This window comes from Platalea leucorodia, assembly GCF_965183815.1.
Source record: "Platalea leucorodia genome assembly, chromosome: 5".
Lineage (NCBI taxonomy): Eukaryota > Metazoa > Chordata > Aves > Pelecaniformes > Threskiornithidae > Platalea > Platalea leucorodia.
In genome coordinates this window covers 11,581,335-11,725,513 of record NC_138827.1, presented here as the reverse complement: position 1 = coordinate 11,725,513, position 144,179 = coordinate 11,581,335, and the positions used below count along the sequence as shown (strand labels likewise).

The window sequence follows — 144,179 nt, the reverse complement described above, 5'->3', positions numbered from 1 at the left end:
ATTTTTTTTAGCTTCTTTATAATGCCTGTTGCTCTCCTGGAACCAGGGATACTTTGGCCCTTTCTGTCCCTTTCTCACCAACTAAATGTATTTCAGGATGACCACTTCTGTGAAGTGGGCATCAAAAGCTCTCTTAGTCAATGACTGGGGTGTCATGATGCCTAATGAATGTTGCTACACTGTTTATACATACTGGGTTAAAAGCCTCCTGAGGAATTTAAAGCAGTTAGAGTATGAGAAAGTCTAATGCTGCAAACACAATCTGTTGAGAAACATCAGTCCCACCAGTAGTATCCACGCTTTAATACAGCTGCTTATAGCAAAAAGGAAAAAAAAAAAAAAACCAAAAACATAATCATCTTGCTTATTTTACCTCTAGCAGGTTTGCCTTGTTACTCAATCATCTCCAAGTCTTCCTCTTGGGAGCATTTTCCTGACCAAGAGCTTTTCCAGCCAAGCAATGGATTTGTAGGTCCAGCTCTGAAAGACACAGACATCTTTCATGGGATGATTATTAGCTAGCCTTTAAAAACCACTCTGGACCAAATAGATCAGGTCTGTTTAAATTAAAGAAAATCTGTGCCATTTTAAAGGCAGTGACCACCCTCCTATCTTCAGGAAATAACCTTTAGGGTTTTAACAAATAAGAACAAGGAAGAGTCTTTCCATCCAGACTGTTATTGCCTGAAGCATCAAAATAGAGGGCTGTTTTCAGAAACAAAATGCATGATGGACTCAGGATGAGGTGAAAACACAGCAAGAAAACTTCAGATTTATTTGAGATTACAAGATTTGCTTACCTTACCCAAAAACCTCTTATAATCAGCATTTTCATCTCATCTACTGTCTCATTTTACCTTTTGCTCCCAAATAGTGCCAGAGGCTTAGTTCTAGGATGGCTCTCTTGGACATCTGCAATGTCTGCCTACCCCATTTGACTGAAGCTCCATTTCAGCGATGCAGAAAATTAATTAGGGCATTTTATTTCTTCATATGTAGACCTAAATACTGTTTCTAAGGCTGCAAATATGGTAACTCTGTGAATGAATAAACACAAAATTAGACTCCTTTTGCATGATTTCCGAAGCTGATAGCAAAAACAACCATGAAGGAATCTTGACACAGAATCTGCTGTTTTAACTGTACTGGAAAAAATTCTGTGTACCAATTAGAGAGATTATGTTGCTCAAAGTGACGCAGAGAACTAAATAATCAGGCAAATATTCTAACCAGATGTCACTTTATCAGACAAGAGGAAGGAGTATTCCATAGTGAATGGAAGACGGTCTGTGGGATGCCCATTGGCTCACACATAAATTTCCTTTTATTCCCATAATTGCTTCTTCTGTGGCCTTTCTTCCAGCCTTTGCTCATGAGTAACATGAATACCTCCACTGTTCTCAGTGGAAATAGCTCCTATTTGTGTAATGACGAATCATTCAGCTGGGCCAGTGGCCACGCGCACTGAGGAGGCGGTGGCTGTGTACAGGTTTATTGACCCTGGGCTCTGGGCGCCAGCACTCACCTCATCTGCTCTGCCGATGTACTGTGATGAAATATTAAAATGTGAGTAGGGAAAACGTGGGTTCATGTCTTCAGCTTCCCTCATTACAAATCTCTACAGGGCATGTCATGGCAAAAATGACATGCCACTAAAGATACAGAAAGAAATACAGCCAAAAAAGAGATTAATAATAACGGAGACGACTAGGTATCATTGCCTGTGCTTACATGCTCTTGTTCAACAAACCTTTGGAAATATTAGCCATGTTTGGGTCTTTAGAAGTCATATATTTCACCAGATGAAAACCTTTGTGGTATTAGTACTCCTCCACTACTGAAAAATAGTTGTTTCCACCCATATCTAATAAATACACGTTTGAAGCTCAAATTGATCTACTGTGAATTCATGCTCAACTGTGCGTGTGATGTTTGGATATAAACATCCTTTTCACATTGTACAATACCACCCCACTGCTATTGTGCCTTTCCTCAGCCTTAGTTATGTATCATTATGGTATTTTCATCTCAGTAGCTGATTAGGTAACTTAAAGTGCCTACACTAAAATCCACTGTCTTTAAGTTGGGCTAAAGATGTCAAAGCGTATCTCTGTATAGTCCAGTTAAATTACTTTGACTGAGCTAAATTGCTATGAAATGGCACATTTTTTTCCAAAATAGGCCAAAAGGTTTTCCACTGTGTATTGTTAGCAAGGTTAAAACAAACAACAGAACAAAAGCCAGTCCCAGAGCCTGCTCACCTGGAAATCAGAGAATCAGAGAATCATTAAGGTTGGAAAAGACCCTTAAGATCATCGAGTCCAACCATTAACCTAGCACTGCCAAGGCCACCACTAAACCATGGCCCCAGGCACCACGTCTACCCGTCTTTTAAATACCTCCAGGGATGGAGACTCAACCACTTCCCTGGGCAGCCTGTTCCAGTGCCTGACTACCCTTTTGGTGAAGAAGTTTTTCCTAATATCCAACCTAAACTTCCCCTGGCACAGCTTGAGGCCGTTTCCTCTCGTCCTATCGCTCGTTACTTGGGAGAAGAGACCTCCTTTCAGGTACTTGTAGAGAGCAATAAGGTCTCCCCTCAGCCTCCTCTTCTCCAGACTAAACAACCCCAGCTCCCTCAGCCGCTCCTCATAAGACTTGTGCTCCAGACCCTTCACCAACTTCATTGCCCTTCTTTGGACACACTCCAGCACCTCAATGTCCTCCTTGTAGTGAGGGGCCCAAAACTGAACACAGTACTCGAGGTGTGGCCTCACCAGTGCCGAGTCCAGGGGCACTATCACCTCCCTGGTCCTGCTGGCCACACGATTCCTGATACAAGCCAGGATGTCATTGGCCTTCTTGGCCACCTGAGCACACTGCTGGCTCATGTTCAGGCAGCTGAGTCCTTTTCTGCCAGGCAGCTCTGCAGCCACTCCTCCCCAAGCCTGTAGCGTTGCATGGGGTTGTTGTGACTCACATGCAGGACCCGGCACTGAGCCTTGTTGAATCAATCCCCTGTGTGATCCTGGCTGGGAATTATTTCAGTCATGTGTCGGGACACAAGTTTTGTACTGCAAATAATTCAAGGTAGAGCCCAAAAGAAAAATGCATCCCTGCTCAGAAGTCCAAAATAGAACCCGTTTCTGCTCAACTCCAAACATGTGCTGAATGCTTCCCAGTCATTTTAGCCATTACTTTGTCCTTGCCTGCTTCAAGACAAGGGAATGAATCTCAGCTCATTTGAATCGTAACAGCTGCAATGACTTTCAATAGAGTGATGAGTATTTATTCCAGCAGGAAGTCTTACCCAAAAATCTTTCCTAACTGTAAGATCACTCTTACTGCTAACAGGATATTCCATAGCATATTATGCTAATGTAGTGGCCTGTTTTCAGCAAGCACAATTCAGTAATTCATCAACAGCATCACAGTGACAGCGATGACCACGATCTAACTCAGCCTCATAGCATACCTAGTAATTAATTGTTATTGCATTTTGAAGTCCTCCATAAGCACTTTTTCTTAGTGGCCACAGAATTAACAGATCTGTTAAGCTCCATGAATAAGAATTATATTCTCAAAAAGGTGAAATATTAGTTAGAAGAGAATCTATCTGGGGACAGCTTAATCTATGAAAGGCTCATTGTAGTGTGCATACTTTCTTGAATCATAAAGTGCTTTTAAATAAGAAAAGGCTAGGTAGGGGAAGAAGACAAATATTTTTACTATGCCTTTATATTCTCTTTATTAAATACCTAAAAAAACCCAACCCCAAAACAAACAACCATTTGTATCAAGCCACATGCCATACTATGGCAATGCAGGATTAAGGAAAGAAGCATTTTTAAAACTTGAAAAGTATGGGTTTTGTTCAGTAGGTGGAAAGTTCAACAGGAAGGTTCCTATTGAATGCCCTTGGGTTTCAAATCACTTTGTATTTCCATAACCTGTTTTTGTGCTCCCCAGCCAGTCCACACTGGTTCCCGCTGCCTGAGCTTTTGGCTCTCCACCATCCCCTGTCCGGTAATGGCTCTCCTTGTTTTGTGCAAAGGCAGATTAAGCAGAGGGGTAAGAGTTGAGAGAAAATGCATCTCTGTGCAGTAAACACAGCCTGCGGACATCAGTTTCTCTCAGCTTTGGGTGGCAATTATTTCTGTGTAATAGGCAGTCACCCGATGACCCTCTCCTTCAGCATGCAATGCTTTTACTGTCAAGTGTTAATCCCTTTGTTAGCTAGTCATCTGCACATTCATTTAGGAGGGCTAATGACTTACACTGTTCCTTCTCTGCATGATTTCAACAGACATGTAATTAGAGGTGAATGGAGTCTTCAGAGGTACGGCAACCATGAAAGCCAGGGGCAAAGTCAAAGTATTTGTCTAATTTTGCAATCGGCTGTTTCAGTGAATGAAACCATGTGGCCAGCTGCACACAGAGGAAAAGAAAGTAGAAAAGGAGAAGCCAAAAAATCAGCCTTTAAAAATAAATAAATAAATAATTGGATTGCCTTGCACTCACAAATCTCTGAGATGAAAAGGAATGTGTTTCAAAATATTTTTGGTCGAGTTGCCAGAGAGCACATTGTAAGATAAATGCCAGTGAGAAACCTGTTCTTTCTCACACAGATTGAAAAAGTATCTAACGGCGAAAAGCTTTGTTTCAAAGTGCTTGAGATCCTTAATCATTAGCAGAATAAGCATGAGAGCTGGGAAGTGATAGAAAAATATGGGAAGGTGAACAGCCACCAGCACTGGCTTAAAGGTTTGAGCTTTTTTTTTTATGAAAGTCGTCGATGTCTGCAACACCTCGGGAAATATCCTGCAGTTCTTACACCAGGTGAATATGTCCTTTTGAAGTCCAATAGATTTTTTGCATATGTATTAATATCACAGGATGAAGTAGAAAAATATAGTAGGGAGCCATAGTCCTGATAGATTTGAGATTAAAAAAAAAAACCCTCTCAGTTCCGATTTATGTGTATGGACAAACTACAGACAAGGGCCCATTTTCCTTCAAGCTGTCGCTCCCTTTCCACCATGCAGGGTATGCGGACGAGGCTGGATCCCAGCAAGAAGGGTTGGCTGCCAGCTGGCTGCTTATGTCACTCTTGGGACTGCAACACATCTGTTTTTTTAAAGCTCCGCTTATGTTTTTCACCTCTTCCTCACTGCTTTCCCTGCACACTGCGTGGCCATCCCTGCTGCACCATCTCCCTGCAGCATGATCCTCAGACAGGATTTTTTCTCTTGTCCATTTTGGAGCACGGAGTCTCTTTTGTCCGTATAGATTATGTAAAGGTGCATTCTTGGATGATACGGTGTTTGCATTAAAGAACACTTACTCTTATTCTCTCAGTTACACAGCAGCCAATCAGAGTGATATTTTCATGAAATGAAATAATACACTTTTGCTAGCACTTTGAATTCAGGAGCATAATTTCATTAAAAATAAAAAACTCCATAATAATAATTAATTAATAATTGTTTTAATTCAGTCTGGGCTTATAAGCTAATATCTCTCACACAGTTGTCTAATACAATTATAAATATAATTTCATGCTTAATGAAATATAAATGAAACAATTGAATGGCATGCTCCAAAGAAATCTCCCTATCAACCAGTTGCCCTTCCAACTCTTCCACCTTTACTTAGCTATTTTATTTGAAATGTAGCTTGTGTTTTGGAAAGATTTGATTTGAAGACCACAAGCAGCAGATAATCCATCCTGTCCTTAAGGAAGTAGTCTGATAGTGAATTGCCATCACGATTCAAACCGGGTGTCTTATTACTAATATGGGGCAATTTTATTTTCCCCTTCTTGGCCCCGGTAGCACTTGTAACATTGCAGGATAGCTCTCCAACAACAGAGAGGGATCCAAACAGCCTCAGATGAGCTGACATACTCCGGGATTCAGTCTCCCCACCCGAGCAAAGGTGGCCCCTGCTTCACATCTGACTGCCTGGAGAGCTACGTGCCTCAACATTTCAGTTCTTTGTGAGAACTGCGTCTTGAGTGAGTACGGTAAAGCCTGCCCTACGCCCCTCCAGCAGCAAAAAGTCCTATGCTAACTGCAATGAGAACACACATCCACGAATGTCTCTCTTTTCATTCCAGCCTATTTCCCATCACACCGGCAGAGACAGAATGTTTTGCTGTTGGCAGCCTTGGGTAAAAGACGACTATGGGCAGGTGATGAGGATATTTGATTTTTTGAGTGACTTGGGATCTGTTGATAATCAAACACAGTAAAGGCACACTTCTGGCTATCTCCTAATTTATCATCTTTATCACTAATACCGCTATTCGCTTTTTGAATTGTAACAGTAATTCCTCTCACATTTTGACTAGCTGGCTAGCAACGCCCAGTGGTGTCATTGTGAAAAACCCTGTGTGCGCTTGCATGGCTTGCAGCTACAAATGGGTAAAACTGTAAAACACTTTCTCACTAATTTCTCATGCACGTATTCCAAGAGCCTCAGTGGTGCCCATCCTCACTGTGCACCTCTACAATGGGAGGGAGAAGGAAAATTAATCCCTTTTGATTGGAGCTGTAATGATCCGGGGGGGGGGCGGGAATCCACCAAACCTCAGTAGCGCTTGCTGTGGCTTGGGTCTGTGCAGTATACATATATTTTATTTTGCTGGGGCTTGGATGTAATTGAATCAAAGTTTGTTGGAAACTTAGCCTAGACTCGCTGAAACCTTCACACAACTCGAAACCAGGCAGTTTTGCTTGGTTCAGGTTTAATTATGAATGGTTCACTCAGCCTCAGTAATGACTCATATTCACTAACTATCCTATATATGAGATGTGACAAAAGTGTAGTTCAGATACACAAAGCATAATTACTTAATGATGAAGTAAAGTTGATTAGGAAGCCTTTAAGCTATTACACTCTTAGTAGGGTATTTTACAGTCACTGAATAAATGAACATAATTTAATTCTTAAAAGCTGTATAGCTCCTGCTGCTTTTGAAAATGATATGTAGCTAACAAGTTAGGGTTTTCCCGTTATAGAATTCTATAGACTACAACAAAGAGCATACAGAATTCAATACATTGCCACTAAGAATAGGGAAAACTATTCTTAGCGACCATCCAGGCTAAAAATTATAGAACTTACGTATCCAGTAACAATCATGAACCTGACAAATCAAGCTTGTAAGCCTGTGGTGTGATCTGAAAACCTAACAAGCTTTCAAGAAGGATCTCTGGTTTAAAAATACATTCTTTCTTTCTGGATTCTTTTTTTTTTCCCCCATGAGATGTGCAAGACTGAACAGCATGAGAACAGCATGAGAACGGCTGTGCCATTGAAGGGATATATTTATATATTATGTAGCTGTGTTCCATTTATGAAATTGATCCATGGATAAAAATCCCTTAAGGGTGGCTATTAATGAGATTGCCTGCTCTGAGTGCATCCAGTAATAAGATTAGGTATGCATTTATCCTGAGCAGAGATAAACCAATGACAAGTTCGTGCCAAGATAAGACAGTTTCGAAAGGCAATTAAACATGGGACATAATGTGTGTCCATATGTCTGTGGGAGGTTGCAGGATGGAAAATTCGTTTTCATCTGCAGAAGTGCTTCTGAGTGTAACAGGTAGGGAGAAACAGGCTTTTCACAGTGATGAGATTAAACTTGAGCTTAAAAATCAAAATATTTGAATTTGGAATTTACAAATCAGTTTTACAAAATGTGCAGCCTGTCCTTTTTGGCTTTTCCTCCACTTATGGAAGGCTTGAAAACACCCTTGACAATTACCAGCTGCCCTGTGAGACAAGACTCGATCACCACACTTGGACTTATACCATGTTGGAGTTCAGAAAACATAGCACCTTAACAGCATCCAGGCTCCTACATAGTCTCTCGCACTGCCTAACGAGGCAAACCAGTGACAAAAGATCTCAAGTATTTCCTGCAGTATTTGCTGTAGAAATACCCGTGCCATAGCTGTGGCATCATGTGTGGGTTGCAAAAGCTTTCACCAGGGGTTAAACCTAGACAGTTTGGGTAGTGCTGGAGTAGCAGCCAAAGCAGCACAGAGCTCAATACATGCAGAAATGAACATAAAGCCAATCATCGCTCTCACCACATCGCAGCAAGAGCGATTCTGTTCCCATTTTATGGCCATTGTAACTGCTTTGTTACTCATCACTTACCTGCAAGACAGCTGAAATGTCTCCTAAAATCTTCTCCTAATGTTACAGCATTAGGAAAAGTTTATCGTTCTTACACTGTTGTTATTGCTGTTGCTCAGGTCATTGTTTTGTAGCATCTCCAGTAATTGGCGTATGCAGGGTGCAGAGAGGCCAGAATCCCTCCAGAAGCAGAATCCTCTACTTGTACATAAACAACTCAAGCTCGAATCAAAATTTGCATTACTAGGCTGATTAAATAGACCTTAAATTCCTGCCTCTGCTTGCCACACTGCATATATCTGAACCAGAGCCAATTAGCCAGAGCCTACGCCTGCGCAGCTGAAACCCCTGGGTATTGCTCTGGACATTGCCAGGCATCAGGTAAAAATGTGAAGGGGGAGGACAACTATAACCCAATTTCTGGAGTAGTCTCTGAGGAGGTGATAATGGACAATGACTGGAGTATAAAGGGTGGGAAGGAAGGTGAATACCGGCATGATTTGTGCTCCTTGGTTTTTGCCCAATCAGCTCAAGGCCGCTCCGTTAGCACAAACGAGAGCAGCCTGGAGGCTTCTGTAAACCACATCAGCTGGCAAAACCTTTAAACAGAAAGGTATGAAGAGAGTGGGGAGCACTTCCAATAATGAGCATGAGTGCCTGTCTCAAGACATTTGGAAGAATTCTTAAAAGCAAGAATAACAATAATTTGTAATAATAGAATGTCTTCAAAAATCCTGTACTCCAGAAATAGTGGCATTTCAATGATGTGTGAAAGTAAAGGAAATGGAGTTACATAGGAAATTCCCTTCCTCATTTTTTAAAATACAAAAACCTCCTGTTCAACTGTCCAATATCTAAATTTCCTAAATTAAATTACGTGAGAAATTTGGATATCGGACATTTCATCTAGGTGTGACTGAAAGGAATAAACAGACTTTCACTATATATTCACAGACCTCGAAGGGATGGTTCTAAGTTTTTAAAATATCCACTAAATGAGTATTCTGGCTATTAAGTGGTGAGTGTACAAAGTATATGCAGAAAACGTGTGTGACTGGGAAACTCTTGAATGTAGCTGTGCTTTTACGAGCCTTCTGTTAAGAAGCTGCAAAAAACATATGGTATCTATTAATAAATATATTTAGCATTTTTCTTCCTGAGTAATTTATTCACAGGTAATTATTTGCTCAACTTACTCAAAGTGGTCCAGAATCTAGATCTTATCTGCTGCAGAAAGCTGTTGTATTTCCACCTCTCTCCAGTAAAGCACTGGGATCATTTTGCCAGCCTGTCTCATTTGAGAGAAGCTGTGCATATGGCCAAGCAAAGCCACCCTACTCCTTCTCGCTCAAAAATAATTCATAGGCGTACCTTTCTCTCAGAAATGTTATTACAAAGTACTAAGCAACTCAGTAATTCAGTAAGAAATATTGGATTAAGCTGCTCCTCCCATTAGGCTGCCTGTTCCCTGCCAGGACAGCTGGTTTTTCCAAAGCCTGTGCTTTGTGTCACACATGGACACACAGTGCTGAGCAGTGACATAAATTCTCCTAACAGATATTTTAAATCATGAACTTTGTTTTGCCTCTTGGGGTCTCTCCTTCAGAATTTAAAAAAAATCAGCTCTCTTCTAAATTAGCATCAAAGATTTACTAGTTGGGTGCAAGATCTCTGGGCTCTTTTTGGAAACTGATACTTTTCTTTCTATGTCCTTCCTTCACTGCCCCCTCCTGTAATCAGAATCCCAAAGTGTGTGCTTTCTGATGAGGATTAAGCCATGACCCATGCATGATTGCAGGAAATAAGCCTTTAAAATATGCCTAAGTGCTCTGCTTGTTTGAAGTTACTGATCCTTAAAATAGATGTCTGAAAAAAATGTGTAATTTCAAATGTTTCTGCAGATATTGTTCCAGTATGTGTAACAAGGAGACACATCAAGCCAAGTTACATCAGTTATGCTCCATTATATCATGAACTGAGCCAAATGAATCAAAACATACAGTAATACTTCAAATGAAAATGCAAGCCTTGTATAGTTTATTTCCCTAGTTACCACTTACTAAGCATTAAAATATTCAGCTTGATTTGGGGGATTTATTTTAGCTATTTACCAAAAATCTTTTCAGTACAAAAAGTATTATTTCAGGTATTGTGAGAAAGGATGACTAATTGTTCCCTGTTTATGTTCTCAATGTTATTTATGATTTGAAAGCCCAGTAGGATATCCTCCACCACCAATGGGTCTGATGTTTGTTCAGCTCACCTCGTATGGCCCACTTCTTTCTACAAGACCCCCCTTGTTTTCCTGATATCCATCGTTTCTTGTTCCCTTTTAGCCTTTTTCAGAGAACACGATCACAAGTGGGGTTTGCAAGCTGGTACGCCACGGATTGATATAATTGAAGTTAAAAAATGCCATTATTTTGTTCTTCAGCACTTTCCGCATGATTCCAAGCATTCTTCCCCTGGTTGATCATCTCTGAGCTTTGGATTGCTTTTGCAAGAACTATCTGCAATGACTCAGAGATCTGTTTCTTAAATAAGTTTTTATAGCGAGGCCATGTAGACCAAGAAATCAGCCAAAGCAGCACAGGAACATGGGGCAGAGAGTTGTTTCTTTCTTGTGGCTCAGTGCAGAGCAGTTCTGGGAAGCGCTAGAAACTGGGGAGAGTGCAGTGTGTCTGAGGCTTCTCCAGGAAACCCGGTTTCCCCTTTTTTGTGACCTCTCTGCTCAGAGATGATGGGGAAAGAATGGATTCATTTTTTTCTTTTTCAGGAACCATTTATCCTTTTAAGAAATTAGGTATCAAGTGCCACCATTGAAACGCAGTGAAAGAAGTAGATGCCTTAGAAATCCTAAGGTACTATCTGGCATGTTTAGATCCCTGCACACTTGCTAAGCTTACTGACAAAGATCTTGCACAGTCATTTAATGTATTGAGTATATTGATTGATAGAAATAGAAGAATAATATTACTCCCTCCTCATTAGTCTCTCAAGGTAGTTAGAACATAATCTTCATAGAATCATAGAATCATAGAATGGTTTGGGTTGGAAGGGACCTTAAAGATCATCTAGTTCCAACCCCCTGCCACAGCCAGGGACACCTTCCACTAGACCAGGTTGCTCAAAGCCCCATCCAGCCTGGCCTTCAACGCTTCCAGGGATGGGGCACCCACAACTTCTCTGGGCAACCTGTTCCAGTGCCTCACCACTCTCATAGTGAAGAATTCCTTCCTTATGTCTAATCTAAATCTACCCTCTTTCAGTTTAAAACTATTACCCCTTGTCCTATCACTATGCTCCCTTGTAAAAAGAAGTCCCTTTTCAGCTTTCTGGTAGGCCCCCTTCAGGTACTGGAAGGCTGGTATGAGGTCTCCCCGGAGCCTTCTCTTCTCCACACTGAACAACCCCAACTCTCTCAGCCTGTCCTCAGAGGAGAGGGGCTCCAGCCCTCTGATTGCCTTCGTGGCCCTCCTCTGGACTCACTCCAACAGGTCCATGTCCTTCTTATGTTGTGGGTCCCAGAGCTGAATGCAATATTCCAGGTGGCATCTCACGAGAGCAGAGTAGAGGGGGAGAATCACCTTCCTCGACCTGCTGGTCACGCTTCTTTCGATGCAGCCCAGGATACGGTGGCTTTCTGGGCTGCAAGCGCACATTGCTGGGTCATGTTGAGCTTCTCATCAACCAACACCCCCAAGTCCTTCTCCTCAGAGCTGCTCTCAATCCATTCTTCACCCAGCCCTGTATTTGTGCTTGGGATTGCCCTGACCCATGTGCAGGACCTTGCACTTGGCCTTGTTGAACTTCATGAGGTTTGCACAGGCCCACCTCTCCAGCCTGTCAAGGTCCCTCTGGGTGGCATCCCTTCCCTCCAGCATGTTGACCACACCACACAGCTTGGTGTCATCAGCAAACTTGCTGTGGGTGCACTCAATCCCACTGTCCATGTCACTGACAAAGATGTTAAACAGCGCCGGTCCCAATACCAACCCCTAAGGAACACCCCTCGTCACTGGTCTCCACTTGGACACCGAGCCATTGAGCGCAATCATCCAGCCAATTCCTTATCCACCGAGTGGTCCATCTGTCAAATCCATGCCTCTCCAATTTAGAGACAAGGGTGTCATGTGGGACAGCATTAAATGCTTTGCACAAGACCAGGCAGATGATGTCAGTTGCTCTTCCCTTATCCACCACCGCTGTAACCCTGTCATAGAAGGCCACCAAATTTTTCAGGCATGATTTGCCCTTAGTGAAGCCATGCTGGCTGTCACCAGTCACCTCCTTGTTTCCCATGTGCCTTAGCATAGTTTCCAGGAGGATCTACTCCATGATCTTGCCACGCACAGAGGTGAGACTGACTGGCCTGTAGTTCCCCGGGTCTTCCTTTTTTCTCTTTTTAAAAATAGGGGATTTTGTCCTATTTAATGTTACTTTAATCCTAACCAAGTCAAGATAAGGTCAAATATTTCACCTTTACTGAAGTTCTCAGTCCTCTTATGCCTGTGTGCATACAAACCTATGAGAAAAAACACTTCAGTCATTTCCACAGCAATGATCAAAGAAAATCACAAATGCAACAGACTTCAAAGAAAAGGGCAATGGTCCAGACCTAGCTCTGAGGCAGTGTGCACAAAATGGGTGAGATCTGAACTAAATTGCTTAAAAACAGCTCCTGGTTTGTAGCACAGGTTATGTAAAGGAGTGCAGACTCACGGTCTGTGGGTACCTGCTGCTCACCAGCGATGCCCATGGGCCTGGCTGCAAAGCTGGCCCTGCAGTTACGCTCGCCTCTGGCCAGGGAAGCTTCAGGCACTGGGGAATTTTAAATAGTCTGTGCTGCACAGCTCTGACTTCTCAGGTCTGGGAACTGAGGGTCAATGGAAGAAAACAAAAAAATACAGTCCCAAGAAGAGAAATGGAGTGAAAAAGAGCTGCCTTTCAGTGCATCACCTATCCTAGTATGATGGATGGATGGATGGATGGATGGATGGATGGATGGATGGAAAACCAAGGAACTATCCTCACCTCTGGGTCTTATTCTGGGCCTGTAAAATCCTTGCCCCGTTTTCACCAAGAATGTTTATATTTCTACCAGTGATACAGGGGGACAGAATATGGGCACTAACTGCCCCACAGGGTACCGGGAAGGCAGTCCATGCTTTCTCTTCCCTTCCCCAAGGTCTGCCGGGCCCAGGGCTTGTAGCCACACCACCCCAGTGATGGGAGAGGAGTGGGGCTCTGCTGCAGACTGGTTTGTATTTGATATCATCTATCTGCTGGGGGTGAATAGTTATAGCCTTGAAGAGCCATAGCTGCAGTCTGCTGTGGGCCAACATGGACATCCCCCCCAGCAGCAGTTCAAAGGCAAATTTATTTGCCTGGGTATGCTATTTAAATCCATCCTACTAATGTGCATCACTGACAAAGGCAATTTTCTGTAGGTGCTTGGCGAAGAGGGTAGATGGGAGAAAAGGATGTATTGGCCTCACTGAGCCAGCACTGGCAAGCTGGGAGGTGAAAACTCAAGAGTTTCATTTAACAGAGTTAAAGCCTCCATTTCTGCACATTGTGGTGCCTGCACAATCACGGAGAAATAAATCTTGGTTAAATTTTTTATGAGCTTTCGGCTGCTCTAAATAATTAACTAGGACCTCTCTCATTTGAACATGGGTGCAACTTTTCATGTTTCAAATGCTTCCTGCCTTAATCACAAGGGAATCGCTCAAGTTATTCAGGTCACTTCACATATTTATTTTCAATGTCACTAGTCCAAACAAATGTTGAACCTTCATGCAGGGAAGGGAGAAAGCAGTTTCCTTTTGATCTCACTCCAGGTAAATCCCCAGGGAAAATATGTGTCTCGTTTCCAGTAGCTGAATAATAGAGATTGATAGGATAATCAGTTCCCATACAACTTACAGAGTAATAGTGTGTGCTTATATCCTAAGTTTTGACATTCCTCAAGTCCAGGATGTTTCAAAGATGATAGTGCAGGATATCACAGGACAGTTTTTGAAAGACAGATGAATTAATAAGGATACTCCTGTATCCCCTCATGTAAAGCACAGGAGATTGATCCTGCTTTTGACAGGCTGATTGTATGACAGTGTAACTACTGAAGTCAGTCCTGCTTCACCACCATGTAACAGCATAGAAAATGAAGTCTTAAAAACACTCATTCTGTCCCTTCATTAAGTGTCAAAAGGAGCTTGGATGTTGTTTTATGCAGAAACCAGGCTATCTTGTGAGTATATAAAGTGGGCATTAAGCGTATTAAATATTGGATTCAGTCCCCTAATGAGGGACTTTGATCTTCTATCATAAGACTCAGATGTGAAAATTGGACTCTGAAAGCAGATTAGTAAAACAGCTCCTTCCTAACCACTCCATTCTACTGCTGCTCGATAAGTCACAGACTGTGCCTGAACTCATGTAAAAAACCTGCAATATGAAATTAGCAGTGTCCAGTCTGCAAGTCCAGTTTTCTGCAAAGGGGAAAAAAGGAACATGCAGGTAACAGGGTGCAAATTTGGCTTCAAGCCATAATTCAGCATAGCTACCTCTGAGCTTCAACATCCCATCCACAAAAGTGGGACTACCCACATCACTGTCTCAAAGACTTCATGGGAAAACAAACATATCTAACATTGCAGAGGGCTTCAAGAATATTATAGACACAGGAGCAAATTGCACTCTCAGCTGAATTTCTAACAAAGGCCTAGCCAGGGCTTTCAAACTTGTCAATAAATCCAGGATTAATGATCTCAGTCTGCACCATTTTGTAACTCATTACTTTAGGCACCAAAGCTAGTGAACTGTTTCAGTCCTACATGCCTTTCTTTTTTCTATGGACGGTCACTACAAAAATCTGAGCCAGTTAGTTGTTTCCCAGGAACCTTGGTTACTGTTGTTTACCAGTTATCGTAACCAAGTTTCTATATATGCTGTTTTCCCTAATTTATCACCTTTTGCAGTAAAAACTGTTATAACTGCTTGATTTAAAATGCAGACTGCCTGAGAAAGAGCCTCCTGAGACATGACAGGTTCAGAGAAGTACTACGTGTGGAGGAGAGCACTTCAAATTGAAAGCAGGTGCTCTCATGTTTCTGCAATGAGACTGGCAGAGCTACATGTTATTAAAACTGTAGTCTTACAAGATTTTCTTCAAAAAATGTCCTTTAGTGCTATCCATCTCTTCAACCAGTTTCTCTGAATTGTGTATGTATGGATAGCCATAGGTCAAAATTAATTTTTTTTTTATTTGATGGTCTTGTTGCCAATGCATATATTTGGCCATAGGTACTGAAAGCATCAAACATGACCAAGAAGATCAGGAGCAATAGAACTGGGTATAAACTGCTGTAGTTTCCCTGTCTCAACAGTTAAGTTTCTTTACTCCAGCTGAGCATCAAGCCATTAAAAGCTAACTCAGAAGCAACTTCTCACTACAGAGGCACTGTGAGATTTTCTTCTTTTATGAGAGCATTGCACAAACCAACCATATTTGTGAGCCACGCAGGTGCCACACTGCCACAGAAGCAGAGAAGGGTGCCAACTGCAAAGCGAGCCAAAGAGCTGCTTTTCTTCTCCAGCAGTTACTACTGATAACAGATGTGTCCAGCTCAGTCAGGTGGCCACACATCCACCAGCCTCCCAGCGCTAAGGACACGAATTTGGCCTCAGGTATCCACATTTGCTTTTCACCTTTGTGTCAGACTCGTGTGACCTTGACAGGTCACAAAGGGCATCTGAGACTCCTCCAAGGTTTCCATCTCCCTCATCAAGATGCACTAAATATATTTGGAAATCTGGCCTTTAATCTGTCTGTGCCACAATTCTTGCTCCTCTTCTCTTTGCCTCTTTTCTGTCTAGTCTAGTGTAAATGCAATCTCTCCACAGCAGCTGCTGTCTCTCGAGCTATGTCCTCATGGCATGACAGGACCCCTGTTGTTATTTGGGAGCCACTGTTATCTGAACAAGAAAAATAAATTTCCACACTATCTCAGCATCTACATTATCTTGGACAGGCTGGATCGATGAGCCAAGGCCAACTGTATGAGGTTCAACAAGGCTCAGTGCTGGGTCCTGCACTTGGGTCACAACAACCTCATGCAACGCTACAGGCTTGGGGAGGAGTGGCTGGAGAGCTGCCTGGTGGAAAAGGACCTGGGGGTGTCCGTCGGCAGCTGGCTGAATATGAGACAGCAGTGTGCTCAGGTGGCCAAGAAGGCCAAGAGCATCCTGACTTGCATCAAAAACAGTGTGGCCAGCAGGACCAGGGAAGTGATTGTCCCCCTGTACTCGGCACTGGTGAGGCCGCACCTCAAATCCTGTGTTCAGTTTTGGGCCCCTCACTACAAGAAGGACGTCGAGGTGCTGGAGCGTGTCCAAAGAAGGGCAACGAAGCTGGTGAAGGGTCTGGAGCACAAGTCTTATGAGGAGCAGCTGAGGAAATTGGAGTGGTTTAGTCTGGAGAAAAGGAGGCTCAGGGGAGACCTTATCACCCTCTACAACTACCTGAAAGGACATTGTAGCAAGGTGGAGATTGGTCTCTTCTCCCAAGTAACAAGCAATAGGATGAGAGGAAACAGCCTCAAGCTGGGCCAGGGGAAGTTTAGGTTGGATATTAGGAAAAACTTCTTCACTGAAAGGGTAGTCAGGCACTGGAACAGGCTGCCCAGGGAAGTGGTTGAGTCTCCATCCCTGGAGGTATTTAAAAGATGGGTAGATGTGGTGCTTCGGGACATGGTTTATTGGTAGACTTGGCAATGCCAGGTTAATGATTGGACTTGATGATCTTAAAGGTCTTTTCCAACCTAAATGATTCTATGATTCTATGATCTTTTTCAGTCTTTTTCCAGCTTAATTTTTATATATCTACATACCTAGATAGGTCATCTACTATTTCTGTGGTCTAATGCATTGTCATACTTTCTATTTCAATGCCTCTGGAGTGTGATTTATTAAAATGACAGGCCACACTACAGTTTGAAATGCAGGGCTAATTCATTCCCACTTTTTAATACAGTTCCTCACATCATTTCCAGCATTCTAGAGAATATGCATTTATTTTAATCACTGTGCGCTGCATATATAATTTTTTTCCTAGGTGAAATTTCCTTTTAATGGAGGCTGGGTCATGAGAGAGCAATTACATGAGCTATGTGCACGTTACACAATAATTTAAAATCAGCTTTCAGGTCAATCTTTTTTAATTATCTATTTTATCAACTGTTTTTGACTAGCAATTTAAATAATTGTGTTTGCCTAATACCTGGAAATGTAATTGCTTTTAGATGGCCTTAATTCTGATCTCAGTGTCAGTGTCTTTCTCTGCATACTGCGCATGTTTGCACCTGTCTGCATAGTGACAGATTCGTGGTGACAGCTTGTATAACTTATTTATAAAATGACAAATTATTTTAGAATTTCTTTAAGTTCACAGACTGGAAATATGGAGAAACACCTGCTTGCTGCAGAAAGCTGAAGAGGATCTGCTAAGTCAAAGGGAAACTACATGAATTGGCAAAGAGCACATTTCAAGTGAAACAAAACCCCCTATAAGCCATCCTTATGCCGGTCCAGGTTTCAGGGAGGGGTCCATGGATGTAATTTTTTAGCTACAAAGTCCCTGTTGCAGAAGCCAGAGATCACAAGGAAGGTTCCCAAAGGCTTTGGAGCATGGAAGCTTCACCTAGAGTCTGGGGAGAGAAACAGCCTCCTCCCAGGGTCAGTTCAGAGCAGGAGCCAAGTGGAAGTGCTTTGAGTGGCATCTGGCAAACCCCCTCCACCAAGCCTAGCTGGAGCCAAGCAGCCTCCTGTTCCCAAAGCACACGTCTGCTTTCCCGTGTCTTTCGCTGTCCTGCAAGGAAAACACCTCGCTGTCCTTCACTTTGTGCTTACTTGAGTAAAGACTTCGGCAAGCGGTCCAGGGCTGTTTCAATCCCGACATCAAACGTGCCAAGCCTGTCACTGTAATTGCAGTAGGAGTGTCACTGTGAAGCCATCTTGTTAACATAAAAGGATTAGTTCATCAGCAGGTGGTTTCGCTAGGTAATGGAGTCTGGGATGTCCAGCTGATGTGCTATAGAAAGAGTAATGAGATCCTCTGGTAGCAATTAGTCCTCATTCCCAGCAGTACAAGCAGGAATAAACAAGTGAATTGCCTCGTGGGAGCCCTAAGTGGACAGAGCAACTACTACAGACACAGATTGCATTGCACAGCCAAGTAACAGGTACAGAGCACACCAATAAAGGACCACTAAAGGAGTAGCGCACATACAAGGTATGTTCTGACCAGCTGCTACAGCAGCAGTACCTAGGAACACCAGTTTGGGAAAGTCTATGCAGGGCAGGCAGTTTCTACATATGAAAGAGTTGTTATAATAACTAGCTGTTGGCTTAAAAGTAAGTATGTCTGAATAGGGGTTATCCAGAACAGCAAACACTCTTTTCCTGTTGCATTTTTGGTATCTGTAATTTCTTTTGAGTCACGCCAGTAGTACTGTTGTTTGCTCATTTTAGAAAGAGTGATTCCTGGAGCTGTGGCCACAACTGTACTGCCTACTGTGCATCCTTGCAGCACAGCAACAGCAATGTTCAGTGGATGTGTGTTAGGACAGACAATGAAAATAATCCACTATACCCCAGCTGATGCTGTGGTTCTGCATTTAAAAAGAAGTTATCACACGTGTCTGAATGATGCCTACCTAGACATGTCCTTCTAATAGACAGATAACCCATTATGCACCTGTCTCACAAAGTTACTCTTGCAGTCACTTTCATACATAATAAAGATACTTATCAGCATCACTCAAAAAAAGACATTGCTTTGAATTTAACATCCTGAAATCCTACTCATAGAAACATCCATTTATCAGCTACTTAATGGCCTCTTGGTTCGAGGGCAGCTTCTTTTCTTATCTGATGTATGGTTTCATATTGTCTAGGTAAGTTCTTGGCTTTGTTAAGCAGCCCTGCGTAAGTTAGTATTTCTGGCCCATAATATTCAGAACTGTATTCAGGCCACCAGTGGACATCAATGTTTAAGCTCTGTGCCAGCTCTGATTATTGTTGTGTACTGGTCAGCCTGCTAGGTACGTGGCAAATAACCACAAGTCTGGCCTGGTCCTGAATGTTTCATGCTTCAACACTCATAATAAAGCAATATAGCAGCATATCAATTACTATGAAATTAGCTGCAGAATTGCTGCTGGATGCAAATGTACATAGCATTGACATTTATTTTCCTACTGAGAAAGACTTAATTTTATTTTTGAGAGTGACTAAGATATTGGCATAGTGCTTTGTGCTTTTCAAATTGTTTCTATTTGAAAAATGAACTATCCCTCAAGGTAAATTAAATTAACCTTTTTCTTTGTTCTTTCAATCCTTCTGCTAGAAGCCTAGTGCTGTTCAGCTGGAACTGCGTGTAAGTCAGAGATACACAGGTTGCTCCTTTGAGCATTGGTTTCCCAAGAAGCATATAGACAAAGAAAACCTAGCAGGAATAATAAAACTAAACAATTCAGACTATCTGCATTGTCAGAAGAAATGCAGGTATTTACTGTGCTCGTGAAGGAATACGACTTGGTCAGGCCATGTGATGATGCACTCAGTAGTGCAATTTCAGGAATAAGAAGAGAGAAGGGGATATGTGAACTTGCAGAAAGGATGGTCGCAGGGAGTCCCAAAACCTAGAGATCACCCCCACACCTGATATCATACCCTTGGAAGGCAAAATTTTGTCTCCATTTAGACCCATTCATCCTGCTTACAGCATCAATTTAATTGAACATCGTAGTGTTTCTGAGTAGCTTGTATTAGACTTCGCAAATACTGTGGAGTGTTTACCCATCAACACAAAACCTTCTTCCTGGCTTTATCCGTCTCAGTGAAAAAGGGTGCAATGTACACAGGACAAATACAGCTTCCTCCCAGCCCAGAACCAGAACTGTTCGAGTGGGCTCACCTTCACATACTTGCTCTCAGTCCTGGAACAGAAAAGCTGCTGCCATGACTTCTCCTCTTGAGACACTTGCCTTGTCCTCTGCTTCTATACGGTTTTATATTCTGCCTTTTTGGTAATGTTTTCTACTTGCAAACACATTTTCTGCTTGTTCCTGTTGGCATCCTGTTTATCTATGAGTGTGAACGTGCATGTCTGTGCACGTATTTGTGCTGTTTCCATATATTTGTATATGTGACTGCATGTTTGTATTTCACTTGTAATTGTTTCCTTCCGGCTGCACTGAAAAGCTGTAAATACTCCAATTTCTTCTGGCACATACAAGCAGTTGTGATTACAACTGTGCAAGTTTGGAGATAATAGCTGACGCATCCATTTCTGATCACAACTTCTGTGGGAAGCCTGCCTCTTAGTCTGTATTTAGTAAGGAAAAATAGGGGTTCTTCACAAAAGATAAAACTGTGTCAGCTTGCACTCACCTAGGGATGTGCTGAGCTCTGAGACAGGTGAGCTTAATGCTAGGATAGAAGTTGCACATTGTTAAGTTGAATGGTACAAATAGATTTTTAGGTGTGTTAGGATCAGGGAGTTACATGACTCTTCTGAAATAAAATCCAGAATTTCTGCCTAAATAGTAGAATGATATAACTAAAGTGAAAATACATTGAAGTGGCATTAAAAAAGCATTTACTCATGTGGAAAAGATTTTGTCTGTAATCACACTCTATCTCCATATAAACAGGTGTTTTTAGCCCTTAGTCCTGAAATGGTGCAAATCTGAAGAGCACCAAAGACCTCAGATTGCTTCATTTTTCTTTGAAGTGCAGCTGTATCAATATTTTAGTTATCTCTATATTTTCATATCAAAAGCAGCACTGTGATTAGAGACAGGTCATTTGTAAAAGGCAATTCATTGAATGAACCTCTCATTTTTCTTGTTCTTGTACTATATATGAACACATCGCAGTTTACAGGAATCTAACCCCAGTTTCATTTTAGAAGAGGCAACTAAAAAAAAATAGCAGAACTCAGAAGCTGATATTTAAAATCTGACACCTGAACTGGACTGGGAGGACGTACTGTGACACTGGAACTCCAGTATTGAATGAATGGATAGATAGGTTAAAAGAACAGATAACACAAATGATGGAGATTTCAAAGCAAACGATTTCTCTGACATTTAAAAGGATTTCCCCTTGCACAGCCAGTTGCACTGCCAGGACTTCAGAAGGGAAGCTGTTCCCTGACTACTCTGCATTTCAACAGTGCTTAATTTAGCTTAACTTCAGCCACTGGACCTGAAACTGCCTCAGGCGCTTGGGAGATTCTGTAAGATAAAACATAGATTTGCTTATCTATTTGCTTTACTGTTCATTGTGTAAAATGAGGAAAACACGTGATTGAAATCAGGCTTCACTGGTTGAAAATAATCACAATTCGTGAAGTGCCCTGCATTTACTGCCCAGCATGAAATCAAAATGCATGACAGTGAAATGGTTCCTCCATCAGCAATGAAACATACATCCTGGCTGCAGGTCTGGAGGGTCTGAGGTCAGGATAAAGAACTCTGGAGGTGCCCAATTATTATAGAGAGATCCCGGACAACTAGCTTGGGCCCATACCAGCAGGAGGGCTGAGATACCAGTAGGTCTGCCTCACCCTGGGGTCTTTGCCTTCTGTGTGGCATTTGTAAGTATATGTACAAGCAACAGAAATCTCTGTCCTTGTGGGAAGTGATGGGGATCCAGGAGTCAGCAAGGAATGGGCAAGCCAGGACCAGCAAATAAACAGAGCCAGCAACGCACCACCAGCTGGTTTTGCCCACAGAGCTCCCATATGGCTTTTAAAACCACTCACCCACAAAGGCTTACGGGGAAACAGAGCCACAGTTTCCAGTACTGTTAGCTGGGGTCAATCTCCTGCTTTTTTATTCTAGCAGGCACACTGCAAGCCTGTCCTTCCTGCAGGACCTCAAGTCATGCCAAAAGCTGCACTGTGCAACTTGGGTTTTTTTGTGTTGCACCAAACCTCTTGGATGAGTAGTAGTCCATCCAGGCCCAGACAGAGCCATTATGATATATTAAGTCAATATGGCATAGAGTCCTTCGCATTTTTGTCCTGATCTGCAGATGTTAATTGCATTCATAATAGCTCCAGGGGGCCTGCAGACTAAACGCAATTTCAATGAACTATTAGAGCTCTTTCTTGGAAAGGACCATTAAGATTGCAGAGCAAGTGCTCAGGATGAGATGCCATTTGTACAAACTGTGTCACAAACAGTGGAGAGGGACTTGCAGGCTCTGTAGCAAAAACAGTATGTGAGGCAATATGCAGTGAACAGCTCTTCTGAAATCCTTCCAGACCATCTTGTTTCTGTGCGCTATTTAAGTTAGGGCTTAAAAGTAACAGGGTACATGGACCAGTCCTGCTGCAAGACCTTTTGGCAAACTGGGGTGATTTTAATAGAATGGAGCTTAGTAATCAATCCTGTTCTACCACTGTGCTCTTCATAACCATTTACTCCATCTCCACAGAGTTACAAAAAATAGCTACCACCCCTTTGGGATTCAATCTTCAAACACAAATAACTCATATGTGATGATTTTTTTTTTTTTTTAGCAGTATCAGTAAGCACTGGCACTGCTTAATCTTTTGCTGGTTGAATTTAGTGTTTGGCTTTTAAAATGAGGGCACGATCAAGTCCTTGAATTCCAGCAGCACAAACAGCAGGGAAGTGCTTGCAAAGCGGCTTTGCTTACTGACTGCACCAGTTCGGGTTTGCTGCGATGCATTGCTCTTAGGGACAAGAGTGTGTGCAGGAAACAAAAGCACCGAAGTATTAGGGGAAATTGTATCTGCATCATCACAGCCTTTCAGATTTCTCATACCTTTATTTTTATGAATGTGAAAACAGATTTATAGTATGTTTATAAATATGTGTGGCTAATTTTAATAGGCTGCCTTGAGACAGACACTGGGCCACCTTTGAAGAAGCATGAAGGAGGTTAATATGAAAGGGCTGAACAACACTTGGTGGTTTCATATAAGACACTGAAGGTGATGTTTCTTGCATACCAAATTGCCTGTCAGAAACAGAGATGAGGCCCTGAGATTGGTTTGGAGGCTTTAAATGAAACAAGGTTAAAATCATACAGTGTTAGCTTTGTCATGTTAAACATATTTTGTATTATATCTCTGCATACACTTATAATTCATTCTTTTCATCTTCACGGCAACACGACCTTGAACAAGAGACATGCTGTAGGACCACAGTAGTGACAATATAAATAATATAAAAGCAATCCTGGATGCAGAAAAATAAAGACAAGATTAGTTTTTACTTCCATCTAAAACTTACCTGGCTGTCCTTTAATTACTTTACAGGATACAAAGAAACATAAATGTTGCCACCTTTCTGAAGGCAGAGAAGTGCAGAACAGGGTGCGTAACTTTGTGAAGCACAGAAGAATCTGGGTTCAGGTAATGCTGTCCCCATCCCTGCTGTAGTGCTGCAATGTAATGAACAGTTCAAAGGTGTCAAAATCTGTAGTGAGATTAAAGGCCAGGAGCAGTACATATAGCTTGTAAAAAAGTGGAAAACCAGATAAAGCTGCTCCCTATCAACGGGTGGATCTGGTAGTTTTACAGCCCTGTTTTCTGTACAATTTTAGGTCACATGAACAATTTAATAATTTCTTCTGGATCTAATATAAAAACTTGGGAGATTGTGCAAACAGCCTTTCTGACTGTTTCGGAAGGAGCAGATTTCCCAGACAGTGGAGGGCTGGATACTCTTCAGACTGGACACCCACATTACAGAGACTGGTATTTAAAAATCAGACAGCAAGAATTTCTGGTCTTGCTCAATACCCAACAGTCTCCATTTTTGAATCCTTAACCCCACCATTGGGCACAAAGGTCTGTTAAAATAATGTGGGTTTGGACATTCTAGCTTTCACCTGGTTTAAATTATCTTTATAAACCATACAAAAAGTTACTGTCTGAGAGTAACGTGACTTACACCAGCCTGGATATGCTGTCTACTCCTCTGCAGGTACCACTTGCATAGGTATATTCTGTGCTACCCAACTACCAATTTGGTCAAATATCTTTCACTAACAATGTATTTAATACCCAAATAAAGAACCAAGCCTGCCTCGCTCCTCTGAGCTCAGTATCTGAAGTTGTGCTGACTTCTTTTGGAAAAGGCAACGCTCCTTGGAGGGCAAGAGCACGGATACAGGGTGTGGCATGGCTGGACAACACCAGGCATGGTGGGACTGAGGTATATTTTGCTATTGCTTCATCCCTAGGACATTCTCTTTGCTAGGCAAGGCTGGTGGACAGCCTAATGTAGATACAAATTCAATTGCTGATTTGGATACTTACAGTCCAGGTACAGATGTTTCTTCTATGTTGTTTAGTCCAAATAAAGCAAATCTAAGGAAAGAAGAAAAGGCAGGAATAGTCAGCGGCAACAGGAAGCAGAGTTTACTGCACTGAGATTATTGCCCCAGCCATGGCTGGAACAGAAGCAAATTCACTTGTGTGGCCTCCTACCACGCCGGCTCTCTCCTGCACTGCCAGGTCACCGCCTTTTCATTCTGCCACCCTTCAATATGTACTACCAATTCATGTAAGACACACGACTTAGCAAATGGCCATGACTGATCCACTGCATTTAGGGACAAGAGGGGTTAGGAGATGGTAGTGACACTTGGGCACAATGGTCTGCGTCTGCATATCAATGGCTGATGGCATATGGGCCTCTTGATTGCAGAGCTTCCCTTCTTGTCTTTTGTTGAATTCACAGTTCAGAAGTGAGTGACCGCTCTAGCTTTCTTCCACCCGCAGCATTTCATGTGCTACAGCCCGTCACTGCTGTCAGATACCAGGCAAAATTAATTCTCTTTCGTAAAAGCTAATCTCTTTATAACAGCATTTATACATAAATTAATGAAAGATCAGAATATAAAGATGATCATTTCTTATTATGTGCCCATTTACAGGAAATTCAGTTAAAACTGTTTAGTTTTATCATCACTAGACAAAATAAGCATGACAGGATATTCTAGCCTCTGGATTATGTAGATAACACACAGAAATGTCATTTACATTTTCATTCTTTTCACAGAGCAACAAACCCATGCTTGCAAGCAAATTAAAATTCAGAACTTAATTGGATTTTTATATTCTCTTTAAACAGGTAATATTGTTTTTCTTCTTTTTATTATTGTATCTGAACACTGGATTTCATTTTGAGAGTGTACCACTGAAGGTGAGAGGCCCTCCATGCTAAATGGTTCATTTAACACCATTAAAATCTACCTTTCTTCAACACGTTTGAGGATTTAGATTGTTGAATGCCAGTACTTCAGTATTATTGTTAAACAAGAGAAAGGCTATGGAAAATTATTTTCTTGGGTATATGCAGGAACATACATATGTGTATATAACCACACAAGCACATACACATACATCTATATATTTGCATGCATGTACACAAACACACTCACACTTATACGTGTATCTATATATCTATATATCTATGCATGCAAATGTAGAGAAAATGTTCCAATAATTTATCTGTGCATGCTCATATTGTTACCATAACTTGACAAACCATCTGAGGGAAAAAAAAATGCATATTTTTTTGAGTCTTTCTGAGATCTACTTTATTATGAAAACAATGGAAATCGTTCATTATTTCCTTTTTTTTTTCCTGCTTATCATGAGCTTCACCAAGGTGACACTTGTCTGATACTGCATTTAAGACCCTGTCTCTGATGTTGGTCAGTAAAGTCCAAGCAGCTTCTGTGCAACTGTGGATTACAAAGCACAGGTCTCCCACTGTACACGAATAGCATGCCCTAGCTAGGGGAAAGAAAGAGTCTTATTAGGACAGAATAAGAAATATCCTGGAGAAAACTTCACTAAGCTATTCATGTTTTCATTGAAGAAGACACTGAGAATGGGACTCTGGCAGGAAACAGCATTTGTAAGGACGACCAGAGGGAAAAGTCCTCTTGATGAACTCCATGTTACATCGCCACTACTGACCCTCCATGTCAGAGAGGAGCACCGCAGTGCCAGGCACCCTGCATTTAAGACCTCCTGACACATTTCTGTTCTGTGGCACTGGAAAGCAAGGTTTCACTCCATGCAAGTCATTTGCTATCAGGAAATTATGAAAATGTTAAAAGATGAGAAAAACATTTCTTGGCCAGCACTTGTCGTTGCTCCCTGTGAGCGCTCTCAGCACAGTGGGAGAGCCGGGAGGCACGAGGCCATTCCTGTTGTGTCCCCAGGCAACCCGGTCATGCTTTATCCCAGGGCGACAAAGGTCTTCTTGCAAATATACATATTCCCATTCATCTAATGAACACTTCATGACCCTGAAGAATTCACTGAAGTGGAAGCTTGATTCAAAAATCCTCAGTGCTAAACAAACACACTTGGACTAATCCCAGTTCTTCCTTTACTCCGGTTACTTCTGGTCAATGCATGTCAAACATCACACCCACAACTGAAAACTTCAACAAATCTGCAAATCTGTATGGGGTGAGGCATGAGCAGAAAGGCACAGCTAACTGAGGGCCTAATTATGAAACCACCGTTACCTTTGGGAAATAATTGACCACAAATGTCAGCTAATCGGCAGGGGTAGGAGCATTCTTGCTGAAGTACAAAATACTCTACATTAAGTCTCTGCATTTCACATTGTATCATTTTCAAGTGCATGACTTAAAACTGATAATGCCAGATATCTTCCCATATCTTTTATGTTTTCCTTTCATCACTGATGCCAATTTCAATGCCTTCTACAAGCTACATAAGTGTGTAAAGTAAAAATGTACTTTGCCTCCTCTGTGTCCACCTTCATCGCAGATTATTAGTTGCATTTACATCTACCTGAGACAGAACCTCCACACGTTCAACGCAGCAAATCCCTTGCATCATTTGAAGATTTGCCCCTCATTTTATAAGTTATCTTTATTGTGGGTTGCAACTTGAGTAAGGATTTGGAATAACGTTTCAAAAAATGAACCTTTTCCACGCAAACCCACACCTAAGTAATAAAGAAGTAAGCAAGGAATAAGAGTCACACTTCGGTGTTACTTGTTCTTCAGGTTTTTGTCTGGCTAGATCTCTGCATTCCCTGGGAGTTCAGAAGCAAATGTATGAGTCTGCCAAAAAGCCATTTTTGTGTTATTTCTATCCAACCTAGAGTAAAAAAATTATTAAACGAACATATAATGGGAAAACCTGCTCCTACTGGGATATCAGGTCCAGCTTTGTAGACATCAAAGGTTTGTCTAATTCAAATTACTTTGGCATAACTGTCAAAATTTGCTCTGCCATGCTTATTTATCTCAGCCGCGTGGCACTTTTCTTTTCTGATTAGCCCAGTGATGAACCTGGCCAGCCTCACTCACACGTGATTTCCAGTACAGCACTGTGCGATGCGAGACGCAAGCATAAACTGCTCTTCCTCAGCCTCTGTGCCAGCCTCGCTCTCTGCTGAAATGTCCAGAGGACATGGACATGAAAGGGGACCACAGAAACAGTCACAAAGAAAATAATTTTTGATTTTGAAAGAGTTTTCTAAGTGTTTTTTCACTCTCTCATTTTTTTGTTTTTAATGAAAACATTTTCTGTTTTAGTAATAGTCAAAGCTCTCTTTAAAGCACAACCTCCTATGAAGTCAAAAAATAAAACACAGTCGGTAAGAGAATTTTTTATTTGTATCTCTTATGTCTCCTGTGAGATGGTATCTGAAGGCACATTTCTACCAAAAGTATTTTTGATGTATAGCTATTGTTTTGAGTAAGTAAATAAACTGAAGAAAGCACTGATTTTTGGCATAAAATTCTGACTTTTCTGTTGAATGCCAACACTTTCCCCTTCCATAAGGAAACACACATGAAACAGAAGGATCTATTCCTTTCCTTCTGGTCCTCATCCTTCAAAAAAACCCAAGGCCTTTTTCTCTGGGAGAAAACCCTTCCTCTTTCTATCAGTCTAGTAAGACTATTGCCCCCTTCCAAATGGATAATAAATTTATACTTACAGGTTACCATATGCTTACCTTCAGCTCCTGCTTTGGAGAGTAGCTGGCTAGCTACTGCCCTATAAATGCCATCAATTTGATTCACAAATACGATGGGAGGAAATGCATCTCGAAAGCATATGGGCAGAGTAGATGGAGGGCTATACACTACGCATACTTTTATAGCAGAGCAACTCTGGCGTTTCAGCTGCAGCTCCCACCAGCTGTATCGGTACCGCAGCCATGTACCACAGGTTAGGAAGTGGGGCAAGTGCCAGCTGAAAAGCCTCAGTGACTACACTGCTGATCCATGTCATGATTAAAACCCCCAGTACCAGCGATGGGAAGGATTTCAAAGGTCTGTTAAAATTAAACAGAAATTACAGAAATATTTCTCTTGTATTTATAGCTTTCCTATTTTATTTTTTTTTTAATAAAGACTTCCTGAGCATATCCAGTATCTGTTTCTCTAGCTGTGGTGTAAGAAGTTAAGACCAGCTCTTTTTATTCTATGCAAGTGACTCGACTGAGCTGCTGAGTGCTCAGCATCACCAAAACACATAATCATATTCGTGCAATGGATACCCATCAGCTTTTGTCTGTCCACTTTAGCTAATTGTATTAATAAGACTAAGCAAAACTCAAATACTTCCTGAAAGGAAGCGGCATTTATCTGAAAACCTCTGTAGGGCAGGAGGATGATATTATATCTATTTTCCAGCTGGCAGGGAGGGCTGGCAAGGGACTTATCCAAAGGCACACTGAAGTCTGTGGTTCTTGCTAGCCCCTCCCTGCCTTGCAGTGCTGTGGCAGCTCCTACCTCCAGTGCACAAAGTAAATGTGGACTCCACAAGGAGCCAGTGGCGGTCAGCCCTGCTAGGAAGCTGTTACTGATCAGTAAATCTGACTCCTAAAAAGATTTATGGAGATGCAGAGCTGTGCAGAAGGCAGCTCGTCAACAGCACCAGCAGAAAGAGGAATTCACTGTGAGACAGCAGAGCTAAAACACTTTAAAATGTCAAGGCAGGATGACAACCTACAGGCAGAGTTATCTCTGCAGAGTTAGGATGTTTCATGGAGAAAGCATCCCACACGAGTCATCCTGGTGGTTAGACTGTAAACAAGCTCCTCGCTGACACAGCCAAGGCACGGCAGTGGGCTCCCAACCGATTTTATGCCAGAGGACTCTGGGGCGATCTGCGTGGTGATGCAGGTGTGGATGGGTGAGTAACCGGGGCCTTAACCCTTCTCAGAAACATTGTGTTTTGTAATTCTGGACTCTCTGTGGCTCTCACAGGAGGTGTCTTAACCCCTGGATTTAACTGCTGCGGAATAAACTTCTGGAAAGCTCAGATACATGCTTTTAAAAGAAATCATGTTTCTGACCTACCATTGGCAATACTTAGGGAAAAAAATTCCCTTCTTTTCCCACTTTATTTTGGAAAACAGGTTGTTGAAATAGTTCTCTTCTTGAGCATTTAATATTGATGCTTAGAGAAAAAGCAACAGCAGGAAAAGGGTGCCAAGAAATTCCATCTTTCAAATTACAGGTGATGATTACTAGTACAAGTGAACCTGGTGCTATGCTCTTCACTAAAAGGAAAATAGAGGAAAAAAAAATCCTTACTTTCTCCCACTAGCTAAAACTAATTTTATGTCATTAAATTATACTTTTGTCATTAAAACAGATGCCAATGCAGTAGCCATAAATCTATCTCCTCAAAGAGAGACAGTGGAATAGGCTGGTTTAAAGTCAGAGAGGTTTTTTGCATACAGATGTATTAAAGGACTTCATTCAGCTGTGTGACTTTATAGTTTTAAGGTTCTTGTGGCAAGAAGTTTATGGCCTTCATATTACCCCTGGACAAGTCCTGTTTAGGCAAACACAGCTATATACTCTAGAGTTCCCCAAGTATATTTATTTTGCATCCTTCCTCTTCCCTCCCACCTGTCCTGGTTTTGACTGGCATAGAGTTAATTTTCTTCCTAGTAGCTGGTATAGTGCTGTGGTTTGGATTTAGCATGAGAATAATGTGATAACACACTGATGTTTTAGTTGTTGCTAAGTAGTGTTCATACTGGTCATGGATTTTTCAGCTTCCCATGCTCTGCCAGTTGCACAAGAAGCTGGGAGGGGGCACGGCCAGGACAGCTGACCCAGACTGCCCAAAGGGCTATTCCATACCGTATGGCGTCATGCCCAGTATATAAACTGGGGGAGTTGGCCGGGGGGCAGCAATCGCTGCTCGAGAACGGTCTGGGCATTGGTTAGCGGGTGGTGAGCAATTGCATTGCGCATCACTTGTTTTGCATATTCTATTATTAATATTATTATTATTATTGTTATTTTCTCTTCCTCTGCTGTCCTATTAAACCGTCTTTATCTCAACCCATAGATTTTATTTTTTTCCGATTCTCTCCCCCATCCTGGCGGGGGAGGGTGAGGGAGCAGCTGTGTGGTGCTTAGTTGCCAACTGGGGTTAAACCACGATACCATCCCATATCCCCCAAACCGGAAAATACCATGCAACACCTGTAACAATCTCAACACCTTTGGCACAAAACCCCAGACACCTCAGGAATATGCTGCAGGAGACGTCAATGGTCCTAGCATTTATATAAAAGGGGCCTGTTATATTAACAGGTCATTAAAATTTGCCACCTATCTGTTCCTGTTGCAGTGAGCTGTCAGAGGCATGATGGGTTGTATGTGACAGTACAGCTGCTGTGACTTTGTTCTTGCTTGCAGAGATCAGTATGATGCCTCAAGCCTGAACCCACTGTAAAACTTTCTGTCTGGTGAATAGATTAATTTGTAGCAAGATCTAAAAGTCATGGATTTTCCATATTTTATCTCAAGTCTAAAATATAAGCTCAATATCTCTAATGCTTGAGACACAGGAAAAATGTGAAACATGCCCTTTAGAGGGTTTTTTTCTATTCTTCTTGCTGATTGCCATTTGTTGTTTTGCCACCTTGATGACCCCCACATCATCTTAGCAACATCCCTGGCAGCATGCTATAGGGAGATAATACTAATTAGAGTTATCAAGTCCATCTTGATTTTGACATGATGCTGCACACTGCTGTACAGACTGCGGACGATACATCATCCCTCCCTCCACCCCCCAGACATAGCACAGCTACAAATGCTCAGCTCAGATCAAGTTTTAAAGGAAAAGAGAAGGTCACCAGATGCTTGCAGCAAATCTCCTGCTGATTCTGTGCCAAATCACTACTGCTTTTCCCTAGAATAAGCCCAGCTCTCTGGTAGATTTGCCAGCTTATACCTCTTTTCTTAAATTGGATCTCAATAAAGTAGTCACGTATTCACAGCATTTAGAAACTGAGTTCATTTTCTATTGGACCAACTCGAAAAGCCTCATCAGGAAGCAGTGAATGAGCTGGAATTTAAGCTATAAAACACATTATATCCATGTATTAGAATGCAGGAATTGACAGGTAACAATAAAAACACTCACGAGTGTTACAACAATAAATACAGCCTAAAGGGGAAGAAAAATACTTTTTTTTATTCTATTCTCTGGACTTCTGAGACACAGTCTTGCTTTGAAAATGCTGGTTCAGACTTCATTAAGAAACAAGAGCCAACAATATCAAAATTTCTTCTCTTTCTTTTTGGAAACCCAATCAAAAGTACAGCATGATTTTAAAGTACAAGAGATTTTGATTTTTCTAATAATTCTGCTATCTAGTTGTGCTCCTTTAATTAGCTATCAGCAGCACTTAATTTATTTCTAGTGCATTGTTGCCAGCTTTTTGCATATCTCTCCCAACCTGTGAAAAATCACGAAAATAGACCTACAAAAATTAATCTTCCTGTTCCCTGTGCAGAGATATTAAAATGGTAATTGCATTCTTTATACCTCTAAAACCTGGTTCTACTTCTAGATACTTATCTGAAAGCCCAATGAAATTGTGTGATAGCTGTTGTTGATGCTACTTACACATTACTGGAAGTTATTGAGATCTGATAATAATCACTGCATTGTAAAAGCTTCACACAGTGAGGCCAAAGTTCATCAGTGCCTTTGATTTCTGTACTGAAGGGTGATTGTCTGGACAAATAAACTCCATTTATTAATTCTTAGCATCATACTTACCTTTATTTATTACAGTACAGGAAGAAATCTTGTCATCTCAAAGATATTATACTCGGCTTGCAACAGAGCAATTTCTTAAAAACCCAGAACTTAAATACAGACTGTTTCCCCATGAGCGGGCAGGTCATGTGGTCAGATCCCACTTTATTCCTTAATGTAATTCAATGCCCCATAGAAACACCTTCGCTGCCCACCCGCCACCCTCCCAGTCCACAAACTGCTATGACTTTGTTGCAGTTGGTTGCTCACTCCTTATAAAGATCAGACCCACTTTGAAACTCCTACTTGCAGGTTTAACTATTTGCTACACACTCCATGAAAGCACAGACTTCAAAAGGTATCTCATAATTTGGGAGTATTTAACAGAAACAAGTCAAAGGTTACACATTGTTGTCTCTTGCTCACTGAACTTCTGTAGATGATGATTTGGGGGGAATTTTCCACCACTGGAAGTTGTGGCAGGGCCTGTGCATCCCACAAGGACAGAGCAGGAGGAAGATGTCCCGCTCAACCCACTGCCAGTCCCACACGTGATGCGTACCTTGGAATGAACTCACCGAAAGGTGAGGGTGGCTGCCTCTAGGAAGAAAGTGGGCAGAAACCAGTTGCCTCCTGGTTCACAGGAGTCCACCAGCAAGAGAGCTGTGAGAAGTAAGCTGCTGCCCTTTAGCGGAAGGAGGCAGCGTTGATTTCAGCCTTACAAGGTTTCCCAGAGCTACTCTGTGATGTTGGAGTCTAATAAAACCAGTCTTCCCTTACCACTTGAATTTGTCACCTTCACACATCAAAGCCTCCTAAAATAGGAAGGATGGGGTGTGATAGGACTTCTGGGGTTTTCTTTGGGTTTTCTTTCTTTTAGATTAAGTTATTTGAAGACTTTATTTTCCATAGACCCAAGCATACAAAGGCTAAGCAAGAATTGTCACCAGCTTAGCTGGAGACACTTTTCTTAATTGTGATCCAGACAGGCTCTTCAGAAACCACAAGTGGTCTGATTATTCATTCCAAAACCAAAACCACAATCTGTGCTGAAATGGTGAAACAAAGGTTCTGATTAAAAAAAAAAGGAGAGAATGGAGATCTTTTGCAAACTCAGTATTTTTGAATCCAGAAAAAGTTATACCAAAGAGAGAAGGAAGTGAATAGGTTACACTGTTAAAAACTGTCCTCTAACATTTGGATTTATTTCAGTGTGGTTTGGCAAGTTCTCACAATGGGCAGCTTCAAATGCCCTAGAGTAATTGCAAAAGAAACGCCATTAAGAGACCCTGATGAGGGAAACTATTAAAATTGAATATACAGTTTGCTCTGATGAATTTCCCTACTTTATTTTTGCAGCAAATAATATAGTTCCACGTTGTTTTTTTCCTTTCACTAAAAGCGTGAATTACAGTCCTATAAATTCACCCTTACTGTCAATTAAATTAAATAAACATTGTCTGAGTGCATTAGGAAGAGATACAAAACAATTCAATACCAGGGTTAGTTATTGAGGAGGCTTTTTAATGAACAAAAATTGATGTAATTAAAATAAATCTGCTTTTCACGTTTCTCGAGTAGATGCCCCGTAGCCATTCCTGTAGAACACTATAGCAGAATGAACACTGGGCCAAAGCTACAATCTTTCCTCAGATTAAATGGGAGCTTCCTGCTCTCTGGAATTTTGAAGGTAAGGCTGGAGGATGCTGCTTACTTAAACAGTTATTAAAGGAATGTAAAAGAGAAGATCAAAACTCAGCTTTTTGTTAAATTTAGTTTTTCACCCTAGCATCACCTTCTTTTTACAGAAGGAAATGAGTAAATAAAAATGCCTTTCAATATTACTCTTTATAGGCTGTTGGTAACTAATTGGTAGCTTCTATGAATTCTGGTTTTGGAAGGTATTTTGCAGGTTGTGATACAGTCATATGTTAGGACCACATTTAAAACCAACACGCAAGGTTAGAAAAGTATTTTTCTGTGACAAAATCTCTCTCCCTCTCTTTGTGTTCCCAAAATAATAATAATAGGATCACCAACATTATTGACTGTTTAAGGACAGCAGGTACAAGTTATCTCTGGACCAGTGGATGCCAGGTATGCCTATTAATAAACCATACATAGCTGAGGAGAGCAGAGAGCTAAAGGAGCTCAGTTGGAATATATTAGATACTTTTAAACTGATTGAGATGAATAAAAAATGATCAAAAGTCTTTGGCATTTGAGTCCTACCCCCATGATGGTGGGGATGGTGATGATGCCTAAAGTGGAGGTATGTACATGCCCAGAGGTCGTCTTAAACTGTTCTGAGCTCAGCCCACAAGGACACTGTCATTAGCATATGGGTCCTGCTGACAAAATAAAGGTTATTGGTCACCTCCGATTGCACAGTCCAGTTCTTGAGACTGCTCCACAAAGAGCATTTGGCTTTAGAGCATAGGTAAAGCATAAGAAAAAAATCACATATCTGACAACACCGCCATTCTTCCCCTCACCTTCACTTGGCTGGTCTAGGTCCTCAAGCTGAAGTGCCATTGCCTATGCCAGATAAATTCTCCAAATCAGCTTCCATTTCAGTTCTCGTTCACATGGCAAAATTATTCTGGCTGGAAAATAGAGAAAGGATATTTTTTGTGTGCAACAGTGTCATTGACAATTAGTGCCTTTGCCATCCCCTCTACTGAGAGAGGAATTTCATTCTGTGGATAAATAAAGAGCTTAGTTCTCCAGGGCTGTCAGCCTTTAACAAACAATAACTGCACGCAACAGTGTATAAGCGAATATAAATCAACTTGAAGGGTCCTTCTTAATAACACATATGTTTATCTCCAATAAAAGAAAGCCCAGCAGCCAGCAAACACCACAAAATTCCTACACACCATGGTGTTGTCTATGGCTCTCAGAAAGGTAAAACATGCTTGAATAGATGTCAGTGTTCTTAACATTAGAGACCTGCACACTTAGAGAAAGGAAATCACAGGACACACTTTCTCCCGAGGCAGTACAAAATACTGTTCCTTGTAATTGCAAGCATAAGATTTAAAAACATTTCCATAGCCTTGATGAGTCGTGTTGCAAACTGGCAGCATACCAACCACTGGTTTAGGCTGTGTGGCACAATATGTAAAGTCCTTAAATCTCAACGCACACGACTCTCCACCCTTAAAAGATGGTGGCTTGGATAAAGGCATATAGCTGGGAAGCACAGGAGTTCATTTACAGAATGCTTTTAGGGTGAGGTAGTTCTGCTCTTGAGTGTATAAATCTTTCCCTTTCTTCCCCCTCTCTTCTGATTTTTCAAGGTTATTATCTCAATGCTTTTTCCTTGGTACCAATTCCTCTGAACTTGAGTTCACAATGACTCACAGCAGGGAGGCACAGAGAGAGCTACCACCAGAAGCCTCCTCCCTGGAGAAGCTTCACAATGCTGCCTATTATTTAGCAACTTGAAACGCTGGCTTAATGGCACACATCTCTTAAACATCCCTTTCTTTCATTTGTTCACCCGAGGGACCCAAGCCATGGAAACATATCTTCACTCTCTCTATCCCACCTTCCCCACCAGCAAGGTGCATGAAAGCAGGGGGGCTGCCAATCTCTAGACTGCAGCTGTGACTCCCAACACTGGTATTCAGCAAATTGAAGTGGTAGGCTCCAAAGCTCAGTTCAGCCATGTACTCACCCACCAGTGAAAGCCCTGAAAATGGTTAGAAAAACCCAGCACATCTTAGGGGATGTTTTAAATTTGGTGGTGTTTTCCTTGGTCATCATCATCCCTCTACCCCCAAAATCAGAGTTGGAATGCAGTGAAGAAGACACTCCACGTGCTTTGACTGTTCTAGGATGGGGGTTAAAAGCTTCTCTGCTGATGCTTAGTAGAAGACCTCCTTTGTAGAAGTAAACCCTCCTTAGCAGAACATCTCATTGCAGTTGTGGGCCATCCCTCCTTGCACTCCCACACAGTATTTATTCAGCAGAAGAGGACAGATACTAGGGATATACAAACATAAAGGAAATCGACTGCCCTGGTCTCATTAATGATGACAAAAGTACAGAACATTCTGCCACCATATGGGCTGTAGCTCTGCAAGCTTGAAGACGGAGTCTTGCAGGCTGACAACAGGATACAGGGCCATTACACGGTACTGGCAAGCCCTCAAACTAACCTACCAGTCATTTAAATGTGGCTGTGTTATCTATCATCCCTTCTAAATTTCTCTCTTCCAAAAACCACAGCAGATGAAATCCAATACCATGCACTGACTCACAAATAGCTCTTCATTTACAAGAAATCTTTCAGTTGAATCTTTTATTAGAAGCTTCTAAGGAAAACACTGGGTAATAGAAAGTGTAGGTGAAGTGACAAGTTGAACTGATTGCACACCATAAACAAAGTGTCTGGGCCTTCAGTATGCCATAGATTTGTTTGGATGAACAGGATAATGATGCGAGCCTAGCAGTGGTTCAAGATTACAGGCTACTACTCAGTTCTTCTATTAAATTCACCACGTGATGCTGAGCATGTCTCCTTGCTTCTCAACTTTTTTTTTCCCTTGACACTTCCTTTGACACAGATTTACTTCTGTGTTATCCATTTGCAAGAGAAGGTCCTCAGAAGAAGGCCTGTCCTTCCATAGACTTCTCTGTCTCTGTTCTGGCCCTAGGACCATAATCGCTTGTTGGCATATCTAGTAATTGTCTTAACATGTATATGATCATTATTAATAGTAGTTATAATAATAGAAATAATTATGGGGTTTACAGTCTTGTGGCCCATATAGCAATTTGTTGCTGTTCAGACATTAGTCACATTAAGTCCAAGATCATAATGGTAACGTTCAACCCCTGTGATGACTAGACATGAGGTGCTGGTTGACTGCTTACAGCAAAAATTGTTGTTTACAAGGTACTGTAGAGATGGCAGTACTGCACTATTAAAAACATATTAAATTAATTGAATTCAAACAACCAGCCACAATAACAAAAAGGAAAAACTGTATCTCTTCCAGCACAGTATCTAGCTGCCTTTGACAGTTAGCATTCAAAGATGAATCCTCCTCATGAAACGCAGCATGCACACAGAGATGGGTCAGGGTCTACTCTTGCTTTCTCTGTAACCTTCACAGGATGCAACTAGTGGAAGTGTACAAAATGGGGAGTTTTCCCCTCCTCCCCTCCCTCCCTACTTTAGCAATCTAAGAATAGCACAGATTAGAAACACCTATTTCCATCCTGGATTGCTCCCCATAGGGACAAATGCCTGCAGAATATAAGCGTCAGTTGGACAGGCATCTTCCCAGAATGACAGAGGAAGATAAGCTATGTGCAGGCTGGAACAGGCTTCCCATTCCCTTCCTTTCACCATGCCATACACCAACCACGTTCATGTCGGTCCATGAACATCGCAAATCCAGGAGTTCCGAGATAAGGAGGGGCTCAGGACGTAGGCTGTGAGCTGAATGAAAGTCAGAAAGGGTGCAGCAGTTTGGCAAAACTCCAAGTCAAAACACTGTAATATTGAAAAACCTATCCAAAAAAACAACTGCCCAGTGGGGGAAGGTCAAGGTCTTATTGTGGAACTTTCTCTCTCATGCCACGGAGAAGTATAAATGATCTTTTTCTTCAGTATGAGATCTGCCATTTTCATGTGATCACATGACAGTAGGAAGCGGAGCTTTATCCAAAACAGCAGAAATTTCAAGCCTGGCTACAGTGCAGAGTAGAGTAACATGTGCCCTGGCACAGCGATACCAGCAGTCTATTGGCAAAAGGCAGCTGGATTAGGCATAAATCAAATTAACAGAGGGTGGAGAAAGAATATACTCCCTTCCCCAAGGACACCATGTTAGAAAGGCTTCAGAGCGAAAGGGCTGAGCATACCCACGAGCTGCTAAACTGTGCCCTGTCCTGGGCCAGCTGCAATGATATCCCCCCATCCCCAACCTTCAGCTCTTTTGGGCACTGATTTGGTATCGCTTTCTGCTGCTATGCAAGAGGCGAAAGGTTCCTTAGGCATTTCTTCCTTCCCCCCATAAGACTCACCTTGAAATTGTACTACAGCCCTGATCTGGCCTGACTGTGCTCACATCTCTTCTGCCCAGCATAATCCCTCAGCTAATTGCTGTATGGGAGAGGTACCTCTTCCCTGTGCATAAGGCAGTGCTTGGAACACGAATATTTCATAAATGAACACAGACTTTTCAAAAATTATTAACACATTTCTGCAATCCATGTTCAAGGATTTCTGTAAAATAAAAAAGAGCCATGCTTTCAGGGCCTTGCTTTCCACTCTCAGACTTATCCCGACAGTATTTAAAACATGCAGCTACAGTCTTACTATGAAGTATCAATACAACAGATCTCAAGGATATTTATCAACTGCTGCTGTTAAGAAACATTTTGAAATGGGTACTTGACTCCCATTAGATCCTACGCTAAGGTAACATTTCCCAGGAGTTTATTTGTATTTCAAAGAAGAACACACTGACCATGTTCACGCTTTCCAATATTTCTTCCAGACACAGGGGATTATTTACCCATGCTTGCATGCAAATATCTCATCTAATTCATTTTGTTCTTTTAAAAAGCTGTTTAAATAAAGCTTTTCAGGGAAATAGAGCCTGTTTCAATTTATCTTAGTTGAAACTAGGACTATAAATCTCTTCAGTTTCCTTTATTGATCTTAGACAAAATTACAAATATAAATTACAGCTGCTGCAAATTAAATGTTCTAATGACTGTGTTTGAAAGCAAATGAAATAGCGTCAATAACACATTAGATAAGGCACAGTGAGAACAGCATAAAGCTACCATTCACTGGTGAAATCAAAAAGATTTCTGTGGAAACCCACAGCCGGGGGGCCCTCCTCCTGCAACCAGATTTCTCTCATATCTCTGATTAATTTATAAAATTAGCTACATCTCCAGGACTTGCAGACGGTTTAGTGCACCCACCAAGAAAACTCAGGTTTTCAATTGGTTTGTTAGACACCATGGTTTCAGGGCCTAGCAGCCACTAAAACTGTTGTTCTTGGAAGTCTTTCTTGTAAATGCACCATAAATGGCAAGCTTTGGTTGAAACTGTATTAGCTGTCTTTAGGAAACCAGGAAGACTTTGTACACTGAACCAAGGCAAGAATCCAATACTGGCATGTGGTGCTGAATCACCATACTTGAAGAGGCAATACATATTCCATACAGCCCACGCTGAAATATATAAATATATCTCCAGATTAACTGTCCCACCAGTTTTCTTCATTCTTGATCTCACTGAAAACATTGGCCACAGGGTCATGCTCTACAAGGGCAAATATCAAGTGATGCTGCTTCAGGTATGATACATTTCTTATGAAGAAGCTTCTATTTCACAAAGCAGCATAATCATCCGTTTTCTACACAACTGACGGTTAGGCCCTTAAGCACAAAGGTATCTGTTTACCAGGTCATGAAATTGCAAGTATAATAGCAGTGACTTTGCTGCACTTGATAAAACCATAAAACATTTCATTTTGCTGCCTACTGAGCTTTAAAAAACCCAGACAGTGAAGAGGAGACAACATTCTTTTTACCATCAAAGAATTTCAAAATACCTACTTTTCTGCTTGTGATCTGTGGACATGCATTTTTCTTTCACTCCAGTTCTGCCACTCCTTTCTGGTATGGACAACAGTGCAAATATCCAGAAAAAAATTATTCCTTTTATGTTTTCTCAAGTTTTATATGATCACAAAACCTCTCTGAATATGTGTATCTGTGTGTAGCCAAGGTATTAACATTCCTACAAATTTTATGAAATAGGTACCTTGGTAACTAGACAAACAAGCCCTCCATTTACCCAGAGATAAATGCAGGACACGGAGACTGGAAATCCTGTTGTCTTTGTGGCTCACAGAACTAATAGCTTCTAAGCAGAATTCAAATGGTTTGATAGACACCATTGTTTCAGGGCCAAACAGCTATTAAAAGTGTTGCTATTGGAAGTCTTGCTTGTAAATGCACTGTAAACGGCAAGCTTTGGTTGAAACTGTATGAACTGTCTTTGGAAACCAGAAAGACTTTGCACGCTAGCCCAAGGCAAGAATCCAATACTGGCATGTGGTGCTGAATCAGAAGGGCAGATCTGAGTTGCAGATCTACCCTCTGAGTTGTCCCATGGATGGTACTTCTCTTCAGTGCTTACAACAGGCAGTAGACCTTGATTTTCTTGCCTCATCACATAAGCTAACAAGCACGAAAACAGCTGGAGCAGCAATCTTTGTTCTACTGCTTGTTCCCTGGTGTCAGCCAAGCTGCTCTTGAAGACTGACTGCCACTGATATCTGGTATTGCTGGCATCTCTATGGTTTTGGAGGAAGAAGTTGGGGTTTTTTCTCAAAATAAAAGCATTCAGTCAAGTTCCCCAAATCCTTGTGATGATTCAGGCACCATTTGCTGTTTTAATAGTGAAATTAGTGGGCATTCTGTTCAGATTCTAAACCTCTTGTCAATAAGGCTGGTAGACCTGCATCCCCGAGGTGCAAGCACAGGGCCTTCTCTGAGCAAGCATGGATGGCCTCTGATGCAGGGATAGCAGTTATGTAAACTAGCCTCTGACATTCTGTTTTATCCTTCACTGTACATCAATTTGTGTAATTTCATTCATGATTTACTTTGACCTTTACTGTGTTTGATATTTTCTGGTACCAAAACTTGACACTTAATAAAGGAAATTTCAAGAAAACATCAGCCAGCAAGCTAAATATCTGCACAGAAGAGGCAGATTTCATAGTGAACTGATACAAATTATTGCCTTGCTGAAAGCCTAGAAAGATCCCCCCTACTTCAACCTCAAGTTGCCCAAAGCAGGATCTCCTTCTGCCTTAACACCACAGTTTTATACTGATTCTTTCTCAAAATATCCAGGTCTTTCGTTCAGCTCTTCTGGGTAATAGTGCTGTATGTATCTGGCTTTCGGAAGATTTTTCTCCTCTTCATTAACATTACTTAGCCCAAGCTACTCTGTGTGTACGCATTCATGCATGTATAAATTTCAGTGAGTATCTTTCATGGGAATATTCTGCAAAAATCATCTGCTGGATTCAAAAGTTCAGCTAAGAGAATTATTAACATCCAGCAGTAAATGCTGTAATCTTAGTGTTAAATGGCAAAGAGGCAATTACAAAGATCAGGTTAAATACCTTTCACAATGCCTACGAGCTATAAGGCTTGAAATGTTTGCTCTTGGAATAGCAACTCGGTAGCATGGGGTCTGGGTAATAGGAAAGAACTGATCCCTTACCAGGCCTGGCCCCTCTTCTGCAGTTATTTGCAGAAGGGAAAAGTACAGCCTTTGCATTCAAAACTGTCATGGAGCTTTGCAGGCAAAAGAAACATGAAAATCTCTTTGATCATGTTTAAATATTTCAGAAAAGTGACCAGACTTTGGAAGTTTAATTACCTTAAGCCATGTGAGGGCAGAGAATGAGGGCAACGACAAAGAGAAAGAAAAAGAGAAAAAATGAACTTTTTCCAGGACAACGGGATGTTACTATTTATGAACCTGCAAGAGAATTAGAGCTGAAATAATTAGACAGAAAAAGAGATTTTAATTAATGATGGTAATTCTTACGAAAGGAACCAGATTGCCAGCCCTGGAAACTGCCAGTTCTTTTTATCCACAACGTACATACAATCTCAATGAGACTGTTGCAAAGATCCCTAGCATAGGACATTACCCTGAGCTGAGAAGTCCAACATCTGACTGGTCATACGTCTTGGCTTTTGCTGCAGCTGAGCTTTGCAATCTGAATAGTTGTTCACTAAATCAACTCCTTGGTACAAGCAGATCCTTTGGCATGGGCCAATTGATCTCTAATGACCTGAATCAGCTTATAGTGGCGACCAAGAATCACAAAACCTACTGAAATAAATGTAGAGTCGCACAGGTTCAAGTGACCACTGCATCAGGGTCCCAACCTGAGGAAGTCACAGTAAATGGATTACCAGTCCCCTCCAATACCTAAGTAACCCGCAAAAAAAAAAAAAAAAAAAAAAAAAAAAGGGAAAAGTAACCTTTCACTCAGATCATGCCATTTTGGTTAACTTCCTATTACCGTGTTTCGAAACAGCAGTCACTGTATCCCAGTCCTTATGAGTGCCATAGCTGTGGGGGCTACGAGGTACTGCGTTTTGTGAAGAGCAGCAACTGCAGAATTTGTTCCTCAGTTGGAAGGGGAGGGGGAGGGATTGTTTTTTTAGTTGTTGTTAATAAAAGTCTGGAGTAATGAAATGTTAGCAGAAGCCTTTCATCATCTCCCTTTACATCCTGTTCTCCACGCCTTTGCAGCTGGATGGAGAATTCCACCTCCCAGAAGTGCTGAGCAGACTAGCAGATCTGGGGTACAAGTCCTCTGGTAGAAGGAAAGCTAGTCTGGCTGGTTCCTGAAAATTTACTTTCTAATCCCTGTTGGTTAACCAACACAGCTGGCTTAAGCTAAATCTGAAAAGTAACACCTTGCTGCAGCTCTCATAACCTCCTATGGCATGGAAAGCAATGATCTTCACTACTTGAGCCCCATATGAAATAGATGAAGTCACATGTATCAACTTCACTTTAACATGAGTATTTCTATTACCTGGGTCAGAGAGTCTGTGCAGTCACTCTCCAAAACCTGCTGTTATTAATTCAGCAATTATAGCTTTATGGTGGCAGGGAATCCTCGATGTTTGAGCTGGCACTGGAAAGCTGTAATTCTGAATGGGACATGACACGAATTACTGGATTGCTGTAATTTTTCAGCTTTTCATGCATTTTCACTGCATATATTAAAAATACAGCAAGTAATTCACTTTTAATTATGCAAATTCAAAGACAGTAAGACAAGAGATGGATGAGTTTTTAAATGCCTGCTCTGCCTGGCCACCTGGGGTTAGAATAGGAAATCCACCAGCTAATCAGGTAACCTGGCTCACCACGCTCCTGCTTGCCTGGGTGTACACAAAATTACCTCTTTTAGTATTCAGCACCATTACAAGAGTACAGAGTACAGGAAAGAAATTGCCAGGCAGAGGAGAAGCTGGGAAAAGGCAAATCTTCTCAACCTGCCTTCCCCACTTCTTTAAGTGTTCAAGGACAGCCGATACATAGCTGTCCTCATATCTGACATCAACGTAAGACCTCAGAGGCTTTCAAGTATCTATATGCTTTCTAATTTGGCAATTATCGTCCTGATGTTAGGGCTCAGTTTTACTGGGACAGCATTCTCAGCCACTATTTCTCAAGGAAAGGAAAAATTTGCCCAATAGAGATATTACAAATAACTTTTAACTAGAATATTCAAATCAGGACCATAGCATGCATCAGCTTCCACATTCTGCAGCTCTGCCCTTGGCTTCTTCACTGTTCCTTAGCAAAGTCTATGTCTGCAACTGGCTTTTACACGCATGTGTCCATGCACAAGTCTGTGAGTTCATTGTGAAGGAGAAATAAGTTACGCTGCTCTCAAAGGCATTGTTGTTAAATTCTAAGATAGCAAGTGCAAGTAACGATGGCTTGTTAAAAGTCTAGTGGCTGTATCTAATAGCTGCAGTGTTCAGTGCGGTAATTACAGAGGCGAGAGATTGCTGAACACATGTAAAAAAGGAAATAATTGGGGTAGCAGTAATGCAAAAGCTTCTCCAAGCCTACAGCAATTGTTATTTTACCCTCCTACTGATGTGCTACTTATCAAGGATACAGTGGTTAGAAACTAGCTCTCTTTAATGAATGTTAAATTTAGGTGTTTTCTATCCAGGAACCCCAAGGCTTCACAACCAGTACATCCACAGTTTAGGACACAGAGGTAAAATTACTCAAACACCTTATCACCTCACCCTGAAAGGATACATCTGCCTCTTTTCCTTGGAAGCTTGGGAGAACTTTCAAGCGAGCAAATTAGCAATGCAAATCTCCAGCAACCTACTGAAAAGAGGGTGCTAAAGAAGGTGCTTGCAAGGCACTGCTGTGCTGAGTTCTTCACATTAATATTTTCAAACCAGGTGGAAACTTTTCATTTTCTCTAATCTCTTCATCCTCCTTTCCCCACCCAGAGATGCCTCATTGCTAGTTTCAGTCTTGCTTCTCTAAAGGTGACTTCTTGCAGTTTCCCCAGCAGCTATTCTGTGTGCTGGAGTCATTTAGTGCTTTCCAAAGTGCCTATTGCATACAGTTTCAAAAGGAGAAATCTTCCTTAAGGGGAGTGGGTGTTTGGAGTTTTTTCTGTCATGTCCCTGGCATTGCTATTCCAAATCTCACTCAGATATGGCATCTGCCCTGAAACCCTGGAACTCAGCCTTATTCTCAAGTTTTTTGAAACTCACAACTCCATTTGGCATACCTGCTGATCACAGCCTTTATACATCTAGCCAGAATGGAGCATTACCTTACAGCTTCTGTAGAAACCTTAGTCACGCATTAGACATTTGCTGTCTTGACCACTACTACTTCTGTTAGACTTGTGTTAAATTCCTGCTCTTCACAGAGTGGAGCACAGAATTAGCTGACTTACCTGTTTATCTGCTTTACTTTAACAAAGATGTGTCTTGTTGGACAGGGGAAAGTCACCATTTCAGTCACTCACCAACATGTATCACCAACTTGTTCCCTAATTCCACTCACAAGCCATTGACTGATTTCTCTCTCAGTCTCATCATGGAACACTTCTGGCTAGATCTGACAAAACATCTGAACACACTGTTTCTCTATGAACTCACCATCGAAGAAGTCTAAGACCACGGAGCTAAAGAATTGAGATACTGTCTTCCTACTGCAGTAGGAAAAGTAGCTCTTGCTCACTGTGAACAGAAGAGCTTGAACTTCTCTACTTCCCAGTCTTCCCAGTCTTGCTAAAGGAAAAGCTGATTCATATTTATAATCAGAAGGAAATGAAGAGCACAAAAGGAGATGTTGACAGTGTGATTAAGGATTTCTTTTAAACTACAGAATAAAGCACAATTAATATCTTGGCTTGAGGGAGATTAAAGACTTGTGTGGATTCTTCCATTCTTTCCTGATATCACCATTATGTAGCAATGGTTCTTATAACTCTCTTAAAATTAATTCTGCAACACACGTCTGCTGCCCGTTCTACCAACCAAAGACTGTATAAAGATCAGCTTGTAATGAGAATCAGTTTAACCCCATTTACTTTTTTAATGTCAGTAGTATCATAGAGATCACTTATAACCTTGCATGTTAAGTAAAGCAGTTAATTGTGCTGTTGTACCAGATTTAGACATAAAAGGCAGAATTAATAACAGGTTTAAAGAAAAGGCTTAGAATAGGAGTTCTGAATGCAGAAAAGGGGCTAGTGTGAGTTAATACCAGCTTGTAAATGGAAAGCAAGGTTAATATTTGGTTAAAGGATAAGACTAATAATGTTTTTTTATTGATCTGAATGACTTATACATATGATGGGGGATAGAAAATAAACATTTTGATGAAAACAAGTGACAGAAGCACCAAGGTTGCCCCTTTGTTTAAAGTATGGTTCTCCTGAGCAAATGCGGCTGCCAGACTAGAAACATCCATTTCTGAGCTTGCCCCAAAGGAATTCTCATACAGTTAGTAGAGACCAAAGAGACACTTTAGGATGCATTTCATCTCATACAGTGCAGGTACCTGGGGAGCCTGGCTCCAGTGCAGGTATCTACACCCAGACATCCAGGTGGGTGATATGAGATGGCCTCACACCACCTGGACACTGGCTGGGCATGGAAACAGGGGTTCGAGTGAAATAATAGGATCCAGGTCAGTAGAAGTGTTGGAGAAACTTATGGGTACAATAAGGCATAGAGCACTTTTTGCAGAGTGCTGGAGCGGAACAGGCATGCAGCTCCTTGTTTTCAATGAATGTGAGCAGCCTACCTTTCATTTCTGGAAAAAAAAGAAAACCAAAACATTGTGAGCCTATTTGCTTCTTTAGGCACCTGAATACCTTTTTTAATACCTTTATTCTTAATGGTCTTAATACCTGCTTAGAGCAAGCAGGCGTGCACATTGGCAGGGAAAGATTAGAGACTTTCAACTCATAATTCATTTCCCAGGCTGTTCCTAGGGCACAGCAATTATGCACCTTCCTTTACCCAGGACAGACTGTAAAATGACCGTATTGTCCTTAAAGACTAAATCAAAGTAAGCAAAAAGGTAAGTAAACGTTTTCTACATGACTGCTGCCATTTTATTAAAAAAACCTATTGAACGTAAAATGAAAGGTATCCATAGGTACATAAACAACTTTTTCTTTTTTTTTAATTTTAATGATCCAAGGCATTGTTTAAACAGCAATGCTATTATAGCTTTACTTAGCTGATTTCTTTCTGAGTACACCAGAACCCTGATCCTTCTGACAATGAAAGCCACAGAAAGCAGCATTAGGTAAGTTACTGTGAAACCAAAGTGTATTTGTGCAGCAATAAAAAAGAAAGAATTGGGACAATAATGAGCAACCAAATAGTAACACAGTTAAGGGTGCTGCTTTGCAGGAGACAAGTGACTATTCTGAACTCTGAAGTGCCAATGTAATGAATCACAAGAGCCCACTAAAATGAGAGCAAACATATAAATTCTTCTTATTTCAGTATGTACAAATACCAAAGCAATTTTGGGTTGTTAACCTCCACAGCTTGAGGACGGTATGTTCATCATTATTGTATAGCACTTCCCTCTTCAGAAATTCTTTGTATATTGGTTTTGATGTTTCATTGAACCATCATGTATGCCTGAAGGAAGGCTCAATATCAGACAACACTGAGTAGCTCATAAAAAAGTGGACACTTTAAAAAAAAAATCAACTAGGAAAGGAAGCAAACTGATACTATAAATTATTTCTAACAATGCAGATTATGAAGAGATACTAAAAATATTTGGATTCTTGCTTTTACATGGATTTCATAGCTCCTCCTTTCCTAAAGAGCTTAACAGTTGTGAGTTTCTCTCTTTCACCTGCACTGCTGTTTCAGCCCTATGTGCCCTACCTCCATAGCTACAGCTGAAGTGCACCTATTCCCACCTTCTCTGCTCTGTTCAGAGTTCCAACAAGGACCACAACCAAGTCTTCAGTCAAAGATGCCTAACTGCCATCAACAGAATTAGAGTAGAAACTCATTCAAAGAACAGTGAGCAGATGGCAACTGTTTGTTTTGTGAGGTTGGCTGGGCACGTCACTCATGCTAACCGCAGTGAACATTGCACTGTCCTCTCTCCTGAGCTAGCCAAGTCATCCTTTACTTGGGATTTGAGAAATACCTTGGCTAATGCAAATTCTGTCTTCCTATACATCACTGAAGGATGACTTTCCAACAGACAAGACAGTCTGCAGTATCTGCCTGCTATCACCCCTGCAGAGAAGGTCATAGTCATGAAGGAAGGCAGAGTAAGGTACTTCAATGCTATCCCTGGAGAAGATGTGCACCATAAATAAGTCATGTGCTTTTATAAAATCACCTTCTAATTGAGGCTCTGACTGATGTGTACGTGATTTGCTGCCATGTTTTCTCTGTATTTCCAGCCTTACTACTGTAATCCTGAACCTCACTCTTGCAGAACTCACCCCTTGGCACTCCTCGTATGAAGCATATTGCATGAGTTAAGGTACTGGACAGAGAGCTATACAAATGGCAAGAACTTTCCTCCTCCTAGGAAATGCTTTCTCAGTTTACTGAAAGTTTGGGGAATCAGATATATTATAATCTGGGTATGGAAATGTAAGTAGCAAAAAATATCTTTCTTTCTAGACCTGTTAATTATCCATGGAGGACCAGGAAATGAACAAACAAAAAACGCTTAGAATTCTTCAATAGGCAATTGAGTCTTTTAAGAAATACCCCAAAACATAAACAGCCACTTCTTTAGTTGGAGGAGGGGAAAATACCATAAAGCTTAAGGAGCATTTTGTTCAGGAAATCACATCTTTCCCCATTTTCCAGCTGACACATTGCATTGCAAGTCTGTCACAGCACATTACCTTGGTGATGTGATGTAATGCAACATTGCTGATGCAACCCAATCTGATGTGTCTAATGTGATACATCAGGTACAATATTTGGGAAGATTTTTCTGAAAACAACATCCACAGAAGAGATTCTTTCCCCATCTTTGCCAATTAAAAAAGCCTTCCGAAAGAACTGCATCACCTCAAGATAATTGCTTTTTCACAGGTAATTAGCAAATACAATTAGTTGTGGGAAAGGTTTGCCTTTCAGCAACTCGCACAAAAAAATGGGAAAAGAGATGATCATAGCTGACATATAACTGCTTTCTACAGGACCAGGATAACTCACCTGGGTAGATGTTATTTACAGTGCTCGATTGTGCTGCCATCAGGCTGATTTTTTTTTCCCTATTGACAAGTGACAATTCAGGTTTTGGGGCTCTGTGCTTACAGTTTTTCATTTAGGGCCCTGAATTACAATTATGCTTTGAGGGAAAATAACAGTAAAGTCACCCATTTATCCAGAGACGCATCAAAAGTCACAAGACAATAGGAAATAAGTATTAACCTTATGAACTCTTCAGTTCATAAACTGACTGGCAGTTAAGTTTGCTAATCTCTGCAGTAAATAAATATTACCAAAAATGGAATCAAATAAAGATAGCACTCTCAGCAGATATCATGGGAAAGTGTAGTGAATTCAGAGTGATTTATTCCAAGTAAGCACTGGGCACTGCAGATGAATTCAGGACTACCTGAAATCCTGCTCCACTTGTGTTTCTGAAACCAACATCAGCTATGGAAAACTGCTGGATTTTCACATACGGAAGGGACATGGTCCATGTGATGATGATCAGATGAATAGTAAGAATCACTGGACACAGACTTTAAATAGTCCACTAAAGTGGCGATGATATTTGTCAGCAGAGGAGACTTCAGCTGAAGTGAATGAAATGGTACTGGACTGATACCACACCTCTTGCTGAGAAGCTGGCAGCAGAAAGCTGTAAGCAAGCCCACATCTCTCTGCTGTATCACTTGACCAAGCCAGGGTAAATGAGAGCTAAAATCTTCACAGACTTTTAAAACAGATTTTAAGGAGGGCTTCAAAGGAGGAGGAAGCATCAGTTCTTAACGTTTTCTTTCCATTTATCCACCTGTACCCTGCTTTGCCATAGCCACGCACCACTCGAGATGCCTTTTAAGTGTAACTTGCTCTGGCCAGGAAGTGAGCAGCGGAGGACTGGCACAGAGACAAAATGCCAGGCCATTTCACTCACTGCTTAGACTGATTTTTCAAGTGTAAAATGTAATTCAAATCTCCATAAAAAGCTATTTGCTCCCTAGTCTCAGGATTCTTACACCAAGTTTCAACTGTGAAATCCAATTGGAAAAAAAAAAAAGAAACCTTATGCTCAAGGTCTGAAAATCGTGCAATAGCCTTTAGGTCTCAGACTCAATTGTATCTTAAATGGCATCTGATCAGTTTTGTTTCTCTTCTCCAAAGATATGACATAGTGCCTTGTCTCTAAAAGCCAGATTTTCAAAGCCAGGCCCACACCCCCCATCAAAATGCAGATATTTATTGGCTATTTGTACATCCATGGAGCTATTCCAACAAAAGGATCAGAGCCGAGCCTTCTGAATTTTGAAAATGTGGCCCAAAATGCTCATGGCAACTGTACAAATTCACCTCTGAAATTCAGAGTCCATGCAGTCCTTCAGGGCTGCTGCCCAGCTCTGGACACTTAGGGTATCACAAGCCCCTGTCTACAGCTGCCATCCCAAAAGGGGTATTATTTCACAGGAGCGCAAATAGTCTCACCCTTCCTAATCCACCAGTGCTTTCCTTGCTGATTCAGATTAGCAGATAGCACAAGTCTTGAAAGATTTATTTCATGATTTGGACTTTCTTTTTCACTGTTTAATCATCTCTCCTAGCACATGTGAAGTATTTTTCTCTTTTATAGAGGCCTGTATTTAAAATGATCTTAAATTACTGAAGGATTAGCAACAGGCAAAGAGATTCCCAAAGGTTGGAAATCTGGTCTCCCTTCAGGATAAAAAGTTGGATGTATATCTAAATTTTCCAAATCTCTTCATTATGAAAATTTATCAAAACACTTCGGAACACAGATTGATTGATTTCTGCCACTAGTTACCAGTGAGCTATTTCAGGAACAGCCTTTCTCACGTTCTAATATTTTCTAAATCAGGAATTTGAAGTGGAGTAAAAGTACAATAATTTCTGAGTATTCTAATCCAGAAATAGGTAAATCATTCCATTTTCACAATTTCTAACCCCTCAACTAACATATTTTATGAGAAACAACACAATAACAATTTCTATTTACATCTGTTGCTCCAGTGCCGTAAGTCCCACAAGCATAGGATTAGGTGAAAAAAAAAAAATCCATCTTTTATTAGATACAAAAGCAGTTTCTAACTTTTATGATCATATAGCTTGAAAATATGATCTATGTATATTCTGGAGGCTCAGAAATGAGACTTGTTATCTATTATATCATTAGTTACATTTTATCCTTTCTTTTCAAAAAGATGCTAGATGTTTTTGGAGGCTTGAAATCATTCTGAAGAGCCAAGAAGTGATTTATGTGTTGCACCTGTGAATTGCTGCACACACCCAAGCCACGGCCATGCATCACCTGTCAGCTTCAGCATACCCATAGTTTTATCGATGCACAAGATACAACTTAAAAGAGCTTTTCCCAACCAAAACCTCTCTTTGGATTTTTCCAAATTTTCTCTTGTGACTTCTGATATTATCAAGTGTGACAGCATGCTGCTCATGAAAAAAAACTTTTAAAACTTTCAGCTGTGCCTTATATCAATCAGGTTTTGCTTTTTGCTTTTTTTAAATCCAGTCCACATGTGCTTCTCAGTGAAATCAGCCACTCCATTTCAATAGCATGGTATAGCTGCATTTATTTCTCTAAAGAACAAAGTTCACCTGATATTCTACTTCACATTGGAAGAAATGTTGGCATGGCCATCTGCCTTCTAATTAAGACAACTATTACATCTCAGAGACTGGGAAACCTCATCTGTATCTATTCATGTACCACATCTATGACTGGGGGGAAAAAAAGAAAATCTCCTTTCTACTCAGGGACTTTGTTCAGCAGAAGTTCACAGGCATGGGAGTTAGTTATCTACTTCAATATCAGGTAACAGCACCACCTTCTGCCAACAAGTTACCATCTCTTTAGAAAACTATTAGGTCAATTTTCTCTTTATGATTTCAGTAGCTTTCTCAAACATTTCTGACATAGACAGCAAACTATAGACCAACATCCTTAGAGCTATTTTAAAACACCCCAAGCTGTCCACAAGAGACATAGATGAAATTACTGAAATTTAACAAATTTGCTTACAAAAATTTAATAAATCTAAACACACTCTGCTTCAGCAAAACACTTAAAGACATGCTTAACTGTACAATACTTGAATAAATCCCCAAACATTTTTTGCATTTTTTGCAGGGTTTGAAATCCCATTGCAAGATTGCCAGTCCAGTTCCCTGAACACCCCCATGGCATTTTCAACATGATTTAGGAGAGCAGGCAGGATCACAGTACGTACCTCAGTCTGCAAATAACTTTTGGGGTCCCAAGTCATTTGGTTGCTTTTGAGCATTTATCCTATGAAAAAGGAGAAATGACAGAAACAACAGGAGAGAAAAATGGAGCTCCCGATAAGAGAGGCACAAAAGGGACAGGTCTCTCCTACACAGGTGTAAATGCAGCTTAGCACCCCCTAGCTCTGCAGAAGTGAGAGAGAAGCTCCCAGGCTGCAGGTGACACTTTGCACACCTGCCTCCATGTTTCTATGGCACACACCATGCACATTTGCTCAAATGGGTGCTGCCAGCATCCTACAGGTATACATACTTGTACGCACATACCGGTACAGGTGTCCAGGCAAATATACCTCCTACGATACATAATTATATAATGTATTGTCAGGTCCAAAGCTTGTATATCCATCTGATATTTAGCCCTAGGCTAAAGCGAATTAGAGCAGACTGCCAGGTCAGCAAACTGTCTGTCCTGGTTTCAACTGGGACACAGTTAATTTTATTCTTGGTAGCCGGTATGGGGCTGTGTTTTGGGTTTAGGATGAGAACAACGTCGATGACACACTGATGGTTTGGCTCTTGCTAAGTAGTGCTAAGTAGTTGCTAAGTGGCGCTCACACTGGTCAAGGACTTTTCAGCTTCCCATGCTCTGCCGGGTGCACAAGAAGCTGGGAGGGGGCACAGCCAGGACAGCTGACCTAGACTGGCCATGGGGCTGTTCCATACCACATGGCATCATGCTTAGTATATAAACTGGGGGGAGTTGGCCGGGGGAGGGGCAATGATTGCTGCCTGGGGAACATGCTGGGCATCGGTTGGCGGGTGGTGAGCAATGTACAGTGTAGCACTTGCTTTGTATTACTATTGTACTATTATTACTTGTTATTATTATTATTGTTGTTATTACTATTACTACTGTTCTATTTATATTTTACTTTAGTTATTAAACTGTTCTTATCTCAACCCACGAGTTTTCCCCTTTTGCCCTTCTGATTCTCTCCCTCATCCCACCGGTGGGGGAGTGAGCGAGCAGCTGCGTGGTGCTTAGTTGCTAGCTGGGGTTAAACCATGACACTGTCTCTGACCCTTCTTTGCCCACAGCAGAGCCCCAAAACCCAAGGCTGGAGCAACTGCTAAGGCAAAGAAAGGGTGAATGGGGCAGTAGGTAACGCTGAAGAAAGGTGGCAGGATCACCTGTCCCAAAACCAGCAGTTGTCTCCTCAACCCTTCCTTTCCAGAGAGCAAAAAGAGTAGCAATGCATCCTCCTGCCTCTTCGTTCTCCCCCCAGCTCTCATTTTGCTCCCATGACAGGAATGGCCAACACCCATCCGGCAGCGCTGGCAATGGAGAATTCAATTTTGCTCGCACTGTTCGGAAGCCTTGGACAAACTCCACTTTTCGACATTAAAGCAGTACATAATGCTACAACCATCCAGTGTAAAATATGTCCTCTCAACTGTTTTCATTGAAGTAATCGACTTTTTCCAGTGCTATCAGTAGAAGGACAGGAAAGAATTAGCAACAGGCAGACTCCTGCACCTGCTAGCCATGCAGATGAATACACCGCAAGAGGTGAAGCACTGTATTAAGCAAAGTAACTAACATCTGCCAAGTACTGTTCTCTTACCCTCTCTCCCAGGGTAAAAATGAGAGTAGGGAGGGTTTGGTTATGGATTATGATCATCTAGGGTTGTTTATCACATGAGCTGGAATGTTTTTTTCACTAATTCTTGCATCAAATTTGTAACTGCTGACTGAACTGACAGATATCATTTGGAAATGAAAATAGGGCCCATCAGCAGAGAAAAGACTGGTGGCGGAAAATACAGCATGTTTCCAGGCAAACTGCTGTAACTACTCTCTCCTTAAAGCCAATTCTTTGTTTCTAATATTGCTGTGGGATTTTTTTTAAATTGGGTTCTGGTGTCTTCCCTAACACTCAGTAGCAGTAATGCCTGAACACTTTGCAACACTAAGTTGGGTGACATAGCTGGGTGACATAACTTGGTAATGAGACTTACAACACTAAATGGGGGCTTAAGTTCCTGGGAAGGTAACTGAACAGCTTCTGACTGAGTCTTTAAAGAAAACTCACTTCCTTTTTCCTCAATGTTTTACATTTTTTTTTCCCCCCACGCTCTCCCTCTTGAACCCCATGCTCCTGTGAGTTATAACCTAGGATGCTGAGGAGGTTCCACATCTGGTGCAAAACTGCTGGCACTTCCATGCAGCAAGGATATGTTAAGCTGGATAGATTTACACCAGTCCCCAGAGGGATGTTCCTACCTCTCCTGTACTTCTTCAAAATATTCCCAAAGACTTTTAGGGGAAAATACCTCACTCCAAAGTGTGCAGAAAGTCAGAGCGGGGTCTTTTAATGGCAGAAAATCTGCAGGGAGGACACAACCTCCTACCTAACTTAAGCTGCCTAAAAATTAGTCACGTGTCTTAAGGTCTCCATCTAAGTTCTCTCTGTACTTAACAGGCAATCAATGACTAAGCTGCCTTCAGCTTAAGTTAGGTGTCTAATTTTTAGACAGCTAAGTTTCAGAGAGATTAATCTTACACAATGTATATAGTTACTTTTAAGAGTGAAACTGTGCTTTAATCACAGGAAACATCATACTTTCATGATAAAATTGTCCCTCGGTGTGGGAAGCACACCAAGGTGCATTTGGAGCCAACAGATCTGGGAGAGATGGTGTCAGCGGACACAGAGATAAAGAATAAGACTCTGATGAGCCAATCAATAAACCAGTAATTAGGTCTGTTTGGCAGGTTGGGCTTGTTTTGTTTTTGGTATTTTACTTGTGGTTTTTTCCTCTGGATTTGAAAGAAGTTTGCTTATCTAAGTTTTATAACCACTTAAATGAATCCCAGTTCTGTTCAAATCAATGAAAGCCTTGGTGAGACAGCTGTAATTTTATGTGCATGTGTTTTAGTAAATTAGAGGGTTTAGCCTTAAGGATTCATTTTAGTGTAATCTACTAAAAAGATAAGTAGAGCCAGATGTAGTGTCTTACAAACTGCTGGACAGTTGCAACTGGAGTGACAGCATTGAAAACAACTTCATAGCACAGGGTGCAGATTTTCTGACTCAAAAAAGCAATATTTTACATAAATAGTTGTAAATATTTTATATTTACAATGCAAATAAAGCAGGGTGCAAATAGGTAAAAAAACCCTCAAACCCTAAGTAATTGGTAATGGTTTTATCTTGTTCTGTTTGTGCATATCCATGGAGAAGTACAATCTGTAGTATAAACCATTTAACTAAATTAAATTCTAGTTAGCATCTGGGATCCCATCAGTAAGAGTCTATATTTCTGAGGAGCCACAGACTGGTGGCAGTAATAGACACATAAAGATTTTAATAGGTAAATAAATTTGTTGTTCCATTTCTCCTGCTACCAGAACACAGTTTAACAGAGTAATTAGTGGTTAGATATCTGACTATAACGAAGAAAATTCTCTAATCATTAAAAATTCTCAAGAAAGAACATTCATACCATCAGTAATGTTTACTTATTCGGAGGCACATTCAGTCAGCACCAGAAATAGTTGTCACCTGGTTCCTCACTCCACATAAATCTTTAATAAGAGATTTTCATCACCATTAGGAAGTGATTATCACGGTCACCATCAATTTGTGATAATTTCTTATGTCCTTAGCCACTCAAATTAAAAAAAAAAAAGGGGAATAAAAATCAATGCAGTTTAGCTATAAATCCACAAGAGCTGGGTTGTCTCACAATGACTTTATCTGTTAGTCCCAACTTCTTATTTATAAATCTCCTAACTCTTTTGAGTCCTCATGAGGGCTGCGCATAGAATAAGTGACTATAATAAATCTTAAGAGATAAGCATTTACCCCAGCCTAACCAGGCTTTTCATGTTCAGGGGTTTTTTATGTTCAGGTAACTACAAGTTTGACTCTCTTGTTATTAGCACCATTTCACAGATGCACACACACACAAGGCTGAGCTCAGCAAGGAGCTGAACATGTGGACCTAAGGCTCGTACATGTCTGCTCATCTTTAATGGATTGGGTGAAGCTGGATCCAAAGCTGGAGGCTTGCCAGCACACTAGAAATTGAACCCAGATCTCTTGACATTAAATCTAGTGCCTTATTTATGCAAACCTATTTTCTTCTGGTATGCAGTTTGCCACTTCTGAACAGTTTGGGGACCAAATTCCCATTGAAGTCAGTGGAAGTTAAACAAGAACAAGGACTGATGACAACACAGTTGTATTTTGGAAACCACCAAGCAAAATACAGCTGGTGGTACATAATATTTCATTTTCAATGGCTGTACCTCAAGCTTTCTCATCACTATTAGGTCTGTAACTTTCAAAATGCAAACTTCCCAAGCTCAACAAGAAATCTGTAAAAATATTAAGCCGATTTCTTTCTGATTATAAATAATCACCAGTAACAAACATTTTTCAGGGAGGAAGAAAGGATTGCAAAGTCACGATAGAGAGCAAAGAGCTCATTCCTACCCCACAGAGTATCCAGCGCTAGAGAGCAGGAGACGGGGGCAGACTGGAGAGGAGAGGCAAATAATGAACCAAATTACAGCATTGAATCCAGGGGATGGGCAGGCCACAAGAGTGTAATTTTTGTCAGTAAGGCATGTAGCTATAATTTGGAACACCCTGGAAAGAAGACATTCCCATTGAAAACAAAACCTTTTCTGCTTGTAACCAGATGGTGAGAGCTACAGGATTTCACTTTTTTGGCTGTCAGGGAACAGAGCTAATGGAATGGTACTTGTTTCATACCAATAGTGAAGAACTGAAAGGCTAACTCAAACAGCAGAGACTAAACACAGAATCTGGGATCAACTGTAGCTCTAGATCTACAGCAACATGCATTCTTCCCAAATAGACTGACATCTGGCAAACACCTGAATGGAAAAAGTACCAGCAGTTACACATTTGCTGAAATGCTTATCTCGTTCTCTCTTTTTTTTTTCCCCTGAATCAGCAATAAGATTACATCTTCTTTATTGCCCTCTCATTGATTTGTTCCTCAGAAGCAAATGACACCATTTCTGAGAAATAAAAAAATAACCAAATAAAATAAAGCTGAGAGGCAATCTGCATGTAAATCAGCATTAGTCATTGACATTTGAGACTCGACAATAAGCCATCCCAGTCCCAGCTGTCCCCACAAAAGCTGATCTCCTTTGTAAGACAGAGAACACTGCAGGCGAATGGAACCAAGGATGAATATAGATAAGATGTAAACCCTCTTTGCTTGAAGTTTCCTAAAACTCCCTTTGTTCCTGAGCAATTAGGAATACTTTTACCTACTGCTGCTATTGATGCGAGTTTTGTCTTTGGTACTTTCCTTCCAAGGATGCAGTTCCCTACAATTCTCACTGCAGTTGTTTATAACGTATTTGCTTGCATGTGCAGTTGCACCCCAGAAGAAGGCTGCTTAAACTGGGGAGTATGTTCATTATTCCATTCTCTGCACTACGCTCCACCTGTAGTAAAAGCTGTTAGGTTAAACCAGGTCTTCTTACTGCTTTTCTGAAGAACTTCTTTCACTCTCAATATTCTAGCACCATTCAGACAACATTGGTTTTACTAAAAAAAAAAAAAAGAGATTTGTGTTTACAACACAAATATTACTGGAGATTGTGCATAGCTCTGAATAGCATTAGAAACATTTAATTTGTCCAAGTCAAATTGCTTAGCTCTAGCTCTTACCAATATTTCTACTGAAGACTCAGCTACAGGTATGTTTCTGTGGTGCTTTGATCTTTCTCATCCATACGGCTGCAAGGAAATGCAATGGATAGTAAAGTAGAGGGCTGTCTGCCCAGGCAGGGAAGTGTTTTGGCATGCTCTATGGCAATCACCCAAAACCAGGGCAGGATTTCTATTGCTGCCAAAGCCCTAAAAAACTGCAGTCAGTTACCATCCCAAAAGGCAGTGGGAGATGCTGTACAGTATGAGAACAAAACCTTTCCTGACATTTCCCTTAATCTATTACACAACAGAGAACATCATGTAACTATTACCCCCAAAAGCAGTTCACTCAAGTGTGCCAGCAATTAAACGTAGGTAAACATGCATAAGTGCAGCTTATAATTCCCTTTTAATGGGGGTTATTACTCTTCTCTGGGATATATGGCCCTGATCCCACTACAACTGTTTGTGGAGTGAGGTATTTACTGGAAGAGCTATCTTGGTTTCATGTGGAATCTTTCCCTTTTGGTGCCTCCTTTTTGCCAGTGAAACTGAAGCACTTGTGTGACGTTCCATTTAAAGAAAGGTTAGAAATGCCAGCATGAGAGCCTGAGTGACATAGGGCAAGGACAGCTTCCAGGGAAGTCTTTCTATATCCGGGGTCGATTCTTTTTACTGATGTTTTCGGTTTTGTTCTTTTTTATTAAGAATGCAGAAAACCATAGAAAGCAAATCCCTACTCTTGAAAACCTTCATTACGGATAAAACACCTCCAAATTCCCAAAGCTCTAATTATGCACATAAGTTTCAGCATAATGTAGGCTTGGTGTTGCTAAACAGAGCCATGAGGGTATGGAAGAATGAAAATATTGATTTTCTTTCACAGAGACAAGGAGTGCTCAGCTTTGGGTTTTTGCAGTGGTGTTATCAGCTTAACCAAGTCTAATTAGCTTCATTCACTGTGATCAAGTCTAAATACAAATAGAAGAAAAGTCTGATCAACAACCAAGAGCACAACCAAAGGCTTAGAAATACTGGCCCATATTAATTTTCCCTGCCCTTCCTATGCTTGTTTGCACATGGGCAACCAGAGACTGAAGTTTGTTAATCTCCTGAAGGTAATACACTCTGAAAGGCTGGAAAAATCCACCCTTACAAAAAGTTCATGAAATGTCATGTACCTCATTCTAAGAAACCTACTGGAAGATGGTGCACCAATCCTCGGTTGGATGCGCTTGTGCTCTCTTCTACAAGGTGACTGTTCAGGACACAAATGAATGTCACACTCTGAATGTTTTCATCACCATTAGATGGTTATCTGGAAACTAACTCTTACCTTTACTGTGGTGCCCCAGCTGGTGTATAAATTCCCATGATGGAATTTAATGCTTTTTGTTAAAAAGGAAATTTCTTCTCCCCTATCCCACTTCTTTTCCAAAATCCTGCTGGCACTGTATACTCTAGAATGCTTTCTCTAGCAAAACTTCTATATCAAAAAGTCAGTTACTGCAGCACATGAAGAATGAATCCTTCAACATGCCAAATAAATGTTAGAACAGGACGGAGTATCCTGAAAAAAATGTGCCATTTTTCCTGTTTTTTCTGCAATTTTGGCTATACTGTCATATCACATCAGTTCATCAACTCCAGCGCACACAAAGAGAAACCCAACAAAGAAACTGTTTTCTTAAGTGGTGAGAAAAAGAAATGAGGGTATCCTTGCAGTGGGCAAGGAAGATTGCTCCAGTTACACAATGAGCAGCAAACTTGCTCTCCCAGCACAGGTGTGCATCAGAGAGTATCATGGACTCTTTCCCTGCCCACATTTCCATGGTCCTTTTGAAGAAAAGGCAAGCTTTGGCATAGCACCTCAGGTCTTCCCAGCAAGGAGCCAGGATGAGCCTGGGGACATCCCCCTTCCCTGTCCTGCAGTGTAACCTCCAACCAAAACCAACAAGGACCCACCAGGTTGAAAATGAGTGTAGTACCTCATATCTTGTACTTTTGACAAGAAAAAAGAAAAAAACAACAACAATCTGTACATGATCACTGCCCTACCTAAAGCAATCTATATTGCTTGTCAACAAATTTTCACATTTTAAATTTTGAAAGAACAGTTCTGCCAACATTTCCACGATGCCTCACTCCTCCTTCCTTTTCAGTTTTATTCATGAGCAGTTCCCACCAGTCACCATTTTTTAAGAGTTTTTTACAACACAGCATTGTTAACTTTAGCACCTATGTGTTATGCTGCTATGTCTGATATAACCACTGCTGCTGGAAAAATAGAGAAAATCAGACGAAAAAGTATCTTCTAAGATAAACTAAGCAAGTTTCTTCTGGGTTCTTTGGCTACCAACTCTCTCTCTAGCTCCTGCATGAAACAATCTAAGCAAATAATATTATACCTTACCAATCACACAGACTACCAGCAATCATTTTGCCTCCTGTCACAAGATACCCGCTATGGTAGAAATTGTTTCACCTGTATCCCAGATCACAGAATACCCAGAAGCCTGTAATCTTTTACTTCGTTTTGCGCTATTCAGAGAGATGTTCATCACCAGTCATAAATCCATGGCATTGTCATAGGGAACCCTAAGGGAATCTTTTAACAAAGTCTTGCTGGTGTTAGCAACTGATAAATTGCCATATGTTAGAATAATTCCCTCTCCACTTCATTTCCTCCTGGGACATTTCTAAAAGCAGCCATACCTGGCTTACTGTGGCTGTGTAATTACCTGATAATTATGAGATTAGTGGTCCTCCAATTTGTAGCCACTACTCTCACCTCTGTTGTAACATCTCCTACAGCAAGATCCAGGTTAACTCAGTGGCTTAGCCTGCTGTAATTCTGCAGTGATAACACTGTGATGACAAGGGGTTGAAATGTATTCAGTGAAATATCCAGGATCTGGGATAGAAACAAAACCTGGGATGTTCCTTGGCACTTGAGCATTTGGCTAGGAGGTCACGGCAAAGGATCACCATAAGGACAGGTGTCCCTTACACCACCTGGGCTGCACGGAGGTTGTGAAATGCACTTCATCAGCAACAACTCCCTCTGAGTATCAAAACACTGCCAAAGATACTCCTTTGAGGTCCGATTCTCTTTGCCTTGCTTTGCGTTTGGTTTTGCTTCTGTTTTTAACACAGAATAAGTACAGCAATACTGACTGCCTGATTTCACGTGAAGGAATGCAAAATTCAGGCTCAAAATGAACTTCACTTCTGTTAATGCTCATGTGTATTACTTGTATGCTTCTTGATGTTTTTTATTTCTTCTAACCCAAGACAAAAGCCTCTTATTTCAGCACCTTGTTCACTTGTCTTTTCAGCCATCTGGGTGTTACATTTTGCAGGGTCCCAATTTAGCTGTCCTTTATTCTCACTAAACTAAGCAGCTAACACGAGAATGACATCAGCACTGATTTCTGGTGCTAAAAAGAAAAGCAGTAAGAACAAAACATAACTTGTGCTGAATAATTTCAAAATGCTTCTGGCTCTCTACTCAGTTGTACGCATGAAACTCTGCTCCTCACTTCTGAACTGCTGCAGGACTTTGTATATGAAAAATCAAAAGGATACAGTTCTGCAGTTGTCAAACGCAAACTTCAGTGATAGCCAGCTATAAGCTGTCTGAATCAAACAGAAGCTTCCTGGCTTAGTTTGGATTGCTTATATCCACAACTTTAACTTTCCCTAATGCTGCTGACATAAGTATAATTTTGCCTTTTGAGGCATTATCTGGATGCCTTCAAGTCCAGTCAATGAACCTTGCTACTTCAAAGGAGAACCTTCATATGAGAAAACTCACAAAAATGTTAGGATGGGGGGAAGGCGTTAGTTTTGTTGTTTACTCTTTGTCCCAGGTGAGCACCCAGTACAAAACAAACATCTTTCATCTGCCTAAGGAAGCTGTTCTCCTTTGTCTAGCTGAGGCATCAGCTAAGGCAGCAGCACAGTTGCTTCTTTTGCACTAATGAGCAAAAAATGAGGGAAAAAAGAAACTGGCTTCTGAATGGAAGGTGAGTCAGAAAAAGGACATGCAGAAGGGTGAACACAGCCCCCACAACAGCTATCCTGTGCCAAACCCCAAAAGGAGCAAAACAGCTGCAAGCAAAGGCAAGCAATGAGCCAGGTTTTGATGAAGCGTCTGTTGGAGATTTCTTTTTTTTTTAAATTCATTTCAGAACTTGTCATCTGGGTTATGAAGCTGAAACTGAAGGGAACCTTTTCTTTTTTTTTTTCTAATAGTAACAGCTGCTCTTGCTAGCAAACACCTGTACTACCTAGAGATTTCTGGTTACCTCTGTGGCTGCTGCTACCAGAAGTAAGAGTAAATAGTTTGGTAGATTTCCAGCAGGAATTAATTAGTTTCACTTTAAAAAATAAAGACCAGCACTTTGGCTTAGAAACGTTTGAGCCTTTGCCTGTTTTCATTTGGTTTCTTTTATCTGCCTCCGGCTGATCAGGCCAGCCTCAGTGCACTCTGATGATCATTTCTAAATGCAGGGAAAAAATAACTGCACCACAACTTTCAACATTTGCTCCTACATCCCTTTATGGATCTCCAACTGCGATCCACACCTTTACATCCAATATTATGCTTATCTCATCACCCTTCAAGTGCCAGTTTCCCTTCTGCTTTTGTAGCCCTCCAGGGCTAGGTGCTCACCTGCTAGTAGTAAGAAACTGTAACAGATGGACAAAATAGCTGGATACAGACGCACTGCGAATATGTAACCATCCTCTCTGCCCCGGCGTGTCCCTGCGGCACTTGCTAGGGGTACACCTGCGTTTTATTGGCAGCTCAGCCGGCTGCACCATGGGGAGGCAGGCAGCAGACCTGCAGAACAGAGGGGGAGAAGGCAAAGGAAGTGCAGTGACTAGAGACGAAGGTTTAAAAAGGCCCAGCAATGACAGATGGATGCGATAGCTGAACTACCCGCAGTCCTCGGGACTTTGGAACATCATTTAAGAGTGGAAAATGGGCAATGGGAACAAAAGATTTTGCATCCCTTTGTTTTAAATTCCAGCATTTTTTAATACCATGAGTAAATGAGAAGACATTGACCTCTGTGATTCAAAGTCCATTTCTGCAAGAAAACTGAAATGGAAACTGCCATAGAGCAGTTAGAGGCTTTTTACAGTACAGAAGGAAAAAGTCAGATTACTTTAACTGGGTCATGACCCTGCCCAGACTCTGCAGCCCAAAAGCTGCCAGAACCACCCCAGCCTCAGGATACATCTGCCCAGGTTGTCTTTGCTTCTACATTGTTTGCTTGTAAACACAGTAATATAAGTGCCAGCTGTGCCATTGCTGCTGCTTTTCTTCTTTAGTGTTTCTTATTGTATTTACAGCACAATATATACTGATTCTACACTCTTTCAGCTGGACCCCTTTGTCGAGTCTGATTTTGGTCAGTTAGAAGTGGGGGGCTGGCTGCCTACCTTTGAAGGTCACCATGCAAAAGCACTGGCATGGAAGAGAAGAGCTTATACTGTGTGTGTGAACTCCTACCCTGCAGAAGACCTTGTCTTGCAAATCAGATGAGTACAAGGACAGAGTGCCTCTGGAACACTCAAACTCCAAAAATAACAAAGTAATTAACTAGACTGAATTTGCCCTTATTTGCTAAAAGCATTTGTTTTATTATTATTGTACAGCTCATCCTGGTAGGTGAATGTTGGGTATCAGGTACATACTGCTGAATTTCTTCTGACTCCTTCCAAAATGCAGTTTGAAAGATGATGGCAGAAAATCCACTGATCAATTCCCAGTTTGGAATACTTTCCACGTACTGATGGTGAGCTATTCCAGTCTTTTCATTTTGGTTTGCAACATTTCAATAAGAAGCTTTGATGCAGACAATACCCATTACTGCTGACTGCTGATATATACCCAGAAAGTCAAGGAGATTATATTGTATAAGCCTGAACATGAATATCATAGGTTAGTTAGAGCAGCTCTTGGCTATAGTTCAGATACAGGGAAAAAAATGTTGCTAATATCCACTGGACATAAATTACCAGTTTAAAACTAGCACCAGTTCATAGATTTAAATGGATTTTTAATGGACTCCAGCCTTGCAATTAAAGCAATAAGAGGATATGATTCCTCTATCCCCAGTAGCATCGTAAGGGCTTCATTGACATGTGCCTTAGTGATTTATGGTTGACTGCTTTAATCAGAGCTCCAAACACTGTGGGAAAATGCCCAGGCAGCAAGACAGATCATGCAAAAGTGCATACTAATTTGGCTTTTTGAGCAGTATTCACAGGTATCAGTCTGCCTGTGCTCAGATTGACCCTGCTCCACAGTCTTCAGCAAGGTCATTGGGGCCTTTTGCTGGTTGCAGTGGAGTCAAATAATTTCTGTGTATATCAATGTCACCAGTTTTAACACTGAAATTTCAGTGATCTTGTAAGCTGCCTTTTCTTTGGGTTTTTTCGTTTGTTTTGTAGCCCTACCCGTGAGAATACGGTATTACAACTTTTAGCACTTTTATAATGAACAAATTCTTTATGGGCAAAATTAGAAAGGCAAAGGGGCCAGATCTCCATCGCCCTGGTCTCATATGGTCATTCGTACTGTGCAGAGTGGAAGTGAACACACGTGACAGTACTATCACACAGAAAAAAACACCAGGTGCATACTCTCTTACGCGTGTATTTCTTTGCCTGCTCTGTGCACTGTTTTTTAGATGGCATTTACTGCAATGGAGTTGAGAGGAAGAGAAAACAATTATTAACAAGGGCCTCAATTATAACAGTCAGGGTTCCTCAGAGACAGCACCTCTCAGAAGGGGAAAAGCTATGGATGTAGTCTGCCCAGCCCTATAAACCACATGGAGAACATGAGTAAACTGCATGTGTTGAAAGGGCAGTCATTACTGTGGACAGTTCCTATATTTTATCCACTCACCTGCCTTGAAATGGTTAAATGGAAATACTGCAAATACAGCTCCCCAGGAGTTTATCCTTGCTTTTGAAGTTATAACCATTATAGCACAATCATTTTGAAGCATTGTGATTCCTTTAAAAAATCAAAATGATTCCTACAGTGAATCTTCCCCCCACCCCCTCCAGAAGCAGTATGTCTTATCTTAGCTTTGTCCCTCATTGGTAAGTCAAACTGTATCTTAGATGTCACATCCTGTCACACTTATCTATGATTTCATGCATGTAGCAATACTGGATTTTAGCTCACAAGCTTTGCTACTGTGCCTATCTTTTTAGGTTGTGACTATGGTAACTGTTCCATAAGTTGCTTCTAAATAACCATAAAATGAAGCAGATAGCACAGGAGATGTCTCTCATTAATACACCTTAATTTATTCTATAATCACACTGCAAATTAGCCTGGAAGACTCAGGAGTGCTACCATTTTCACTTAGGTGGAAATTTCTAAACCAAAGGAGGTTAAGTCAAAATAAAGTCTACAGTTGATTTTAAAAGGTTTAGTATCATGAAGACAGAACTGATGAGGGTGAAAGACCTCCAGTTTTATTAGAAATCTCTGGACTAGGTGTGTCAGAGTATTTGCTTTCCTTCCACACAAATGCACACTTCTTTTTTCTTTTAGCTAAAAAGTCATACACAGGCACCTGACAGAGACCTGATTTTACAATTACTCTAAAGCTCCTTTAAACTGCCCAAGTAGCTAAGGGATTTCCTTGTAACCAATAAGCCTGGTATCCTTATCTTCCCCCAGGGATATAATTTTTAAATTATTTTGTTTCCCCTTATCTGAGACAGAAAGAAATATTCAACAAACAACACATTGACTGAAATTTGAGTGCTTTTTATGTTTTACTGAAGTCGTGAAAAATTTCTCTTCCTGACGATGGGTCTCTTGAGAGAGTGGACTGCTCCCTCATTGTCAACTTTCCTCCTGGTGAGAAAAATGCAAATCAAAATATTGTGATCTTCTAGAGACAAAGCCTCTGTCATTAGTAATTAGCAGGAATGCTGAGAAATACTGAGAGCTTAGTTACATTGAGATGTATCCTTTTCTACAGCAATATTGTGGATGTCGTTCCTAAATGTGAACATGTACACAAGTAAAGGTTGAGAGCCATGGCAGAGACTGGTGAGCAGCCACCCACCCAAACCTGAAGAAGACTTTCTGCAATCCAGTCTGCAGCATCTCTAAGCTCAGAGCATGGATATGTCATCTTGGATTTCTCTCTGATGTGAAAATAGATGAGAAATATGAGAAAAACCACCCACTTTGTTTTAGCTAATGGTAGTATCATTTATGAGCAAGCTAGAAGCTCAGATTGAAAGGCTGATTGACAAGTAGTTCATCATCCTCACTTTATCACTACAGCACATGAGTTAATATTTCAAGCATGATCTGAGGTGGCAGTGGGTAGGCGAGGTGCTGGAAATGACACTAATGCTGTTCTGACAGGCTGTGACTTTCTAAGTGCATAACTGAAGGGTTAGGCTAAGCCACGACGTTAGATCCGACAGTAACGGCGTTGCTATAGGTTGCAACGAGAGAAGTTTGCAACTAGCTGGCTAAAACTCTTCCCCTTTTCATAGGCACTTAACCTAATACACCTGTAATCTTCTGGCAGGTTCACATGTCACAGGGGGAGAGGGATGACGAATGAGGATTTTGGAGCTTACCAACTCAAATGAGTCTGTTATCAAGGAAACAGGTTTAAAAAATTGCAACTGCAGCAATAAATAACCTCTGCTTAGAATCATCCGATACACACCATAAAGATTGAAATCCTCTTAAAAGTTCCATACTACACAACCAAGGCATTGAAAATACGGTCTGAGATTCCCACCATGTTTATTCTTTCTCAGAGATAATCAGATTTCCTTTTTTCTGGTCCCAGGTTAATTACAATTGAATTCAACTAAGAACTCCTGCAGCACCTCTAACTATCCAACCAGTGCTTCCTCTAACTGTCAGGGATAGAGAAAACAGCCTGAAACTTTGAGCCGAAAATTCTTCTCTTGACTTCAGTGGTGAATAATTCATTCTAGCACTAAATTTGAACTCACAATGCATCAGTAAGGACCTACAAAAAGACAGAGCCAAGTGGCCAACTGTTTCTCAGCCCTGCTGAAGACTGTGAGTCTCCTTATTCGCATCTGATTTCTAAACATGCAGTGAATCACTGCAAAGCACAACAGCTGGTCCCAACTGGTCCCACACAGCTTCTGCACAAGCAGTATGAAAATGCAATGCCTCATATTTCCCCCTTCTAAACATCACAACAGCCAAAAATCAGCCTTAAGTATAACCAAAAATCTTAACCACTAAAGTCTCCTCTTTATTACAGCTTCTCAGCAACGTCCACTTACTCAGTTATGCCTCCTGTGCGGCTGCCAGGAGCCGTGGGTCTCGGATAGACAGAAAGACAGACAGCCTACCACGCACCAGGTCTCTGTTGTTTTCACAAGCTGTCGATACTGATTGTGCAAGACTTTTCCTGCAAAAGTACAAATTCAGGAGTGTTTTCCTCCCTTTTCACAGGATTGTGCAAGGTATTAAACAACTCCAGAGAGGTCAAAGCACAGCATCTTCAACGTACACATCCCTGCATGCAATGTTGAGCCCTTTTCAGGGACCAGGCAAATAGAAAAAGGCGACTTGTCCCAAAAGTGGAATGAGATGCAATCTGCTGAGGTACGGAAGTACTTCAAAAGTAGCAAAAACACTAATTAGAGCGTGAACTAATTTGCTATCTTTACTTTGAGTACTACAAAACAGGGGTAGAAAATTGAAGCCACCAGTGTCACAGCATGGTTTCACTTGTCATACAGCAAGACCTGAGGCAAAAACCAGAGGATTACCCAAAGACAGACTAAGAGAAGCACAATAGGACCATTATTTTAAGTAAGTATATTTCAGAGTAACATAACAGGACTGTTTTTCAGAAAAACAACACTTTATGAATATGAAGCACGTTTGCCACCCAGTAACTGCCTAGAGGGGAGTTTCTGAAATACACTGGCTCAATGTGCTGAGTACAACTTTCCTGGCTGACCCAGACACAGTCTGAACTCTGATTCAGTTGCAAATGGCACAATATTTCATACCACTTCTGACTCAAATATATTCATGGAGATGAGAAGTAAATTAATAGTCAGAAACATTTTCCCACTGTTTCAGTGAAACTGCACTTGTGAGGAATCTCATTTTACTGACTCTTGGGCATAAGATCAGTTCTCCAAGCTGCTGCTGTGGGTCTGATCCCACAAGGTTTCATGAATTTATGAGGCAGAAGTCATACAAGCCACAAAGAATGGAGGTCCCGGATTCTGTCACAGTCTCTTGAGCATCTTGAGGCAAATCAGTTAATCTTTCAGAGGTTCAGTTCACCATCAGTAAAATGGAGATACTACTCTTTTGCCTATTTTTACTATAGATGTTTTGGGTTACTCAAAAAAACATGGGCACACTAATTAGGTATGTAGAGCCTGGTATAATAGCAATAATATCAGATCTAAATTTATCACTCAAAATCACAAGAAACCTGAATAGTCCCTAAGTATTCCAGCAGAGTATAATAACTATGAGAGCAGCAGGGACAGTAATTAAAATAAGAAAATGAAACATGAATTTCAAAAGCCAATTTAAATGCAAACTCTTCAAATGTGGTGCACAGAAGCATCCTACAAGGGCCTGGGAGATTGGCAAAGCGGATTAGTAAATGCATGCAACTGCACTGGCATGACCAGAGCATTTCATCTGCTGTGGAAATGCAAAGCCATCTGGAGTGACAAGCTGGAGAGAGTAAAGGTCCTTCAGGCCTCTGCCAAGTTTCTATAAAGTGCAATGAAAACGATGAAACGGAATATGAATCATTTAAAAGCAAAACTATATTAAGAAATGAATAAGCATCCACTCACATTTAAGCTGAGGGGATGAGACTAACATGGTTAATGATTTAGTATGGGTCAGATTAGACTGAGCAGCGGATCTGGTTTTTCTATCTTTTAACTACAACCTCTGAAGGGCAGAAAAACATAAACTCAAGCTACTTCCTAACTCTGTCCTCAGCTGTTTACTGAGACAGGTTTCTAGTCAAGTCAGTGACATCCAGAAAATAAAGGGTGAGATTTTTCTAAAGCATTTAGAAGTATTAGCACACAGCAATCTTTGGACTTTCTGTGCAAATCAGGCTGTCACTCATTTGGGACAATTGACTGACATGACTATTTCAGAATAAATCCACGGAGAAACCACATTTCTTTTATTTTGGATAGATGTCTGTTTTATGAGGACACTGAAAGAGTAAAGGTGATGGGCTCTGGAACAGCACGGCCACAATACTGGCGTAACAGGGAAATGGCTTATTTCCTGGTGCAAGTTATACAGATGAGGCTCAAATTCCTCAGGCACTTTTGGCCATTTCTTGCAAATATCCTAAAAACCATCACCAGGACTTTGAGATTAACTTTTATCAGAGTCCTAACTGCTAAGCAGTCATTGCAGACAGGACTACTTGTTACCAAAATGTTCAGCCATAAATTGCTGCACTACATGACATGTAAACCTCATTTGTGGAAGCAAAAGACACAGCTCGGAGACACGTAAGAGTTGCTGGTACACAACCTCCCCAAAACCAAGCCTGAGAAACCAGAGGCAGCATTTTGTCTTTGCTCAGATTCAGAGAGCTCAAACTGCCATCTCTGGTGCAGTGGGCAGCAGGGATCTCACATGACTCTGGAAAGGAGAGCTTGGATACAGCCAGGTTGCATGGACAAGCATTTGTCTTATCTGCATCCAGATGCAACTCCTACACAGCTGCTCTCTACTGACGCTCTTGGGAAAGATTTTGCAGCAAGAACAAGACTTTTATCACGTGAAAGTTGCAGACCCTCTTTGTCAAATGAAGGCATAACAGAAAGGCTGTATCCAGATAATAAACTGCAAAGAAAAATTATCACAGCTGTAGGCAGAAGCAAGAAGAGCTTCACACTGTTTCAAGTGAAACCTCCCAGTGCATGGAGGAGACTGTGGGCTCTAGCTGGGACTGCTTCCCCAGGCAAAACCATCACAGGGAGGGGGAGGATGAGGAGGAAGGTATAGGCTGTATTAAAACCAAGTAAATTGCAATAATCAGCAGGTCTGCAGCGCTGGAAGGAAAAGTCTCAGTGTGCAGTATACAGCAGCACAGGAAAGACTGACTGCAAGAGGAAAACAAAACTTCAGGGGAGATCCCCCTTATGCAGAATTTAAACAAAATTCAGAAAGCCAGTGTCAGGCAGCATCTGCTCCACAAAACCGAAGCACATGCATATGGTACGGCGCGCCCTCTGTAACACCGAGCCACAGAGTAAACAGCCGAGAGATGACGCCGGCAAAGGCAGGAAGGCGGCTGGGCACAGCTGTGAGCCTCAGGCTGCGGCAGCATGGATCACAGCAAAGACTGCAGCCATGGGGCCGAACAGCCCAGACCCGGGCTGCAGGGGGAATGGGGAGCGGGCATGCAGGGCAGCAAACGGAAAGCATAAGATATAAGCAGAAACAAAGCACTCCCTCTCTCTTCTTCATGCCACATACCATAGAGATTCGATTTCTCCTCCTGGTAACCTTAATACAATGGATGTTACAGAGCAATCACTGACTCCAGAATTTAGCACACTGAATTACTGAATTTGTTCTTGGTGTGCATCTAAAGTATGTTCAGTGAAAAGAAACGTGGAAGGAGACACGTTCAAAATAAGTATGTCCGATGTATCCCTCATGCTCATAAGCTACACAGCAGCCTAAGGCTTTGTCGGACACCAGCAGCCCTTCTCTGCTCTCAGTATTTATGCTGGATCAGCCACTATCAGTAAGTTCAAAACAAAAGATTTTGAGTCCTTGAAAACCAGCACCATATATTTACTAGTGGCTATGATCACAATGTTAGTAATTAATTTTCTGGGATTTTTTTTTTTTTTCCTTTGGCTTGAGATCCATCAATATCTTGGGGGCTGGTTTTCAGCTTTTTAAGCTCATAAGAATATACTTATGTTTGTGCTTCATTGCTAAAATGTTGATTTGGAATTTTTAAAAGTGCTCTTCCCACAGAAATTGAAACAGGCTTTTGACACAAAGCACTTAATCCCTTGGGTGTTTTTTATAAAAAGAAATGTAATCAAAATTGATTTTCCAAATATTGTGGGAAAATGGGTTTGTAATTGAAGAAGTCTTTTTAATGAAAATATTCTGAGCAGTTCCAAGCCTCTCATTTGTTTTCTAGTGTTCTTTCTCACATGGAATAGAAAAGTGTGTAATCAACAACAAAGCATAAGCAAATATTCAGAGGACCAGCTCTTTCACAACTGTACTTTTTGAAATCACACTGCCTTCTCTCATGCTGGACTTCTAACACGGCCTGTAAAACCGTGGCCTTTCCCAACAGAGAACACACCACGGCTCAGTAGAAAAACTGACTAAAGAGACTTTTCTGCCCAGTGAATTCAGCTCTTGGAGGAAATGGATAAGCAACCTATCAACATCAATCAGAAGAGCTTTCCTGGTGCATATGGGAGTCTCTTAAAGATATTTCAGAATAATTTTGACATAAAACCCTCAAAATGTGCTCCTAGAATAGAAATAGTTCAACAGCTTTTCAAACTCTAGTTTAGTTTGGCCACAACACAGAGGCCATTGCTTTTGTTCCTGTGAGATCCCCGGGTCCAACCTCCCCACAAATCACTGTCACTCAGAGTGGCAAGGAAAACAAACAGCTCTCTCCTTTTCTACCAAACTTCTTTTTTCTTTCTTTTTTTCTTTTTTCTTTTTTTTTTTTTTTAAAGTCATCAGGTCAATTCTCATCTCTTTTGACCTGGCCCGTGTTGCAGAGCCATTGAGCTCTGTCGGCAGCTGGAGTCCAGAGCTACAAAGATGAGGATCCTTGGCAGAACCACTGGACACACCATTCCTTGTTTCTTGTGCTTGTAAATGAGAAGGCATGAAGAGTCAGGCATGAAGCGCTGCTGAAGGTGAATGCTGGCTGCCTTATTACTGCTCTCTTTCTTTTTTTAGCATTACTAGCAGTAATGGTAAAAATATACCTAGGTAAGATATTTCCAGTTACAAAGCATTTGAGATAATAACATGGCCCTAAAGCTCTTCGTCAAATAAACATTGGTAACCCGCCTTTACACATGGGAAAAGTGAGCTGCAGGGAGGAGAAGGGATTCACCTCCTTTTACTGAAAAATCCCAAATTCTAATCTGGTTTTGTCTAACCTTCCCTAGGAACAGAGAAGTGAAAGGGAATATTTTAAGGACACTTTATGTAGACACTAAACTACATGATAAGCATAGAGGAAGGAAGACAGCCTTATCTTTTCAAGAAGCCACTTCTTAACAAATTGACTTTTTTTGCTCATTTTGACCTTTCATCTTGCAATCACAGAAACTATCTCTCAGGAACTGAAGTTACCAGGATCTAGGAGAAAATGTTCTCAATTCAACTCTGTTGTGAGCTTTGCCCCTTTAAAATTCAAGCAAAGGAAAAATTTTATCTAAACTATTTTTTATTCTCTTTTTATGGCTGGCACAGAAACATGCAGTTACACCATGTAACTGTTCAAGTTCAGCTTCACTCCTGACTGTCCTGACAAGAAAGCTGCTGCAGCTAGAAGCTGACTAGTCAGGTCCTGAAACTTGGGATGATGGGGAAATACTAAAAATCAGAAATTCATTTCAGGAGGGACTTCAGACTTTTTTCTTTCTCTTCCTACAGGGAATCTAAGAAATCTACACTGAAAAACACCTTATCTAGGATTGTATCAACTCAGCAAAATTGCATGAGACCACAGAACTTTTTTGCTGATTACTCTGTAAAAGCATCACTTCTCCTGGGTTCCCAAAGGTAATTAGTAAACAGAATAGTGATTTTTAAATATATTTTTCTGCTTGGCCGCTGAACCACATGCACTCTCTCTCTGCTTTAAAGTCTGTTCCTGGAGACTTGCAAGAGTACATGTTTAGAGCTCTTCCCCAAGCGGCTGCTGTTCACGCTCAGCGCGCTGGGTAGCCTGATGAAAAATATCCACCTGCTCCACAGCAATTCCTTGAGAACATCTCGTCTTCCTCTTTACCAGTCAACCTTCAGATCTTTAGCTGGTATAAGTGAGCACTGAAATCAATTACAGACATGCACATATTTATAAGAGCTGAAGATCTTGCTCCCACTTTTTCATACATTCATTGAGATTCTAGGATATCATCTCTTATTGTTTTAAAGTCCAAATTAGTCCAAATTAGAGACGATCATCACGGTAAGCTACAACCTGTGATATCACAAGCATCCTCTTCTCTAAAGTCATAGAACCATAGAATGCTTTGGGATGGAAGGGACCATTAAAGGCCATCCAGTCCATCCCCCCTGCAATTGGCAGGGACATCTACAACCAGATCAGGTTGCTCAGAGCCCCGTCCAGCCTGGCCTTGAATGTTTCCAAGGATGGGGCATCTACCACCTCTCTGGACAACCCGTGCCAGTGTTTCACTACCCTCATTGCAAAAAATTTCTTCCTTATATCTAGTCTGAATCTACTCTCTTTTAGTTTAAAACCATTATCCCTTGTCTTATCACTACTGGCCCTGCTAAAAAGTCTGTCCCCAGTCCTGGGTTCCCTTCTGAAAGGACACAGATCCTTTTATATCACTTAAAATAGACTTAGCATTTTTCACAGTGATTAAGCCTTACTCCAGGCTAAGTGACGGACATAGCTGGAAAAAGTGCTGTGCAGCTAGACAATAAGCAAAGTCAGAATACATGTCTGCTTTTGCAGAGGTTATCAGAATGGAGCACAGGCTTCAACACTGCTGCCCTACCATCAGCCTATGAAGTACATTCAGAATGGTAAAGCCTCAATATTGCATGCCTTAACCATGGTTAAACTCCTTTGTTTTTTTTAGAATTTGACCCTTTATGAGAATAAACCTCTCTTCTTTATGATATCTATAGTTTCCTCTGAATCAGCTATTCTAAACCTGCAAAAATTTGAGATGTTTAAAATATTTAAGGGAAAAAATGCAATTCTGGGCATCTAAATCTCCCCAACACAAACAATGCAACACAGCTATACACAAATTAATGAGGTAATAGACGTTAGTCAATGAATGAGAATCAGGAAAAATTTATTTTATGCTGCTGTTAAGTGCTAGCGACCAATTAAAATGTTATCTGTGAAATATAGGTCACATCAGAACAGTATTTGTCAAACAGAGGGCACATTTTAGCACTTGAATGCCTAGCCTCAAGGTCACAGAACACAAAGTATACTTTTAATTAGCAATTAAAGTTACAAAACTACTGTTCCTCATTTAACGGCTGTGTTTCTGTATGCTGAACCAGTGGTACCAGGTTGTACCATCTTGTTTGGTAACAGCCTCTAGATGCAACTATGCTTTGGAGACAAGTCATAAGCTATTAAGAAGAGGTAGTCAGGACTTTGTATTATTTCGGAATGGTTTCTCCTGATGGGAGACTGATTGGTCTGTGGTAAGAAAAGAGCTGGCACAGTATGTATTATACATACGAGCCAGCTTGTTTTGGACACAAAACATGGAATTCAGTTTAACATTTCTACAGTAAGAATACAAATCCCTAAAGGAAGATTTTGAAAGAGCTGGCTGCTTTCTACTAATCAGTGCATTAACAAAAAGCAGTCACTCATAAAACTTTCGTGATCTGCCTACAGCATCCCATACGCTGCTTTCAACACCCGGGAGATCTCTCAACAGCTTATGTCAGGTATCTCTGCCATGCAGTATATGATGTAAATCATGTAAATCTTGTAAAAGTTAGTTACAGCTATGCCCCATTTCAGAGACATTGGTATGCATTTAAGAGGAATCTTAAACCTGAAGACATACGTGAATTCTGGGAGATTAAAGTTTTTAGGGGTGCAATCATCTTCCACTTGACATATGTATGGCGATGCAAGTCACCTCTGGGAAGCATTTGTAAGGGAAATTCTTACATTTATCTTCACCTTGGATATATTCCCATGAAACTGAGTGACTGTAATCTGACTACACCATTGAGATTCAGTCCCTCTGCCAGGAACGACTCATGGAGCACTTTCCACTTCTTACTGCATTTTCTCTGCAACAGAGAAGCTTTCCTTGCCCATCTCCAAAATGAAATATTGGAAGAACCAATATTTTGCACTTCCACTTGCATTTCTACTCATTCAGAGTTGTAGCAAGTGGCTTAAGTGCTCAAAATGGGCCCTTTTACCCTCTCTATAAACCCTGTTGACTCACAGCATGCTATATAAGCAGACACTCAAGATGAAAAAGGCAATCAAAAGGAGGGGGAGGAAAAAAGAGAAGTAGGCAGTGGTTCCCAGCTCCCTGCAAGCTGCTGCTGGCTTTCTACCATTCTAGCCTCAAGGGAGACATGACAAAAGTCTTCAAGGTAGCTACAAAAAGGAAAGGACAAGAAATACCGAGTTTAAATAGCAACAAGATAGGTTTAAGTTAGATGGTAAGAATATCTTTCTAATAGTAAGTCTAATGAAGTCCTGAAATGGATTACTTATAGAAACTGGGGACTCTACATCATTGGAGGTTTTTAAGAACAGGCTGGAAATTCCCTGTCATGTACAGTTTAGCTATAGTTGAGCCTGCCCTGGGGCAGAGACATGGGCTACATGACCTCTCAATGTTCCCTCCTGCCCTATTATCCACTGAATAAGAAACTTAACTGTAACCTCAAAATATAGCAATTGAGTTGCAAACCACAACTTTAATATCCATTCTTTTGCATAGTTTTTCTTTCAAGAACAGCTATGTTGTATCTACTGTCTTCCCAGTAGACCACTGAAGGCTCCTCAGACAAAAGAAAGAATCAAAACCACACCAGTTCATCTTTGAACAAAAAAAGAAAAGGTGAATGTTGGCAAGATCTTCCTTTCTGGTTTCCATTCACATGAAATCCCTGCAGGTTCACTCAACTTTTCTGGTTAAATGACTCTCTCCCTGCTATACCTTGGAGTAACTATATGCAACCTTTGCTACAACGGTGCTTTTCCTAATATGTGGTTCTATCAGAAGTTTGGAAGAACAATTCAATGTCAATACCAGCTTCTAACTTAGGAAAAATAATGATGCTATTAAACAGTATCCTAGGCTACTTATTTATTTGCACTATTTCAAGGCTAGAGTGGTAACTGAGTAAGTTTGCTCTTTCTTCCACTCCATACTAAAGCAACAGGTCTGAGTTGTTGCACCGTTTTGTCCAGACACACTATGGTTTTGTGGTAGTTAAAGAATAATCACTTTCAGAACACCTGAAGTACACCCTCTTGTGTATATATTTTTATAATACATATACCAATTTGTTAGTCACTGCACTTGAGTTTATTCTCTCAGAAAATCTTGCCATGAACCGTACACAGTCAAGGAAATCCACACTGGAAGATGAATATCTGAATACTTAAAACGAGCAGCTCTCTGGCAATCCCATATTCTTCTGTGGCATTTGAATATGAATCATTTTGGTGTTGTATCAAGCCCTTAATGTTCTTTTAATGCTGAGTTTCTCATCTGAATTTCACTGGGACTTATTAAACGCAGGGTTTTTCTTTCCCTATCTCATATTGACATGATTACAGTAACTATGTATAATTATGTGCATAGGGTAAATATGCTAATTGTATAATTGCAACATTCAAGAAAATCCTGGCAAACAGAGAATGTTCTTAGGGCAGGCAGGACACATACTGATAGGTATAACAGAACTAGAAGCACTCCTCTTATTTCCCATCATTAATATTTAGAGATAAAACAGAATATAATTTATCTGTCATCCAGGTGACCCTTCCATTCAAAGGCTGGATGGTGAGCCCTGCTGTCATGAGAATGGAAGTTAATAAAGTACCTGTAATAATTGCAGAATATCTTTGTCATCTGTATGCTAGAAGCAGGACAACTCAAAGGTTAAATTGGGTCTACTTACTAAACTTCCCAAATCTGCAGAAGGCTGCTTGGAAATGTAAAATATTACCAGTAATTATTTGTCTTTGTGGAGAAGACCGATCAGGAAAAATGAAACTGAAATTGTACTCAAGTATTGAGAGGGAAAGATAGGGACACAAACCCCTCCACATTATGGTGCTTTTTTTTTCTGAAGAAAGAAACAGGGGCAAAGACACCTAAGAAAAAGGTGCAGATTTTATTTCTGCCAATGACTTGATGGGTGACATTGGATTAATTACTTCATGTCCTTTATTTTCTTTTCTCCCTCTGCATTTAGATTGACATCTGTCATCACATATTTGAACACCAGCCAATAGACTGGGATGTTGTACTCACTTGGGTTTCCCAGTGCTGTCGTGAGTTTCATTCACACAACATTAAAAAAAGGAATTGAGATTTGTCTGATAAAGGTAGACATGACCTTCAAAGAAGGCGGAGGGGAAGAGAAGAGAGGAAAAAGGGATTTATGTTTGTCTTTTAAAAACGACAGGATTCAGCTGGGATGAGTTTCCAGTTGATTAAGGAAAAAAAAAAGAAAACAAAAAACAACCCCCCCCAACTCTTTAGAAAGGAGTGAATGGAAATGATGCTGTCAACAACTACAGTACTACTGGGAGCTCTCAGAACACTATTGAAAAACCAAAAACATTCAGGTTCCAACATAGTATTAAAATAATGATGAAAACCATGAAAGCATTCATTTATGAGGCAGTGGGAGACAGGTTGAGATAAAGTGCAACCTACCGTCCTGACCTGCTATTAGGACTGTGGATTTGTGTCCGTTCTGACACAAGCCAAGATCATTGGACTTGACCTCAGTGGGATTACTGTCAATGGCCCTTAAGGTAAAAAGTTATGGCATCCACACCTATTTTGTATGCAGAACAGACAACACTAGGCATACTTCACTCTTCTGTGCCTGTCATGAGTAGCAGACTCTGTAGCGTATATGAATTCTTTACATAGATGAGATGTGCAGGTTCAGTCAGATATGCAAAAGTCCTGCAGCTCACTTAAGAAGGGCCATAATTTTGCTTGAGGAAAGGTCAAGAACAGGTGCATGAGGTGTAGGGCTTAGTGCAAAGCTCTACCCACATACAGCAGTTGGTAAAGCATATGACATTACCACAAGGAACCTGGTTATTGATGATTTTTCATCTTGAGGCACTCAGCTTTGAATATCTTTGATTGAACACTGAAATAACAGGTCCTAAGGACCTCTACGAATCAGACCTAAGTCATCCTAAACTGGCTGTATCTAGCTAAAGCCTTTTAGACTATTGGCTCCCACTGCTATGCATTTCCGTGTTGCTAGTTTGTAGATACAGATCCCCTAGTTAATATAGGTGGACTATATACCTGCATCACAAAAGATCTGAATCCATTTTTAATTATCACTTATATTGGGTCACACACAAATGAATTTTTATGCCCTACCAATTTCCCAGAGACTTGAAGTACTACACATCAGAAATAAGTCATTATAATCCCTAGGATCCAAGCCAAATTCTCTTACTGAAAACACATACTATGTATTAAACCACGGATTCTTCTGTGTAACCGGCCTATTTTCGTAACACTTGGCTTACAAAGGCCCCAAAAGAAAGCACAGAGTGAAAATGCCTGATGACCTCTTCTGCTGACAGCCCCTGTTGCTCATCTCAACTGCGTTTGATAGAACACAGCACATTCTTTTAAATATTTTATCCACTCAGTGATCATGCGTGAAAGAAAGGACTAACAAGAAATGACAAGTGAAATAACTGCATTTCCGGACATGACAACACTCTTTATTTTTAATTCTACCAGGGCTGTGGATAGACATTAAGGTACGACTTTGACAAGTGATTAAATAAGTGACTTTAGGATTTGAATTATATTATACTCACACTGATCTGAGAGTTCATTTGGAAACAGGAGGAAGTGAAAGAAAACAGGCCAGGAAAGCTGGTGTTTCCTTACCTTGCACCAAATGCTCTTTTTTCTGTGTGAATTTTCTCTTGTAAAAATGCATTCATTTCTTCACAGCTGACACCTGAACCAACCATAAAGAAACAGACTATACGATGATAGGAAAAGGTGTCTAACTAGATTAAACAAGTGAAAGTGAAATTTCCCAATAAAATATTTCTAAGAACAGTTTTGTACTCAGTGTCTGAAATACCTAAGTGCAGTAGTTTGTAAACAGTCTGATAGATATTTCTATAGAAAATAATTATAAAAGATTAGTGCCATATTGTACCTACATTAATATTATCTTTCACCTGTAATATTTTTCCAATTCTATTATTTCTTTAGTCCCTTATCTTAGGCAGACTTAAATACCTGACTAACAACTAAAATGGCAGGGGAAAAAGGAGAAAGATTTTCCTCCCCTCCCAGGAAAAACCTGTGAGAGATCTTTCAGGTTCCCGTGGCTAAAAAGCAAGTTTATCATCAAACTGGGTCAGTGTTGATAAAATATTTTGAATTTCTGTTTGTGCAAGTCTACTATCACAACACAAACATCCAGGTGACACTGAGCATCCTCTCACAGATCCCTCACAGGGACCCTGGCCAAAGCTGTGGCTGGTGTTGAGTGACAAACAATTACTACATTTTAAGCTGTGTTTGGGTAGTTTGGAAATCTGATTTCACTGTGCTTTGGAAGAAACATATTAAAAAAAAAAAAAAAGAATGAAGATTTCTTACATTGCCAGTGGGTCAGATAGGTCTTAATGCTCTCCTCTCTGCTCCTCCTTAAATGTGTTTGAGCTGTGTGCAGAACTGCAGAGGTGCAAATAACGGCAGGTAAAGCATGGCTTCCAAGTGCCTGTATTCTCTCTCCTTGCAACCAACAGTTTTATAAAGGCACAGAGATCCTTGTGCTTTGCAGATGGCCCAAATCTGAGATTCTTATAATAGAGCTTGTTTCTTGAAATCAATTGTCTGTCCGAGGCCTCAGCAGTGCTCACCAAGAATGTCAGTCTGACACAGAATTATACCCTGTGGGAAGCAACCCTGGTATAAACAGCACCCTGACACACACACCAGCCATAGCCTGCTGGCTTACATCATTTTAAACAAAACAAAACAAAAAAAAAACAAAAAAAAAAAAAACAAAAAAAAAAAAAACACAAAAAAAAACAAAAAAAAAAAAAGGAACAAACCAAAAAGAAAGATAAGAAAGATTTCTGGACTATGAAGTCAACCCATTAACGTAACAAGGCCAAAGTATGAGAAGCTCCAGGAAAATAGTGCCTGCCTGCTCCGGGTGCATTTGCACTGCACTTGCAGGGATATGTCCTGTACCTTGGCTCTGATTCCAGCAATCCAGCCCCTTCTCCCCCATCACTGCCCCCCACAAAGAGACGAGATTATGATCATAAATTGATGTTATAAAAAGCAAGTGTGATATGATCAGAAATTAAGACAACGCTTCCTTGGTGGTCATGCTGAGAACAAACTCCTGCTACCTTCAGTGAAGCCTGAAAGCTACCTAATGACCTGACAAAGCAAATCATTAGCAACATTTCACCTAGGTCTTAAAATATTTTCATTGCAAATAACTCTCCCATTAGATGAATGCCCGTTGCAGAAAGTAATTACCCTTTCTTTGAACTTGCATTTCAGAAATTTGAAACAACTAAAAAAAATGACAGAGAAGAACAAGCACATACTTTTTATTACTTCCCCCCCTTCCCTCTCCTGGTACCACATCAGTAATGCAGTGAGGGGCAGGTGAACAGCCTGAATTTTCAGCATTAGAGTTCAAGGAGACTGCAAAAGATGTCATGACCAAGAGGTAGCTCTCACCAGCCATTTCTTTAAAACTGCTTCTCTGACATATATGAATTGACAGGACAGTATAAGTGAGCTGCCAGGGCAGTTGGGTCCTAGCTTGAAGCTCAAAGCTCTGAGGGCACATGCCAAGGGACAGAGCATAGAACTGCTGGCTCTCTGTAAATGCACTCCCCATGCAAAAGAGTGGACAGCAAAGACAGATTCTTACAATTCATTTAAAATATGCACCCTAACTGAAGGCTGAATTTTCTAAAAGGTTTACTTGCTATGTGTCCCAGCTAAGCTGAGTGTGAAAGCTGGCAGGAGACAAAGCCACGGGATCTGGGCTGACATTTACAAGTTCTTAGGCTCTCAGAAACAAACATCCACTTGTAACTGTGCATCAGCGAACTATTCATTTATTTTTTTCTGTATGTGCATCTGCTGAGACATATAGGCTAAAATTAGGGTGAGCACTGTTTCTGTGTGTGTATACATATACGTGTATATATATGCATAAGCACATACAGACATATTTAAAAGGGAAAGGAAGAAAATGGAACTGTCAATTAATAACAATATCTTAATTCTTTGTTTTAAATTCATTTTGTGATCATTCACCATGGGTTTCATTCACAATAAGAAGTCCATCTGTCTGAAGAAGATACATCCAGATGCTAATATCAGGACAATGATACAAGACCCTGCTATTAAAAAAAAAGACTGTTCTCTAGACTAAGAAGTCAATATAACTCTTCTGTGAAAGAAAGAAAGTGTGTTTGTGTCTCTGTATAGGATTTTTCTGGGCTTGGGAGAAAGCTATTACAGAGGATGAATCAAAAACAAAGCAACATTTATCAGTGCTTTCTTTAAGGGAAGAGAAGAGAGAATAAAATTGGCCCTATCATAAAATATTTACATGTTTTTTTTGTAAATCACAGGAGGGAGAAAATAATAGGACAGAAAAGGAAGATGATGGTCAAACCAAGACTTTGAAAGTGATTTTCTTCAGTAAAGTCAGAAAGGGGGTGGGAAAAAGAGAAAGACTGAGACTCCATGCATCATTTGAGTATATTTTGTTCCATGCGTGTTAATGAGTACTCAGCTGCACAGGCAGCCCTACAACCTTCCCATCAGAAACTGTAGCTGACATCAGACATCCCCAGAGGTACAGCACAGCGCTTTCCAACCCAGCTTCCCATAGTCCTAAATATCCCCTGGACCCCATGGTTACACAGCCCTCAGCAGGTACTTTAGCCCTCGGCTGATTCCTCACCAGATCGTTACCCCAGGCGTGCAGAGGAACGCAGGGGGTAAGCACGGCCGTGGGGTTTCTCCTGTGAGAAACTCGGTGCCTCCAGCACATGCAGCGCTAAATCAATAGCGTAGTGTAGCAGCCCACCTCCTCCTCCTCATGCCACTTAAACCAGCATGTCTCGTGTCATCCTCACACATCCATCCCTGCATCGTCAGACGTGTCACAGCACATCACATTCCCTCCCCTGTCATGTGAGCTGCACGGCCTCTCGTGCTGGGGACAAGTGGCTTCAGCTCAACCGCCAAGGCAGACGAGGCACGTCAGGGCAACGCTGGGCTGGCAGCCTCTGCGACCCAGGCCTGGAAACACCAGCTCATGGTCCCTGGGATGATCCCAGCCTGCATCTTGGAGGAAAGCCTATTGGCACCACCTCTGTCTTACAAATCTAACATTTTTATCACTACATAAACAGTTTTGGTGTTTTTTTAGTTGGGTTGAATTGATTTCCATGTGTTTAAAGCTAAGCACAGGTATCAGTGGGTGCAGGATCATGGCATTAATTCAGAATTAAACCACTTTGGATTTTAAGCAGCTTCAGCTTTCGCTATGAGTATTTCTACCATCTCTACTAATTGCACCCAGTGGAATTTTCTGAAAGTACAGCTTTATTTTGGAGCAAAGAAAAATATATTACATAGACTTTAGAGGTTCGAATTTAAAAAAAAAAAAAAAACCGCACAGTTTTACTTAGAAAACTCTATAAGTTTTTCAACTCAGCCACTTCCAACAGTTTTTTGTTACTCTAACTCTAAATCTTGCTCAGAGCTGCTATTTTCAGAAAAAAGCTGCCATATATCTGATGTAATTCAGATATTGCACTGCAAAAAGTGTCTTTAAAGTGCAGATTTGGGCAAAGAACATCCTGCAGAGATTTGATGAGAAGCTTTTATACTTAAGTGATAGCCTTTGTATTGTATACAAGGAGGAGGAAATAGCTATTCAGACAGAAAAACAGTGATCTATTATTCCAGAGAAAGAAAACTCTGAATATGACAAAGATGATCAGCAGCACAAAAAGCACAGTGGATCACTGACATCTCTCGTCTGCCGGGTAACACATACTGAATGCTACCAGCTCATGACTGATTACAGTTTGCACTCTATGATGGATATTTACTTCTTCTCATCCCTTAAGTCTGCTCTCCAACACTGTCCTAAGAAGACAGGACTTTGTAGGGGACAAGTGGAAATGAAAATAAAGGCCACTGTAAGGACTAGAGTACTTTTTGTAGAGACTGGGTATTTTCCAAGACTTGTACTTAATTAGAGTTGGAGTGTGCCTCTGAAAAGGTGCACATGTTCTCTCCTCTCTTTTCTCTGTCACATCACATTTCTGCTCAACATAATGCAGCAAACCTTGGGAGTGATTTGCAGAATATATTAACATAGTTTAACGCAGCGTGCATAAGATTTACATGCTAGTGTTGTAAGGAAAGGCGATAGGTCAGAATAAAATGGATGATTAAAAAAAGTTGATTAATTTCTGTAGCACTATTTTAAAAAGACGTATTGGAACAGAAAAATTTACTTACTCCTGCCGAGTATCTTAATTACGCAAAATGAAAGGAACAATGCTGAAGCTGTGATCCTCCCTGCACGACCATGCATTACTCGCACAAAGTTAGTGGAACAATCAGTGAGTTTTGTAATGTGGGGCTACTTTTCAGCTCTCGTCCTACGCACCCTTGCTGGGTCTTCCAGCTCAGCTGTCTCATCTCATAGCTCTCATCTTCCTTTGTTCGAGTCACCTGAAATCAGAGCTTGGCATGTACAGAGGTGTTTTTCTCTCAAAGGATGGAATTACATGTAAGAATAAATCTTTTTTTCTTGGATTGGCACCCAAGGGGAGGCACAGTGGCTTTCACTTGAGCATGTCAAGGCTGAATCATATCCAAATATCTGTACAGGATGAGGCACTCTAGGAGATTCTCAGTCCCGGTGAGGCTGATTTTGTTCAGCCATCGCTTCCAGTGGGGCCAAAATTACCATCCAGCATTGGCGGCGGCCTGGGGAGGGGACAGCACTGCCACAGCCCCCAGACTTGGCTGAGATCTCGTGGCTTTGCTGCAATAAGAAACAACAGTAACCCATAAAGGTAAACATCAATTTGGCCTGAATCTGAGTCTCTCTCGGCTGCGTGCACATAATTCTGAATAAAACACCAGTCAGTCACCCCCTAAGCATCCATCACGGCGTTGCTGCTGTTTTCCCAGTGGGTTGCTTCTTTCTGGTGGAACTAATTGACCTCTGACCTGATTATTGCTTTACTGCCACCAATTTAGCACCAGTTTATTCATCAACATCTGGTGGTCGGAAAATTGTATTTTACATTATTAGCTCTCAAATGGGTAGCTAATGCTGCTTAATGGGGCAGTTATATGCTATTATAGATTCATTTTTTCTCATTTTGCTAATGAATGGAGAACCTTCATCAAATAAATATTTGCCAGTTGGCTTAATATCAAAGTCACTAATTAAAAACAGAAAAATGCTCAATATATGGAGAGCTGAATGGTGGTGGCACATGAGTTTTAAAGAAGTATCATTTCTGCCGCACTGTACTTGCACAGAGGCCAAATTGGCAATCAAGTGATCAGTGTGAGGAAGGTTGAGCTGTATTTACATATTGTCTCAGTAAAATGCTACTGATTTATTTCTCTGGTGCCAGAGACGCAATATGGGCATAGCTTAAATTGGCTTATTTTCCTGGCTTTTACAAAAGAAATGGAAAAAAGAAAAATATGGAAATAAACAATCTTGGACTCAGTCTTAAAAAAAAAGTGATTTCCCTCCACTGAGTAGCACAATTGCATTTTACAATGGGAATGCGCATAAATAGTGTGACCTGGCATGCAGAATTCATGAAACATCTCTGCATAAACATGTGAATTTGGAGTAAACACATTTCAAGCTGACAAAGTGCAGCACTGAACAGAGAGCAGGCTACACTTCAGCATATACACCCCAGGGCTCAACACCTGGCTCAGATTTGAGACAATTCAAGGCTGTTAAATAAGCTCCCCCATCCTAAGGGCCAAATAGTTTCTATAGTTTGAAAGTTATTTTTTTACTACATACAAACACATGTACGCATCTATTACTGTTTGATTATTTTCAGTTATACACTAATACCTAGTGGTGTCAGCTGGTAGTATTCAATGCACAGAAACATTTCAGTTTTTCTTATACCAAAAGTCTTTTCTTCTCAGTTCAAGATTCTACAAAAGATCTTAGGGAAGCATCTTTATAAACAAAACTACTGACTTCAAGAATGCAGATGTATGAGTACATTTTGTTTGCAGGACTGGAACTCACTGCCAGTCCTATATTCTGTGTCCTGTATACTTATTCAAATGACTGAATGTTACAATTGAATCAAATACAGCCATTCACAAGTCTAAATTCACACAGGAATTCAAGTGGTTTTTTGCCACGGTGCAAAGATGAATGCGAGTGAAATCTAACCTGCATTACATGCATACTCGTTCTATGAAAAGGTGCACAGAGAATACCGAGAACGTTATTGACTCCTCCATGTGATGTCTAAAAAGAAGCTGTGGTTTAGATTTAAGAAGCTTTCACCATTTAGCATAGTTCACCCATGACACGTTTTCAGCACAATCCACATGCATCTTGAGGCAAACCAGTAAAGGCATAACAAACAAACAAACAAAATTACTGTAATGGTGCTATTAAAATGTGAAGAACTCTATTTTTCCCAAACTGTCCTCGTTTCAGCTGGGATAGAGTTAATTTTCTTCCTAGTAGCGGGTATAGTGCTGTGTTTGGATTTAGTATGAGAATAATGTGATAACACACTGATGTTTTAGTTGCTGCTAAGTAGTGTTCATATTGGTCAAGGACTTTTCAGCTTCCCCTGCTCTGCCAGGTGCACAAGAAGCTGGGAGGGGGCACGGCCAGGACAGCTGACCCAGACTGGCCAAAGGGCTATTCCATACCGTATGGCGTCATGCCCAGTATATAAACTGGGGGAGCTGGCCAGGGGGCAGCGATTGCTGCTCAGGGACGGGCTGGGCCTAAGTCAGCAGGTGGTGAGCAGTTGCATCACTTGTCTTTCCTGGGTTTTGTTCCTCTCTTTTGTTGTTTTCCTTTTCATTACAATTTATTATTATTTTATCTTATTTCAGTTATTAAACTGTTCTTATCTCAATCCACGAGTTTTCTTACTTTTGCCCTTCCGATTCTCTCCCCCATCCCACCGTGGGGGGGTGGGGGAGGAGGGTGAGCGAGCAGCTGTGTGGTGCTTAGTTGCCAACTGGGGTTAAACCACGACGCAGACCAAATAATTCCTGTCATTTCAAAGAGAACATACTCTAATCTAAAGCTACTGAAGCACACAGAAGCTGTGCCTTCTCTAACATATCTATTGGCTTCATGGACCATTAAATAGCACAAATGGCACTATGAATTATTTCTGAAAATGTCAATACCTATTTCTAATACCATAGGCACAATCTCCTAATCTTTGGGTGCACACTCCCTGAGCCTAGGTCCTGTCTCAGCTCCTGGATGCCCTCTTTTTCCATCTCACTTAGTGAGATACAAGTAGCTGGCAGCAAACACAGCCAGCAACTGTGCAGCACAATAAACTTCAGCCCACATAGACCCCTAGATGCTACTGCAATTTTACTGCTACAGTTTCAAAAAACTATCAAGGATGCTGAAAGCGTGGGATGAGCACTCTTCTAGCAGTAGAAAAGCATATCATAAAAAGTAAACACCAAAGCCCAGGAAGTCATTACAGAAGTGTTTCTTTTTATTTATTTGTAGAGCTCTAATGCACTCTTGAGTGACAAAAATAGGCCAAAGAAAATAGAGAAAGAGGACGAAAAAAAGCTGTGTCAGGCAGATTTATATGGGTTCATTCTGTCACTCTTGTCTGTAGATCCATTGGCACACATATGATAAAAGTGTGGAAGAACTAGTGCTTCACTAATACAGATTATTTGAACCTAACACAGAAGAGTCACGAACTCACCATTTCTAAGAAGTCAGAATAAAACTATAAGATATATGCTGGGTTTAATATTTGTAGCCTGATGCTCAAGCATACCAATATTTGTCATGGCCTATGACTAACACCTCTAGTTCCAAAATCATTCCAAAATTCATTAACACATCCATCCATTGAGTAAGGGGATTTTTTTTCCCTTCTGCTTTTTACTTTTGGTACTAAATTTTCTAACAAAAACTCAGTTTTCTATTATTTTCCATGTCTGTATTTTACATACAGCTTCATTATGGCCAGGACAAACAGGTTTGGAGGCCTAAGAAAAAAAAACCTGCGGCTTTCATTTCACTGGACACCTCTGCTTCAGTAATACACAATAAGGGGTTTGTAATTGCAAAACCTTCAACTTACATGGTAACTTGTCAAAGGAGGAACTAGTTAGGTGAAAAGAGTTGATGGTTCTGTGCTGTCAGTACATTCAGGCCAAATTACATCTACGTTAAGATCCTTTCTACCTGTCCGACGATATAAAATGACATGAATGTTCTCCCCTCATGGGCTTTGTGTCTCATCACCTCCTTTCATGGAAACTACTCAATCGCATTATCCCACCCCGGTGAACCCTCCACAAGCCGTTCTGGAAGATGTGCTATAGCGGGGTACGCCAGGCTTTAAAAGAGGAACAAAACCAACATCAGTCTGAACAGAATCTTAATTTGTGCTTCTGTGCATGCACATTAAAGAACAAAATCTATCTCCTTTTGTCACAAGGAAAAGTAAAGCTAACTGTGGTATCCACAGCTTATGGTACAAAACTGAATTAGCAAAGGTGAATGGAAACTAGAACAGAGGTTTCCCTCTTTGGAGCAGGGAGTGCTCTCGACAGAGAAAGGACCTGCAGTATGAGATTTTAAGTTATGATTTAGTATGTTCTTAATTCAGCTGCAGCTTCAAATCTCTTGCAACAGACACCCTCAAATTGCTGTTTAATGTCTGATGCAAAGTACATTTCACTCTAAACCTCTATCTGATTTCCACAAGTCTGATGTAAGCCAAGATGAATCAGCCAGAGTTTGCTGAAGGGAAGATCCAGATTGACTTACACTTAAAGGGCAGCTTCTGTTCAATTTTGTGACCATTCAGAAATGCCTGACCGCAATTTTTTCCCGAGTTTGGAATTTGTAATGTTTTCTCATGTGAGGCTTTTGTTGCAAACCTACTGAGGAAGAGCTGTCAAACGGTAAAAAGTGAATCTCTAGACTGACTCTTTTCCAGTGTAAAATAACTTTCCTTTTGCAAGAAAACTGCCTAACTTGCCAAAAAAAAAAAAAAAAAAAAAAAAAAAGAGAGACCAGCAGTATGTATTGAAACACACAATACTTTAGCCAGGAAAGATCTTTTCTTTATGGATATATAAAATATACTCTCTTGCAACAAGCTTGTAGCTTATTTATCATTCCCTGGTGGCTACTGAAAACTCCTTAAATGTTGTATGATAAGAGTAGTGATTCTTTTCTGCTTTAGCAGTGTAAACTGAACATATCTAAGAGCAGAATATACTGGCAATAAAAAAGGTTCTTCTTTTTGAGATCTATCAAAATAAAATATACTTGGGAGGCTTTGAAGTTAAATTTAAAAAAATCTTTGGGAAATTACCTTTCATTTCTGAGAGCACAATTTAAATTCAATCTGAGGGTTTGCAAGAGACACCTCAGGTGCTCTCTGTTCCAAATTCAGTTGATTAATGTTGCCTTAAAAGATTTGCTGAAGAATCAGGCAGATGTAATTAGAGAAGAGGTAGCTAATACTATACATAGATCATCAAAGGATAAATATGCACAAAGGAGATAAAGAATCTCAATACAATTGTAATAATCTCTGCAGATTAAAAAAAAAATATTACAATCATAATTAGGAGAAAGTAATGAAAGCTTGTATGAGTATGTGATCTAGGCTCCCTTGGTAACTTACCATTGGCACAGAGTTTGCTGGGAGGGAGCCCTATTCACGCCAGCACAGCCACCCCACACGGGGAGCCGAGGGAAACACTGCAGAGGCTTAGGGGAAACAGTCCAGGTGCAAGGGGGCCACAAAACCTTACAGAAACATCACCCCAATGTTATGGCCTGATTCCTTTTGGAGCAGGGATCCTGTTTGGAGCTCTGTGGGCTAAGTGGAAGCAAGACACCCCAAGGGCTGGTGGATAAGCAGAAGCCAGGCCAGCATCACCAAAAGAAGTGCCCATGGGCCTAGCATAATTAGCATAAAATTTTCCAGAGTACACAGCGTACTGCCTAAACCCTGTATTCTTGTGTAGGTAAAACCCTGCATGAAGTTTCTGCGTTGGGCACAAGTCTGAGTTTTGACCATAGAAATTCTAACGGCTGGAGTTGATTCAGCTTAATCATAGCTCTTTTAAGCAAGTACTAACTACCGCAGGCAAGACTGGAACCACTGTGCTCTTGGAGCTGGGAGTGCACATGTAAACACCAGAATGACTCAGACTACTTTTCTATTGAAATTTTTTAAACGGTCCTTTTTTGTTCAAATCTGCCAAAATTCACATTTTTTCTTTAAACATGAAACACCTTTTAATGCAGTTATAGACAGGCCATCATATCCCCTCTGATGATGGTAATTTATGTTAAATATGTGGTCAGAAAAAAGAGGCCTGTAAGGCCACAGCCAGTAGTAACAGATCAAATATCTTTTCAACACAAAGATGAAAACAGCACTTTTTTTGGGATGCAAATGGCCTCATTACCATATGGGCATACCTCTGTATTTTATGATTTTTCTTTCCCACTATGAAGAGTAGAAAAGAGGTAAAGAAAACAAATAAGGTTCACTAAAGCAGTGTCACAATATTGTAATAATTACCGATATGTTGTTCTTCAAGTGGGTTGAAAGCCAAAGTGAATTGGAGGCTGGTCAGCATTACAGTGCTTACTACACAGGACACCACAATTCCTTGTTCTCCCCAATGCTTTATTTATTGCATTGGGAAAGTAACACAGGACTACAGTTCTAAAAATACTTTCATGCCTGCTGCAATTTTCAAGAGGGCGTGCAACAGTAGGTGTTAGGCATTTGTCTAAATCTTATTGCAGAAACTCCTTTTATAGTCAATACTGAGAGACAGATGCTTCCAAAAGGTGATTACCCCATCTGCCTTACGACAGGAGAGATCTTTTTTTTCTGGAAGAGCATCTCTTACAATAAACAGTTCTGCTGAACAACTTGCTCAGGCTGGACACCAATATTTCAGACCACCATAGACAAATCCCAGCCAAACTGTAAAAGAGTATTGCATGCCTCAGAAGATCAATGTAAGGACAAATACCTCAAATATCATGAGGTGCTCAGTTGCTATGTAAAGAGATTATAGTGTAGATATCTGTGATAGGAGGAAGACGTTGCAGTACTGAATGCTAAATGTCACATCTGCCATTTGTCATGAACAGGCTCATTCAGCCTTGGTAACGTTAGAAAGATTTGCAGTCAGGTTATCAATACAGATACCAATAAGTTGGAAAAAGACTTACATGTCACAGTGACGCAGCAACAGTAAGCCCCTCTATCTGGATGTGTGCCACAACCGGTACCAGACCTCCTCTGCCCAAATGCAGACATCCCTTTTCCTCTTTCACTGGGGAATTTGAACTTTTACAAGAAAATACAACTCCGACCTTTCTGTCAGACAAGGTCTGCTCTTGCTGAGAGTCCAGGCAGATTCATATACTGACGTTACCTTCAACTGCAGAGCAGTTATTAATTTTGCCATACGTGTTTTGCACAGATCCAAGAACTCAAAGAGAAATGTTTTGTTCATTTGTTTTCACATCATCAACCTTTGTATTGACAACTCTGAAACCCACAGAGCTACCCATCCATGCAGTCATGGCTGGAAAGAGGCTAACAGATATTTTCATAACAAAAGACCATCATGCATGACTGGAAGCGTGCTTTCCTGTCTCCAGTGGAACTGAAGTTTGGGGAGTGTGTGTCTAATTGAGACGTGTGACAGAAAGGAAGCCAGTGAGAGTGAAAGCCCCCCCTTGCCCATGTTGCATAGCTCTTTTTCACTGCAGCCTTCCAGATTTCTTCAGGATTTAGTTCCACACATAATTAGAGATGGAATAAAACTGTATAAGCTTAAGAAAAAGATCCAAGAGCACTCAGCATTGCATTCACTCCAAGGACCCTCTGGCAATTTATGCAGTGACTGTTCTTCCTGTGATATACATGAGCAGCCCTTGAAGCGGGCTGGGAGCCAGGGTCACGGCTATCCCCAAACCACGATTCTCCTCCTTCCTTCTCAATCTTGAATCTTTAATTCCTCCATCTAAAACAGAACAGCTAAAGGGAGGCAGTAAGTTAGTGCCCATCTACTGCAGCTCAGTGGGTTGGCTGCTCTGTAGGGAAAAAGGGACCTCAAATGAAAGGAACTGAGCTTAAACATCAGCTCTAAGTGCCACCGTCCCTGCTGATTTGGCTCTAAAGAAAATAAGGCCAGGTTAACAGGGAGAGGAAATAACTTTCATTAGTTTGATATACAGAAGCAGGCAAGTTTGCAAACACATTACAGGCTCCAGCTATAGCACTTTCGTCTAATAAAAGATATTATCTCTGCCTACAAACCTTAGTTTTCCTGTGTCTCTTAGACCATTGCTGCCACCAAAGCCCCAACACCATTGCAACATCACAAGAAAACAGCAGTGATCTGGGTTGGCTCATACATCAGAGGAAACAACTTTTTTCCCCAAGTAGCTATGACCAGGACAGGCAAGGCAACAGGTAGTCTTCAGCAGGAGGGAGGGAGGAAGAAAGGAGGCAGAGCTGATCACACAGAGATAGCCCCAATGCGGGTAACAGCTCACATATAGGCTAAGCAGAATGTGCATCTGCAGTTTCACTTCAGAACATGACCTGGGTTTGGATTACAAAGGTACTTAGGTATCCGAGAGTACACTTGGCTGCCTAATTTGATTTTCGAAAGAAAATAAGTGGATTAGGGGTTACATTTTTTTAAGGGATTTAATTTCCTAAAGGGACAGAGAAGGACCCAGTGGGAGAGTATTACAACTCAATTAGGATTATAACGAAGAGCTTATATTTGTTTTTCATATTCACATAATTCATAAGTGGTTGAAGGAATTTTGTACAAATAATCAAATTATAGCAAACCTAAAAATGCTTGGTTTCTTTTGATACAGATCAACCGTAAGAAACTTCAGGCCAAATAAAATTTCAGAACATTATTAGTACCAAAAAAAAAAAAAAAAAAAAAAAAAGAGGATTCAGGAAGAAGTTCTGCTGCAATAATTACCTTAACTGTTGGGGTTTTTCTGTTGAAATATTGGTATTTCACCCAAGGCATTTACCCTGAAATTTTAAAATATCCAAAATAATGACAATTAACTTTTTCTTCTTTCTTCTTCCTATAAACATCTCAAAAGAACCTCAGATTTTGGTCCTTTTTTACCTTCTCTACTGATTAATATTTTACTGTGTTCTTCAACAGTGAAGACAATCTGTCTTGGTTCTCCAGTCTCTGTTACACTCTGAAAAAAATGGTAGTGAAATCTAATGCCCCAAATATTACCTCACCCAATTTTGGAAGGAAGGATCACATGCATAATCCTGCCCTTTTTCCTGAAATCCTAAATTTTCCATATTTCTGAACAACTGCCAAAAGTAAATTCTACATATGAAATTCTTTTCTTCATTGGCTCTTTATACATTTTGAACAAAAAAAGTCCACCTATATGAAAAAGTAACATTTACCAAAATTGGTTCTTGTGCCAAAAGCTTTAACATTAACAACAGAGACTGAAGCAATCTTCTACACATGTAGGAAAGTAAAACTCAGAATCAGGTTTTAAGATCTCTCACAGCTTCCTGATACCTCTGTCTAAAGAAAAAGTATTATAGTCTAATCCTTTATTTCTTAATGAAATACAGATTAATTGGGAATGAGCTAGCTAACAGAGGCTTGAGCCAGGACTTTGCCCCATGGCTATTCAGAAACTGTTCAGTCTAGTTAAAAACTTTCATTACATTAGTTTTGTGTGTGTGTTTCTTAAAAGCTGTGAAGTAATAGCATAACTTTTTAAAGAATGCCATATTCACTGTGAAATGGTGTAAAATTCCTCCCCTGAGGTAGCTATGTTATCTCATTGAATTTAAAAACAATAAATCGAAAGCTAAAAATAAAAGAAAGAGGAAAAATATGGAAGAAATAGGTGGAAAGGCATTGAAGCTGTAGGAGTTCTGACAAATCATCTTAGCATATAGTCCCAGTGGTGATGAGAAATTGTTCTGTGCATTTTATTTATTTTTTTACATGCCAGAAGAAAAAGTATACTTGAGGCAAAGTTGTAGAATACCATTAAATTAGTGGGTGTATTTTATTAATGCCCATCAGCATGCTATGATGAAAAAGGATTATTCTAATATACAAGTGTGGGAAAACATGATAGTACGTGTCCCAGTCCTGCAGTCTGTTACATGTACTTTATGCATGTGAGTAATCACTCGATGCTTTAACACAATATCCTAAGGTACTTGTTCTATACTTGGAATACATATATTGTTTTTTCTTCCTTTAATGGATGTCTAGTGACCTATGTTTACAGTGCATTACATCAAATCCAACAGACTACTCTCCATATTTTGGTCTTGGAATGAAGCATTCAGCTATGTGCACCTTCTCCTTCATCCCCTTATGAATTAGATAAATGACTTGGTGTCAATTAAACACGTAAAATATACTTTACAAAGGCATATTCTTTAAGAGAAACTGAACTCCACTGTCATTCATCCCCCAGGCAGTATTTGAAGCCAGCAGAAGAAACCTAATGCACACAATTCTCCTGATAAGAAGAGTGAAAATTAGAAACATGGAAGTTTACTTAAGGAGATTCAAGTATCCCTGGAAACAGGTAACTAAAGCCAGACAAACCTTGCATGCTTCAATTCACAATGGGTTCATAAACCAATTTCTGTGTTTCTGTTCACAGGGTTTGGACTCTTGCCTGTAGAGTCAAGTTAGATTAATTTAAATCTCTGAATTAAAAATTCACATGTAAGACAAGGAGAGGCTGTTGTGATGTGATGCAGGACAGAGCAGATGCAAACAACAGCCCAGGTTTAACTGAAAGATGCAGGCATGCATGTCAAGTCACCTTGTGTACAGATTTTCTAACTGTCTTTTAAGGTTCTGCAAAGGATACACATGCACATGGAGAACAAAATCTTATAATATCTCCCCAAGTCAGGATTGATTTATGTGCGCGGATGAGATGTTGTTCATGGCTTGACTTTCATAGCTAAATCCAAGCTTAGCTGCAACTTCTATATGCTAGTTCAATATTGGCTGTTTTGTATTTTCTGAAATGTTTATTTGGGCACAATATGCAACAAGAAACAACAAATATACTGTGTGTTTTCATTTATTCTCATTTTGTTTCCAGAGGGAGAAGAAATCTCACAGTTAGACTCTATTAGTCTGCTTTCATAGCAATGCCATTAGTAAAATGTCATTTTGATTTGAACCAACTACAACCTACTTCAGAAACAAAATCCCATGCTGCATACACTATATATCAGTGTATGCACATATCTCTCTCTCTCTCTATCTCAGAGAACTTTTCACTAGCTGGTAAACTGTGTAATGGTGTTTATAAATGAGCATGGCTTAATTAGCTACGTAATGAAAAGTGCAATGAAAATGCAAAAGGGGGTTAGGAAGGGCTGAGCTGCAAGAGGAAACTTGGGAATACTGAAGTTTGTATAATAAGGTCAAATTCTCTCCTCACATTGATAAATAGGCCATTACATAAATAAAAGATTATGTGTGTGGTCCTTATTAGACAGACTTGTTAAGTTCACTGAAGAAGACAAGAATGATGAATAGTTCCTCGAACAGCACTGGATTAGCAGCAATGCTCCACAGAGAGGTAGTTCAGATCTGCAGTTTAACTTGCATTGCATAAAACAACCACCACCATTTTAAGCCACTGTGGTGGAAGAACGTTTTCATAGCGACATATTTAGGTGTTGCAGAAGCTGCTCTGAGGCGCAAAATATTGTCTGTGACAAGCATGAGAGAAAACAATATAGTCTTTTAGCTCAAACTAGCAGTTTCTAGCGTGTGCTGAATGTGGAAGGAGCAGTTCACTTATGAATGAAGATCCTGCCTGCCTAAAGCTGCAGCTCCTGGAGGAGAAGATTATGCAGCTCAGGAACTGGTCCAGTGAAAGTAGGTTTGTTTGTCTGGAAATGCATTGACAGCAAGCTGAAAACAGTCCCACATTTGTCATGCAACAATGTTTAGGTCCGTAACAAAATAGGAGAATAAATTAAGAGAGAAAGTAAAAGGCAGCATAAGCTTAGCCACAGCAGCCAGAAGCAATTGTCTGGGATGAAAAGGATGAAAACAAGAGCAAAACAGTATCAACAGTGAATCGTGCCTGTAGCTACTGATTTAAGAGCACTGCAGTGCGTGAGGGCCTTACTTACGCGATGCTGAACATTGGACAGCCACGGTCAGAACTGCTCATACAGGGTCTAACCTGACCCAGATGTGTTGCAACTATGTGCAAGTCCGCTGCGGTTATCTGACAACCCACAGGCTGTGCTGGCTGAAGAAGCAAGTGTGCTCACCTGTGCTACTACCCCCACCCTGCAAGCTCTTCTGGGTCTACCTTAAGAAATCAATTAGCTGCTGCACAGAGATAAAGAGGTCTTTCAAGTTCTCCAGTACCCTATGAAAAGTATCATAAACTCTTCAGCAATTACCTCTGGTACATGGAAGAAAAACAAACAAAATCTGAGATTCAGTTGCGTATTTGCTAAATAACTGAAATATACAGGCAGGATGTAGTCTTTCCTTGGATGCGCTTTCTTTCTGCCTAGAGATATCTCATATAAACCGAAATACACTGGCTAAGATAAGTGTTTGACTAAGATTTAATTCTCTGGCTCCTTAATTGCTCTTTCATCTGGTTCAATATTGTATATTTATTTATATAGCACGTAGTAGTTTAGAATCAGAACCAAGTTTCAAAAGATTCAGGTACTATTGCACTGGAGTGAGAAGTGCTAGCAAGTGCTAGACATAAATCAATGTCTATGCCTCAGCTGCCTTTCCAAGCTGAGCATTCAAATTCTTTTCTATTACTCCTCAAGACCTAGAAAACACCAACAGACCACTCCTTTATCGTAAGGCTCAAGAGGACTTCACAGAATTAGGATATTTCTAAAATAATTTAGAAGTTTGACAATCACCTTTTAAATGTCAATGCTAGCTTTCCAAGATCCTAATGCATAACTCAGCTTTTCTGAGTTACCTAAAAAACCCCCCCCCCCAAAAAAAAAAAAAACCACCAACAAAACAAACAAAACAAAACCACCAAATAAATATGTACCAATTAATGCATAGAAACCCAATTTAATTCTGTTCCCTTAGTATGCCAGATGCTAATTAGGAGCTGGCCCTCATCACATAATGTGGATCCAGATTTGCACTTTACCAAAACACAGAAGGCCAAATTCCCAGCCAGGATTTCATTCTAGCCTACCCTAACAGCTGAAAAAAGCTGCACAGTTGAGATCTGGATCAGATTCAAAACTTTCCCAAAATGTATCTGTGTTCACATCCTGATTTTTGATTCCAGCTCATCTCTAATTATAATTATTACACAGAATGTCAGATCTCAGGTTATGCTCTTTAAAGTTCTCCCTATAAACAATTAATTAGCTTGCTGCAGCCTTTCTATAAATAGCTTGTACATATAAATTATTCTCATCTGCTCAGACAAACAAAATCCCTGCTCTGTTTTTTGCCTTCTGATTTTCCCTAGTGGACTGCAGCTGTTAGGCAGTCAGACACACATGTGTGTGCTCTTCATATTCAGAGCTAAAAATAAGATTATGGGGCTAATTGACAAAGTTTTTTGTATTGAATTAATGCTTGAGAAATCAGGTTTTCCCCAGAAAATGTCTGAAAGCAGCATTTCTATCAACTTAACTCCAACTGAGAGCTGCATCCCACACCAGCTGAAATGCTGTGCAGCCAAACAGCACGCATTCCTTGTTTTGAGGCATCGTGCTATTATGGGACAGGATACATATGGTTGCCCAAATTAATTTTGCTGACAGGTCTTCCAAACTCATCCTATAGGTGCTGACAGGCAATATCGGGCCAAAGCTTTCTCCAGCAAGCAGGGAGCTACCTTTCCTCCCCAGATACATACTTTGCTTCCCTACCGAAGGTTTTCACCTCCATAGCAGAGCTGCCCCAGCAAAGTGTGTAGTCAGTCCTCTGCCATGTTAGGGCATAGGCCTGTGACTTAGCTTCATTTACAGATGAATTGGATTTATACAAAGATATCCTTTGCCATATACAAATGGGAGGTAGGCTGGTATAGGCAGACTACTATAGCAATCGGACCAAAAACTGGAAGAGTCATGAATATACAAAGTGAACATATATGTTCATATAACATATATCTAACAAGAACCAGTTACCATAACCATTCCTCTTAGTCTGCATGCACCTACCCGCGAGATGTGCATACTAATAATCTTTGTCTCATCCCTGTGTTGAGACCGAGTAAGGAGTATTGGCAAAGCACTTCGGAAAATTGTAAACCAGTGCAACAAAGCGTTATCATCATTTTGAAACACCAATCTGTATGTTTTTCCCTGCAATCTAGCAAAAAATCATCACTGTGCCCAGCCAGAGAGAAAAAAGCAGGATTGCTGGATATTTTAATGTTTCACAGCATAATACTGCTATCATAGTGGGAGCAGCAAGGCACTGAAGAGATTTCCCTTGGTTTATGGCCTTCAAGCTCAGACGGGAATCATTCTTGTTATGACCCAACTCAGACTCAACAGACAGAGCCCAGGATGAGCAGAGCTTCCCCAGGTTTGCCACAACTATGCTGTTTCATTAGCCAGGTGACATGCCACCAAGCACACCGTGCATCTCTAAGCTCCACAATCCCTTCATATATTTATTACTTCTTTTCAGAGAGACCACCGTGAAGCCCAAGTGTACAGGGAAAACCTCTTTATCAACGGTGCTTTAAACAGCCGCTTTGTGGTTGCATGGCTGTCCATGCTTTTGGCATAATTTGTTGGGTGACCTTGGCCAAGTCCCTTTTTCCCTGTGTCACCGGTATAAAGGATCATAAATACTAGCTCACATGAAACATTCCGAGATCACCTTTAAGGTGCTAGATCCTATTGTATAAGAATACACCAGCAGATGTGAAGGATAATGTTCCATCTATTTTTATTTGGAAAAATACAGAATCATTAAAATCTATTAGCCTTTACCCTTCCCTCTGAAAAGCTTTTTTGTATACGTATTTCTGCTGTTCGTAGGTGCGGGGAATTAACAAGGTGAGTTTGAACCCAACAACTGCCACACTGCACTGAAATGTGCTGTCAGCTATCCACAGGTGCACATCATATGGCAAAAAAGTTATGAGAAGGTACAACTCCAAACCATAAATACATTCATGTCAATATGCTCTGATACACCTGTATATAAACACACAAACAGGGTCACTGAGATTTTTTCTAGTCTTGGCTTTTGTCAGATGGGTAAAACTTGCTTGCCTCAATAAACATTAAAGGAGAGAAGCTTGCTAAGTGCAAACGGGGGTTCAGACTAGTCTGAGTAAACCAGCAGAGACAGAAAGAATAGGTAGCTCTGTAATCACTCACCTGGCTTAGCAATCACTACCACCCCCTTGTTTCTTGACTCTCCACATTAAAACTCCTTGGAGTGGGAAAGCACTTTGTTATATTTGCAAACTAATATACCACAGCCATGTTCCTTGTACACATTAAAAAAAAAAAAAGTGATTAACTACCAAGCTGCCTAGCCAATTGAAGAATAGATTTGGTTTTGGTTTTTCACATTACCAAGCCTATTTAATTTAAGGTTTGCAAAAAGTAGACTTGATGACTCCTGCTTTGTTCTCCCCAGTATTCATCAAACCATCATGAACAGTAGTGTAAAATGTTACCAAATTATGTGTAAAATAAATATACTATATTTGCTACATAAAAAAATAGGATGAAAGCCAACAGGGAATTAGATAGCCTTTTGATGTAGACTTTGGGACCAGAGTCACGTAAAGGACTTCAAAACCTGAAGCTCAACTCCATTTTGCATTAAAAACTTCAAGGAGAAAATTTAACTGGTTGTTGGCCTCTCATTGCAATAAGGCTAGGGTTTTTTAGATTTATAGGGATTTTTTTATTTATATATTTGCTGCAAATGAGTTCTTTCCAGTTTAACGGGGGGGGGGGGGGGGGGGGGATAAAGGAAAACTGCAGTGAAAATTAGGAGATGAAACTAGGCAGAGTAAATTTCGAGGCACATTGCCAAAAATAAAATCCGGAAAAGAGAGTATTTTGGAAATGCTAGCCACAGACCAGGCAGAGAGGTGGTTCTCTATTTCCACAGCTTATGTGAACATAAATGACACCTGGATATCACTGGTAAAGAACTGGCAGAAAGACAGGATTTTCAAAAGCACTGAAAAATGGTCTTATTGCTCCCAATGCAGTCCATTATCATAACCCAAGCTGGATCAACACTGGATACTTTGCAACTATAATAAGCTCCATTGAAAATGCAGATTTCATTAAGTCAATAGTTTTGGAAAAATGAATGCATACTAACACTTTGATCTTATTTTAATAGAATTTTGCCATCTCTATTCATCCACTCTCCTGAGCTAACTAGTTTTTTTAAACAAGTGAAAGGGATTTAATTTTATTCAGGACATGTGTGCCATGAAGAACAAGCAAGTATCTTTTCGAATCCAGCTTTGAAAATGATAACAAAGGTGGGTAGTTACTGATATTGGTTTCTTAAGTGTATATATATATTAGTATTGTTTCAAGCAGCTTTACTGCTTTCAAACATTACTGTTCATCTCCCTCACATTTAAGATGTCCCTGACACATGAGTTTTTCTTCTGCTTTGTCAAATTAATTATCTTTTGACATTTTACATTTTTGTATTTCACGAAAGCCCCCAAAGCAGTAATCTCTATGAAGTAAAAAATTCTCATTATTCTATAGGTGAAAACCTATCTTTTGTTTTTCTATTTCATATCTCTCAATAACATGAAACGCCAACTTGTCGTGTTGACTTCTCGCCCCTTTTACTTCAATTATTTAAATGGTTTAAAAACTCATGCAATAAAGACTCAAAAAGTCTCAATTATTCTTCTTTTATCCATACTAAACTGTTTTAGTCAACAATTGACCTTGATTCATTATAAGTATCATTGTATCTGGTTACATTTGCTCTTGGAATTTATTGCTCTTCTTTCATCCACGCTTTTGACCAATACTAATCTACTCTGTTTTTCATTTTCTAGGCATCCCACATAGTTCAGAACCTTATTGATATTCTGGATTCATATGTTCTAATTTATTTGAGTTTCTCCTAACTATCACTGCAGACAAAGGCAGCTTTATTGTAGAACAACACTAATTGGAAATGGAAAAGTGCTACTTTGTTAGATTGTATTATGAATTCCTCTCCCTCTCTCCCCAAAGCAAAGTTGTTCTATTATGTATTCTGGATTATATACCCCAGACTAAAACCTGCATGTATTCGAGCCTCACCAAGCAACAGCACAAATCCCAAGCAGAGACCAGAAAAGCCACAATTAGCAGCTGCTGAATTTGTATCAGCTGGTAACTGAGGTAAACCACATCATTGCCAAGCATGGTTTATCTTTCAGTGCAGCCACCAAGATCTGAATTAAACGAGACCAATTTTTTTTCCAATTAGCAATGAGGAGGATGCAATGGGCAATCACTCTAGGCATTTTTCTGAAGGGGCATCACATGGAAGCAAATATGTGAGCACACAAAGCAGGCCAGCTTGCCAGAGACAGTGTACAAGTTCAAGCAATTGAGATGCTGATTACAAGAGATTAAAAACAATAATGATTTTTTTCCATTAGGTCCCTGTCTGGGAGAAAAGAGAAGATGGGGCCACTGAACCAATCCTCTGCTCTAGCACAAAAAACACATGGCTCAGCAGGGGAAGGACTGCTGGTTTCCACACATCCATCTTCCAATCCTATTAGAAAGGAAATGGGGATTAAATCCATCCTCCTGCCCTCACACATTGCTTGTGCAGAGTCTGAACTCTGTCATGTCAACAGCCTTGGGGGGCAGGGGGGAAGGAAGTCTTTAATTTTTTACCAGCAGACCACAGCAAAACAGCAAACTTCTAGGGAAATGTTTCTTTATCAATAAATGCCAGCTCATTATTACAGCTGACATTATTATCAGCATCATTATTAGAAAAGTATAAATTCTGGTGAAATTCTGATTTAGGGAAAAGTCTTTTTGAAACACATTTTTCCTTTTAGAAATGTTTTTATTTTTAAAAAATAATTTAATGTTTTACTGTATTTTTAATTAAGAGTTCAACAGTAATCCACATGTAATTACTTTATATCTTTCCATGGGTTTTTTTTTTCTAAAATAGGGGTTTAGAAAAAAAAAATACAAGTTAATTTTCTTTGCTTTCTCTGTTACAAGGAAAAATTCCCATTTGGCTCTAATTGATGTTTATCTTCATACATCTCTTATCACCACCAACCTCCAGGCAAATCATGCTCCAGCTGAAGGTGAAGTGGTGCCTATAGGGTTATATCACATCAGTATGCCACACTGAGGATTTGCTGGGTATGTAGAGCACCAGTCTAACGTGTTGCTCCTGCTCTATTACATCTCACTAACATAACAACAACAATAACAACAACAAAAAAAGGTAAATTTAAATGAACTATCCAGCTAACATGATTTGGGAATCAAGTCATTCATAACTTCTCCATTTGTTCTAGGTTTTTTTGCAATTCTTCAACTTTTTTTTTTTTTTCTTTTTCTTCTAGTTCTTCATCTTATCAAATGAAATCATCTGAGCACATGGATTCTCCTTGCAGTACTAAAGATCTACCTGGAAGACCTGTGAGGACATTGTCTTCTTACCTGTCCATACAAAGCTTAGCATCGTTGTGACAGGATTAAATAGTTACTAACATAATATAATGTGACAATGAACTAGAATAGCATTACTGCTATTGGGTTCCCCCCACTCAGGATCTGTATTGCATTTTTTTGCAACTGCAGTCATCCATTTTTATTAATAAAGGTAAATTTAGAAATCAATATGTTTACCCATATTAAAATCCTTCATTTGCAAACAGGTTTATTTTCTCCATAGTAGTTTTATTTTTCCTCTACTATATTCCTAAATGTTCATCCAACATTAAAATATTTCCTTTAGAAATGGTTTGACATTTTCTTTGCTATGTACTAAATTGAGACCTAAACCCCAAAGATTTCTTTAATGACTGTTTATGTCTGAGGGAAACTAGTGTTAGAGTGCAATTTTTCAAGTAAGCAACATGCTGACGCTCAGTAAAGTGATACAGATTATTTTAGATAGGAGTAACTGAGCTGGGTAATTCATCTAACCTACCTGACCTGACAAGTCCTTTCATTATTTTAGAACAGTAATTGAGATGCCAGAATCTGTGATGATGATGACATAAGATGACAATATTGGTCCACTTCAACCAGCCTCTACGTCTACATCAATGAGTGATACTACAGGCTCACAGTTTAGCCACAGACAAGGTCCAAAATGGTTATCCTCTCCTGCCTTTCTTTTCAGAGGATGAGACAACTCCAGGGATTAATGTATGAATTAACTTGAACTCCTTTTCTTGTTGTCATAAGGAATGAAGTGCCCCAGGAACAGGCCTGAAACTGGCTAAGGGCCATATGGCACCACTCACCCTACCCTGCCCCCTTATTTGTTTCAGTGGCGAGAGGAGCGCTGGCTCACCTCACCTTTTCTAGCAGCTCCTTTCCCTTTGCAGACTGGGCCACCTACTCCTGTTGACAGCCAGAGAAGTGGAGGCAAGGTTCTTCTCATTCTCTTAAATTCACAGAAGGGGAGAAAAGGACGAGCATTTAGGCTGTGTTTTAGGTCATCATCTTCCCTCTTTACTGCCTGCATATCCTAGATTTACGGTTCTGCAGCTTACTTAAAACAGCTGAGACGAGAGCCCTCTGCTTTATAGACTTCAAGCCCACCCTTCCTGATGACTACCTTTATCAGCCTCCATACAGCTAGAAATCAGGTTAGACAGTGTTTTGTTCTTCTTCTTTGTCTAACCAAATATTTGCTTCCATCTAAATGAGTGCTTAATCCTTGCATTAACAGTTTTCTCTCCTAGGCTAACTTCTTGCAAAATCACCTCCTGTGTTTTGAGGTGGAGAGTCACAGTCAGGGCTACAACCAAAACGCTGCTCAGAGCATATAATCAAACCTGTAGTTTAACACAGGGATGTATAAATAATGTATGATATGAAACAGAATTAAAGCAGTGTGTAGAGACACATCAACCAAGCAGTCACAGTACTGAGTTGAAAAGCAGGGGGAAAAGCAATAGCTGCAGATAATACACTGCATATACTGGAGGGCCTACAGAGATTTCAAAGATAGTTTAAAAAAACAAACAAACAAAAAAAAAAGGACACTTCAACATCTCTAGATCTAAGACACTCCTAAAGATATTTTCACTAAGCAGAGCCTAAAAAGAAGCGCTTCAGCATGAAAATGAAACTATCTACTTAGCATTGCTGTCCTGAAGAACTCAAGTACCTCCAGAAGCTCACATTCTCCTCTAGAGCATCACACAGCTGTGGAAGTGAGAAACAAAATCTAGAGCAAGACTTGCAACTGATATAAAAATATTATGGAGGTAACAGGGATCTATTATAGATATCTACCATGGAGAATCCAGCTGACCTGCCCCAGCTTACTGTAAATTCTTAGCAGTGCCACAGAGGAAAAATACAGCCACAGATATCCAGAATAAACAACACTCAATGGTAAAAAGTTTATTTCAAAGAGAAGAAAATGAAATCCAATGTTTCTGTAGCTATAAACACCTTTAATTAGAAAGCCTATTTCACTTACTGCATATTCAGAGAATTACACAGTGGCTTCAAGCTAGTTTCATTTTCCAATCTCATAAGACAGTAGGAGCTACACATAAAATGACAAAAAATTATATCAGCATGTTTAGCTAGAACAAGAATTGCACTCTTCACAGTAAGTGATTTCCAGTGATTCTGGAAATATATTCCTACAGAGGGGTTTGGGTGCTAAAGGGAAGTGAAAAGTTACTGGCAGCAAACTCAGGCTGTTCTCTTTGCCACCAGAAGTCCAGGAACCTGGACTGATGCAAAGTAGCAGAGCTCCAGCAAACCCAAAGACAATTCCCTGGTGATAACAGCGGATGCTTCAACGGGCAGCGACTCTGGGTTGCAGCACTCAGTGACTGGCTGCGAGGCAGAAAAGCACAATTGTGTCATTCTACTTCTAGAGTTAGTGGGACAGAGCAATTCCTTTCAATACTATGTAAGTGGCATCAGGATTCATGAAATCAGTAAGAGGATTTTGTGATTAATATATCTGATCACGTATCACACCGCTTGACTCCTCCCTGCTTTTTCCTCACTAGAATGTAGGTTAATTTATATGAGGAACTTTCTACTCCCTTTCCCTAAGGACATGAGCAAAGAAGAAAATTACATGCTAGATACATTGACTGCCTGCAGTTTTCCTTTTACCCCATTATAAGAAAAAAAAAAAATTCATTCCACTGGTCACAGAACTGCTCCTTGTTCCAGAACACCCAACCCACCTAACATCATCTCCGCTTCAGAGAGGTTTCATTGGTCAGTTTTCTGTTTGCATCCTTTTTAAAGGAATAGGTAGAGAACACTCATCTTCACTCTCTTAAGGCCTGAGTTCCAAAATTACATCATGACCATCGCTATTAAGATCTGAATGAGGTAAAGGTGACTAGAGAGATATGCCACTGAGACACACATCCAAATCATATCAGGTCAATAGAGGGAGATTACTTTTCTGAAGTCCCATCATAAAGTCATGATGATTTAAAAAAAAAAAAAAAAAAAGGAAACAACAAGAAAAACCCAACACACATACATACATCAGTCTATGTTTACAGGCCTCTAATGTATTAGGCTAAATGGAGGAAGGGGATGGCTTGGTTTTTGTATAATTTGGAGAAAGAAAAAAAGAATCCTACGCTATTACTTGATTTCCACCATATGGGTTAAGTATTTAAAGCACCCATTGCTGGAATGGCTCTTTGAAAAGAACACTAAGTTCTTCAACTTTGGCAGGCAAAGTCAGTGATTGGCATTTCAAAATAAAAAAGGCTGGAAAAAATATAAAACCCAAACAATAAACCTTTCACTTAAGACACAGTTTCACATTGACTGTATTGTCACAAAGCTCTTTCTCTTCATCAGGGTGATGCCAGGTATATTCACTGTCTCCCCAGAAGCTTTAGATAATAACACAAAGGAAAAGATGAGAACTTAATCTATCCCTCACTAGGGCAATTTTTAGCACCGACTTCGCTCTACCGAGATCCTCTCAGTTGACTTCCAGGCTGACACAGCTATTTGCACTGGATTAAAGCATTGGTTTCTTTCTGTGAAGAGGACACACTGATGTCCCTGGCTTAAACCAGACCTTTGGTGTTTTGAACAAAAATCTCTCTTCCCATTCAATCCATTTTTGTCTTGATTACAGAACAAAACACGTGTTGCTAGAATATGCAACAAGATGTCCATAAAACAGGAATGAGGACATGTCATTGTCTGGTATAATTTCTGAATGCCAGCAAATTAGAGTTGACCAGACAATGACAATTCCATTTTGTGAGAACTTTCAATGTAACCACAACAAAATATGGAAAATATTTTCCAAATGTTTTCTGTTTTGCATTGGAACAAAACCAAACCAATTTCAAAACCTTGCCATGAAAAAAAATGGGCAAGAGAGTCCACTTTCTGAATAAAATTTGAGCTTTTCCATTTGGAAAGAGGATACAAGAGTGTTTTAGCTGTTATGAAGCAATATGGAAAATTCAAGCCCCTGTTTCTCATCCCAGATCAGTGTCACAGTAAGTCAGCTTCCCCAAACCCTCTTTTACTCCTTCAATCGTCACCCCCTTCTCAGTGGATTATGGAAGTTTCCACAAAACATTATAGCTTCACAGAAAGCATATTTGGCAAATGGAAATTCTCTGGTTTAGCCAGCACTAGTAAAAACCTGTTCTTCCACTCTTCCAGAAACTTAAGGAAATTATTCTCATAAAAATGAATAATGAATGTGAGTAAGCAGAGCTACCTGTGTGTAGAAGCAACATTGGGCTAAATTCTTCCCTGTAACTGTTTGCTGCTGCCATAATTCTGTCTTAAATACAAATGACTGCACTGCTTTCAAAGAACTTGCTATAAATGCTGTTTGCTGGAGGAGAAGATAAATGCTAGCAGCTATAATTCAAAAGCAACAAAAGCTGCACACATTCCCTAGCAACACAACAAATATGAGACAGACCTACACTTACAATGACAACAGATAGCTGGAATAGTTCAAATTGTTTATTCCTCCAAGAGCAGAAAGAAGGTAAAAAATATCTGGTAGCTCTTCAATGAAACAGGTCGAGCAATCATGTTAGGGAATGTTTTTGTTTCTTACTATGTTGGTTAGGCTGTGGACAAGGGATTATATAGAATAAAATTTCTGCAGCTCAGTGAGCATCATAACAGGACATTTAAACAGGGACATGTGAGACATGAAGTAATTTGCTCTACACAGCTTCCGTGAGGGTCCTGTGTTCAGCTTGGAGCATCACATCTTAGTAAATATGCAGACCAGTTTGAAAGGATGCCAGCACAGAGCAGTAAAGACAAACTTGAGTATGGAAATTTTGCCCCCTGAGGCAAGACAGCAAGAATTGAAAATTTGCTAAGTCTATAAAAAACAGAGTTGGAAAATCCTGGAAAAAGAAGGCCTGAGTAAGTTTTATCTTGATTCTGTCTGTCAGCGACCCAAGCCACTGCCTGAGTACTCTCGGCAGTTTGGAAGACAAAATTATTGAAAAATGTATGAGAGGGTTTTATCCCTGTAGATCTGAATTTTGCCAGTGAAGTCAGTCAAGACAGTAAAGTTTCCTTGTTGACATCTATCTCAGTGGATCAGAGGATTCACATTTTAAAGCTTTTTGCCCAAATTGAGGAATATCCTATGTAAAGCCGGCAACAATAGACCATCCTTTTAGATTTGAATCTGAGACTTCCAGAGTTCCACTAAATATATGGTCCCCTTCCTCAACCTTGGTATCTTAGACACATGAAATATCCTTAATGCTCCAATTCAACAAGCATTTAACTTTCATTAAACTAGTCACAAGTTCCATAAGACTGAATGGATTTAAACATACTCTGCTGAAATGAATACTAAAAGTAAAACTCCCATCATTTTGGAAAAGTTCCTTTGAACAAAATATGTATGGAGCCCACAGAAGTGATAGTATAAACAGTTATTCTAGAAGTCCAACAGAATTGAATGTGGCGGCTTTTAGATTTCTTGAATCATATTGCACTATAGCTACAAGAAACAGCAGAGTTTTGCATGCTAAATTTTATGGCTGCATTCAAAAAACTTATATAGCAAATCAAAGATACCTTATTGACTTGAATTAGCCACAGTTAAGAAGAGGAGTGCAAAAATTCACGAGTGCAAGAAGTGAGAAGAAACATGGGACCAAGTCAAAGGAGTCTGAAATCTCGTGCAGAAGTTTATTCAAATCAAAATAAGTTTTAGTTTACCATGGTTATTTGCATACATGAAGGATTGTTAAAGCAATATTGCAAACCTGAGAAACTCCCCTCTCTCAGACTCAAGTCCCTTCCCATTTACAGCTGAGTAGGGCTTTCCCCCATGCATCCTTTTCAAGGACAATGGTTGATGTTGCTGTGGTCAGGGAGGCCCTTGGTCTCTTGTTCAGTTCTCTGCACTTAACTGAGGGTCTTACATTTAAGCAATTGCTTAAAACAGAATCAAATTTGCTGAAACGAGAGCAGTAAGGTGATGAAAAAAACCCACATCTTTTTCAAGCTTATACAGCCAGGCCAAGTCTCAGCTGTAGCAGTCTTTCACCTTTCACAGCTTAAGGATAATTTCCACCTCATTTATGGACTGTGCTTCTCAGAGCTCTCCCTGCCACATTCATGCTGAGCCCTGTACCTCCTGGACTCCAACCAGAAGAAGGTTTCAATTGAATATCACCATATATTATCCCAGAACAGAATTTTTTCCTCAATTCTACCACAGATGATCAGGCAACTCTGAAGGTAACCCATCATCACAGTTTAACAGAAAACAGTTATGATAAGTTGTGAAAAGTGTTGTGTTTTTTTTTGTTTTTTTTTTAGTTGGGTATGTTACTGTGCATGTAAGCACAGGAGTACTGTGCCCACTATAATTACTGACTTGAGTGACAATGGAGGAAATGTTCCTCACATTAACCTTCCAATCTTAGCAGCTAAACCAAAATATGCCTTAATTTGTTTGTTGCTCCATCTCCATATGGTTTCACAGACTTCAGCAGAATAAGGCTGATTTATAGTGCCCAGGACTGGTCCAACACACGCAGGAAACATTGCTAAGGAATCACAGGTTTTTGTCTATGTTTTCCTCTTTGTAATCCACTAAAATCCTTTTTATGCTCATCTCCAACACACAGTGTTAAACCTACCTGGGCCAACAGATAATACTAAAAATACATGAGAGCTGCTGTGGGCTTCCAGTTCACTGTAGTCAGGCTCCTGACTCCTGAAATTATCAACAGGGCTGGGAGGAAAAGAAAACACTGGGGCAAAGACAGAGGGTGTCACAGACTATGCACAGATCTGACTAGAGCACAGAAGCACTGGCAGAGCTGGACTGGAGGGAATAACAGCACCTCCTTTGCACAGCTTTGCTTAGAAGAGCTTGACAGTCTTCATCTACGATCCTTCCATAATCTGTAGTGTTACTGAAGTACCACCAGAGGATATTTTGCTTTCTTTTCATTGCTATCCTTTGTAGCACAGCTCAGAAAGTATAAATCATAAAGCAGCATGGAAATCACATTTCCTCTCTGCCTCTAGAATGGTTTCATCATATCTTTTTTTATTCAGCCTGTGAAACAGCTAATGCTCTTCTCTTATTTTCAGCCCCTTCATGGATTTTAGGTTACCTGTACTACTGACCTGTTTACAACGAACTGCCAAACTAAAACATAACGTGGTGCCATGTTTAGTAGCCCTTGTCAGTCTAAAGAGATTAAAAACGCAACAAACCCTGACCCCCAAAAATAAAAACAATCTGGGTTTTTTGCACCCCAAGGCCAATGTTTCAAATCTGAAATTCAGCCACTTGTACCAAAAGATGCACAAACAATTTTTTTGTATTTTAAAAAAGTTAGCTAGTATTTAATCTACTCAGTTAAGCACTGAAAATCTTGTAGAATTGTTCCTTTGTCTCTTTGACTACATCCGGTTTTTATGTATAAGCTGTCCAAAGTGCCTCATACATGTAATTAAATATAATCGTCACTAACACTAAAAAATATTCAATATAAACAAACAAGAGTAAACTCAGTGAAGTAGGAAAAATTCAATATATTAAATTGATTACAAAATTTTAATTCTAAGAGTCATTAGCAAACATCTTGGAGAGAAGGATTAAGGAGCCATTTCAGAAATACTTGAGCACCATTAGCTTGGTGCCCTCCTTACAGGTGAACAGGTTTTAGAAGACCATGTTCATAGTGCAGATGTTGCACTAGGAAATGGATAGACATGCACAAAGTGAAATGAATGGGATTCACAGAGATTCAACCTTTCTTTCCAGTGATGTCTTTTATAACAATTTCATGATGCAGAAGTATTTTCTTTGGAAATAGAGTGCTATATTAAGTGGAAGCATATGGAATTTATAATGAAACAGGATATTACTAGTAGAAATCATGAATTTATTACATCTTGTTACTCACAAATACACTAGCTTACTTTTTGCTATAGTCATTTGCAATAAGACAGTCAAAGTCATCTTGGTAATTGATGTGCTGACCTGTCTTAGATGCAGTGACTCTGGTCTTTAAATTTCACCATGATTTCCTCTACAGGGATTTAATTAGGAGATGTGCTCTAAGGCACTCGCTCCACATTTCTGCATCTTCTAAGAATGACCTTTGATTTGTTGATTTTCGCTTGCTTAAACATATCCTGGAACACATTTTGCAAACTGAATTAACTTTCATTTGCACTTTATCATTTATGTTAAAATGGGCCAGTGCTCTAACTTTCTTTGTAAAGACTGGCTTCTGAAAAAGAAACTTCTTAAAGTTTAAAACATTCAGTGTAATATCTGTGAAATGTGCATAATGATAGTTATCAGGAGTCACCATCTAGGGAAAAATACTAAATACATAAAACCACGAGAATTCACAGTAATTCAAAACATAATTTTCTTCCTGGAGAATCTAATTTTAGCTACTAAAAGACCATCATAGCATTAATACTAATGTTTTTGTTGCACATGACCTAAACTGTTGTTCAGAAAAACCCCAGGCAACTCACTTAAAAGCTCAATTGCTCTCCTCAGATCAATATGAAAAAAGCAAAATCTAGTAGAAAAGAAAGCAGGGAGGGAGATACAGCTTTGTTGTATGCTCTACCTGCAAACTAAGTTCATGGGCGTTTATTCACTCTAAAGATGAGTTTCATAGCATCCTCCTTCACCAAAGGTGGAGATTTCCCCATTTGCTCAGCAGCCTGTACAGCAGGTTTCTTATCCCCTGCAGTGCCTACATATTCCGTACATCGTGGTGGAGTGCAGTAGTCAGCTGGGAAAATGCAAGCCATGCACCTATACTCTTCCACCTTCTACCATTCCTCCTCAGCAATTAATGGCATTGAAACATTGCTCATGACAGAGTGATCTTCGTGAAACCCAACTAACACTTCAGAGAACTCAAAACTTCAGAAACATTTCCCTGGCTTTGCATTAACACGACATCAATAGAAGCTTTTATCTTCCATTCACATGCTTATCAGATGTTATGTCTTAAGGGAGATTTTAGGAGTTACTTCTTAGTAAGCAAAATACATTGCTTAGCAAGCACACTATTACTTTTCTTAATACAAAGTGATTCCTAAAAGCCATAGTCAGAGAGGCAGAGGCAGGGATGTCTAGTGCCTAATTTTTTAGTATAGACTGTTAGGTTTCCTTTGCATATACATGTCTCTGTATCAAACACAAAATAGACACTTTCTCAAGCAGGAAAATCAACTATGACTTATCTCCTAATGCCACTGAGAGGACATGTGGACTAGTAAGTCCCCATAATTACACACCCCGATTTCCTGAGCAGTGGGTGCTGCGCTGATTGCAGACAGCAGTGCAGCTGAAGTGTCATGTGTTAGAGATTTTACTGGATACATAGAGCTCATCGTTTACAATGCAGCACCTGCTTTGCCTCCAATGGTGTTGCATGTTTGCAGGAGCAGACAATTGCACCCATGCATTTGCACGCCTTCAGAGACCTACCAACCTATTTACAGCTCCTCTCACACAGTTGCACTTCCCCATGGGCACAAGTGTAAGCTCATTTAACTGAGACTAAAACTCTGTAAACTTAATTGCATCTGCCAAATGACTTTCTCTCCTTGCAGAAGTCTAGTGGCCCTTAGCACCCTGATCCTAACCCGAACTGTCCATCTGGATCGAGGGGCATGACATGTCAACGGGAGATATACATGTGGCCAGATATTTTCTGGCCCTATAGTGTTATTCCCAAGAAGTAACTGGGTACGGATACCAAAGGCTAAGCCAATAGGCAATGCCTGATCTGCAATTAGTGTTTCTGTGCCCCTATCGCATGACACCTGCAAAGGTGATTCAAGATAGCTTCACCCCTCAGTGAATGAGGAAGGAAAAGCAGCACTGGTGCTCTTATCGGCACTGGTGAGGCTGCACCTCGAGTACTGTGTTCAATTTTGGGCCCCTCACTACAAGGAGGACATCGAGGTGCTAGAGCACGTCCAAAGAAGGGCAATGAAGCTGGTGAAAGGTCTAGAGCACAAGTCTTATGAGGAGCAGCTGAGGGAGCCGGGGTTGTTTAGTTTGGAGAAGAGGAGGCTGAGGGGAGACCTTGTTGCTCTCTACAACTACCTGAAAGGACGTTGTAGCGAGGTGAGGGTCGGTCTCTTCTCCCAGGTAGCAAGCAACAGGACAAGAGGAAATGGCCTCAAGTTGTGCCAGGGGAGATTTAGATTAGATATTAGGAAAAATTTCTTCATGGAGAGAGTGGTTAGGCATTGGAACAGACTGCCCAGGGAAGTGGTGCAATCACAGTCCCTGGAAGTGTTCAAAAAACGTGTGGATGTGGTGCTTAGGGACATGGTCTAGAGGTGGACCTGGCAGTTAGTTTAATGGTGGGACTCGATCTCGGAGGTCTTTTCCAACCTTAATGATTCTATGATTCTAAGAGCTACCCCAGGTAAGTAACATACAGATGGAGAGCTCAATTCAAGCCATAAACATGCTGAAAGGTCTCAACTTTACTCAGCCTGTGAAAATTTCATCACATGACCATAGCTTCAATATAAGTTTATAGTAGTGGATGATTATCATTCTTGCACTTACCTTAGGCTAGCATTATTTCCATTATAAATGTATAAAGCATATAAGCAGTTTTCTCTTTACCTTGTATCCATTTGAAAAATAAACCTGGCATTTTTGTTATTTTATGGATTTTTAAGAGCTAGAATGAGCAGTGTTTACATGAACTGAATATAAAATCAATTCTATCTTGATTACATTTTACTTCAATGAGTACTAAGTGATGCTTCTTCCATTTAATCAGGGAACAGTGTTGTAGCTACACTATTTGCATTTTAATAAAAATTCTCTCAAGATGCAACCAAAAAAGCAGCAGCACAGCTAAGTGTCTAGAAATCAGGGATTCATCTTTCACGATGAATAATAAGACTTAACTTGTTTAGATTTTGCTCTTAATTTTAAGCCTTATTTAATAAATAGAACCAGGTTGAAAAATTGCAAAGTTTATACATTCCTTCAAAACAATTTAAGAACACATGCAGAGGTTTCCCGTCTTTTTTGTGTGTTCACACCTATATATGTGTGTTTACACCTATACAAGCACACACTTACATATGCACATCTCAACACATTTTGCTGCAGGCAGCAGCAAATGTCCCTGAAGGACTGAATAAAATCCCTTAAAACAGCATAATATTTTAGCTGCTAGAAAAGTAATACAGGACATCATTACCTTCTAACATTAATAAAGGATGAAGTATGAACTCATAGAAGGTAGTGTCAGACTTATTTTACCTCATGACAAGCAAAATTTGATTTTTTTTCCCAGTGTCTAACAATTCTAAAGTGGGCCAAAACTAATCCTGATATAATTCCATTAGTTTTAATGGAATTGTGCTAGGGATGAATTTATAGCCACAACTAAAATTATATAATTCTCTCTCATATTCAGTAGTTGTATTCTAAACAGTCCAAAAGAAACAGCAGGAAGAGCCCAAGCAGCAATGAGTTTCAAAACATCTTTCCTGAATTACCTTTTAATTTAAAAAGTCACGTTAAAACTGAAAACTGGAAATTTTATATTACACTGCCCTTTCTTAGCAATCTACAGGTTCACTAGCAACGCATCCAAAATTTGTATCATGATGATTACAATTCAGTCTCTTTAAGAGAAGAAGGGGAAAGGTGCTGATTTCTGGTTGAAAGAAAAGTCCACAGAAACATAAAAAGCAGTGAGGGGCTGAGCAATGGATCTGTGTAACGGGTGTCTGCATGCTTCCCCGCGCAATGGAGCTGAGACTTGGAAGGCCATTTAAGGGCTTTGAGTGCCCATTTCCATTACAATTAGCATTCAGTTCCCCTAGGTAGCTTTGAGAATTTCAGCGTAGGTGTATACATAAGCTACATTATTACTAAATCCTGAAACTGTTCAAGGAACATTAAATTTTATGCGCCATGTTCTCAGCTGATGTTACTCAACAAAGCCCCACTGAGGTCATTAAAGTGCTGGTGAATGCTATCAAAGGATCTGACCTGGAGCCTTCACCTGTTACTCTTTTTTTTTGTCTAGTTTGTACACTTTGGATCAATAGCTTTCATTACCAATAATGATCATTTGTAGAGTCTTCACAACAACTGCAAATTAATTAGATGTTGCAGTTCAATTGATTCACTTGCATGTCACAGAATTACTGATCTGCAGCTCTACAGTAGCACTGCCAGTAGAAGTTGTTAACACTCAGCATGGTGGAATTTATACAGAACAGAGTTACAAATACCAAAATCTCTTGAACCTTAATGGAATGACAGTGAAAAGCTGGCCAGACTCCTTTCTGCTTTGTATTTCCACAGCTTGCTACCAGGTAAAGGGTAACAGCCCCATCAGTCATACAGTTCCGATGTGCCTTTCACACTGCCGCTATGTTGTCTCCATGCCTTTACTCCAAAACCAGGCTGCAAATACCCCTGCTGGACTAGGAGCAGGGTTGTGGTGTCCTAATCTTGTCCTCCTCTCCAATGGATATGGAGGCATGACCTTGCTGGAAGTTGGCAACCAAAAGCACAATCATTTACTGCGGACAGCGAGGCGGTGGGTAGCGTCTTTGAACTGCACCTTTTCATCACTACAGAGTAGAGGTAGAATATGTTCCCTAATATATTTTGACCTCCCTCCCTAACCCAGTTGCATCTCTCACCCTTGCATAATGGCTGCAAGCAATCTGCTCCAGAAGATCTAGAAAATACACCAACAGAGGGGAGAGAGTGCATGTGTCTACAAAAACCTTAGTTCAAAAGCACTTCAACTCAAAGGCAATAACATGCTGCTGAGGAAAGGAGTCAAAACAAGAGGTCAGAGCTGGGAGTTTCTTCTCAGTCTTAGCTTCTTCCTAGTCTAACAGCTGTGATTTAGCATCATTGGTACCAATAAAACATGAACAACTGTTACAGAAAACAAGCATTTTGCCTCTATGGAAATTTAAACAAAGTGTAACATTTTGTAGTACTAATCCTTCCTCATTGATACTGTCTTGGGAAAGCATGATTGCTTTGAAAAGATGTTTCTGGCATTGAAACTAGACAGGACCCTAGTCATCATTGTTTAATCCTACTATTTTTACATAAGCTTTGTTTCAGTGGTTAGCGATTTCTGATTTTTTCCGATTATGGCTCCTGTTTGAAACAGTGACATTTAATTTAATCAGCAAGTTCAAGCTCCAAACATTGTCTTTTTAATTAAAGACCACAGAAAGCCTGTAAAAAAATTACTCACTTCAGCAGTAAAAGGAATTTTGGAGCAACTAAAAGCGTGCAAAAAAGTTAAGGCACTTAGTCATAAGCTCACCCAATTATTTTTAAAATCTAAGTAACTGCTAAATTTGACCAATACAAAAGATCTACTCCTGTCACAAACTAATATTAGGGAGCAGAAGCTTCCTGATCTAGGGCAGATATCCCACCTCACAGCAGTTGAGGATCTGGCCCTGTTAATACTGACCCTGATTTGTATGCAGCTCTTCAGCCCGCACTGATTTCGGTTATACCGCTTAAAGCCGACAGACCTCTGGAGATGATTTTACAACTGTGATAATATGGGATCAATCATTCTATTTCCCCTGCTACAGTTGTTCCCTGGAAATTCAGGAAACAGCATTAGAAGAAACCCAAAAAAGAAATGAAATGTGCATGTGTTGATAGCACAAGCCGCAAGCTAAGTGGCTGTAACACAGATGTATCCCCACATAGCGGATCACACAACATATTCTGCTCAATGCCTATAGGCAGTAGCGTTTATAGTCTTTCCTTGTTGCTTTAGCATATGGAACAGATTTTTTTTTTTTTTGCTTAATTTTTAATTACTATTATTTCTTCCTCCCTTTGTTTCTTACCATCTCCCACATAACCAAAGTTAGAACTTTGCTTTACTCTTTTCATTTGATACATCAAAGCTCATAAAGAATCCCAGATTCTCTGGCTGAGAAGAATGAAACCATGATTGACTGTCACCTTCCTAGAAATGCTGGGGAATGCTGCAGAGCGTTTCTGAGCCATGGTCATACGCTTCACCTCAAAGAGGTGTGATGCATCCTTGAAGTATCTACAAGAAACCCTCCAGACAGGAGATATCCATGGATGTCCCCAGTGCAGGAGCTTTACAAATTCATCACAGCATTCAAGAGAACCAAAGCAGCTGCCACAGATGTCAGGGTCAGTCTTACCATGGGTAGAACTCCCACCACTGTTGTATTTTCACCATCTTCTCTCTTCTTGTACATCACTCCCACAAACATTTTTTGAGGAAAATATCAAGCCATTTTATCTACCATAGAGCTCTGCTCCACTGAGCCTGCTCATGATGTTAATGACCCTGCTGGCTTCTTACTATTCCACTTCTTTATGCCCTACATGCAGTATTGCTATGGCAACATGTATCTGAAGCTCTACAGCCTTCATTTGGATATAGCATACCTTGTTTGTTTTTTCTCTTCTTTCTGAAGCATAGCAAGTTCTTCTAAGTCATTTTGGATGCCATTCCTGAAAGGATATACACCATGAGCAGAAGACTTTGAAAGAAGCACTGCATATCTACACTTTCTCTATTTTTTCCCCAAAATAGGGTTTGAGTTGTCTCTGGCTAAATCATCTTGGTGAACCACCCGCGCCTCACTGGAGTATCTCTCCGATCCACAAGTCCAATTAGTCTATCACTGAAAAAAGCATGTAAACACTGCACTGAGAACTGCTTACACACCATGTCTTGCAACATTACATGAAAAGGTTTTTCTTTCCCTGCACACACGCATACTCAGAAAGCCCATAATCATGCCTGAAATAAATGCCCTCAGCTAAGTTTTAATTTGTACATTCAGAAGAAATGTTACTCAAATTAATAAGAGTAAATTAACTCCAAGTTAAGGTCACTGTTTCTGATTTTTTTTCACTAGTGGTTTTAAAGCACTGTCTGATAATTGGATATTGATTTCAATGCTCTACAAATTGACCCATCTTTGGGTCTTGCCTCTTTCTTGATTCCCCTCCATTAAGGCATCCATGATGATAGTTTTAATTATTTTGGAACATTCCTATTTCAGAAGGAAGAAGAATCACAGTCTTTATTGAGCCCTTTTTTCACTGCAGACCAAATCAAAAGGATATAATTACTTCCATGCTGACCAACACCATAATGGATTTTACTTTAGTTCCTACCATGAAACACTTCACTGTAATTAACAGCCCAGAAACTGATGGTCTGAAGAACATGATTCATCGCTGTACAATCAAATCACTATTCTACACTTCTGTCCCCACTTAACTTCATGGCAGTACCATAATCTCAAGATGAGCCACGATCTCCTTAATACAGACAGATTGACCAGCAGTGATGCTGAAGAGCTCCAAAAAGTCAGGTGGAGGCTGCTTCATGCTTCAGGTGCTGTCACATGCATCCAGACAAACGCAACTATAGCAAGTTTTCATATTCTTTTATTTCCCCAGTGTTTTCACCAGTCAGAGCAAGATAGAGAAGACATGATCCTACTACATTAAGAAAGCCCTAGGGGTTGTTGCTTGTGAAGAGGAACTTGGGCCCCACATGGCAAGGGTCTTATTAACAGACAGTAGGATTTCCTACCTTTCACTTACATGACACTGGACCCTAGTACCGAACAGGATTAAGTCTGAAATATGAAGGGATATTAACCAAATAATGTGTCTTGAACATCTTAATCCCTAACATCTGTCATCTTTCTGACTGCTACAGTCACTGTATTTTTCCTATTTTCTTTCCTTTTTATGATTGTATCCTCAAACACCTCCACTGTTTCACCTCTGAATGCTAGTTATAATGCATGTCTGCCCCCACTTCAAGACATTTATTTAGAATTAGAGAACTGTGTGGCATCAAGGGACAAATGACCATTTGGCTCACTCCCTGTACTAAAGGGGGATAAATATCCTAGATATTGGTTTTTTCCCTTACTTTAATAGTATTCTAAACCAAAAGAGACAAAACTGAGGAGCCCCAGGATACTCAGGGTTTTCAAGGCTCTTTGCTGTTTACAATCCTGACTGTTCAGGGTGAGGAGCCTGACCATTCCCCTGCCAGGGTAACCATTCCCACCCAACCCTCCTGGATGCACACCATATCAGTTAAGCCCCTTTTGAGTGCATTGCATTTGTACCAATTAGGTCCTAATATTAACAGGCTTTTGGTCAGAAAAAGGAAGCAAGCTCAAAAAACGAAGCCCATGAAGAGAATCAGAGGGATGTGCATGTGAATGTGAGAAAAATTAGAGAGCGAGAGCTACAGATCACCTGGGAAACGAGCAAGCCAGAGGCACACTCTCCATAGCGCGTATAGGAAGAACAGTTACGACAGTAGTAAGTTTTCCTGCTGGCCTCCCAAGAACTAAGATTAGTTTGATAGTCCTTAATTATTGTGCAGAAACAGACCATAAACAGTTTTTCCCTACTCACGACCACTTCTATTCCATAACTCAAGCTATCTAAGCCAGGGCAGCTCATCTCTTCTAGCCCTGGTAAGCAGCTCCTCCAGACACTGTAAAGGCCATCACCCAGTATAGGTCTTTCTACAAGTAAATTGAGCACTTATCCAAATTCCCTAGAGAAGGCGGCCATCAGATCAAGTCACAGTGGGAGGCATAGCTTTCCCCAGCTATTTGTGTTTTGAAAACACTCTACACACTTACATGCTGAAAGCAAAAAGTATGACCTGCACAGACACAGCAGGATCAGGCATATAGTTTTCACACTGTTACCCCATATTAGCCATGCCAATTCCTACAGACTTGTGTAGACATAAGATTACCTTTTTAGCTGCAGCACTAAGAAACAAAATGTGTTAATTCCCCTATATTTTTGTTCCTTACCTCACTCTTCACAAATTAGTTATTTTAAATTATATGTTATCTATATAAATACATTAAAACTCCAACCTCCATTACAAATCCTATTCTTGCAGGATATTTATAATTTAAATAATATAAATCCCTGAAATCAGGTTCACTATAATCCCTCTGACAAGCCTAATTCAGAGCAGCAGAGAACCGAGTGTTGTAATAGTGATATGAAGTCATTAGGCAGCAGAGGGACCTTTGCAGTGCAAGGTAATTGCAGTGTTTACTAGAGCTGTCCTGCTGCAGAGAGGTGGATGGCTCAGGGCATCTGCCAGGAACATGCAATTAAACACACATTGTTAATCTTACTTCCATATGCTGGGGACAGCAAGCTTTCTATATTGTTCACACAAACACACACACCTTTAGCACACCCGTACTCCACACAGAGCAGGATAAGGCAATAATGGCCTGTATGTCCAGAAGACACTCACGCATGTTTGTAATTGTAAGCACATAAGCCCCTTCGTAACAGATAGGGCTTGCGTCCCTACGTACAGGCCACGAGCCTGGGAGTCACAAAACCTAAATTCTGAGTCTGCCTTTGCCATATTACATCTGTCTCCCTGATCTTTAAAATAGGGATAACATTGCTCAGATAGAGATCACGTAGTTCACAGCAGACAGCTTTAGGCATCACCACAGTCACTAGTCTCCATAGGTTCCCCAGACACTCAGAGGAAAGCCAGTCCCTCCAGAGGATGATTCAAAGGAAGAGCCTGACTTGTAATTCCCCCTTCAAGGTGCCTTTCTTGCAACTACGAATTGCTCAGGGGACCAGCATCCCGGTGCAGGTTACCTGGCAGGGTGTCACAACTCTAGGCAGTGCAAATATCCTCTGGTGAAACTAAATTCCTTTCTCACCTGTAGATGACAGATGCTACTTAAAAAAACAAACAAACAAACAAAAAACCACAAAACAGAAACAAACAAAATCCACAGTTATTAACACCATTTCTGCTCTGTCTGGAGTTACAGACGCACTCCAGTACCTGCCAAACTCACCAGCAGCAGTATCTCTGAGCAACGCCTTTCATTCTTTGCAAACAACAGGCTGCATTTCGAGACACAATGCATCGGTTAGTACCAGCAACACGGTACTAGGGAAACAAGCAGGGGCTTTTCTGTAATTACCATCACTGAAGTGCACATTATGCTTGCCAGTTGGTTCAAACATATAAAGCAGCCTGGAACAGTTCAGCACAATTTGAGAGACACACTTTCACTTTCAAATTTTGATATGACTTCGCAGCTGCAATTGCCACATGCTACAGTCACATATAGCATATCTATGGCAGACAAATGTAATTTGGATCATTCCAAGACATCATTAACCAAGTCTGCACATACACCTATCGGCACATACACACCAGGTACAGAGCAGTTATTCCAAGCTCTCTGCTGTTTTTCTAGAAAGTTAAGGATACTTGTTACAGACTGTCCAGCCCCTGATCTTCCGTCACACCGACTGAACATGATATTTGCTTTTCTAAACATCTACACTTGAATTGTATCTAGGATTAAATAATTTTCATGTATTTTTGTCAAAGTTTGTTTAATTGTCCTTTGCCTAAGCTTGTTGCATCGACATATTGCAAAATGTTGTGTCTAACCTGCTTGGGGGGGTGGGGAGGAAGGCACAGGACAACACATGACCCAAAACAAAAAAACACCCCACCTTTTTATATCCAACAGCAAAGGTATTTGCCAGAGAAAATCCAATATCAGACCAGTCCAAATCTGAAGCAAGGTTTACTAATTCACACTGGCATTCTACTTCCAGGCTGGAAACAAGAACAAGCAAATAGACTAAAAAAAAAAAAATCTCCTGGCAGTGGGAGATGTTCTGTTGCTGGTTCATTTTGTTCCGGGAAAGTGTTACAAACCTGTTAGACAGCAAAGAACAAAAAGTTCATCAGGGCTAGTCTCTGGAGGACCAGACTTTGTAGGGACAGCCAAGCTTACAGCAAGGTTCAAGAAAAATGTTGTTACGCAGCCACAGTATTTTGTTCACAAAGAAAAAATGGTGAAGAAAATGCAACTACTAAAAGCATTCTGATTAAAGTGAATGGATGGCCCCAGACAGGTTTGCATTATAAACATTAATTGCACATTAGCTCAACTAATTAAAAAATAAATACTGTACACGGCAGGAAGCTCCTTCTTATAGAAACTTGTGCCTTGGGAAATGAGCCAGTGCTTTTTAAAAAACCAAAAACACAAACCCTGTAGTGTCAGTGAAATGCTTGTTTCAGCAAGGGAGACTCTGAAAACACCATCGAGCAGATATTACTGCTGTGCCGACTGCGCAAAGCCAAAGTGGCAGCAAACACCAGGAAACACTTAATGAAAGGATCTCTTCATTCCCTCTTACTGCCCAACCCAACCAAAAGCCTCAGATACCATGAGTGAAACAGCATGAAAACACTGGAATTTGGCAGAGGGTTGAAGCACAGGCTTTGGGGAGCCAGCAGCGGGGGACACACACACACACACACACACACACACACATTGCTCTTTTCCACATGCCTGCACTGTAGAAGCGCTGGAAAGTTCTGGGGCAAAAACCAGTCTTGTGCAAATGCCTCAACGGCTCACAACCATGCTAGTGCCAAAACTGCAAGGAGCTGCCCGAGAGCCATGCTGTAGCCAAACCCTCTTTTTCCCCCAGATCCACACTGCTGCCAGCCTCAAGATATCTCCCCAACAGGGCCCAGCCCTATCACTGCAGTTACAGCAGCATGCTCAGAACTTGCCTGGGGCCTTCTGCAGCATGCTTCATTGCAAGAGGGTGCTGGCATGCCGTTCTAGCTCCCTTTTAAGTGGTTTCCAAGGAACAGAGCAAGAATGGGAGATATTCAGGCTCTTACAGCTCAGCTGAGGACAAGACAGAAGGATTGTAATGACCTAGTCTGACTTTGGCAGATGGTTGTGGTGGTGATGAGCACTGTGAGGCTGGAAGATGCGATAAAGAAAACCCAAAATAACAACAAAACCACACACTCCCTGCAGCACCTTACCAGAGAAAAGCCTACCTGGCAGGAGCCAGGCTAGCATTCAGACCACCTGAATCCCAGTCCAGTGCTCGAGAGAGAGGGTAATTTTGCATCTAACAAACATTACTAATGGGATTTGCAGCTGCTGACAGATGTATCTTCTTAGGAAACATGCATATGTAAGAATGAGAGATTAAAGATATTTTCAGACATGAATCTTATGTACACAGTTTCCTTTCTTCAGTATAAAAGCAAATACTTTCACCAGTGCAACACTAAGTAGTTAACGAAATACTAGATAAAAATCAAGATGCCACATCAATTGGTATGAGAAGAATTGTACTGATATATCTGGGTTCACATCCAAGCTCTCCCATAGACTAGCTACACAACCCCAGGCAAGGCATCTCCTTTCTCTACCTCTCAGATCCAGGAAAAGTAATTTTTCTTGTGTCTTTTATCTGTTCTCCATTTAGCTCTTTGGGGAAGCCGCTTTTGCAATCAGCCTTTGTGCAACACTTAACACACAAAAGATCCCGTCTCAGTTTAAACACTACTGTAATACAAATAATAAACAATCATCATTGTCATTAATTGGCTTAACAGTCTCTTTTTCTCTCTCTGTGCAAACACACTTTCTGAGTTGGAAGAGGTTTCTTTCAGCAAGGAGGTAAATTTGTACTCTCTTGTAAATAGAAAGATCATGTGCCAGTGTATTCATAATATTGAATAATAATTATAAACAACAACTTGATAAATTTCTTGACAAGCACCACAAATCTTCCCTGCAAGTCATGCCACATCTTAACAGCCAGTTCTGCTCAGAGGACTCGGAGCAATTACAGAGCTAGCTTAGATGCCATTTAGGTTTCACTGATAATCAAATGCTGCAACCTAAACACACTAATTGCAGTATCGGTTCCACTGTGTATGTTATCAAATATGCATGAACCTCCTCTCCTCAGGGACAGCTGTTGTGGACAGGGCACCTTCTAACACTGCAACTGCATCCAGTGGCAGCTATTAGAGAAATCGCTTCGTGCGGTGAAGAGGCGTCCGAGTATTCCGACTGAGAAAGGGTTCCTGAGATCATATTGGCTGCTAATGTTTTATTTTATTGCAATTTGAGGGGATTAGGGAAATCGCATCCCCCATCAGAGACTATTTCTGGCAGGTGAGAATGTCATATTTACTCTGCGCTAAGCCTGAGGGAACATTTAAGAGCGCTGGTAGGGAACAAACGCATCCCTAGAAAGCCCAGGGTTTGTCCACATTGCCGGGTTAAGCCACACAAAGCAACTCCACCATGTGCCGTCTTGGGAACTAGCACTCAACTCAACTGGCAGAGCAATATATCCTAATAAGAAACAGGCAATCAGGAGAAAAAGGCAGCCATGCTTAGCACTGCAACTTCTGTGGATTCATAAATCCACCACATAGCGTGTTCTTGAGATAGCTGACTACACATGGGGGCTCTGATATATGCAGCTAGTGCCAGGCTAACAGCACAGCCCATAAAAACAGAGGCAGAAACTTTTTCTTAAACTGTCTTACTAATTTATACATGACTTACGAAGATACAAGCTTTCATTCTACTCTGCGTTAGGGCTGGTATAAATACCACCTCATTATCCTTGTTACGTCTCCCAATACAGCTACAGGTAAGCAACATAAAGAGCATCACGAAGTTCAGCTTCGCTCCCCTTCACACTGGCTCTCAAACACAAGCTCAGTGTTGTATTCCTGGTATAATTTCTCCCTTCTTGGGCTTGTGTCCGTGTTGCTGCACTTAAAGAAATACCTTTTTTTATCTTGCTATTTCCTTTTTGTTCAAAGCCAAGCTCTGCAAAATCCTTGCTGTTCTCCACAGTCACGTGGACACATACACACACACACACAAAATATCTGTGGTTTAAATCACATAATGAGTAGAGAACAGTAAATGGCCACAATCCGCTTGCCCAGCCCAGCTCCCATACACATGAAAGTCAGAGGAATTTATTGCTTCTTACACCACCTCCCCATATCCCTGCTGCAGCAGCTGCCCTGGCACAGGCAAGGATGGTATCATCCAAGTTCACAAAGCGTGTTCACAGTGTCCCAGTGGCACAACACAGAGTTAATGCTCTGAGAAGCAGCTCTAGATGTCCCACATACAACAGAGAGCTTCAACATAAAAGCTTTCATGATTTATGGGTACTCTAACCCAGTGGGAGTTAGAGACCTTCCACTTTCAGGAGACTCTTAAAGCAGTCTCTGTGCAGAGGAAGGAATGAAGCCAGAACAATGCAGTATTTCTAGTATCCCTTTTGATATTTCAGCTTGTTTAGCTAAATATCTGAGATCTAGTGACCCAATGACATACTGGCTTTATGCTAGGCATGGGAGACATGGAAGAGGGGGGAGCAGGGTGACTTTCTTCCAAGCAGAAGCCAGTCTTTGTTAGTGATTATTTTCCTATTCCAGTTCCATCCTTAACAAATTCAAAGAAACTTGCATCTCAAGTGAATTCCTGTAATTATATTTCAAGAACTGGCTAGTACTTAGGTTTCATTTACAAGTGTTTTAAAGCACAGAGATGATTAGCAGCGTTATCTGTGTTACTGCTTTTTAATAAGTTTTGAAGAGGAAGAAACCCCACAGAAGGGTAAGGATGGTAGATACGATAACAAAACACTGTGCCTTAGCTCGTTGCTTGCAGGTGCACGAGATGAAGGCAGAGGCACTCTCTGCCATGGCTTTTGCTGCAACTAGAGGTGGATATCTGGAAGGTTGACAAGCTTCAGACTGAAGGTGTTCAAGTTCACAACCATAAGGAAAGGACAGGGTTAAATTGTGCGAGAAGAACACTGTAATTCTTCACCAGATTGGATCAGCTATTTGCATGCACATCCTGCACCTTTGCCTGGGTTCCTCCCAGCCTCCTGTTCCACCTTTCTGCTGTCAACTCTTCAGTCTGCCACCAGCAGCTTATTTTCCTGAGCAACTGCAGGAGCAGCAAGTGGGGTTCAAAAAAATTCCCCCATATGCATCACAGTCATCCCATCTTTCTCCAACTCTACCCACCTGATTTGTTTAGATTCAAACAAACAGACAAAGTAGACAAAGCAAACAGCTATGGGCACAAAACCAGTTTGTCCCATGGCACATCTGCCTGTGCAATTTGGAGGAGAAAACAGAAAAGTGAAGAGACAGGGGAAGAACTGTTCTGCTTCTTCCTTCCTACACACGTGTCCAGACAGCTAACTCACCATTTCCTCTGCTGCCTTCCACCATGTGCTTGAATTTATTCCCTTTGCTCCCATCGGTTTATTCCACACTTGTGCCCAGTTTTGCTCAGGTCCCACCCAATGCTCCCAGGTGATTTCAGACCCCAGGCTCAGACTGCACAGGTTAAAGATGACGCTTGTGAGACATTGAGGGTTGCCCCCTCCCACTCTTCTGGGGGAAGAAGCAAAACAAGTGACTGACAATCAAAATCAAAGCAAAATTGAATAGGGACCTGGAACTATGGCCCACTCACAGCTAACTGGGGCAGCCCGTGCTAAGATAGTAATACCCCTCCTAGCCCTTCATTCATGCTATGCTCTGTCAAGGGAAAAGAGGGCTTTTTTGTATTTAATGTCAGCTGTTTAAAAATGATTACCATCCATAAACGCGCACTTCCCAAAGACGAATAATGCTAACACTGCTGAAAGAGCATTGATTCCATAAAATAATCAGAAGGGAGTGCTTAATTATTTCCCGAGGAAAGAAAAAAATATGGAAATACCACAGATTTTGATTACATAAGATAGTTTTTAAGAATAAAAGCCTTCATGTCAATTCTAGGTCTTCCTTCTTTCACAGCCTGATCCATATTCTTTAGTCAGTTTGTTACAGCTTCTCATAAATCCCTTTTGAAATTTAATGCAAACTACCCTTTTTTATTAAGCATTTTAATGCTGATGTGGGTTCTGTATTCTCCAAGGCAAGCATATGCATGAACTGTATTGTGTGTCTCCTGGGTGCTTGTAATAATTACTTTAACATGCACTAAAATTATAACAATAGCAATAATTCTAGTCTATGATTTGACCCCAAGTTACTATTTTCATATGCAAATCTTCATGTTACTATGTATGTTGATGTTGAGTTTACTTCTTTTGAATAAATATGGTAATTGTCAGGAAGTATGTTTTAAAGGGCAGAGAAGCCTAATTATTGGGGAGCTAGGGGGAATGTGTTTGAGAATAAGCATGCATTAGTGTGCCATCTTGGTCGACGCAGCAATCCAGCAGGATTCAGTCTGCATCTAATCACAAAGAGAATTGGTCAGAGGTGCATACAGTTGTTGGTTACACTTTCTTTCAGGTAGGCAGAAGTACTGTTCTGCAATGAAAAATACACAGCCTGTGTAGAGTTAGATTTCTCCATTCTCAGAGCAACTTAATTAAAAATCTCTAAGTATCTAAAGAACAAGAATCTCATTGTTTCAGGATCAGCACAGGAATTCATCAGGGATGGCCAACTAATAGCACAAAGGAGACAAGATCCACTTTGCAGGGTAGCTTTATCTGATTTCTGGAAAGTATCAGTAGTCAGGAGGTCAACAGTATTGCATTTCAGGCAGCGGGGAGGTGGGGAGGGGGGGGTGTGTGTTTTGGGAAAGGTGCAGGGACTTCTATAGCCAGTTTCTTCGGTTTTGAACAGTATCATGCAAATGTAATTAAGTCTATGATTTGAATACATGGCTAAAAATAAAAACGGTCTTATACAGTAAAAACATGTCAGGTCAGCCCCTTTCCAAGTAATTAAGAAAAAGATGCCTCCCCTGTGTCGCCTCCCCTGAAAAGGGGACCAAATCACAGTAAAAATGAGTATGAGCAGCTCCTTGAACACCAATAGATAAAGTACAAAAGGAAAAAAAGACTCCAATCTGTGATTTATGCAGAGAGAACTCATGCTGCCAGAGTTAAATTGTCCTTGCAATTGCTACGAAACTATGGATGACAAAATCTTAACTCAGAAAAGATGCATCCAACACAGTAATTGTATATTAGAGCTCGTCTGTGTGATAAGGAGTAAATTGATCACAAAAAAAAAAAAAGGTATTACCCAAAGAAGAAGTGATCATGACTTGATTGTATTTTTCAAGTGCAAACAGAAGACCTTTTACTTTGCCAAAACTACTAATATACATGCTTGCTGCTTAAAAAGGATAGATTTCATGAAGCTGGGGGAGGAGGGTAGGGAGTAGAAAAGCCAAACCAGCTGGGAGAAAGAATTTTAGAAGAAAAATGTTGCAATAATTGGGAACAGCTTAAGAACATTTTTCTGGATGTCCAGAAAAAACACAGTCTGAGTCAAAGAAAGCTGTAGCTGCTAAAAAAACAAGTTGGCTTAGAGGGAAGTGGAAGCAGGTATAAAACATACATACAACAAATGCAAGAAAGGCAAAGTTCTAATTTTAATACAAACCAGCACACAGAAATTGCCAAAAATGTACAGGAAAGCCATAGATTTCTCCTTTTGTCCAGCTGCATAAAAAAAATAAAGGTCAACAAAAGGAAATTTTTAGATATAGCAGGAATAAAAAGGAACTGTATAGTAATTCTTTTCATACACAGATTGAAGTATCAAATGGTCAAAAATAACACAGAAAAGGAAAATGTTTTCAGTAAATACATTGCCTCTATATGAAAAAAAGTTGGACAATAGAGTCATATCTGATTATAATGATGATGAATACTGTATTTCAACTGTAGACAAGAAAAGCTTTAAGCAAAAGGTAGTATACTAGAAGAAGGTATTTTAAGATCAGCAAAACCAAAAATACTGCTACATACAAGAGTTTTAAAATAGGTGGTCAAAATGTAGGAAAGGACCTCTTGTACAGACTATTCAGTAAAAGCTTTAGAGCACCATAGCATCTCTAGAGGGCTGCTGAAGGCTAAAGTTGTTCTAATATTTAAAATTTAGAATCAGGGAGGCGGATCCCAGGCACATCAGCCTGCCAGTACTGCAAAGGACAGAAGGAATCAGGAAAGTATCAGTAATAGCTTGAAAAAGACTTCAGCAATAATAGCATAATTAATGCATGTGGGTTTATGGAAAACCGAGCTCAAAATAACCACCTTTCTATGGTTAGCTGATGCAGACAATAGTGTTTATGTAGCATGCATAGTCTGCTGTAAAACTTTCATCTTATGTGAAGTTTTGATTAAAATACGAGAAAAAAAAAAGTAAGTCAGCATGGCTCATTAAATGGTTAAAACCCCAACTACTTAGTAGACCTGAAACTAAGCAGAAAACTACCTTCAAATAATTACTTTTCTTATGGTAGCATCCAATAGCTGTTTTTTCTGCTGCTATTAAATTTTTTTATCAGTCACATTAATGAAGACTTTGTAAAGGAATGTGTCTATTAGGAATGATTTTTACAAAAAAGTAACAGTGTAGTAAGTGGAAAAGAAGGAACTGCATACAGGGAGCTTTCAGTATGGCCTGGTAAACTGAGCACAAAGAAACAACTTGCTATTTCAATAAGAACACGTTTAAGTTTGCACACACAGTAAGGAGAAACTAAGTCCGCACTGACAGAGAAGGAGCCTCTTTTAGGAGGATGTGCCCTGTAGAGGTTATGGTGCAATGACCCCCGCTGGTGCAATGTTGACCAAAAAAACCTGATGTGTTCTTTGGAGGTAAAAAATACAAGATCAGGGAGAAGTTATATTACCTCTGGTAGTGCCATAACTACCCCCAGAATACTTTTGCTGGTTTTGGTATCCACAGATCAAGAAATGTGGGTTTTGGAAAGTTCAAAAGAAGAGCTATGAAATTTTAAAAGGTAAGAACATGGGCTTAACCAGAGAAAAAAAGAAAAAAAAAAAACAACTCAGTGAGCCCTAAAAATATGTTCTTGTATTATTATTTACCAATATGCTTGCAGGGTGTGTTATCAAAAATGGGATGAGGCTACACATACATACTGGATCCAAACAAAGTAGCAAAAAGGCTTTAAGACATAACTAATTCTTAGTGGGGATCTACTCTGCCATTCATTCCGTGCACAAGCATAGTATTGTTACAACTGCTAGCATTAACAGAAGTCATGTACACATTCACTGCCGTATGCATACAGGTGTAAGCCATCTTATGAGTTGTTTCTTCCTACGGGAATGCTGAATAAGATATGAAGACTAATGGTGGCCACTCTTTACTACTACAGTATTACAGGAATCTTTGTATTAGTGCCTTCATACACATACAGCATATTAAATCACTGTAGTGACATTATAATGCTTGCAGGAAATAGAAACACGAGTACTTTCAACATTTAAAAAAAAAAATCTTTAATTCAATGATATTCGGTGTTTGCTAAAAAAGTTTAGTGCTGGGGTAAGAGCTTTTTACAATTAAATGTTCTCATTTATGCATACCATCCTACACTCATTGCCAAGATAACATCCAACCTATGATACGAGGATCAAATTCCCATTTAGAATTATTTATTTCAACAGCAGGTATAAAGCAGTCTTTCACAACAACTCATTTGCTAAGGAAAACCTTCGTAAGGACAAACACTTTCTAAACTGATTTGCACCATCATAAAACTGAGCTGCACCATAGATCCCAGGTGAAGACAAAACAACCCCCTCCCATTAACTCACTAATTAAATGCATTGCTGAGAATAACTCAGATCTTTCTGCTTTTATTTCATAGAATCATTTAAGTTGGAAAAGACCTTCAAGATCCTAGAGTCCAACCATTAACCTAGCACTGCGAAGTCCACCACTAAACCATGTCCCCAAGCACCACGTCTACCTGTCTTTTAAATACCTTCAGGGACGAAGACTCAACCACTTCCCTGGGCAGCCTGTTCCAGTGCCTGACTACCCTTTCAGTGAAGAAGTTTTTCCTAATATCCAACCTAAACCTCCCCTGGCGCAGCTTGAGGCCATTTCCTCTCGTCCTATCGCTTGTTACTTGGCAGGAGAGATCGACCCCCACCTCGCTACAGCCTCCTTTCAGGTAGTTGTAGAGAGCAAGAAGGTCTCCCCTCACCCTCCTTTTCTCCAGACTAAACCACCCCCTTAGTGAGCATTAACAGTCACCAGCAACAACAGCAGCCCTAGAGGTATCTGTCATTGCTGGAAAAAGGTTTCTTTGAAAGTTTACATTACCAAGGGAAGACTTTCTAGACATTTATAAGCAGGATAAATTGATTTTCTAGGAGACATCTTCTTGCTATTGGCCCATCATTGATTCTCCGTCAGAGATGTGTTAGGAAACCAAAAGAGTTTTCACATCATCTAAATACAGTTTATTTCCTGTCTAATTCAGCAAATATTCATATATTCCTGGTATACCCAGCTGCCTAATTTGGCAAGGTTTGTCTGTTCCTGCTTTCAAAAATAAATATATAGAGTCATGAGGAAGCACCTCACTAACACACAAGAGAACGTCCTTCTGTTCTCCATGTCATGGGACATCTTGAACAACATGCCTCCCTTTTTTTATACTTCTTCATCTAAAAAATGGCTTTATGAACTAGTGCTGTGAGACCTTGCAATGAGAAAGCACGAGCACAGTAAATAGTGGGGACCCAGGCAGAAAGTTATTAGCCTTTCTCAGCTTCTTTCCCTAGTTACCACTGAGTTTTCCAGACTTCCTTTCATATCTGAGCTGGATAAATGCATGAAGATTTGAGCTTTTCTTGCTTGCTTATCAAAGGTTTATGAAACTAGCACTTTTCATGTTGAAGGGTTCTGGAGAACCTGATGACCTGAGCAGCCACTGTCATGGTGATTTCAGAGCAAGAGGCCAACTGGTGATCTCGACTCCTGTACAGGTCTAGTTGACTCAGAGCCCATGTTTGGTGTATGGGCAAGTAATAGCTTTCTTACATTGTTTGCACAACACAATAAAATTCTGAGTACACCAGAAAATGGGAAGTAGTAATTGAGAAATTATTCTCATACAGCCATTTTTCCTGCGTGTATCTATAATTTGCAAGCTAGATAATTGATGTGATTTGCAGTCTACAACTACTGTTGTTCTGTAACTATAAGCTTCATTTATGATACCTTCTTATTTACAGTTGCAAACTGCATGCGCACAGTCTGTTCCTCTGTTTTCATGGCATTGTGCAGTTTGAATAACAGTATAAAGGAGGAGATAACTGTTAAGGTACAATTAATCTGCCTTTATTCTATTGACATAGTTTATAAAGTTTATTTTCTCACCATTATAGTTTTACTGGTGAAGGCATGCTCTCTTAATGTGAGACACCTTTACGTAAAAGATTTCAGTCCATTTTACTCTTTTCTTCATGTTTCAGGTGCCAGTTGGGCCCACTGAGTTTGGGGCATGTTTCTTTTGGACTACATACGCATAATAGTTTATTTCATCAGCACACATTCCACTCTTATCTGACTTCAGCTCATATTGAAAGTTAGGTTGTCTCATCTTCTGGTGACCATAGAAGTGCCTCCTTTGAGTAGATGATTAACTGGTGTTTAAGCAGAGAAGTAAATACAAATTAAAAACATGAACTTCATCTGCCAGGGCCCAAGCAAGACTGATATTTGGATCTTCAAATATGACAAAGCAACTATTCCCAGCAACATCATCTTTAAACAGTAACACTTCCAAAAATTATACCATAAAAATGAAACACCTTTGATCACAGCACAGACTTGCTGGCACTTCTGAGGAATAAACGTAAAACCAACCCAAAACTAAAGAAGATCATGCCAATAGATCCAATTCCATTAGTTTAGAACTGTACCAATTTTCTGAGGATTTGATCAATACCTCGGATTGCATCAACTAAGAGCTCATCTTCTAGAATAAACTCATGCAGCTCCCCAGGTGGAGTTAACTCAGCTTTGCAAGTAAAATTGTATCCACAAAATCTGATGCTATTGGAAATATTCCACCATTCACTGGAGACCCTCACCTCCCCTCCTCTCAAAGCTACCATTTTTCCATCATTGCTAAGTACTACCTGTCAAGAAAGAGTTGCATTTGATTGAGATGCGGAGGCATCAATAAAATAATTGCTGATGTCAGATAGCATTCTTTGCTTAGTGTTCATTCCCCTGTATGACTTAATTAACAATGCCTACACATCAGAATAAATCAGCTCTTTTTTTATTTACCTGATGTCTTCAGACAATTTAATGACTGACATGGGGGTTACTTTATTATTTCTTCCAGAGCATTAGTCAGGTGAGAGGCATGGACTCAGTTTGAGACTGAGACCCCAGAATCCCTGCTGATATGACAGAGGAACGGAGAGGCAGATGGTGTTTGAGCCAGTCTGAATTTATGGAGGCTTCAGAGATATGGCTTATGTGACAAAGGAATTAGAAAGCAACTTCTTAGAAGTGCCACAGTGCAAAGAAAGACAATAAAACCTAGCAAATTAGATGATACAACAACATTAGGGGCATACAAAGAAGAGTCAAGACTGACATATGAACCATCTCCTTAGGACAAATTGTTGCTCTTTTTTGAACTGAATGGGCAACAAAATGCATGCTTTTAAAATTACCCTTAGAAGAACTGAATATAGCTTCCCTCCAGCATAACTTCCACTTACAGCAGCTGAGGACACCTGAGGTAGAATGCAGGGCAAAAAAGCAGCCACACTTCTATGCCCATCTATGTTCTCACCAGAATGAGAACAGCAGATTTTCCTCTGCAAAGCACTTCAGCAGTCAGACAATAATCTCACTTATACCCATGCAAACTCAAAATGACTCCTCTGATGCTAACAAAATCATTCCAGATTTGTACTCCCGTGTGCAAGATCGACTGCTGGCACTATGCTACCCTCACCCAACAAAAACACTTATGCAAATAGCTGATACTGCAAAGCAGAGCATTTTCCCAATCTCCTTACACGTAGTATAAACACAAGCTAGGAAAGTTACTGTAAAATTTGCTACTCAATTTCTCATTTCAAAATGCAGCTTAAACCAGTGGCTCTAGACAACAGAATACATACTCAAAAGGCAACTAAGTGCTTAAGCAGAGCATTTCACAAGGTACAATAGAATGAAATCTGTGTGCCCGTAAAAGACCCAGGTAGGAGCTATTACAAGACACAGACTTTATTCCTTAGGCCCAAGCCAGACAGTATTAATAATGAGTCACAGCAGGATTTCTTATTATTTACAAGAAAATGGAAGCGGTGTTGTCATTTCTCAATGGTAAATAAAGTATATGGAAGCAGAAAGACAAGTTCCAAATTAGATTCAATGTTAAGCAGTATTAGTACTACACAGACATCATCTGAACAGTTGATTAGTGAAAGCTACATTTGAAAAACAAATACTACGTTTCTGAAGGACGAAAATGCCCTTGTCTTATCTTACCCATACTTTCATCCTTACATAGAAATGGATCAAGGTTTAAACCATAGAGAGAGCCTACAAACATCTTACCAATAAGCCTGAGCTCAAGGATGTCTGTGCAGCTTCAAAAATACACTGAGAACCATCCTTATCTACTCCCTTCATGCCCCTCAGAAGCAGAGACTGTTCAGAACACCTTGCTCCTCCCTGAGGAGCTGTTAACTACATAGTTGAGAAGTTGCCCATGTTTTCCCTGTTTGTGCCATGCCTGTCAGCGACTCAGAGGACTGAAAACCAGCTTTCTTATGACCCATTTCATTTCCTCCATTTGCCACAGAAATCTCTGAGAGTCTATAGTAAACCCAGAGAAGGTAATTTTTTTTCTTATGGACCAAATCTTCTTACAATGTTGCTCTCTAAATAAACTAGAAAAGAACCTCCCACTTTGAGGCTCCAGTTCAAATCCAGGAATGAAATCCTGTGGCCCCAGAGAAGTGGCTAGAAAGAATTGTTATTGGAGACATGCTAATATCCAAGCAACGCAGTCCTCCTAAAAATATCCCATGGGAGAGTTGTTAGAGTCTAATTTGGGCCTGTGACTAACATGCATATACTATTGTCACTCCTCTCATGCTTCATAGGCTTCCAAGTCTATACATCATACAGGGCACCAGTAAAGCCTAAATAACTCTCTACAGGTTCATTTATCTTCTTTAGAAAACCTAGACACCTGGCTGCACCATGTCAGTGTTCATTTTATTTAAAAAAAGAAAAAAAAGAAAGAAAGTGCTGAGGTTTATTCCTCATGGTAATGTTCAAAGGTGGCAAAATGAACTTCTTAAGTGTTTATAACAGCCCTGTTGTGACAGATACACTGCAAGTCTCTTCCTTTTGTCTCAAGGGCTGCACTCCACTCACATTTGTCAGGAAAGCCTCTGATGCAATGACACCCTCATCCATTTTATAACAGGTAATATTGGCCACTGAAGCATTCATGCTGTCTCTTTGTGAAACTCCTACAGCCTTATTCTTATCTTACTGCAGCTGAAGGAATTCAGGAGAAACTTCCCAGGCATCAGTGAAATTATATCAATCCAAGAGAAATCAAAATCAGAACTGCGGCCTCATCGTGCCACTTAAAATTTATGCTATCCAACAGGCTCATTAAACATCTGTGAGATTATGGCCTATTAAAGTTAATGAAAAAAGCTTCAGATTTCCAACAGATTTTGGTCTCAATTTACTACTTCTCTGCAGAACAATTCCTTTATTCTGGTCAGAGGAGCTATGGCCTTTGACTTGGAAATCCCAGTCCTGGTCTATATGAGTTAACCTTCCAGGCAAGCCTGCCAAAGCCAATTAGGTTACAGCATCAAAGTACATTTTAAGCATAACTATTTAAGCAGATTATAGGCCTGTTGCTTGATACGACCAAAAGTTTTACTTTTGGAAGTAACATTAATTCAAGCCCCATATTCTACCTCTTTTGCAGTTTTAAAGGAAGCCTGAGGGTAGTGCTTTTACTTACTATGACAGGCAGAGTTCTCAGCATCTGTTTAAACAAAACAGAACAAAGGGATTATCTGTTGCCATGCAACCAATAAAAATGATACATTTTTAATAGCTGAGACCAGAAAAAGCAGCTGCCATACGGGCTCAGAAATTTTCAAGAGAAAAAAAAAAAGGTTAATGCCTTAAGTCAAGTTAAACCACTTTTCAATAGTGGAGAGAGGAAGAAATCTTTTATGACCATTATAATATAAACTCAGCATGGCTGGAAAGAGCACTGCTTTCAGCAAATTCTCCCAGTAGGTACAAGAATTGTTGTTCTTATACAAATAGGCCAGATTTTCACTTCCCTGACCTTGCTGTGTTTGTTTTGCCTGTTTCTTTCCATATCATCAAAACACTTGATGTTTCAATCTGTGGAATGGAAGCTAAAGTGCGCTATAGGACAGTCCAGGCCATCTCCTGATCTCAACACCTGGAGGTCTTCAGAGAGTAGCTAGATTTTCATATATGCTAGCTCACTCGGACATACCTAGATAAGACAAAGAAAATCAGAAAAAGATCTGGAGCAGGATCAAAGGAATTACTTGTTCCCTTTTCAGGAATTAATCTGATTATATAGCTTGGGCACAGTGTCTAGAAAACTCTTAAAGGAACAATTTTAAACAAGATGACATACCTGGTATAGATTGTACAACTCTACTGATGCCTGTAGAGCAACACCAGTTCATAGTGAGGTGATTTAGGTTGGTCGAATATAGGCAATAGTATACAGCACAATTAATGGCTGAGATTTGCAAGACCACAAGACATACTTAATGGGAAGGTTTAAAGCTAATATGTTCTCATATCCCTAAATGCCTTTCAAAGTCTCAGTCATACTTACCTATCTTAGGAGCTCAATAGTGATAAAAAAAATAAAAAAGAAAAATCCTTTTTGAATATTAACCCATCTGGAGAACCAGAAAAAAACATGAAGCAACCCATTTTTATAAGATGAAACTGTTCCCAGGAGAAGGAAAAAAGAAGTGCTGAAGCCCTGGCTGCAAAAATTATTCTCCAGAGAATTTTGGCAGAGGTTTGAAGTGTCTGGAAAATTAAGCTGTTTAGAAAAGTACAAGACCTCATACTGATGTTTTGCCACTATACATTATCTATAAGAGCTAAATTGCTGTCCCGTCCAAGGCTGCTGCCAGTAACAAGGATCTGACCCCACCTCACACATTGTTCTTATGCTGTATACACTTATGCCATCTAGGAAATACTGCAAGGAAAAACAAAGTTTCATCACCCTTCCGATTTCTGACAGCAGCTACCTTCAAGGATTTCACAGATATATGTCTACCTTTTAATAAATAATTTCAGATTGCAGTCTTGACCTTAGCAGTGTACAAGGTCACAGAACTAACTAGTAAATGAAGATCACCTCTTTTCTTCCAAAATCATTCCAACGTCTCATCAGCAGATCTGGTTTTGCATTCAGAAGAAACTGAAAATGAAGCTTTCATCATCTCTTCCTGGGTCTCAGTCAAAGCTGAATGGAGCTAGCAGGGGCTTTGTTTTAAGGTTAGCTTCCTTTGGATCAAATCCATACTGGCTAGCTTTGAAAATCCTTTCTCCAGACATCTAGCTTAGGAAAAGCCTGGACACATTGCAAATTCTTCTTTTGGTTTTTATGACACCAGCAAATGCTTGTCAGGACTTGAAGCCAAATAGGTCTAAGGCCAAGTCACCTCAGTATGTTTTTGTATTCAGTGCCATGAAAGTTTTGTTTAGAAGCAGTTAACATGACAATAGAGGCTTATGTCTCCACTGCTGTTTTCCTGTTGTTAACCATGCCCCTTAGTGTGAGAGTGATGGATCAAGACAACATAAAATAGACTCTTCCATGTGAAATAAAGCCTGACATGGCACAAAACATTTAGATCTTGATATACAATGATATTGATTACAATCAAGCAAATGAGTAAGATCTATTTCTTCTTTTATCATGTGTGTCATATTAAAGAAGTGATATGTTCTTATGAAAATGATTTATTTATTTTTTTCAGATTGGTAATCACCACCACCTAGCACAATTTGGCAGCTATGGAAATCATGATACAATTAGGAAATATTGAAGGAACAAATGATTTCTCATTAATACATAATGATCATCATTAATACAAATGCTATTTAAAGTTAATTTAGAAGAATGGCTACATTAAGATAACTGTGTTGCTCCAATTAAAGGGCTCAAACGTTCTCCACCGAACCTACTGAGTTATTAAGAGTTATTCCACTACTGAGTTATTCCACTTTTGGTGGAACTTCTACAGAGTTGTGATTTCAATTTTTCTTCTCTTCACTCTGCAACTTACTGAATTTAGTAAACCTAAGAGAATGGCAGGGAATAAAGAGAAGCATCCTTGTTCTGTCACATTCATAGCTAGAAATGAAGTGAAAGAAAGGAACTCAAACAATTTGAATATCTTATCTTGGAGGTTGGTCCAAGCCCACAAAAACAAACAAACAAACAAAAGTCTTTGTCAGGAGGGTCATTCTTCCACGTAAAATGTGAATGAACAATATTTTTTACTGGGTCTAGCAGTTAGCTTCCTTCTAACGTGATAGACTTCACTGACTGCAGGGTAGAGGACAATACTGACCATCAACAGAGCAGGAACAGGAAGAATAGAGCAGGAGCAGCAGGGCCTAGGCAACACACTTTAAAGAAAAAAATTGAAAATTGTTTAAAACTGACAGACAAGAAAAATGTCACCTTTAATTGTCAGTGATTGCTCTAAATTGTAATAAGCAATTTACTATACACAAAGAATATAATCATAGCTTAGCTAAAATCCATGGGAATCTTGCTATTGGCAAAAACAGAGCTAGAAGATACTATCCACAGCTTTGGCCACATGAACAGTGAGAATACTTCCCAAATCATAGAACCATTGACTTTAAAGGACATAATCTAAAGGCCACTGGATTTAGGGAAACCTTCCCATCTACTTCTTCATACTTCAGATCAGGGCCCAAAGGGAATTTGCATTTATCCCCTTCTATTGACAATTGGCAATGACAATTGAAAAGGATCTGCTTGGTGCAGATCATACAGTTGATCCTGCTGGCTGTACTAGTATGCCTTCAAGAGCCACAAAACAAATATGTTTTCCATGTATATAGCAGTGTTTGGTTTGGTTTTTGTTTTTTTATTCATTTAGGTGCCCCTTCTCAAAAAATCCTCTTGAATGTATTCGGTAGATTTTTCTATGCCATTTTGAACTTCCATGCAACTTCGTAGACTTTGTTAAACATTCTTTAATTAATTTTAAGTGCACTTTTCTCATCAACAGACAGGCAATTAGTCTGCTCTAGAGAAAAAAAAAAAATTCTTTTTATTTGATCTTGGCGTCTACTCACAAACATCAGGATCGTTGTAATAGAGTCACATCGTTGTACCAGAGCAGAATTCATCCCCGTGTTCGTATATTGATAAGACTTCAGGTTAAGCAGTCATTCAGGTGAAAATAGTGCAAATGTTTTAGTTTGAACACCTGCCTCTTTGGAGACTTTTCAAAGCCTTCCTTCAATTTATTAGTGGATAATTCCTGCCAGAGCTTGAAATGCTCTCTCCTGGCAGACTCTGAGCTTTCTGGCCTACACACCACTGAGGTGCAGCACTGACTGAAGACCAATCAAGTTATGCACTGTGGTTTTAGAGGCTTTTGAATATAAATGAGCAAACTCTGCTTTAGAGCTGTGTGTACATTTCTGCTCTGCAAACTTGCTGCTCTGAGGGCACAAGGAGCCTGCAGCAAACACACCAGAGAATTTGGTGCTAAAATTAGTTTGCATTGTAACAAATCACTTTAGTCTTTTCTTGTGGAAAATTGCTGTATGCTTAGTATGTTTAGAGAAGGGATTTTCAATCTCTTGATTTATGGACCCTAAAAAATGTTCCAGTGAGAGTGTGGAACATTCACATCTGTAGACTCTGCATATAAACTTGCTTTTCCTGAACCCCTTAGACGCAATAGAGAAAACCCAGAAGGTCCATAGATCAGAGGTCAAAAATGACTTGCTTAAAGCAAAGGTAAAGTAGTAAATTATCTGTGATCAGAATTTTTTTTTCTCCCTTTTTCCACACTCAAGTTTTCACACTCACTCACCAGAGTTAATGATACAGAAAACAAGACTCCACAAATTATTGACATTTCAGTTGCCATCTAGACCAAACATTAAACAAAATATTCAGGTTTGCATGGCTCAAAAAAATTCTCATGAAAATGAAAAATCTTAATGTAAACAAAGGGCTGACACAGCATAACCAGCAGTGCCCTTCCTGTGTCACCCAGTTCTCAGTAGCCAAAACATTAACCTGAGAAGCAGATGGATATCCCTGTTTTGCTGAGACCACCTGGACCTTGGCACCAGAGAGGTGAGGATTCATCACAACTAAATATCCCATCTCCCAGCTAAGCAGCCTACGTTCCTAATTAGAAACTCACTGCCCTCTGCTTTCCAGCTCAGTAAATACTCAATTGCTTTATATAAAGGAGAATAGTATCATTTGGGAAAAGAGCTGTGTCAACGTCCCTCTCTCCTTCTCACTTTAGATGTCCCACAGGACGACAGCAAAGCCGCTTGCCTGCAGAGGGAAATTATATGGGTTTAGCCTTCTTCAAGCTGAGGTAAGACACTTACCAGACTACTACAGTGTTTAATGTCCAAAATGTTTATTATTTTCCCATTGTGACATGTTTCTCCACTGAATGTTGGCAACTTCAAGTCAAAAGTGCAATGATGTTGACCAAAAACTGCTGTTCAGCTTTATTTCTGGTTCTCTCATACAGCTCACTCAATACCATTACAAAAACTTTCTATTCCCCAGTACACATTTGTGTTTTAAGTATCACATTTACTGAAGTGATCTGAGAGTCCTCAGTATAAAGTGGTATGTATGTAAAACAAGCTCATCTGTTATGCAAAACCAGAGGATTTATAAAAATAGTTTTAAAAAGTCTCCTTTTCCCTTTCTAGATCACTTGACCTTTGCTTTAACAAATGCTATTCCCCTGCTACAGATTAATCACTACAAAGTGCCAGAAATTCACTGTGTTGATTACTATAGTTTGAGGTTAGCAAGAATTGCTACAACCAGCAACCCTGCCTGACCCCTTTTATGACAACTACTAAAATCTCATGCTGGAATACTGCAGAGGCAACCTATTTGACCAACAAACATAACTTGATTTGGGAAATCATGCTGATCATGACAATGCATTGCAGCTGAAATCAGAAGTAATTAAGCATATACTTCAACACATATGCTTACGTGTTTTTATTTAACTGTGATGTCTACTGAATCCTTTTCAGGGTAAAAAAACTTGTAGTGTTGACTGAAACATGTTTCTCCCCACTCACCCCCCACAAAAAATATCCAGTCCCAATTTAAAAGACTTCAAGGGATGATGAATCACTCACCATACATATATGATCTAGTGCTTTATTAACCCTCTCTGTTCATTTGTAGCTTCTTTGTTATTTGAGTGTCTTTAGTTTCAACTCAGTCTTCATTACTTTGTGGTCCTAGCCCTGTCCTCACCATACTTTGATCTGTTCTTGGCCTTTCTAAATTACATGCTATTTCTTGTTCACCTCTAATAATGAGCAGATATTTTTCAGAAATACAATATACTAATAAAAACCTGTAGAAATTGATAACTTTTTAAAGACAAGAAAAATGAGAAACTCTCGTCTACAGCTCTAGTTTTTCTGAAGTGTATCAGTGACTGACACCAAGACCTTATTTGTAAGTAACACACATGGCTTTGATCAGTAATAAGACTTACTGTACAGTCACTCACAGACTATTCCTGTCCCACTCTCATTACCAACTCAGATGGAAAAAGTTTAGAAACATTACTGGCTTTAACATCATTGCCCAATAGATCCATCAGTTTTCCAGGTCTAAGTGTTAATTGACCATATTCAGTACAAAGGATTATTAGCAATGTCCCTATTAGCTTCATATTACGAATATGTATGTACAGACAACTGTATGGTTATAAGAGTTACTTACTGGGTGAGTAATTGTTATAACCATGCAGTTGTCCCCATAATGGTATCTTTAAAGCAATTTAGACTCCAGCTTCCAAGTGTAGAGTATCACTATGGTCAACTGCTGCAACATAGGGCCCTGCTTGAACAGGCGGTTGGAGCAGATGACCTCTAGAGGTCCCTCGCAACCTCAACCATCCTGGAATTCTGTACATACTTAAAAGTTCCTTCGTGCAACTCTAAAATACTTATAAAAAAATCTTTTTTGTTGTTGTTGCTGTTTGGCATGAAAGTGTCTGTTCAGAGCTGGTATTTTATAAAGTGGTCCTTTGGTTTTTGTTTTGATCTGGTAGATAATTCTTGTCCCCCAGATTCTCCTATCAGCAGACACGCTGTCCTAAGTTTGCCCGTTAATTTAGTGTAAACTAGGTCAGATACACTGAACTGCAGAATTGCATAGGAAGTCCAGAAACAAAAATTTCACGTGGATTGAAGGCAGGTTTTTTATTTGTACAAGGACTCTGCTGTTTGCTGAGACATAAGGCTGTAGCGGTATCATAGTTTATCTAGGAGAGCCGGAGACAAATGCTTATGCTCTAAACCTATGACACAAACCACTGCACAGCGAATTCTGTTTTTATCTTCTGTTTTGATAAGTTTAGGTAGTTTTAATGAAGTTGGAAGCAGCAGTAGAAGAATAGTAGCAAAAGTGTTTTGCATTTTGACAATTCCATTCCACCCGTGTCCACCTAAGCACTACTGTAAACTCCGTGTCAGATCCACCACAAAACAACCAAAAGCAACCGTTCTGAAACACCAAGCACAAGGTGGATTTTACTTAGGCCCACTTAGAAAAAACAGCAACAAAAAAATTATTTATACTCTTAGTACAACCTGACTTTCACCACATATCTGGAGAGGGCTCTGTTACCAAGTCCCCTTGGAAGGGAGTAGAAAGGAACACAAAAGTTACTTCAGGATGCTGAGGGACCAAGCTGGCTTTCCGAGATTTGGATCTTTACTTGCAAGGCGATTTGGTTGCTTGAGTACAAATGGTTTCCAGCTTAATCAAATTACGAGGCACAGAGCTTTAGCCTTCTAGTTCATGTAAATAGAAAAGTCATGGTGACTTAGACAATAAGCTTAAAGTGCTAGTCATAAATCACAAGCATCGATTATTGTTCTAGTTGGTGTATATTAAAAGTCCATACTTCTACACTGAACACATTTACTGAAATACAGTATAGGAACCTAGGAAAAACAAAGAATTTAGGAAGGGAAAAGATCACACTTAATTGTCCATGAAAATTTTAGCCAACTGCAGGTGTACTCAATTAACATCTCATTAAAAAAACCTCTTGAACTTCAAATAAGCCATCAGCTCTGTATAGTGTAAATGAAGGGTATAATTGATAGCCACAGCACTGCTAGGTTAAGTGCTTTAATAACATTCTGGCTCTCCAGAGAAAGTCAGCTCTGTTTCATCAATATAAAGAATCCACGCCAAAGAAGTTTCATAGTTTAAACGAGTTTTCTGTAGCTGCAGCAGAATAAAAGCAGTAAAGTCAGAGAGAAACTCAGCATAATGCAGCATGAGCTTTTTCAGTTTGCTTCTGGAATATTTTCCTCTATTTAGACTGTTTTCAAAGCAAAAATACAGCACACACCTTATTTTCTTCAGAAGGCTAATGGGTACAGATTATCCATAAAGCATGAAATACCAATGCATTTCCAAACATGTGGCCCCAATTCTGATCTCACTTATGAATCTGTCTTTGCCAGAGGCAGATTTGCGAGGCTGATTTAGGATACAGTAATCCTGCTCACTAGCAACTGGCCAGCACAGGATGCTTATTTCCAGAGCACCTGATGCAGCTGCAGTCTGGTCCTATAGGCAGATACACTCACTTCAACAGAATTACTTCAGAAGTGTCAGAGATCAGTATCTCATCCTCTCTGCTCCATCCAGCCAACCCTGAACTTTGGGAAAGTTCACGTATAGAGCAATGGAATAAATCTAGACCGCTAGTACGTTGATTGATGAGACATGGAGGAGAAAAATATAACAAGCTATTTGATCCCTGGCCTTTTGCTCACTGTTATTGTTCTGGCCTTTGTACAGCAGAGGCTAACCAGGTGCAGCAGCTGTAAAAGAGCATCCATTTTCCATATGATCGTATTTTCTGTCCTTGAGGGGAAAGGAGAACTGCACAGTTCTGCTGTACTTTGAAGAGGACAAGTTTCTCCAGCTTCTTGCACTTCAGTGAACATTTTCGCCAATTCTGATAGCTCATCTACCCCAGAGTTCACAGCAGTATCAAGTTTCTGGAGCTGGTGGGCCTGTCAGTCTGCAGGTATCTGGGTATCTGCAAATTACTTCTAATGTGCACCAGAAGAGATAATTAACAAAAGCAATTCTCCAGTCACTTTAAATTTGGTCTGCACCCTCCCTGAAAATACTGGGAGGTCCACAAATTGAGAGAACTTAAAACTAGAGATTGATACCTGGGGTGATTTTCCATCCTGGTATCTCTCTCCTTACTAAGCTTCTAATACTATCTGGAAAGTTGTGATTATGCCCTTGGTTTTCCTTTGTCTTTTTTGTATAGCTTTTGGCATCTTCAGCCTAATTAGGTATGCCTGTGTCCTCTGTACCTCCTCACGCTTTGTCCCGGTACATACAATAACCTTCAGGCTAGAGTTCTCATCTTCCACATGCCCTGTGTTTTACAAGTCCCTTTGACCCTCTTGGATGAAGAGCTGATGAAGATTGGATGAAGAACTGATGAAGATTTGATTAAAACATTCATGCTACCTTTCCTCCCACCACCCCTCTTGGTTACTAAATGGCTACTTTTGCAGTTCCCTGGAACTAAGGTCTGTTTAATCACAGGGAAGGTTCTCTAGCTCTCTCATGAGCAGAGACTAATACAGTTTTTGCTTTGTGAACAGAGAATCTCAAAGGAATTTCCAAACAATCAGCTCTCAAGGTGCATCAGTCTTCAAATGAGGTGGATTTATGCCAGTTCTCTATAGTTTCAATGCTGGGAATTGCTGTGGAGATAATTTCACGCTTACTCTATTGTGTTTCATGACCACGCTGGGCTCTGTAGCTGTCTGTCTCAAACACAGGCACCTTACTTCCCATAGCTTTATGGTCCAAAATGACATGATCTTATTACTGAAAGTGAAAACACCATCTCTGAGAATTACGTTCTTTCGAACAAGTAATGCCAAAGTTTAAAATAAAAATTTCATCCCTTTGGACTTTGCATTTTATATTAAAATGGGCCCACCTCAAAGAACACTTGTGGAAATAGTAATTCCTACATTACACATGAATACGATACTGAATCAAAAATACATTTCAACTGCATGAAAAAGATCCCGTCGTGAAAAATATAAAATATCAAAGCCTCTAATGTTCAGCTCCTGTGATTTTTCTAAAATCTAAGGTTGCAACTGTTAGAAGTTCTTGTGTGTGAAATCATTAAAACCATAAAATTAAATAATTGAATGAAAAATCCAAGAATACAGTGGGTTTTCCACACCTATGGACTATCATTCATTTTATTGCAGTGGCTGGCAACAAGCAGTGATCCTGAATTCTTTTTTGACAGAAAGCCTCCCATAATGGGAATAAATTTTGGATCAGTTCCAAACCCCACTATGAAAGTCAGCACAATAACACAGCAGCTGCAGGAGACGAGACGCCCTCAGGAGGCAAGAAGTCTTTGAGCCCTTTCAGGCACAG

At 40.3% G+C, this 144,179-nt stretch overlaps 1 long non-coding RNA gene across 1 annotated transcript; it reads left to right on the top strand.

Annotated features, from left to right (window-relative positions):
* The first annotated feature begins 29,052 nt into the window (after positions 1 to 29,052).
* LOC309590976 lies at positions 29,053 to 95,702 on the top strand. The gene is made up of 4 exons (XR_014228241.1): positions 29,053 to 29,401; positions 51,732 to 51,823; positions 72,248 to 72,376; positions 93,380 to 95,702. It is a non-coding gene; the product is annotated as an uncharacterized lncRNA (long non-coding RNA).
* Positions 95,703 to 144,179: the final 48,477 nt, after the last annotated feature.